At 44.7% G+C, this 130,602-nt stretch overlaps 2 protein-coding genes across 3 annotated transcripts; one reads left to right on the forward strand and one right to left on the reverse strand.

The window, feature by feature from the left end:
- The first annotated feature begins 37,996 nt into the window (after nucleotides 1–37,996).
- On the forward strand, nucleotides 37,997–48,371 carry LOC129864892 (muscarinic acetylcholine receptor M2-like). The gene has a single exon (XM_055937199.1). The coding sequence runs from the start codon at nucleotides 38,097–38,099 to the stop codon at nucleotides 39,612–39,614; it is 1,518 nt and encodes a 505-aa protein (XP_055793174.1). The 5' UTR covers nucleotides 37,997–38,096; the 3' UTR covers nucleotides 39,615–48,371.
- A 71-nt stretch (nucleotides 48,372–48,442) lies between these two features.
- LOC129864900 (pleiotrophin-A-like) lies at nucleotides 48,443–108,585 on the reverse strand. 2 transcript variants are annotated; one of them, XM_055937215.1, is made up of 5 exons: nucleotides 108,315–108,585; nucleotides 68,128–68,222; nucleotides 67,625–67,798; nucleotides 64,562–64,723; nucleotides 48,443–49,381 (listed from the first exon to the last, which is right to left on the reverse strand). In XM_055937215.1, exons 2-5 carry the CDS (start codon nucleotides 68,219–68,221, stop codon nucleotides 49,326–49,328), a joined length of 486 nt encoding a protein of 161 aa, XP_055793190.1. In that variant the 5' UTR covers nucleotide 68,222; nucleotides 108,315–108,585; the 3' UTR covers nucleotides 48,443–49,325. The 2 variants fall into 2 exon arrangements, with proteins under 2 accessions (XP_055793190.1, XP_055793189.1); XM_055937214.1 differs by lacking the exon at nucleotides 108,315–108,585 and adding an exon at nucleotides 71,158–71,210.
- Nucleotides 108,586–130,602: the final 22,017 nt, after the last annotated feature.

Here is a 130,602-nt window from a genome sequence, read left to right on the forward strand (position 1 = left end):
TAGAGACAGGCAAGCAACTAATTACTTCTCACATCCAATCCATTTAGTGGAGAAGCAACATGATAGCGCTCATATCGGCGAGCAACTTCATCTGCGTATTACAAATCAAACGTTCATCCATGTATCATTAAGAAGGTCTCAATCTCCCAGAGTTCATTTTCATCAATGAAACTCAAGACATGTAACCTTATCCACAGGAGGGCCTTTGGTAGCAAATGAAATGTCAATGCCCATATGACAGGAGAGAATGAATACCATTCCTCATATGAAAGACATCTAGACAGGAGTAACAGGGTGAATGGGGTGGTTGACTAACTGTCATGGTTTGTCAAGGCCGAACTCATTGATGATGCAAACCTACTGTCATACTTCCCTTCAGGTAAACTAATCTGGTCATGTCAAGATCTGGGTCAAACCAGCTATAGCCTACTATGATTACCCATCATCAATCATTTCAGCATTATGTTGAAGAATGTAGACTATCAATGGTACTTAAACATTCCAGAGCAGCATGGAACACAGTGTGACCTTCATAAGGAGAAAAAATGTCTACCTGTCGAGAAGCTCTTTGTTTCTATAAACGCACTCTTCCTGAACTTTTAGTTAAAGTGTTTCGTATAAAAGTATTGTGTCCCTATCGGACACTGCAGTTCACCTTTCTAATCTCTGTCAAACACCTTCTCATCTCGCAGCTGTAATTACGTGGCTCTTTTCACCACGGCTGATTTGGCGGCCCTGGTAATCGCATTAAGTAATCCCTGCCTCTGAATGGATGCAACAAGGATGGACATTGTCAAGGAACTTTCCCCCAATGCTTAGAGGGTGGAAGAGTGCCAGAGATGACTCTATTCCCCCTCTCTAATTGTCTCTTTCTGTTGTTATATTGGAGCTGGGTAACCTTCGGCTGACAGGGGTTTGTTATCCTGCATTGGCCATTTTACTTTGTCCTGTACTGTGCAGTGTGGTGGAGTAGTGTTCCCTCCGCTGGCACTGGATTTGGTAATGGAATATAGTAGAAAGGATGGATCTTTACAGTCCTTGGTGCCTCCGGGGAGACTTCAGGGGTTGATCATCTTTCTGTGTATTTAATGAATAAACAAACCTGTCATAAATAACAAATTGACAGAATGACTAAATGAATGAATGTGTGGACAGATGAGTGACGTTGAGGTAGAGGGAAAGAGAGGCGTAGTCTTGATGAGATTAAGATGAGCTGGGTAGCTTCCGAGGCCTCTGTCTGTGCAGGGCAGGCAGGCCAGGCAGGCAGTCTATCATTGGGGAGTGGAGAGGCTGACTTTAATTGGATGTGATCAATGTTTCACATGTGTGGTCATTTCTCAGATGCCCTCTCTTTGACTTAGGCATAATGGAAAATCGCTATACTCTCACTAGCCATTACACTGGGCCCCCCATTCATCTCAGCCAATCAGCGGGTCTGATGAGAGGAAAACCCCACTATCCGGTCAATCCATTAAGAGAAGTGCAATTAAGAATATAATATATATAGGCCTAGCTCAAGGCATATGAAAATTAGAAAACTAAATTTTTTTGCACAATATTGCTGAGGACTTCGTCTTTGAAGTCTAGGCACATTTGATTTCACTGAAATGGTTGACGGCTGTGAAATCATATAAGATTTTAGTTTATCAAAAGATATTATAGGCCATATTGAAATGATGATGGGCGAGGCACATCGGGTCATTTAGGGATTCAATATCAGTGGCCAAATGTTGCTGCATTTCTTTGAGCATTCCTCAACCCCATTAGCTTCACAACACCCACAGCAGTCATATTCAGGCTAATAAACTGTGTTAGTGTTCTGACACAACGCCAACGAGAGGGACAGTATGTATTTTCATCTATCCACGTCTACAGCAGTTCAAGAACAATATTCCCTAGTGTCATCCAATAGGGCTGTCTGAATAAACAAGCAGGCCTTTAAATCTCCTTCTTTGTGGCTTTGGTATAGCTATCTGCTCTGAGTGTCATTCAAAAGACATGCTTGATGGTCTGATGAATCGTCTCTGAGCTCACTGGCTGCCCAACAGAGGGCTGTAGGCACAGACTGAATCATAACATCGTAATCCATCAGATAATTAACACATTGCAGTATGGAATGTGATCTTGTTGATGCCTTCTCTCTGTGACCAAATAAGTGCCAAAGGAAAAAAACACTAGTTCTTCGGTATTTCCCAATTTTAAATGTGTTTTTGACAGGTAGGTAGAAATTGGAACGCACTTTGGTCAGCGGCTGGGAACATTGAGTGCTCATGAATCTGATGTATACTCCCGCTGCCTCGCTCCGGCACTCGATGTCGCCGGTTTACTAACCCCCGGTTCTGGCAACCCATCATTACGTACACCTGGCAACCCATCATTACACAAACCTGACAACCCTAATTATGCACACCTGCACCTCATCATGAGGCACACACCTGGACTCCATCACTACCCTGATTACTCTCCCTTTATCTGGCACTCCCTAGCATCACTCTTCAGGCAGTATTAATTATGTGTTTATGTCCAGACGTGGCGCTTGTTTTGTATCACTCTATGTTCATCATCATCATCATCATCATCGTTATTATTATTATTATTAATAATAATAAACTCACCACTTGCTTCCTGACTAGCAGTGTCATCGTTACAATTACAGCTGTCTTATATGCAAAAGATACGCTGGAGTTGCTCCTATCTGCTCACCAACTTTCATTTGTACATTAATAAAAATAAAAAAACGTGTGGAATATCAATCTATCATCTGTACGGCAAGAGATCTGCTGAATGCATCTAGATTCATGTGTGACCTATACATACAGAACTTCCATCCCTCTACGCTAACAGAGAACATGGTTAAACAACCTATCTCAGGTATCAATGTTAAACTGGTACGGGGCGGGGCAGTACCAGGAGCCAACTGTCAATCAGATTATCTGCAACATCTGCTGAGTGCAGAGTCTCCCATCTACACAAGCATGTAGAATACACTATCATATGTCCACTTGGATTCCAGATGTCAACATTCATGGAATCATGGAAACCACCACCATGCACCTCATTGTTACACACAAACACTCACACCCGCACACACACATCACCATTTTCTGATTGGCTTGGATTATTAGGCTGAGAGATAAATACTTCTAAAGTATTTCTAAATATAACCCAAGGGCCTATGCCATCCATCAATGGGCATTTTCTAAAGCTTTTTAAAAATTCATCACCCAACCTAAATAGTTTATCCCCAACAAGAAATAAACAAGTTACAATTCAAACCCACCGAATAAGAAATATAAATTACCCCGCAACCTGCTCTTCTCAACACTTGTTGTAACTTGACAGATTTTCACTTTGAAACTTTTTGTAAATACTCCAGTGAAAATTGCGGTGAGAGAAAACTGTCCCCGTGTGAAGTCGGCGGGAGGGGAAAAAAGATTTGAAAAGCACTGTGCTAAGAGCCTGTAGTGACCCATCACTGAAGCCTGCCTCTTTGCCTGTAGTGACCCATCACTGAAGCCTGGCCTCTTTGCCTGTAGTGACCCATCACTGAAGCCTGGCCTCTTTGCCTGCAGTGACCCATCACTGAAGCCTGGCCTCTTTGCCTGCAGTGACCCATCACTGAAGTCTGGGCCTCTTTGCCTGTAGTGACCCATCACTGAAACCTGGCCTCTTTGCCTGCAGTGACCCATCACTGAAGTCTGGCCTCTTTGCCTTTAGTGACCCATCACTGAAGCCTGGCCTCTTTGCCTGTAGTGACCCATCACTGAAGCCTGGCCTCTTTGCCTGTAGTGACCCATCACTGAAGCCTGGCCTCTTTGCCTGTAGTGACCCATCACTGAAGCCTGGCCTTTTTGCCTGTAGTGACCCATCACTGAAGCCTGGCCTCTTTGCCTGTAGTGACCCATCACTGAAGCCTGGCCTCTTTGCCTGCAGTGACCCATCACTGAAGCCTGGCCTCTTTGCCTGTAGTGACCCATCACTGAAGCCTGTCCTCTTTGCCTGCAGTGACCCATCACTGAAGCCTGGCCTCTTTGCCTGTAGTGACCCATCACTGAAGCCTGGCCTCTTTGCCTGTAGTGACCCATCACTGAAGCCTGGCCTCTTTGCCTGTAGTGACCCATCAATGAAGCCTGGCCTCTTTGCCTGTAGTGACCCATCACTGAAGCCTGGCCTCTTTGCCTGCAGTGACCCATCACTGAAGCCTGGCCTCTTTGCCTGTAGTGACCCATCACTGAAGCCTGGCCTCTTTGCCTGTAGTGACCCATCACTGAAGCCTGTCCTCTTTGCCTGTAGTGACCCATCACTGAAGCCTGGCCTCTTTGCCTGTTCGCTGCAGCCTCTCCCTCCTCATGCACAAAGCCAGTGCTTTTATTACTTCAGGGGTCACTGATAATGATCCTTTCATGACTCTGTCTCAGAATAGAGAGGGCTGCCCACTAACCCTGCTACTCGGCTATACAGAGGCAGACATTACATAAGAGAGAGAGAGAGAGAGAGAGAGAGAGAGAGAGAGAGAGAGAGAGAGAGAGAGGAGAGAGAGAGAGAGGAGAGAGAGCAGAGAGAGAGAGAGAGAGAGAGAGAGGAGAGGAGAGAGAGAGGAGAGAGAGGAGAGAGAGAGAGGGAGAGAAGAGAGAGAGAGAGAGAGAAGAGAGAGAGAGAGAGAGAGAGAGAGAGAGAGAGAGAGAGAGAGAGAGAGAGAGAGAGAGAGAGAGAGAGAGAGAAGAGAGAGAGAGAGAGAGAGAGAGAGAGAGAGAGAGAGAGAGAGAGAGAGAGAGAGAGAGAGAGAGAGAGAGAGAGAGAGAGAGAGAGAGAGAGAGATTTGGGCCTGTGACCCGAGACAAAACTCCAATCTAAATGTAAAACATACACACTGAAAAGGAAAACGTGGGTAATACATTTGATCTATCCTTTTAGATAACACAACGGTTGCTCAAGAGAGATGGTTATAAAATGCAACACCCCCCCTAAGGAGTCAGCGAAACCAAAACGATCATAGTTTAATGTAAAACTTGTATACATGCTTGATGTCCATTCTTTTTCCCTTTCCAACCCAGTCACATATGATAAGGAAGCAGTGTACCAATGTCAAACTTGGGGCAGGGAACTGTCCAGCTGGACGGTTGCCTGGTAGTGGCTAACTCCCTCTCTCCCTTTTTCCCACGCATAATACCGAGCGCTTAGCACCAGTTTATCAAACCAGCCACAGCATGAAAGTGTGACGGCGGGACGCTGGCAGATTAAAACCACACTCCGCTCCATCACTGCCAGAATAAATGCATTACTGAGTATAATAATATATATGATAATCATCATAACGCCGGGTCACAGCCAGATATAATAATCTAATTTCCTTACCTCACCCAAACAAACAATATTTCTTCCTCCGACACTGCCCTTCTAAACGTCATGCATTTTGTCCCAGCCTAGGTGTGCCCAGTGTGTTAGGCCATGATATTATCCATTTGTAACACTAACATTATGCCATATCTGAGAGACTGCACTCACCCTGATTACTGACACTTGATAAGCATTTGTATTGGCTGGCTCCTGTAACCAATTTACTATTGAACGTTTCTCATCCCTCTGTCATCTACGCCTGATGAGCCTAAACTCACCTCCCTTCACGGCCAAAACATCCCCCAATTACTGTTTGCTGTCAAGCCAATACAGCAATTGCTTTCATCCTGAGATAAGAGGGGAACGTGTTAATCAACAGCAGCCAAGACGAAACTCCACCTTTAACCAACTCTTGGCTTTCTCCGGTTAGCCGTCTTCATTTGGAAACAATCCGATCAATAGGACCACCTAAGAGTTGGCTGCTCAGCCCTCCTCATCACATCGGCACTGAGCAGATTCAACACAGTCCGTCTCTACACTAGGCCCAATCATACAGCTACAGCCTGATGCTAATCTCCTATTGGGGACGAAGGCTCAGAGAGAGAGAGCCCTTATTAGGCTGATTAATCAGACCTCAAATGGCATTTCCTAATCAGATTATGAGAAAGCACAGCTAGCTAACCGGGGAGACGGAATGGCTGAGAGAGAGGGAGAGGGATTTTTTTTAAACTTATTTTAACTAGGAAAGTCAGTTAAGAACAAGTTTTTATTTACAATGAAGCCCTACCAAGAGGTAAAAGGCCTCCTGCGGGGACGGGGGATATAAAAAAAACACAAAACAACAACACAGCATGGTAGCAACACAACATGGCAGCAACACAACATGGTAGCAGCACAAAACATGGTACAACATTATTGAGCACAAACAACAGCACAAAGGGCAAGAAGGTAGATACAACAATTACCTCATAGCTTCACATTGAGTAGAACACATTACAAGAGAGTAGTTTGAGGCCTGACTGCTAAAATGTTGCAACTGCCAACACATTAACAAAAATAAATCCATATTTTCCTCTGCGAGGGGATCGTATTGAGTAAAACCCAAACTTCCAGGAAGTATCTGGTGGCAGCCTCCAGGAGAGAAGCTACACTTCATTTTGCACAGCTCAACGGGGGACAAGGATAAATCACGCTGAGACATGATGAGAGAATAAACAAATAAGCACTAAAGCAAACCAACACAACCTAGGGAGCATTTTAAAGAATGCTAAATATCCATTATTCACCTCAAATAAAATATCTATACTAATCTAATCTGTTCTTTTTTATTGGGGAGACATTTAATTCTGAAGCACCGGTTGTTGTGGTGGGATAAGCAGGAAAACCTGGAGTGCTGTGGTAGAAACTGGTGAATCTAAAAGTTGAAGGATTTCAACAGATGCCTTAGTTTAGCATTTAGGTAAACAGGAAGCAGTGCATCTCATTATTGCCCAGAATAGAGCACAGTGTGTTTCACCTTTGGCCCATTGAGGTTCTCAGCAGGAGCCATCCCTAGTGTAATGTGTGACCTTTAGCTTAAACGATGAACACATCGAGCCTAGAGTATCCCTGCACATTGTTAAAATGGTACTGGAACTGATCCTGTGTATACTATGCTTACTTACTTTATTGTGTTCTTCTTATTTCTTATTTTTATATCTTGTGTGTTTTTGTTCTATCTTGTTATTTTTAGTATTACATTGTTACTGATTTCTGCATTGTTGGGTTTAGAGATGTGTTCACCAGCCTTTTCTGAGTCAAGATCACTTTCTGAGTCAAAATGCAAGCCTATGCAACATTAACCAATTAAAAACAGTTCTGTAGCAATGAGGTTTGTGCAGCAGACTATAGACCCAATACATTATCACTGCATATTGGCTAAGCTTGAATTTCCCTGCCGGTGTTGTTCTTCTCAGACCATTTTAAAACTATATTTCAAAATTGTATGTACATGATCACACCAGTAATATATTATGTGTTGTATTACTTGTGAGGCACAGCTAAGTGAGTATAATAATGTGCTTCTTTTTTTACTGGACTGATGGCCTGCATCTGATGGTCAGCCTGAGGGATGGAGGGAGCAGCAGTGAGGCTGCCTCTCACGCGACCTACCATCCCTCCTCACTCCCGCCCTCCGTTGAGAAAAGGGGACACAGTCTTCCAGCTGATGACGAAACTTAAGTCGCACTGCATTACTTCTGCTTCATGCACCAATTCATGTTGTTACTCCTATGACCAGAGAAAGTGAAATATTCCTTGATATTAAAAAAGACACAAGGCGCAAATAATAACAACTCGAGCTTATCGAAACCCTTTGCTACTCATTCATTACAGCTGCAGTGCTGGTTGTAGCGCGAGTGAAAGTAAGGAGAATGCCCATTTTATGGCTCATAAAAGTGCTGAACGAAGTGTTGACAGTGCTGAATAACAACTTAAACATGAACTAACCCATAAAAACAGCCACTCTTCGCTGTATTCGTTGAGTTTCTCTCTAGTCATGGTTTTAATGTTTTTGAAGTCTCACATTATCAACTTTGCTGGCTTCCAGGCTTCTTTTTACAGTCTATGGCATGAGGAAACTGTGCAGGCACGGTAATCTGAGCTATCTGATTGGCCAACGGGAGGCCTATGGGTGCACTTGATTTGCTCTCTGGGTCTGCTGGGTATGCGGAGTTGTACCTTCAGACACATAAAATGTTTGAAAATGGGAACACTTTGCACTAGGGCTGCTGAATCAAGTGCACCTACCGTCAACACTGTGAAGAGCATAAAAACAATAGGAATGCAAGGCTTTATCATTGGGTTTTTTGCAGAAATGTTTGGTGATCTACTAGGAATGCCTTGGAGATCGACCAATCGACTGGTTGGTGACCACTGGGTTAGCGCTTGCAAGAAAGGCATTTTTACTGTACTTGTGCATGTATCATTAAAACTTGAAACTTGAATGATGCATGGGATTTCTGATATGTGACGCCTGTGTCGTTACCAGAGCTATACAGTGTACAGTATATATGCTGCTTCGCATCAGAACACACAGCTATAGCATATCAAATCACCTACACTAAAATGTTCTACTCATTTACCTGCGCATGGTTCCAGTCTTTTTTGCTCCTTCCCTTTTCAAACTAATCTGACCTGGTGAATGGTGGTGCCCTATAGCAGCATTGCAGAGCTATCTTTAGGTATACCAGCAAACACAGCTACTTCTGTTAGGATGACATTTCAACTTGATAGAAGTGAAAAGGTTACTTTCTTGGAATAAAGGTTACAGACTTATTTCAGGCAAATAGCAGAGTTTTCTTTACTCCGTTGATGGTCTAAGAAAGAGAGAACTATTAGCTGGGATATATTACAAGCACAAAAGCGCAAAATTGTGTTCCAAGAAGTACAGTGAGTAGGCGAACACTTCGAAATGCTTACAAAGTGCCTTTGAATTGCCCAATACATGTATTGCATTGCTTTGTTCCTTTTGAAGCTTTCCCAGTAAACACTGGAACATATTGCATTGCTTTGTTCCTTTTGAAGCTTTCCCAGTAAACACTGGAACATATTGCATTGCTTTGTTCCTTTTGAAGCTTTCCCGGTAAACACTGGAACATATTGCATTGCTTTGTTCCTTTTGAAGCTTTCCCAGTAAACACTGGAACATATTGCATTGCTTTGTTCCTTTTGAAGCTTTCCCGGTAAACACTGGAACATATTGCATTGCTTTGTTCCTTTTGAAGCTTTCCCGGTAAACACTGGAACATATTGCATTGCTTTGTTCCTTTTGACGCTTTCCCGGTAAACACTGGAACATATTGCATTGCTTTGTTCCTTTTGACGCTTTCCCAGTAAACACTGGAACATATTGCATTGCTTTGTTCCTTTTGACGCTTTCCCAGTAAACACTGGAACATATTGCATTGCTTTGTTCCTTTTGACGCTTTCCCGGTAAACACTGGAACATATTGCATTGCTTTGTTCCTTTTGACGCTTTCCCAGTAAACACTGGAACATATTGCATTGCTTTGTTCCTTTTGACGCTTTCCCAGTAAACACTGGAACATATTGCATTGCTTTGTTCCTTTTGACGCTTTCCCAGTAAACACTGGAACATATTGCATTGCTTTGTTCCTTTTGACGCTTTCCCAGTAAACACTGGAACATATTGCATTGCTTTGTTCCTTTTGACGCTTTCCCGGTAAACACTGGAACATATTGCATTGCTTTGTTCCTTTTGACGCTTTCCCAGTAAACACTGGAACATATTGCATTGCTTTGTTCCTTTTGAAGCTTTCCCGGTAAACACTGGAACATATTGCATTGCTTTGTTCCTTTTGACGCTTTCCCAGTAAACACTGGAACATATTGCATTGCTTTGTTCCTTTTGAAGCTTTCCCGGTAAACACTGGAACATATTGCATTGCTTTGTTCCTTTTGACGCTTTCCCAGTAAACACTGGAACATATTGCATTGCTTTGTTCCTTTTGAAGCTTTCCCGGTAAACACTGGAACATATTGCATTGCTTTGTTCCTTTTGACGCTTTCCCAGTAAACACTGGAACATATTGCATTGCTTTGTTCCTTTTGAAGCTTTCCCGGTAAACACTGGAACATATTGCATTGCTTTGTTCCTTTTGACGCTTTCCCAGTAAACACTGGAACATATTGCATTGCTTTGTTCCTTTTGACGCTTTCCCAGTAAACACTGGAACATATTGCATTGCTTTGTTCCTTTTGAAGCTTTCCCAGTAAACACTGGAACATATTGCATTGCTTTGTTCCTTTTGACGCTTTCCCAGTAAACACTGGAACATATTGCATTGCTTTGTTCCTTTTGAAGCTTTCCCGGTAAACACTGGAACATATTGCATTGCTTTGTTCCTTTTGACGCTTTCCCAGTAAACACTGGAACATATTGCATTGCTTTGTTCCTTTTGAAGCTTTCCCGGTAAACACTGGAACATATTGCATTGCTTTGTTCCTTTTGACGCTTTCCCAGTAAACACTGGAACATATTGCATTGCTTTGTTCCTTTTGAAGCTTTCCCGGTAAACACTGGAACATCTAACAGCTAGCGTTCCTGGGAAGAGCGCATGTTATTAAAATAAAGGAAACAAGATTGACTCATTTTTAAAAGGGTAATTTTCATATTTTTGGGCGTGTGAAGGAAGTGCTGCTATACTGTAAACACTTATATACATTACCGAATGTATTGTACAATAATAGATCATGTACCATCACACTATGTGAGAAAGCTACTAAAATCATGTTTTTTCGAACAAAAATATTAGGGACTTTAGACTACAGATAAATTGGGCTTCTGTTAATCCACAATGTTGCAGTTCAAGGCTCCCCATAGTTCAGCTTGTCAACTTTTCTGATTTGACTGATTCACTATCGTTACACTGGTGGGTCGGCCTTGCCACCGAGGGCTGAGACAGAAGTGAATTTAATCTCAAGAGACAAGGACTTTTTCATTCTGGTCAATTATCATTTTTCAGTCACCCTCATCTGAATCGTATGACAAAGAGGGGGATCAAAATCACTGTCATTTTTCTGTGAATGATGGATCCTCGTCTGGCTTTTGCAGAAAGGGCTGCATGCATTTTAATTAATCCGAATCTATCATCTCCCCCACCGGAGTAATAGGTCAATTGTGCTCAAAGCTTAAATGTTTGTAGAGAAAGAGAATTCTGCCTATTTAATTTTTCATCACTTGAGTTACCATGTTCAAAATGGGCTACTGGCCTTTGTGAGGCTATGAGGTACTTCCATTGTCACATAAAACAGTTCTTAACGTCTATCATTTATAGGTCTCTGCCGATCAAGTACTGTAGCCGCTGATGGGGCTGACTAATACTACAATGCAGCGTCCATTTTCCTCATAGCTCAGACAGCTTGGAAAATCATTTGCACAGCCCCATCTCAGAAAACAAGATAGGGTACTGATCTGAAGTCTTTCCATCCAGCTCTTCTCCCCCCGTGGATCGACCGCTTCTCTTAATGTCCAGCCTTTTGCTTGCACTGTCTCGTTTCTTAGACCAGTATCAGTTTATAATGTTTGTTGTTTACCCTATCTTGACTGGATGTTTGCCAATGAATCCCCCCCCCCCTTTCTGCTCATCCTATCTTTCTCTCAAAACTCTAACAAAGGAAAATTGGCAGAAGCATTACAGACTAACAGTGAAAGATAGGCTACTCCATCGAAAAACCTCTACTCTAAATGTTAATGTACAAAGATTTCACCATTGGAACCTCACAGCTAATGTAACGGCATTGATATAAATTCTGACTGTCATGAGAGGAAGCAATTACACTGTGTTCAGAATCAGAGTTTCTGAAGTTATAGATTTTAAACTGCAACTATTGATATTAACCAAATATATCAGAAAACAACCCTTAGTTCTTGTCTTTCTAGTCTTTCAGACACTCTTAGAACCTCTTGACTTCGGCAGTGATTGTGAATAACTTCATTGATATGTTTAAAAATGAAATCCGTCAATGATCTCCATTAGTAAAGATATCCGATTTCCCCCGAGGAGTCTGCTGATGTTTGTTTAGACTTGCAGCAAGAAAGCTCTTCCAACAGGCTCTGATACATTTGAGAAACCAGTCGTGCAGAAACATGCTTTGTCACAATGTACTTCTGTAGAAGAGAGACATTCGATGCTGGCATTTCCTGAGACCTTCTTAAACGTAATGTCTAATTACTGCTCTATGCTCGTTCTTAGTTAATTTGACATAACATACAAGTCCTAGTAGGACCCTAATCAGCATTCGATTTCTGCTGTTGCAGTGTATGTTTTGTTCTACATAAACTCAAAAAGCAAGACTAGTCACTCACACAGCAGTCATTAGCTCAGAGTAAGGTAAAACGTTTTTTAAAACATATCAATTATCAATGCACAAATAGGATACCTTCAATCAGTCGGCAATTCGCTTTTTGTGACTGTTAATCAACCATGAATAAAGTTCAGTATCCTGCTTAGCAACAGCTATGCTCTGCATTTGTCATCATCAATTGGGTCAAGTCATGTCTCTCCAAAACCATATCTGGCACAAACCAATACTCTATACTGTATGTCAGCGAGCTAAATGTTAAGCATGTTGACTGGGGATGGAAAGCCCAGAACAATGGAACTACCGGTAGCTGGTACATACATCTACACATTAATGAATGTGGACAAGTTGACATGATGTGTAGCGACAAGACGTGTTTCCTCACTAAAGTGTCACCTGTATGTCTTAGCTTCCTGTCTCTAACCCTCCTGGTGAAACCTCAGGCTGTTGGCATAGTAGGTAGTGAAAGGATCACACGTGTGAATTCTCATGGAGATTTCATGCCATGCCTGCTGTACACACGCAAGACTGTCAGGGCATTATGGAAAGGTGTTGCTAGTACACCCCAAAGCAAGATGCAAACCAGGACAAAATTCGTACGAATCAACTAAAGTAGAGCAAACAGCTAGGAGCTGAATACGTCTGTTCAAAAGGAGAAACAGTAATGTTTAGCTTAATTTTGGTTCTGTTAAATAACTCACTAGGTTTGCAAGTGGTAATCCTGTTGCCTGCTGTGTGCAAATTGGAAGTTAGATGTGCTCTTTCAGAGCAGGGTTCTTCTCTATTCTGAAGAAATGGTGTCGATGAAACAGGGTTGCAGTCAGAAGTGCAGAACTATCCAGGTCAAAGAACTGCCCTTTTCAAGGCATTTCTGACCAGAGGCCACATTAACTCAGAACTGAAATCACCAATTAACAGAATCAGATTTGACAGCAAGTTTCCTTCAGGCTGGGTCCCCTGACAAAGTCAGCACATTGACAAACAAAAATAACCTTAATCGGAGTCAGTGCTGCTGGGCCTTGATTTTTTATTGGCTCTGGGCTCGAGTTTTAATGAGATGCTGTGTTGGGCGCACTGTCTTTGCTCCTACCAATCCGCAAACCCAATTAGCCGTGTCTCGGGGGGCATGAGAGTGGGGATTTATGTGCCAAAGTCCGGCAGCCTGGTGTCTCTGGAGATTCTGAGTTGTGGTGTCCATCAGAACACTGGGGAATGCAATTCTGCAGGCGAGGAGAGAGAGAGCAAGAGAGCAGAGGGGGGCTAACTGTGCAGCTGAGACCTTGGGTCTTCAATTTGCCAAAGCGCTGCATCATAAGTTCTTCTTGCGTCCACATTCCTAATTAATTAATGAGGCTGATTTTGTTCTGGCTTCACGGCTTATTGGTTTGTCTGTCCCTGTTGAAGAACTGTATGAATACTGAGGCTGATCTTTCTCAGTGGAAAGTCCCTTGATCGTACTGCGTACCTGGCTCAATTATAGAATTTGCTCATACATCTCTGTTGCACTTCTTCCCCTGTGGCCGTTCATGTTTGAAAAGTAAACTATGTGATCATTGTCTAAGAAATCAGGCACTATTAGTAAACTCTGTGAACATCATTTAATGAAGCAGTAACTGTTTTGGACAGCTATTCCTGCCGGGACAGCCCCTCACTGTAATGCAAATGAGTTGAGAGAAAAGTGGGAAAATGAAGTGTTTAATATACAGCGTGATTAATTTATGACAGTGCCTGTGAAATATAAAGCTGGGCTTTCGAGACTGAGAGCTAATTGGAGGAGTTCGTTTTTTAGCAATTTTAAGAGGCTTGTTCTGACAATGTCAATGGGTATTAGGACATTCATAAGCATCTTTTTGAGAGGACTTGATCAAGAATACCTGGTATTGGTGAAAATATGTAACCATTGTCTAAAGTGTCATAATGTTAGGTCCAACACAGCAAAAGTCATAAACAATAAGCAATGTTGAGTGACTGATGGAAGCTGATTAACACACTATGCAGGTGTGTTAAGGTCAGGAAAGCAGACAATGCGATAAATCCCATTAACGGGCTCTGAGGTACCGTGTGAATTCCATCTTCTTTTTGACTCTGTGCTAATAGCAAGATGCGTGGTCGGGTTATATACAACCTGTCATGTATTAATCTATACTGAGGCTTTTGCATTGGGAGGGGAATGAGAGGTAATGACAGTAAAATGAAGCAGAGATAAGACCTACCTAAGTGATTTCTGTCACGATCACCCTCTCTGCTCCCACCTGTCCTGACATGACATCGCCTCTCAAAGTCTTAGTGTCTGTGATTGCTGTGCATTGGGAATCTGATGCTTGGATCAAGGTTGTATTCCGTGGATTAGCATCCGTCAGCCTGTTTCATTTCCAGTCACACATCACACCCCACAGGGCTTTGGGCTGGAGATTACTGCAAGGGATGTTGTCGCCCACTTGTCTGGCATGTGGCACATTTTGTTCCTCCCTTATCTGACACAGTTGAAGTTGTCTCTTTACAAGTGTTAGACAGATTCTACTGCAGGTCAATGACCACAGAGAACCTTCATACATTAATGATTCTTGAACCGCAATTCCCACAACCCACTGTGAGGAAGCTAGACAGGTTGCAAGTGTGTGTCCTGGATTGTACCTGGCGGTAAGAAAATGAGTCAAGCTACAGTTCAAAAGGTGTGGTTCAGAAACAACTTGACCCTGCTGAAAAACTGCCAAGTAATGTGAACAGGGTAGTATGGTTATAGGCATTCCCTTTAACTATAGCACATTTTCCCTTGAGCTATTCCTATGTGTTATACATCCATTCTATCTGACCTGTGCAAACAGAAGCAGCCAGGAAAGCAAGCAAGAACATACAGGTGAATGGAACAACCTGCTCAAGGACGATGTCAAGCTCTGCGTCAAAGGAGAAAGGGAGAGGAAGAGGCTGAAAATACGAAAACAATGAAGTGGAAGAAATCCAACAGGCCCATGTTTTATCTCCTTCCTTTCTTCTGCCTTTCCTTCCACTCCTGCTATCTTCCTCCATCTTAATGAGTAGCAGAACTTTCCATCTACGGAGAGTGCAGGAGCAATACATCACAACCAGGACACAGAGGGGGGACGGGGAGAGGACAGGAGGGTGGTGACGGCGATGCTGGCAGAACACTATACAGGGCAATTAAGATTGAGTAGACAGCCCCGCTGATTCACACAGAAGGAGAGAGAGCGACATCATGGCAAGGAGAACGACACAGGCGTCCTGTGTTCTCTTTAAAGAGGGGGCCTATATTTGGAAAAAAGTATTAATGCTTTATTATATCTATGGTGTGAATTTAAATGATTTCTGTAACTCTATTCAGTTTACAAGGTTAAGATTCCATTTGTGATTGAAGTAGGATAAACTCCATTATACTGATTAGATACAGTGCATTCAGAAAGTATTCAGACCCCTTGACCTTTCCCACATTTTGTTACGTTACAGCCTTATTCTAAAATGTATTAAATTGTTTTTTTCCCTCATCAATCTACATACAATACCCCACAAAAACAGTTTTTAGAAATTTTTGCAAATGTATTAAACATAAAAACTGAAATATCACATTTACATAAGTATTGAGAAACTTAGCTCAATACTTTGTTGAAGCACCTTTGGCAGTGATTACAGCCTCGAGTCTTCTTGGGTATGACGCTACAAGCTTGGCACAACTGTATTTGGGGAGACTCTCCCAGTCTTCTCTGCAGAATTCTCAAGCTCTGTCAGGTTGGATGGGGAGCATCGCTGCACAGCTATTTTCAGGTCTCTCCAGAGATGTTAGATCGGACTCAAGTCCGGGGTCTGGCTAGGCCACTCAAGGACGTTCAGAGACTTGTCCCGAAACCACTCCTGCATTGTCTTGGCTGTGGGCTTAGGGCCGTTGTTCTGTTGGATGGTGAACTTCCGCCCCAGTCTGAGGTCCTGAGCACTCTCAAGCAGGTTTTCATCAAGGATCTCTCTGTACTTTGCACCGTTCATCTTTCCCTCAATTCTGACTAGTCTTCCAGTCCCTGCCACTGAAAAACAGCCCCACAACATGATGTTGACACCACCATGCTTCACCGTAGAGATGGTGCCAGTTTTCCTCCAGATGTGACGCTTGGCATTCAGGTCAAATAGTTCAATCTTGGTTCATCAGACCAGAGAATCTTGTTTCTCATGGTCTGAGAGTCCGTTAGGTGCCTTTTGGCAAACTCCAAGCAGGCTGTCATGTGTCTTTAACTGAGGAGTGGCTTCTGTCTGGCCGCTCTACCATTAATGCATGATTGGTGGAGTGCTGCAGAGATGGTTGTCCTTCTGGAAGGTTCTCCCATCTCCACAGAGGAACTCTGGAGCTCTGTCAGAGTGACCATCGGCTTCTTGGCCACCTCCCTGAATGAGGCCTTTCTCCCCCGATAGCTCAGTTAGGCCGGGCGGCCAGCACTAGGAAGAGTCTTGGTGGTTCCAAACTTCTTCCATTTAAGAAAGGAAAGGAAAGGGGGATATCTAGTCAGTTGTACAACTGAATGCCTTCAACTGAATGCCTTTAAACCAACCCCTCTGAGTCAGGGGGGTGCGGGGGGAGGCCTCTGTGTTCTTGGGGACCTTCAATGCTGCAGAAATGTGAGGCTCGACACAATCCTGTCTCTGAGCTCTACGGACAATTCCTTCAACCTCATGGCTTGTTTTTTGCTCTGACTCAACTGTGGGACCTTATATAGACAGGTGTGTGTGCCTTTCCAAATAATGTCCAATCAATTGAATTTACCACAGGTGGACTACAATCAAATTGTAGAAACATCTCAAGGATGATCAATGGAAACAGGATGCTCCTGAGCTCAATTTCTAGTCTCATAGCAAAGGGTCTGAATACTTATGTAAATAAGGTATTTCTGTTTTTAAAAACCTGTTTTCATTTTACCATTATGGGGTATTGTGTGTAGATTGATGAAGAAAAACATACATTTAATCCATTTTGGAATAAGGCTGCATCATAATTTTTTTTTGGGGGGGGGAGTAAAGGACTCTGAATAGTTTCCTGAATGCACTGTACGTGTGAGAGGACTCCGCTTGTGCTGTATGACAGTTAAAACATAGTTCCTACCAGCAAGTTAACATCTAATAACACATTCTAGGAAAGACTGTCCCCTGAGTACCATGCTGAATCCGGTGTGCAATTCACTGTGCATTCTCAAATAACACTTGACTCATCCAATCACCGAGATGTCCTGGCTGTTCATACTGGCATAAAACCTAAAGTACTCTATGAGTCATGACTTTGGTATTTTGGTGCTGAGAGTAAAACCACTCAGACGAGGCGTTTCGAATGGCCTTAATCTACTAAAGAAAACATTTCATCTTGACCTGAATGCATATCTCTTGTCCTTGTCTCTCCCATAAAGTGGATAGTGCATTGAGTCCTCCACATCCCACACATTATGAGACTGAACCATGCACTGTACAACAACTCGTGCAATAAGGGCTCATTACCCAGAGTCAATTGATGTCCTCAATGTAATACATTCAGAGACAGCGAGAAAGAGACGAACTCTCTTAATGCAGTGAAAAGGCAATGCGCAGAATGAGGCTAGTGTAATGCCTGTCGTCAGAATGAGGGGACCAAAGCTCAGCGTGGAAAGTGTTCAGGATTTTATTTATCAAAGAAACACCCGAACAAAGTAACAAAACGAAAGCGAACAGTTCTGTCAGGTAACAGAGACTAAACAGAAAATAACTACCCACAAAACACAGGTGGGAAAAAGGCTGCCTAAGTATGATTCCCAATCAGAGACAACGATAGACAGCTGCCTCTGATTGGGAACCACACTCGGCCAAAAACAAAGAAATAGAAAACATAGAAATAAAGAAACTAGAATTCCCACCCTAGTCACACCCTGGCCTAACCAAAATAGAGAATAAATGCCTCTCTATGGCCAGGGCGTGACAGCTAGAATCGTTATAAATCCTCAAAACCACCATACTAACCATATCATACCAGTATTATCAACATTCAGCGACCAATATAAATAACGTTTTTGTTCACACTTCCATTTCGCCAAATCATCACATTCCAAAGTCCTTACATACACTACTATGTTGACACCTGCTTGTCGAACATCTCATTCCAAAATCATGGCCATTAATATGTAGCTGGTCCCCCCCCCCTTTGCTGTCATAACAGCCTCCATTCTTCTGGGAAGGCTTTCTACATTGCTGCGGGGACTTGCTTCCATTTAGTCACAAGAGCATTAGTGAGGTCGGCCACTGATGTTGGGCGATTAGGCCTGGCTCGCAGTCAGCGTTACAATTCATCCCAAAGGTGTTCGATGTGGTTAAGGTCAGGGCTCTGTGCAGGCCAGTTAAGTTCTTCCACACCAATCTCAACAAACCATTTCTGTATGGACGTCGCTTTGTGCACGGGGGCATTGTCTAAATAAAAAGTCAGTGAGCTCTTCAGTACGGCCATTCTACTGCCAATGTTTGTCTATGGAGATTACATTTCTGTATGCTCGATGTTGTACACCTGTCAGCAAAGGGTGTGGCTGAAATAGCCAAATCCCCTAATTTGATGGGATGTCCACATACTTTTGTATATGTAGTGTACTGTAGATTGCTCTATTCATAATCACTGAAGACTTTGTTCATCAGATTGAAGGATGTACTCCTTCACACCAGGTGTGCTTCATTTCCATAATCTAATTACTGGACCAAATTGTTTCCATTAATTCCATAATTCCATGTTGCTCCAAGTTTGTTCCCAGCATCTGTAAAATATCCAGACACCTGTTCCTCTCCCTGTACCCGTGAGACAACTGGCTCTGGACCTTCACTGTAGAACAGGGCGTAATGGAACCAAGCTTTATAGAGGAGGCCTCAGCGCAGGGCAGGGCCAATGGGTTATTTCTGCAACATGATACGACTACTGAGCCACAAACACCTAGAGAGTGGAGAGGCGGTGCGGAACCGTGTGAAAACCACAATGAGCCAGCGGCAGGCCCGCTCATTGTCATGCACAGTATGGATGGCTGTGGGCAACAGGAGAGTCCCCCAGCAGTATAAAAAAATAAACAGGATATATTGTCATTCTCTACGGGAGCGTATAACCTGGGAGATACGCTCAACTGATGACAGTGGCCATGTGGACAGGGGCGAAAATCTGATATCAACCTTGGAGGGGACAATTACATGAAATTTTCTCAGGAGCAATTCCTGAGGGGGACAGCAAAAGTAGTGCTGTAACACAGCCTACGTTGTAATATGTTAAATGTATATTGAGGAACCATAATTACTACTACTGGATAATTGATAGGTACAGTAGTTAACTGAAGGGTTGTCCCAACTTGTTTAAATCATTATAATACTACTACTAATAATAGTTATAGCAGTGTTCCTTATCAGTCCAGTATGTATGCAGGTATTCGTACTTACAACCAGCAATATCAAGAAAGGCCAGTAGGCAGCAATGGTACTGTACACTGTATGGGAGCAGTTTTCATAAATACAATGAACATGGTGTGATCACATCTAAAAGAATCTCCATTGAGAACCATCACAAAGTTGGTCTCCGTATAGAATTGACCTTTTAATTTGACTTTGTGATACATTTATATAGTCATTAAATATGTGCACCTGGCCTGAGTCTACTACAATATCTTTACAAGAACAAAAAGCTTAAAATAAGTACAGTTCTAAAAGCAAAATAACTACTTCAATGAAAAACCCAAATAAATCAAACAAAATATCCTTCAGTCAGTGTCTCAACTCTTCAAACAGCAGCTATGGACAAGTATGTCACACAAAGTATGCAATTTTAAATAAAATAACATGAAATAAATAATTTGTAAGTGTACTGTCATGTACTAAAAACTGAAAACTACTAAACAAAAGAACAATTATCAATTACACCAGGGGTTCTCAAACAGGGGTCCATGGACTAATTGCAAGGTGTCCGTGAAATAAAAAAGTGTAATGAATGTAGTCAGTACCACAAGGTTTCCAGTAAGTTTACATATAATATAGAGGGGGTGGTGGTCCCTGAGGACCGCTGAAAACCTTGCCTGCCTTGCCTCAAAATATGCAGGGGTTCCAGTACCCAAAAAAGGTTGAGAACCACTGCTATACACACTATTGAACAAAAGAACCAAACATATGTTTGCGGGTTTCAATGGATCCAACAAATTGCTGGCAGATATTTTCCCTCTTGAGACTGTCCAGCCTGTCTCTATGTACATTACAGACAACTACACCGTTCAGTCTCTCTTGGCCCATGCTAGCCCGTAGCCAAGTCTTTAACCTGCGGAGTGCACTGAAACTCCTCTCAGCCTCACATGAACACACTGGCACCACAAACAAAATTCTGATCAGCACCTCAACTTGGTCAAACAACCCCCGTACCTCCACTGGAAGCCTCCTAAGGACCTCTGCTGCCTCTCCACTGCTGCTACAGGGGTATTTGTTGTGAAAGAGAGGGATCTGCACTGAAAGAGAATCTATGTTCAGCTCAGGGTACTGATCTAGAGACTCATCCAACTCCCCCGTGAGAAGCGCTCTTTCCAACTTCTGCAGGACATTTAGACTGTCCTGGTCAAAACGGTCGCCAAACTGAACCTCCACACCATCCAACACTTAAAGAAATTCTGCCCTATAGTGATCCACTGCTTTGCCAGCAAATCATCTTGAGTGCGTCTCAATGGATTCAATGGATTCAATAGAGTCAATCAAAGTTTTTGCTTTCTCATACAGTGTAAGGTAGCTTTCGTCATTTCTCTTGCCCCTAAGAGATGACCGCACACACTCGACTGCAGCCTGCATACCAGAGACAGTCTGAGTTTTCTTCTGCAGTGAAATGTTTAGACATTCAAGCTCTCCAAGAACAGCAGAGGCAAGTGTGAGGCCCAACACAGTCTTGTCTTTGCTGAAGTGCTCGAATAAGCCACTGGCAGTTGAAGCTGTCTTGGATGCAGTTTTTGCCATCTCCTCTAGGCTGCTGAGTACCCGCTCATACTGCCCTAGCACAGCTCTAATAGCAGTATTCCGCACAGTCCACTTTGTTGGACATAGGGGTTTCAGGGTGGTCAGATTTGTATCTTTGGACGTGGCAATTGATTCAAACATGCTCTTAAACTTTCCTGACTGGCCATATAGGACACCTAACTGATGGACCCAAGAAAGGGAATCCCGGACTAGTGGGGAGGCTGAGCAGCCAGCCTGTGTAATCAGATTTACACAGTGTGCTCCACAATGGACATAGAGGGCTAATGGCTGCTGCCTCTTCACAATTGCCTTTGCACCTGTGTATTTTCCTGCCATGTTTGAGGCACCATCGTAACTCTGCCCACATAAGCCAGACATGGGCAAATTGAGCTTCAACAACACATCAGTTGCCACTTTCGCAATGCCCTCGCCTGTTGTCTCCGACACCCTGTATAGCCCAATAAACTCCTTGTGAGGGACACGGTCATGGTCAACATAACGCAGACAGACACTCTCCTGTTCAGCACCAGAGACATCTTGAGTACCATCAAAAATTACTGAAAATTGTACAATCGGAAGAGACCTAATCTCAGCTGCAATGCCTCGAATGACTGTATTGGCCATGATGTTCAGAATTTCATTCTGTGCTTTGGGGCCTGTGTACATTGTGGTACGCTCTGTTAAACACTTCAGTAAAATGGGTTCATCCTCTTCTGCCCTGAGTTTCAAAAGCTGGTATAAATTCCCACTGTCATCCGTGTGGCCTCTAAAGGCTTGTCCCTGTCTTACTACATGCCGCACCGAACTAACAATTTTCATCAAGCAATGCCTTGCGTCCTCCTGCTGTTTACCCCACGCGCTGGATAACTGGACACTGATTGGATTTAGCTGGTGTGCTGTTACAGTTACAAAGTGGTGGTGGGTTTGGCAGTTTTGATGTGCTGTGAATTTTTCAATGGCCTTTCTCCAGTTCCTAAATCCTGCACTAATGAAGGCAGCATCTGCTCTTCGGCCAAAAGATGGCTGGCTTGAAAACCCTTGGCTACAGTGAAAACACAACACTCCTTTTATTGATGGATTATAATGTAGCCAGGGAAAATCGCAAAACCATCTCTCTTGAAACGTCAACAATCTGTTGGCAAGAGTTTGCGGTTCTATAAATTGTGGGTGTGGCTGATATGGTTTTGTGCCATCACTGAGGTAACTGGACGATGCTGTGCCACTGACCCCTATACTGGTGCTGCTGGCAACAAGGGTGACACCTGGTCCTGCCGTGGCTGTGACACGGTCCTCTGAAGTCTCTCTCCTTGGCTCTTTCCCTTTCACCACCCTCACTGACTCACAGTCTGTCTCCTAGAAAATAAATAAGGTGTTTGCTGTACTCCTAACTACCGGTACCCAAAACTACACAATTAATCACAACAGCAATACCATTACCTTAAACAAATCTTAGTTTAGTCACCAGTTTAAGTTGAGTGGGGGTATCCATGGCATTTTCCAATTATGTCCCTATTTTACAAATCAAAAAAATTGAGAACCTTTCATAATGTTGCCAAACAAAGACTCAACAAACTTACCTGAGACTCCCTGTCTCTGCCAATCTGTCCCTGCATATCTGTCCCCAGCTCTGCTGTCTGTGTGCCATCTGTTGCCTGCTCTGCCGAATGACATCCTTGTGAAACATTTCCATTAGCATTTCACTTCTTTCTTATGAACATTTTATCAACTCGTCTTTGAGATATTAGGCTACTAGAGTTCTTACTTTGCGTTTTGGTGTACTGAAAAATACTCTGATGTCCGTCTTTTAACTTTTTTCTGACATGTTTCTACCTGGCTGGCTGGCTGGCCGGTCTAGCTGCACACACACACATTTACACAACACATGCTGCAACGTTTTGAAATTTTAACATAGTTTGTTTAAATTGGCAGGTTTCCAACAAAAGCTGAATTTGCAAAGCTAGCGAGCACCAATTCCGTTTCTGTGGTGTTTGCTATAATCTTTGCTACCTGGTTAAATAAAGGTGAAAAAAATAAAATTCACTAGCGACAATTTAGCTTTTGCAACGAGACCATTAAATATATTTAAGACAATGGTATAAGAGAGTGTAGTTCTGTTCAGTTTGGACTTCAGTTTATCGCTAACCTTATCACAGGGACTTTGAAGCACTACAGCTGCATGCTAATCTTGGAATAAACTGACGATAGCAAATATTTAATTTTTGACGACGCCACATGAATGGAATAGGTACTAGCTAGCTTGATAGTTAATGTTTGCTTTAGTTTGCGCGCTAGCTCTGCAAATTCAGCTAGTGTGTGAACCCTGCAACATTAAAAAAATATATACATTGCTATGGCGCGATTGACTGGATTACCTCACGTCAGTTACGTACATTGAGTGCCTTTCGGACAGTAGATACGAACCCTCTATTACCTTGCCAGCTAAAGAACTGGCAGTGGATCAAACCATTGTGAGGCAAAGGGTGGGGGGGTCGCAATCTTGTGAAACTTAAAAACGCGCTATTAAGTGTCTATAATCAGCACAAGTGCTTTCATTGCGTATTATTAATATTATTGAAATTACATAGTTATCTTTACAGTGATATATTGGGGGGGACAAATCATATTTTTTCCAGGATGGGGGGGTTGTGTCCCCCCCGTCCCCCCTGGGATTTCCGCCTATGCATGTGGAGCGTCACATTACCATGTGTCGTGTCTTTGGCATCATTAAACGGAAGACTTATTTATCAAATAACTCTCTGTAATTATTATTACGCGATTAAACTGATTAATCATGTAACTGTAATTAACTAGGAAGTCGGGGCACCAAGGAAAATATTCAGATTACAAAGTAATAATTTTTATACAATAACTTTTCAGATATTTTCATATCTGATCAATTCGTCTTCTTAATTAATTAATTATTTACTTTACCTCACGTTAGTCTCATTCCAAACGTCGTAAATTGTTGGTTATCTGCACGAACCCAGACTTCACTATGAGTCTTCCATACATCAATTGTCTTAAATCATTTATTTATTACTAACTAAGTAATTCACAGAAATGCATAAACAAACAAACAAACAAACAAAGTAAATATGGTTACAAGAAATGATAGGAGAATATGCCCTAGTGGGCTAAACCGGCATGGCGGCTTGTTAGACAAAAGGGGGAGTGGGGTTCACCTGAGAAGTCACTACAGAGTTGATAATTACAACAATTGAAATACTAATCCTTTGCACATGAACGCTCACTCATTCGGGAACAACTGCAATCAATATATATATTTACGCTCAGTGTGTCGTCTTGATCGCTGTTGAAAAGTTTGTTTCTTTTGTAGAATTGTCCATCTCTCTCTCTCTCTCTGTATGTCATTAGAGGGGATAGTTCAGAGTGACATTCATTCGTTTAATTATAGAATGGATGTTTCGGCGGTTGTCGATCTTCGCGTTCAATGATACCGAATTTCTAGCTGCAGACTAGTAATTAATATCAAAGACTTGTTCTTATTCTGTCGGTATCGATAGTCTAAGAGTTTAACCACGTGGTATGGTTAAAAGATTCAGCAATGGTCTGCAACCTTTGCTCTCTCGTAATGGAGAAAAACATGGTCTGGTGAGAATTTCTCAAAGTTGGGGTTTTATTCGGAATTGCAGAAAAGGGCTTGTCCCAGGATGCCTGACCCTAACTGGGCTCATGGGCGGTCCTCTGATTTAGTTAAACTCAAAAGGGAATTGGAGTTTCCTTCATTAAACAGTCCAAAATCACATTACACAACTTTACAAATAGTATCATCCTCACTCATTCATTTTATACAACAATTAGATGTAAACCTCATATCTGAGGCTATTATATAAACAGCGTTATGGTAATGTTGCCGCACCGTCTCCCATGAGCTTCCCCAAGTTGTAACAAATGGACCAGTTCGTAGCTGGATTCTTCACCGATCTTTTATACCTTCTCCGGAACGTAAATGTTGTTCGGACCTCAAGTTCTGTGAGGTGGAAGAAATTCCTTTGTTCTCTATGAAAGCTCACTCTGTCTCTATACTGTGTCCATGAGGAGACAATCTCTTCCAGGAATTTACGACCTCTCTGACCACAGCAGCCTAGTTGTAGGAGGCAGGGAGAGAGGGATGGGGCTTGCTGTACCCAAAGAGGGCAACGTCATGCCACAAGTGTAATAAGTTTCATGACCGTAGCCTCAGCCAAGCACAACACTGTAGTGATTCTGTTTTCCAGGATACCTCGGTCTTCTCCAATGAGGCTGAACCCAGCACTGTATATTGCTACATGCCACAGCAGGATTTAGTTATATTTCGATTCAAAAACAAATATTTGTATATTTGCCAGTCATTAGCACCGCCGGGAAGAATACTGCAAATATAGTGACAAGCTGATGGGAAGTGTCTGTTTTTAGAGTGTTAACACATCAAGGTGAACCAGTGACAGTTACCATTGTGCACATTCTTTCCGTGCCATTACCCCCTCCCAAACATGATGCCTGTCCCGGCAGTTGTCACCTACGGCATTCCGCCAGAGTGATGACCTGGCTGCCAGATGTTGGCATTAATATCTCTGCCTGTCCATAATGAGCTATTTCAGGGGTGCCGCTACTGTCCTTGTAGCCCAGTGGAAAACATGGCACATCCGTCTGCCAACAATGACACCTGGGACACTTTCCACAGAGGATGAGCCAAAACAAGACTTCACTAGAGATAATAACTCTTACTTTCTGCCGTGTCAGAAGTCTTGCTGTATTATAAAGTCTAATTTAACTTAATTATCCCTGTTTGTATAGGAGGTCTGCATTCTTTCAGTGCATAAACAATGGTTGTCCTAACTCCAAAAACATGGTATCTAGTTGCGGCAGCCACGCGGAAACACTCAAGGAGGAAATTGACTCGTCTGCTTGAGAACTTTGTTTTTTTGTCATTAGAATTTGGGCTGTGTGTATCTTTGTTTTCCATAGCAATTTTGCCAGATCACTGTGCGATATTTGACCTGCCAATATGGCTCAGAAACTGTTACCAATTGAAAGCAAGCTAAGTGATAGGTTATATTTCTCTTGCTCTTCATCTGACAAAAACAACTTTGCATATTCATACTGTCATACTGTGGTATTTGCATAACTGGGTTAGGAAGGACTGCATTTTTCAGATAAACGTTGTAGAGCACAACAGTTAGTCCTATAGTTGGCTAATGCTTCATCTTCAGGAATGACCTATGAGTTGAACCTTTGCATTACATTGTCCAAGGTCTATTTTGTGGCATTTGCTAAGTTGTTCCTGTATAAAGAGCTCCTCCTCTAGTGCTGTAAATCAGCACAGCCCTATTGGTGGTGTGGTCTGACAGGACGCTAGAGGTCGTACATGACACTGTCATTTTTCACAGATGGCGTTGAGACTGCTGTAGAAAACTAGCCAGAATTTGAATAAGCACATATATGTGCATTCTTAGAGAGCCGTGCAGACAGGGGAGAGGAATAGAGGGCACCTTATACTGACAGACCTGGTATAGGGGTAGTATCATTTGTGGTAAATCAGGATGAATGTAATTTCTAGGAAGTGGCATGTAAAGGTCAGGTTGTGGGCTCTGCATCTTCTAAGGAGTAGAGGGGGTTCATCTAAAGCAGAGGTGTCAAACTCAACCAATAGAGAGCCTAGCGTCTGCTGGTTTTTATTATTTCCTTTCAATGAAGACCTAGACAACCAGGTGAGGGGAGTTCCTTAATAATAGGTGACCTTAATTCATCAATCAAGTACAAGGGAGGAGCGAAAACCCGCAGACACTTGGCCCTCTGTCGAATGAGTTTGACATGTGATCTAAAGCAATGGAAGCAATGGAGGGAGAGCAGAGGTGTTTTTATGATTCGGTTAACCCTCACAGTGGGGACTGACCCAAGCTGATGAGGAGGTGTCACATACTATCTGGGAGGATCAAGGTTACTCTGCTCTTCATGCACAACACACACACACATGCGCACACACACTCACAGACACACACAAATGCGCACACACACACACACACACACAAATGCGCACACACACACACACACAAATGCGCACACACACACACACACACACACACACACACACACACACACACACACACACACACACACACACACACACACACACACACACACACACACACACATACACATACAGACAAACACACTTCCATCTTCTACACACGTACAGTGCCACATGGCCCGTCAGTGATCTCTGGAGAGGACAGCAGGCAGTGTTTGCACACCCCAGAGTGTTTTTCCACCGGCTTGAATGTCATTTACTGCTTGTCAACTCTCCATTAACCCCTTGCGCTTTGTGTCCACTCTGCCACTTCAGCAGCGCCTGTGAACTGTATGCTTTGTCACACCTGCTCAGACATTTCCATGCTGAGGAAACATGGCGCCGGAGGGGATGGCTGCCGTTTTACGGGCTCCTAATCCTTATTTTTTCCTATTGTTTGTAACTCATTTTGTACATAATGTTGCTGATACCGTCTCTTATGACCGAAAAGAGCTTCTGGACATCAGAACAGCGATTACTCACCTCAAACTAGATGATGTTTTTATTTTATGAGTCCAAAGCGAAGGATATACTGCTTTGTCAAGACAAGGCCCAAATCTCATTGTAAGAATGTGTGATTGAACGTTGGCCAATAATGCGGAGGGAAGTGGTGGTTTACCTACTCATCGGCAAATTCTTACAAGGCACCTCACCCCCCTCAACCTTTTCCTCTAGCCAACGTACAATCATTGGAAAACAAACTGGATGATCTACGATTAAGACTGTCCTACCAATGGGACATTAAAAATAATATCTTATGTTTCACCGAGACGTGGCTGAACGACGCCACGGATAATATAGAGCTGGCTGGCTTCTCTGTGCAGCGGCAGGACAGAGCAGCTATGTCTGGTAAGACGAGGGGCGGGGGTGCGTGTCTATTTGTCGATAACTGCTGGTGCGCAATGTTTTATTTTTTAAGAAGTCTCGAGGTATTGCTCGTCTGAGGTAGAATACCTCATGATAAGCTGTAGACCACACTATCTACGAAGAGAGTTCTCATCTATATTATTCGTAGCCGTCTATTTACCACCACAAACCGATGCTGGTACTAAGACCACACTCAACGAGCTGTAGAAGGCCATAAGCAAACAAGAAAATGCTCATCCAGAAGCGGTGCTCCTAGTGGCCGGAGACTTTAATGCAGACAAACTTAAATCTGTTTTACCTAATTTCTACCAGCATGTCACGTGCAACCAGAGGGGAAAAAAACTCTAGACCAGCTTTACTGCACATACAGAGACGCATACAAAGCTCTCCCTCACCCTCCATTTGGCAAATCATTTTATCCTCCTGATTATGGCTTACAAGCAAAAACTAAAGCAGGAAGTACCAGTGACTCGGTCAGATGATGAGGATGCTACGCTACAGGACTGTTTTGATAGCACAGACTGGAAAATGTTCCAGAATTCATCCAGTGGCATTGAAGAGTATACCATCTCAGTCACCAGCTTCATCAATAAGTGCATCGACAACGCCATCCCCACAGTGACTGTACGTACATTTCCCAACCAGAAGCCATGGATTACAGGCAACATCCGCATCGAGCTAAAGACTAGAGCTGCCGCTTTCAAGAAGAGGGACACTAATCCACTATGCCCTCAGATGAACCATCAAACAGGCAAAGTATCAATACAGGACTAAGATTGAATCCTACTACACCAGCTCTGACGCTCGTCGGATGTGGCAGGGCTTGACAAATATTACGGACTACAAAGGGAAACAGCCAAGAGCTGCCCAGTGACGCGAGCCTACCAGATAAGCTAAATGTATTTTATGCTCACTTCGAGGCAAGCAACACTGAAGCATGCATGAGAACACCAGCTGTTCCGGGTGACTGTGTGATCACGCTCCCCGTGGCCGATGTGAGCAAGACCTTTAAACAGGTCAACATTCACAAAGCCGCAGGGCCAGACGGATTACCAGGACATGTACTCAAAGCATGCACGGACCAACTGGCAAGTGTCTTCACTGACATTTGCAACCTCTCCCTGACCAAGTCTGTAATACCTACATGTTTCAAACAGACCACCATAGTCCCTGTGCCCAAGAAAGTGAAGGTAACCTGCCTACATGAATACCGCCCCGTAGCACTCACGTCGGTAGCCATTAAGTGCTTTGAAAGGCTGGTCATGGCTCACATCAACACCATCATGCCGGAAACACACTCCAATTCGCATACTGCCCCAACAGATCCACAGATGACGCAATCTCAATCACACTCCACACTGCCCCTTCCCACCTGGACAAAAGGAACAACTATGTGAGAATGCTGTTCATTGACTACAGCTCAGCGTTCAACACCTTAGTGCCCACAAAGCTCATCACTGAGCTAAGGACCCTGGGACTAAACACCTCCCTCTGCAACTGGATCCTGGACTTCCTGACAGGCTGCCCCCAGGTGGTAAGGGTAGGCAACAACACATCTGCCACGCTGATACTCAACAGTGAGGCCATCAAGGGTGCATGCTTAGTCCCCTCCTGTACTCCCTGTTCACCTATGACTGCGTGGCCAAGCACGACTCCAACACCATCATTAAGTTTGCTGACGACACAACAGTGGTAGGCCTGATCACCGACAACGATGAGACAGCCTATAGGGAGGAGGTCAGAGACCTGGCAGTGTGGTGCCAGGACAACAACCTCTCCCTCAATGTGAGCAAGACAAAGGAGCAGATTGTGGATTATATGAAAAGGAGGGCCGGACAGACCCCCATTAACATCGACAGGGCTGGAGTGGAGCTGGTCGAGAGTTTCAAGTTCCTTGGTGTCCATATCACCAATGAACTATCATGGTCCAAACACACCACGACAGTTGTAAAGAGGGCACGACAACACCTTTTCCCCCTCAGGAAACTGAAAAGATTTGGCATGGGTCCCCAGATCCTCAAAAAGATCTACAGCTACACCATCGAGAGCATCCTGAGCAGTTGCATTACTGCCTGGTATGACAACTGCTCAACATCTGAACGTAAGGCACTACAGAGGGTAGTGCGTATTGCCCAGTACATCACTGGGGCCAAGCTTCCTGACATCAAGGACCTATACACTAGGCAGTGTCAGAGGAAGGCATCAAAAATTGTCAAAGACTCCAGTCACCCAAGTCATAGACTGTTCTCTCTGCCACCGCACGGCAAGCGGTACCGGAGCGCCAAGTCTAGGACCAAAAGGCTCCTTCTACCCCAAAGGCATAAGACTGCTAAATAATTAATTAAATGGCCACCCGGACTATATACATTGACCCTTTGATTTTACACTGCTGCTACTCACTGTTCATTATCTGTGCATAGTCACATTACAAATGACCTCGACTAACCTGTACCCCCACATTGACTTGGTACCGGTACCCCTGTTTATAGCCTTGTTATTGTTATGTAATTTTCTTGTGTTACTTTGAGATTTATTTTTCACTTCAGTTTATTTAGTCAATCTTTTCTCAACTCTATTTCTTGAACTACATTGTTGGTTAAGGGCTTGTAAGTATGCATTTCACGGTAAGGTCTACACCTGTTGTATTCGGCGCATGTGAAAAATCACATTTGATTTGATCTGATGACTGCTTGTCTGCCTCCCAAGCTGTTTGCAATATCAGAGAGACATCGTTCCATGGGAGGTATATAAAGGACAAAACATCCCATGAGAAGTGGATCACGCTCTGGGTTCAAATGTATAGGTTTCTCCAGCCTGCTGTCAAGGGAAATGTCCTGCGGCTCACATTATGATCCCACTGGGTTTGATGCTCCAAGGAAATGAACGCAAACCATATTGAATAAACTACATACAGTATACATAATCCAGTGACTGAAGATTACAGTCTTCATGAACGCATTCTCCACCATATAGCCTAATGAGAATAGATCGTGGAAATTGCCTTTTTAATTTTTGGATGACATTTTCTAAGATGGCATCCACCAACTCGACAAGATCACAACCCTTAAACTTCCAATGACTAACACCTCAATGTCCAGTAGCCTATAGGAATCACAAATATAGCATACTGTCAGTTTATTGATGTGTGGGTGTGTGGGTGTATTCAATACCATCTCGCATTTTGCATGCACTTAACACACACTGGTGATGAAACAAGCCAATATTTACCTAACCGGGTTGTCAACTTCACAGCGGCAGTTGAAAATCCACAGGAGCTCAGCTGAGATGAAAGATCAACATTTCATCTGTAAACAATTCCAAAACACTTTAATTCAAATCGGTTTGTACAGACAATAGGGCACGGACACAACGCCTAGTACAGTCTAAATGCTGTTCTGACTGATTTTCACATCATAACATTTTCAGGTGTGTGTGTACACATTGGTGACTTGAGCAACATGTAGTCTGATTCTGACATTCCACTAAAAGACAACTTTGATCCTAAGACAACCTCTTTAGATAGAACTGCAGACATTCAATATAAGCATTTATTTCCCCACAACTAACTGCACTGGAATCAGCCTGCCCTTAAGCACAGCAGCATTAGTAACTAACCTGATATGTTCTGCCAGGAACAGACCCATGTAATACCGCTGAGAGGAGTGTTGAACGTTATTGATCGTGGGGGGGGGGGGGGGGGGCGTGGTAGTGGGTGTGATCAATGGTAATGTCTCTGACTGAACATCTTTGAGGCCGCAGAGACTTGTTTTAAAGCATATTTCCTGCAATTCTATACAATTTGCCACGGCTTCTGTCATGTTCTTATGCTATCTGAGTGACTCAAACATTATAACTAAATTAATGGGGTTCTCCCCGACTTTATTTGGAGAGATTGTTAGTTCTCATTATCTGTTTTTCTACATACTTTGTCTGATTGTAGTCGTTTAAGTGTACACTGAAAACGTTTTACTATCCCGAAAATAATGTTCTGCTGTGGTGCAGCGAGGAAGGCCTGTGTATTCCAGGCATGCCTCGCCACAAACAGAGCAGTAAACTAAGGCCTTAACCCTGTGTATTCCCATGGAGGGCAGGCAATGAAAACGCATCTAATCATCTGAAACAGGGGGTAACTGCCCTGGGCTTTACCTTGAATCAGTGCTCGGAGATGGGAATGAGAATCTGTACCCTGGGGAGTCAGCGTAATGCAGCACTTTAAGTGCAGCTAAATAACTCGTTCCCCTGTAATCACATTCCCTTGCATGTTTTATACAGAATCAAGATGAAATTATGTTTGTGTGTCTCCCAGGACATAGGTGAAGTCAGAAGTCATCGCTTGTGAATCTAACAAATATTACCTGGAAAGTATACCTAAAAAAACATTTTGGTCAAAACTATCAGTTTGATTTATTAGATTTCGGAAGAAAAGTTTTTTTTAACGTTTTGCATACTGGTGATCTGACTTGTCTGGCGTTAGACGGTACAGAGAAAGTGAAGGATACCCACACAAATGCAGAAAAAGGGAGAAGTTGGCCCTCCCTGCCTGTCAGCGTATGCGCTACTGGTGTTTGAAGGCAGGTGCAGGAGAGCAGAGAGTTGTGAGCAGGCGCACACTTTATTGGGCAGAAGCACAACGAACGGACGCAACAGCGTCAAACCTCCAGCCAACATGCAAAAGAGAACTACGCTAAATACAGTCACAAAAACAAATGTAAAAATCCAACCTCCTATGGCTAGAAGGCCGGTGACGTCGACCGCCAAAGGCCGCCCGAACAAGGAGAGGAGCCGACCTCGGTGGAAGTCGTGACACTGCCTCCCAAAGGGCACAGGCAATTATTAGCTCTAGTGATCCAGCTCCAGGACCAGCTAAGTTCAAATGTGGAACAATACTCAACTTATTTATTCACACATCTACCCCACAGCAGCAACTGACTCTCCTTGGCATTTTTCTATTAAACTTACTAAACATGGGGAAATGGGGACAGTGGAAATCAATGACATGGGAGATGGGATTGCACCACAAATCACAGGATGGCAATAGAAATATAGATATATTCATAAGATAATCTAACATTAAAAAATATGTTTTAGCCAAGGAGGAAACAGTGTACATGACAGGGCAATAGAAAAGAAACATATAAAATCGCCATCTTTAGGAGCCTGAGATGTGTGCTTTTGTGTATGAGTGCAGTCTATGGTGTAGATCACCCAGGTGCACTGGATCTCAGTGATGACTGATGACTGATGAGAAGCAACCTCAATGATTGATGGCCGTGCTTGAGCCTCCAGGCCTCGCCTCAGGTGATTTGAACTGTACACACGCACAGCAGGGCCGCTGTACAGCTGGAAGCCTACACCTGTAAGTCAACGACTGCAGGGGACATGTCATTATTCACCTCACAGACTGTAATGGCACCATTATCTCCCTGTCACATTTTGTGTCTCAGCACCAATCACTGGGGGATATAGTGAGTTCAGAAATGATTGACACCCTTGATAAAGATGAGCAATAAAGACTGTATAAAATAAAGAATTCAAATAATGAGCTACATTGTATGCTGAAAACAATGGAGAAAGGAATCGTGAATACTGATGCGTGAGAAAGTTAAACAGGGTCAAAGATCATACCCCCAAGACATACTAACCTCCCCTGTTATTGGTAATGGTGAGAGGTGAGCATGTGTTGTGACTCGGGGGTTAGATGTAACACTCACTCCTGCTGAGCTACAGCTAATTCTGAGTCGGAGGGAGCAGGAGGCCATAAAGGCGGGAATTCATCGGGAAAATTAGAAAAAACGGACCGAGAGGGCCGAGCATCTCCGCTCGCGGTCAACCAGGGATCGCAGCATCAGCAGGCTTACTTCCATCGTCAGCACCTTCACCTTCACCCGAAAGTGGAGCCGGGGGAATTACCAGAACGGAGGTGATGTGCAGTGAAACGCGAACTTCCACTCACCCCCTTTTTTGACGTCCTTCTGGAAGAAGACAATAACAACGGGGACTGGGGGTTTGGGGAGGGGCAGTCCATTATAGACCAGATGTAACCAGTTTTAAGGGAGTGGTTGAATAAGGAAATGACAGTATTGTATGAATTTCATGTAACCGGTTTGTGGGGAGGAGTGTGTGAGGGAGCCTTGAATATATAAGTCTTTGCATGTTAGAAGGGGTCTGCTTTCTTTGTTTCAGAGCCTATTTTTTGGACCTCTCTCTTTTTGGGGATTTACTTTGCCAAATGATTTACTGTTGTTGTTTTTGCTTCACTCTTCGGAACACTGTTGTTGGGGGCAGAGCCTTTTTCTGAATTCTTCTAAGACATCATTTAGAGGTAAGCCTCCGTTCTTTTACCCACACGGGCATGGTCATATAATTAGTATTTTTCTTTAGGAGGAACAGGATCGGGTTGGATACCCTAGGATTGGCTAGGGTATCTATAAGACAAGTAGACTGATTGGAAAAGGCTTTGCTTAAATAAAAACATGGAGTGGATTTCCTCTTGCTAGAGTGACCAAAATAAAACAGAGGGCCTCCTCTCTTTGTTACCATGTGGGTCCATGCATGGGGTGTGTATAGCAATGTCTTAGGATGTTAGGCTAAGACATGACACGGTGACTATACCATTTAGTCTCGTGGGACTAAGGCATGACACAGTGACTATACCATTTAGTCTCGTGGGACTAAGGCATGACACGGTGACTATACCATTTAATGTCGTGGGACACTAGGTCCCATTACGGTGAGTAACTCCAGGTTCACAGGTGACGCGCACCCGAAAGTGTAAAACAAAATATTTATTTAAAAATAACAGTTGCCAAGCGTAGAAAGTATACCCATCACTCTAGTTTCCCTGGTTTTATAGTTTCCCTGGTCTTATAGTTCCCCTGGTCTTATAGTTTCCCTGGCCTTATAGTTCCCCTGGTCTTATAGTTCCCCTGGTTTTATAGTTTCCCTGGCCTTATAGTTTCCCTGGTCTTATAGTTCCCCTGGTCTTATAGTTCCCCTGGTCTTATAGTTCCCCTGGTCTTATAGTTTCCCTGGTCTTATAGTTCCCCTGGTCTTATAGTTCCCCTGGTCTTATAGTTTCCCTGGTCTTATAGTTTCCCTGATCTTATAGTTCCCCTGGTCTTATAGTTTCCCTGGCCTTATAGTTCCCCTGGTTTTATAGTTTCCCTGGTCTTATAGTTCCCCTGGTCTTATAGTTTCCCTGGCCTTATAGTTCCCCTGGTTTTATAGTTTCCCTGGTCTTATAATCCAGGATAGAGCCTGATGAACTACGGGTCGCCCTACCCCTGAGCTGGACACCCCACTGAGTGGTTTTTAATAAAAAGGTTTCTTCCACTCCAGCTGTCGGCCGCCGAGCTCTACGCCACTGGTATCAGTGTGTTGCTGGGATCGGGACTGGGCTGGAAGGGCAATGCCTGTGGGTAATAGGCTTGAAGCAGGGATAACCTAGGCCAGCTCATTAAGCTCAAGGGGGAGGCGTGAGTTGGGCAAGACACAAGTCTTGGGGGTATGATCTTTGACCCTCTGTAACTTTCTCACTCATCATTATTCACAGGATTATCCGTTATCATGGTAGCATCCACATCAATGTAGAAGTGTTATTATGAAACATATTGAAACATATTCTATTCTTATTTACAATAAAAGTGACTCCAAAATGACACAATACATTCTTTACCATTCATTTCTATTGGGCACAAAATAATCTGAAACACAACCAAATCAAAATGCAAAGGCATCCAACAAGTTTGAAGTCACAAGCTTGATGTAGTAATTACGTGCTATGAACATGGGATAAAATATTAAACTTTTGACTATTTTATTTATAAGAATCTTTAGGGGTGTCAATGATTTTGACCCCTACATTTTAGAGAGAAAATAAATATTACTTGTTGAACACCATCGAGGTCACATTTGATTTGGATAGTCTGGATACTTTACAAATGGTCATACTATCAACAAATTATCTATTGATAAGCAACTACTTGCTAAGGTTAAGGTTATGGTTAAGGTTAGGTTTAAAATAAGGGCTAAGGTAAGGCTTAAGTGTAGGGTTAGGATAAGGATAAGGGTTACGGTTAGTGTTAGGACTAGGGTTAGGGTTAGTAGATAGTTAGTTGAAATGTTACTGATAGTCCGTAGAGCATCTACAAATAAGGTGTTACCCATTTAATTAAATGAGTAACCAGACTGCAGCCCCGGATCGGGCATCAGGCATCTGTGTCCCATCCTCTCAAGGGAAATGTCAAATGCTGACTGGCTGGGCTCCCTAGAGTGTGAATGCAATGTCTTCAGCAGGGTGATGTCACCATGACAAGGTGAGGAGACATTTAGAAGAAGACTTTCTCTAGAGGCCCTTAAAACATGTATGTGCCATGCTAATACAGAGAGGGGATTTGTGACTGTCTCTGTTTGATTCCGGAAGGGCAAAGCTTTGGCTGTTATGGCAGAGATTTCAGGTGTGGGATGAGGCTTATGTTAGCTGGAGGTGGACAAAGATGTGCCGAGGGACATACTGACTCCCCCATCCTCAGTCTCTCCTCACTAAATCATCCACTTCCTTTCTCTAATCCACTTCTCTCTAGTGAGCCACAAGTGTGTCCTGTTTGTATTGTTGGATGTTTTAACATATAAATTGGTGGACTTAAACATTTGATGGGGATTAGTCCAGCTTAGCTCTGTGCCTAATGCAATGATTAGTGATTTCTGTCAGAGCAGATAAGTAAATTACTGTATCGCTAGTTATTCAGAGGCTGTGTTCAACTGTTAAGGGGCAAAGGACCTAAGATAGAAGGAGTTGTTCAGTGTCAGTTAGTGAGCTGTCAGCCAATACCTCCTCATTAAGTCCCATTCACATCAACCATTTGTACATGGTGACAATCAAACAGGTCGCTGAACCATCCAGTATCACAAAACAACTACTCAAAGTGACAAATTACTCAGAGACAATCTGAGTAACTCAGTCAGATGCTGTACACCAAATGAGATCGCCCATCAGCTGAACCGTTATTAAACTGTCAGAGATGTAGCAAACATGCAGAGCCTCCCTCTGAGAGCATGTTCCCTCCAAACACTTTACCGTGAGACTGGTAGCTTCGTCTGAGGCAGGCTAACAGGATAGACTACAGGCCACGAAACAGGGTAAAATACTAGGGGCCTGAAAACACATGGATCAATTTGTCTTTTCTTTGAGCTGCAGAGCCCGTCCCCCAAACAGCTGGATATAATACTACCAGCTCTTACCTGCCTGAAACACACGTAGCTTATCAGGTACGGGGTGAAAACATGAAGTGAAATGGTGGAAGGAACAGCATAGTGAGAGAGTGCATTGCTACTGTAGATGTGGGGAGCTCCTGCTAGAACTGCATGGCCCTGTTAGGCCTACACTGAATCACCGCCTACCAGTAATAGATGTTGTTGCATGTAAGATAACCTAACACAACGCAATTCAATTGCTTTTTTGTAAACAATAGGAGGAAATACATCTCATTTGCGGTGTTGTTTTCTTTTGTTGAGACAAAAAGGGTCTTCTCTTGTAACTGTTGTCAGTAAGTGGCTTCCTGTCCAACTTCTGGTTGTCTCGTTGTCCTGTTGAAAGTATCTCCTCCCATGTAGGCTACAATAGTTTTTGTTTACCAGGCCTGTTTGCAACAGCAGTATACCACCAGCAAGTTGTCGAATGTCTTGTTTTAACTTGACAATCTCATTAGTCCTCGTTGTTGTTTGTAAACAACTTTGTTTTCATAGCATATCTCCGATAATCACCTTGTCGCACACATTCATTATTAATAAATAAAGATACATGTTAATGATGTTATATGTGTGGAAGTAGCCCTAGTTTTCAGTAGTTTCCCCAAATTCGAATTTTGATGGATGCTTGTAGGATACTTAATTATCTAATCCATTGTTTTCCTCTGTTTCCCTCCATAGGTGCAAAGGCGATTCAACGCCTGAACTCCAACTGAATAGAAGAACATCCCCAAGACCAGATGCAATGGAGATGTTCAATTTCACCAACTTCACCTACTGGAATGCCTCAGAAGGCACTGACGCAGGGCCTGTCATTGAACCCGAAAGCCCATACAAGACTGTGGAGGTGGTGTTCATCGTATTGGTGGCTGGGTCCCTCAGCCTGGTCACCGTTATTGGAAATATCCTGGTCATGCTTTCCATTAAGGTCAATAGGAACCTACAGACGGTCAACAACTACTTTTTATTCAGCCTTGCATGTGCTGACCTAATCATCGGGCTGTGTTCCATGAACCTGTACACAGTATACATAGTGATTGGCTACTGGCCCTTAGGGCCTGTGGTGTGTGATCTGTGGCTAGCCTTGGACTATGTAGTGAGTAACGCATCTGTCATGAACCTACTCATCATCAGTTTTGACAGATACTTCTGTGTCACAAAGCCCCTCAGCTACCCTGTCAAAAGGACCACCAAGATGGCAGGGATGATGATTGCTGCTGCCTGGGTCCTGTCCTTCATTCTGTGGGCCCCGGCCATCCTATTCTGGCAGTTCATCGTGGGCGGGCGGACTGTGCCTGAGAGGGAGTGTTACATTCAGTTCTTCTCTAATGCAGCAGTCACCTTCGGCACGGCCATCGCAGCCTTCTACCTGCCCGTTATCATCATGGTCATTCTCTACATACAGATCTCTATAGCCAGTAAAAGCCGGGTGAAGAAAGAGACCAGGAAGCCGTCAGGGCCCAACCTAGAGGCCCTGTCCCAAGAGCAGGCAAGGGGCAGTACTACTGCCAAGCCCATCAACAACAACCTGACAGCAGAAGACACAGAGCAGGGCAGGATCGAAGCCACAGATGACGTGGCCAATCAGCACGAAGGTAAACTGCAGAACGGCAAGGGCCCGTCCACCACGGGTGGAGAGGGGGAGATGGAGGGTGTGGACAGGGGTAGGGAGAACTGTGCCCACGGAGAGGAGAAAGAGAGCTCCAACGACTCGACATCTGGCAGTGCAGCTGCGTCCAACCACAAAGATGAAGAAGCGGTGCCATCCAGAGCAAACTGCAACACCGAGCTCGTTCAGCAGCCAACCCGCCACCGGGCCAAGGCAGGCGGCTCCAAACTCACCTGCATCAAGATTAAGACCAAGTCTCCCAAGGGGGACTGCTACACGCCCTCCAACGCCACGGTGGAGATTGTCCCCGCCACGGAGAAGCAGAACCACGTGGCGCGGAAAATCGTGAAGATGACCAAGCAGCCGCCCAAGAAGAAGAAAGCGCCACCGTCTCGGGAGAAGAAGGTGACCCGTACCATCATGGCCATCCTGGTGGCCTTTGTGGCGACCTGGACACCTTACAATGTCATGGTGCTCATCAACACCTTCTGCTCCAGCTGCATCCCCAGCACGGTCTGGACTATCGGCTACTGGCTGTGCTACATCAACAGCACCATCAACCCCGCCTGCTATGCCCTCTGCAATGCCACTTTCAAAAAGACATTCAAACATCTCCTCCTCTGCCAATACAAAAACATTAGGTCAGCTAGATGAATATGGATGCGAGTGTTCGAGTGTGCGTGTGTGCATGTGTGTGCGTGTGTGAGAGAGAGAGAGAGGTTTATGATGTGGTCCCTTTCCTTTGTTTTTACTCTACGGCTCATAAGAAAACATGTATCCTGCAGCCATGTTGGGTTTGGCTCTGATGAATGAGATTTGTGATGCAACTGTTGAGACATAAGACTTACAAAGAAGAGCACAGCCAGGAGAACAAATACATCGAACATGAAAAGGACAGTTGGATAGAGAGCTCGCCACTGCACAAGACGAATTCTAAGGGAAAATAGGGCTGACTGAATTCACATACTTCCCGTTTGAAATTCAGTGTAAAAAAAAGAAACCTGTATATATCAATGTATACGCAAAATCTAAACGTGTGTGTGTGTGTGTGATTGTCTGTGTGTGTGTGTGTGTGTGTGTGTGTCTGTGTGTGTGTCTGTGTGTGTGTGTGTGTGTGTGTGTGTGTGTGTGTGTGTGTGTGTGTGTGTGTGTGTGTGTGTGTGTGTGTGTGTGTGTGTGTGTGTGTGTGTGTGTGTGTGTGTGTGTGTGTGTGTGTGTGTGTGTGTGCATCTGTCTGAGCGTGACAGAATGATCCATCACACAGTTTCAGTGGAGATGTCCGCCAGTGAAGACAGCACAAGGACATACAGTACATACTACACACTGTTATCTGTATGCTGGTGGCTCTCTGTGTTGGCGGCACACAAAGCAGAGCAGCTTGTCTAAACTGCCTCTCTGACATGTTCATATACGACTGAGTAACATGGCTGGGAGCCCTCCTATCTCCAGGGATGGACCATAAGTGGCCCCTGAAGGGCATAACAAGACAGAGACCAGGCCTGGCCAGGGTCACCTCTCACCACAACGTAGGACTGAGGTTAGGAAACTTATTTTGAAAAAAGGTCATAAGTAAACAAATAAATAGATAATGTCAAAAATACATCCAAAAAGGCATTGTTCAATTACATTATTTAGCTTGCTATTCGTTTTCCACATACTTTTAGATGATCGGCGATTTGATCTCTTACAATTCATTACATGAAGAGTTTGACGTTTATTTGATTGTATATTAAGATATTTTTTTGTCAGATAGTCTAAACTCGTAGAAAAAAAAGGTGCTAACTAGAACCAAAAAGGGTTATTTGGCTGTCACCGTAGGAGAACCCTTTGAAGAACCCCTTTTGGTTCCAGTAGAACTCTTTTGCGTTCCATGTAGAACCCTTTCCACAGAGAGTTCTACATGGAACCCAAAAGAGTTCTACCTGTAAACAAAAAGGATTCTACCTGAAACCAAAAAGGGTTCTCCTATGGGGACAGCTTCAGACCCCTTTTGGAGCCTGTTTTCTAAAAGTGTATTGATGCTTGGAGCTTGTAAATTCATTCAGAGGGTGGCAGTTGGCAGGGGCTTGGAGCCAAAGCCTATTCAAATATACAGGAAGGGATCTTGTGCTTTTCCAGGGGTGAGTTGGATATTCCCCTGAGATTGGAATTTCAACATAATTTGATCCTGCTATGTTGCAGATGTTACAGCCTGTAACAAGAGCCACCCACTGTTGTATGTCAGTCCTGACTGATAATGAAGAGAAAGATTGAAAAGGATTTTATTTTTGTCTTGCTGTCATCAGAGGTGGTTTTTATTCGTTGAGTAGGGGTTACCAAGGTTGTAGAGTGAAAGAAAAAGAGTGTCATATCGTGGAGATTTTAGCGGTTATTTCAGTCCATGTTTCTGTTGTTACTCCGGAATGGGGTTAAATACCAATAATTACAGGCCATGGCCTTGTGAATTATAAGGGCTACTCGATGTTAGATGTACTAATTCATCTACGTGTGTGTGTGTGTGTGTGTGTGTGTGTGTGTGTGTGTGTGTGTGTGTGTGTGTGTGTGTGTGTGTGTGTGTGTGTGTGTGTGTGTGTGTGTGTGTGTGTGTGTGTGTGTGTGTGTGTGTGTGTGTGTGTGTGTGTGTGTGTGTGTGTGTGTGTGTGTGTGTGAGTGTGTGGAGGTGTTTAACTGTTAATAAACAAACAAAAATTTGAACAACTGGGGACATTTTGTTAGTCCCCACGAGGTCAAATGCTATTTCTGGGCGGTTTAGGGTTAAGATTAGAATTAGGGTTATGGTTAGTAGCAAGGGTCACACCATACCCAAACCGGCGTGCGCCATCGTGCCAAAATTGATTTTGTGCCCCCAAACGCGATCAAGACACGCAGGTTAAAATATAAAAACTAACTCTGAACCAATTACATTAATTTGTGGACAGGTCAAAAAGTATTAAACATTTATGGCAATTTAGCTAGCTAGCTTGCTGTTGCTAGCTAATTTGTCCTGGGATATAAACGTTGAGTTGTTATTTTACCTGAAATGCACAAGGTCCTCTACTCCGACAATTAATCCACACATAAAACGGTCAACCGAATCGTTTCTAGTCATCTCTCCTCCTTCCACGCTTTGTCTTCTTTGGACTTTATGTAGTTTATATAGCTACCATGACGACCAACCGAACTCAATTAATCTTTCAATCACCCACGTGGGTATAACCAATGAGGAGATGGCACGTGGGTATCTGCTTGTAACGGCTGTCGACGTCGTTCTCCTCCTCAGACGAGGAGGAGCATGGATCGGACCAACACGCAGCGAGGTATGTAGACATGATGATTTTAATAATAAGAACGAAGACGGAAAAACACTTGAACAAACTACAAAACAACAAACGACGTTAAACAGACCTGAACATGAGAACTTACATAACACGAAGAACGCACGAACAGGAACAGACTAAATAAACGAAACAGTCCCGTGTGGTGACGAACACAAACACGGAAGACAATCACCCACAAACAAACAGTGAGAACAGCCTACCTTAATATGGTTCTCAATCAGAGGAAACGTCAAACACCTGCCTCTAATTGAGAACCATATCAGGCAACACATTTAACCCAACATAGAAACACATAACATAGAATGCCCACCCCAACTCACGCCCTGACCAACTAAACACATACAAAAACAATGGAAAACAGGTCAGGAACGTGACACTGCTTCTATAAACCAATGAGGAGATGGGAGAGGCAGGACTTGCACCGTGTTCAGCGTCACAAATAAAACTGACTTCTATTTTAGTGCTTGGGAACGCAGACGCTCGTTGGCGCATGCGAGCAGTGCGGCATGCAATAATTGAATAACATGTATGTTTACATTTATTTTGCAACGAGCGCACGCGACGTGAGCGGTGTGGTCAGCATGTTAGGGTTAGGAGCTAGGGTTAGAGTTAAGGCTAGGTTTTTGGGGTAAGGTTAGGGTTAAGGTTAGGGTTAGGATAAGAGTATGGGTTAGGGTTAGTTTTAAGTTTAGGGTTAGGGGTTAGGGAAAATAAGATTTTGAATTGGACTGAATTGTGTGTCCCCACAAGGTATAGCTGTACAATACTGTGTGTGTGTGTGTGTGTGTGTGTGTGTGTGTGTGTGTGTGTGTGTGTGTGTGTGTGTGTGTGTGTGTGTGTGTGTGTGTGTGTGTGTGTGTGTGTGTGTGTGTGTGTGTGTGTGTGTTTCATCACATGAATATAGATTATAGATGAAGTCTGTACTGTTTATGTATGTCTGTTTTAATGAGATCACAGTCTAATGACGTTAGAAATAATACGATACTAGAATTCCCATGGTTTTGTGCCATACTGTTTGTGTCCATACACTTTGTCCACACCGTATGCTGTTTTCCAACACAGTCCATTTATCTCTGACATGCTAATGTATTCCAATTTAAGTAATGAATATAAAGCAGCCATAGGATGGTCGCCACGTTGGTTGCTAGGGGGGCTTAACAGAAAATGACACCAGCATTGAGCAACCCCTTAAGGCAGGCTCCTTAAGGAGAGATATGGGACAGGCCTTTAATGGAAACTCACCATGAGCCTGATCAGATTATAAAATGATGTGGAACACCTACTGGAGATTAAAGATTGGCCGTTACGCGCTCGGTTTACACAGCCCCTCCCCTCCCGTCCCACTTAGTGTCCCACTTGCTCCTGATCCCGTTATGTGTGACTGTGACGTCCCCTATATCAGGCATTGTTTAAAGGCCTGTGAAACATAACGAACAACATATTTACATTTACTATCTATCTCTATCTCCCTATCTCCCTCTCCCTCTCCCTCTCCCTCTCTCTCTCTCTCTCTCTCCCTCTCTCTCTCTCTCTCTCGATCTCTCTCTCGCTCTCTCTCTCTCTCTCTCTCTCTCTCTCTCTCTCTCTCTCTCTCTCCCTCTCTCTCTCTCTCTCTCTCTCTCTCGATCTCTCTCTCTATCTCCCTCTCCCTCTCCCTCTCCCTCTCTCTCTCTCTCTCTCTCCCTCTCTCTCTCTCTCTCTCTCTCTCGATCTCTCTCTCTATCTCCCTCTCCCTCTCCCTCTCCCTCTCTCTCTCTCTCTCTCTCCCTCTCTCTCTCTCTCTCTCTCTCTCTCTCTCTCTCTCTCTCTCGATCTCTCGATCTCTCTCTCTCTCTCTCTCTCTCTCTCTCTCTCTCTCTCTCTCTCTCTCTCTCTCTCTCTCTCTGACATTGTCCCCCAGTGTCTCCTCCCCCTTAATGACATTGTTATGACTAACATCGCCCCCAATATTATAAAGATAAAAGACAACGCAACCTACTGCAAATTCACTAGAGGCGTCAAAATAACACAAAATTTAGGTCATGAGTAATTATTAATAAATTCTGCTTTTAATGGAAATAGTGATGGCAAAGGAAGTGGAAGAGGATAAATCTGAATCCTTGCAGTCTTCCTTATTTAAATGCAGGTTGTCCTCTGGAAGCCTGGCACGTATAATTCAGTGAATCTGTTCGACTGCCCGAGCCCAGCAGTGTGCGCGAGGCATCCATCCAAGTTCACAATCCAGCCATCCGTCAGGTTGATAAGTGGACCCATGTCTGGGTGTCATCTGTCACACGTCTCAGTGGTTGGTGTTGCTAAGAGCCTCCTGGCTTCCCAGAACGGAACGGCTGATTCAGCTCAGGCTAAGCTGTTGTTTGAGTGATACCAGCAGGAAAGTAAGTGCTCTCCAACACAACTGGTGGTCTGGGTCTTTTTTGAGAACAGTTATCCGGGTGTTTGACGGAAAGTGACAGCCATTTATCACCAATGGAGGGACAGGGTTCACCGCCCCCAGACAAGATGGCTGTCACTCACTGAGTCTCCGCGGAATGCTCTTTCAGCTGCTTTCAGACAAAGTGGAAAGCTCACACCCCTTTAGCACTCCTCACCTGTCAACAGCATATTGTTTGACTAACAGGACAAAAGAAATCCTGCGCTGTCCACTTTGTACGGTCCGATAAGCCCGCATTTGTAGTCACAGTTGCAGAGAGGCGGCCTGTCGTCCACAGGATACACAACAGGCTCTCACATCTTAGGTACCATGTTTAGATACTGTCAGCCATTTCAGACAGGGTCAGCCAAAGGTTTCCACAAAATAAATAATCCGTCCTTCAGGGATCACACGTTACTGTATAGTCTAGAGAATGATGGAAACAAAGTGATGGAGTACAGTAACTCTCAGATGGATTTTGGCTAGACTTTTTATTACCATACTGTAACAACAGGACGTGCTCGCTGTCCATGTGGGGGGGTGTATTTCTCATTGAGTGGATTCACTTGTCAACGTACAAAGAGCCTCATTCCACTGTTTTATTTCCCTTTCATCACATAAACATTGTCTCCATGGCGTCAACAGATCATCATGTGCCGTCTGAGCTAGCTGTGCTCCTCTTCACACGGCTTGTTTCAAAGGGCTAAACCATTTTAGGGAGATGTATTTTTCCCTAAATGTTTGATTGTGATTGATTAAATGTTGGGGGATTTTTTGGTTTAGTAGTTAGTTAGTTAGAATTGTGATGTTTTGATAGTGTACTTGACAAATGTGTGAAAGAGTATTTATTTAGATTGTTACTGTGTTGTTTGGTCTGTTCTTGAGCAGAGGGTTAGTACCCATTGAGATGGGAGCATCCTGAGTCTCTGTTTCCAGTTGAGATAGTTGGGCTGCTTCTGCCACGTATAGCCGTGTTTCCAAGGCGATGTGGTATGTGAAGTGTATCTGAACCGACAAATATATCGCCACATTGTATACTGAGCAATTTGAAGTGCCTTATTACTTATTAACCATTCTTATAATTGCTCATTGATATTTAAATGGATGTTTTATATTTTCAGTTGATGAAATCTTTGTTAGATGGTGGTGCAATTTAAGGTGACAGTCATAGATGTAGAAAAGCACAAGATCATCTAAAGCCTAAAATGTTTATTTTCTCCTTCTTCCTTGTGGTCGTGGAAGGCATAGGTTTTGTAAAAGGGGGAAAACGTATCTAATTCATCCCTGGAGGTTTGGAGGGTACTTTAACACGTGTGTGTGTGTGTGTGTGTGTGTGTGTGTGTGTGTGTGTGTGTGTGTGTGTGTGTGTGTGTGTGTGTGTGTGTGTGTGTGTGTGTGTGTGTGTGTGTGTGTGTGTGTGTGTGTGTGTGTGTGTGTGTGTGCAGGGATGTCATGCACCCCAAAAATGTATGTGAAGATGGCTGGGGGGTGGTCCTGAGGGGGGCTAATTTGGCATTTTTCAAACACCTGAAATAGCTTTTTTCCTGCAATCTAGAGACATAATCATTATGCTTAATTATATGTCAAAATGTGTCTATACCTCGTGAGCTGTCTGCATCCTCCTGACTGGTGGTTCTTTTTTTAAACTAACTAAATATGCTTCTCTGCATCTCTGCTAAGATCTGGGTAAAAGATTGAAAGGAATGTGAGTCTTATTCAGTACATTTAGTAATTGCTTGCTTTTCTAAAGTCTGCCAACCTTGCCAGCAGGCATGCCAGCAAAGATAGTTAGACAAGCTAGCTACTCTAACTTGATAGCCTGAAATGGCTTCATGGTAGCTATTTATGCGGTCGGGAGATTGGGAACCTATCTGGGCTAGCTAAAACCAACTTTATAAAATTGCAAGGTGGCTAGTAGTATGGTGGGTAGTAGTACAGAGAAAACAACGACAACAACACGTGCGTGCGTGCGCGCGTGCGTGTGTGCTTTGCTTTGCTCTATAAGAGACCCTCAGCATGTCAAAGCACCAAGTGGCATCTGTAAATAAAGACAACCCCATAGAAACACAAGCCACGCATTGCATTCAGGGGGGCAAGAAACACTCAAGAATTCAACAAACAATGTTGTTTCTGTCCTCACCTCACATTCCCTGTTTGAAAAGTGTCTCAAAAGCAAGTGGCTTCCAAAGACACACTCTGAAAGATAAAGATACAAGACAAACATTTATTTTTGCCTAAACACATGTAAACACAATATGATCATCATACTGTACATTTTATATCACGTTTTATAAAGCTATATCTATTATATTGTTGTACAAAATCTAGAATTGAACAGTGTATCAGTATGTGTTAGATCAGTACTGCATCCAGACTGAACATGTGTTTATTGGAGTGACAATATTATGGTGGGAAAGAAAGAATCATCGTTAAGTGAATGAGAAAACAAATGCAATTCTGAGAGAACGGACCACTGCCGTGTGACATTTCAAACTGAACTAAAGTACACTCAACTGTCCCAGTTAACTTTTCTTTTTACTCTGTCCCATGTTTGGGCTTTGTGAGACTGGCGATCAGTCGAAGACGAGAATCAAGTGGTAACCTGCTGAATCTGTAGAGAAGAAAAAACCATTACTTACAAACAATGAAGTGCCGATTGATCAGCCAAGAGGGATGTGTGTTTGGCATCCATTTTGTCTCAACTTGTAAATGAGTGATGAGCGAAAAGGGACACAGACTGACCGTAGAGAGAAACTGTGAGACCAGCTGCTACAACATGCAGTGTAGTATTGGAAACATCTGGACTTCTTCCAGATATCTGGGGTAATTGTTATTGAAACATATTCAAAGTCTCGAGGGAATGAACCATTTTGAACCATTGTAGGTGTGACTTCATTTAAATATCTCTTCAAATGGACAAACAGAATACAAATGATGAAAACTTATATTGTGGAAAATGTATATACAGCAGTGTACACTCTTCCAAAAGGGTGTCAGCTGTCCCCATAGGAGAACCCTTTTTGGTTCCAGGGAGAACCCTTTTTGGTTCCACATAGAACCCTCTGTGGAAAGGGTCCTACATGAAACCCAAAAGGGCTCTATCTTGGAACCAAAAGGGTTCTACTTGGAACCAAAAAGAGTTCTTAAAAGGGTTATCCTATGGGGACAGCCGAAGAACCCTTTAAGGTTCTAGATAGCTCCTTTTTTTTCTTACGAGTGTACAGGGTGTTCATTTTTCAGTTGCGTCAGTATGTAAATCGAATCATTGTGCTCTCATCCACTGTGGCTCATGGCTCCTAATACGGTCGATATATTGTCTGTTTAAAACGTATTATTTTAATTGTATATATCTCTATAGTATACATTATATGTCATTTGGATGAGGTACAGTTGAAATGTACATAAGTCTACACATGTTTAATAGCTATCTGAGTGTTCCCTTCCCTTCTCACCTTCCCTTGTCCTAATATGATACTCCCTCACCCCTAATGTACAGTAATAATGTTAATGATTTCCTTTGCGCCATTAGTTGATTGTTTAATAGTTCTGGACAATGAAGCTGAGTGTTAATATCACTGGCCACTCACTCACTTATGAAGCTGTAAAATATTAACCACATTCCGTGGATTTATGGTGGCATATTCATTTTTTAAATCAATTCAAATAAAATGTATGAAAAACGTTTCAGGGCATTTTGTATCCAGATTACTGAAATGATAGTGGTGTGGAGAAATGTATCACTTGTGAGGTCGGAATTGGAAATTGCACACATTAGGTTTTTATTTAGCTTTCATATTAAGCCTCCATAATTTCATATGAACATGTAATTACTTCAATCAGGGTGAGTAAACATCACACATATTTGAAAATCATTTCAAACTTTATTTTTTTTTAATATAATCGATAATTAGGACAGGTCAACTCCAGTTGTAAACTACAATAACAGTTTTACTCAGAGTTCAACTGGAGAGCGGGGGAACTACAAAGTGAGGTATAATAGCAGAAGGACCAGAACTAATACTGGACACAAGCTCTTACACACTGACAACTGTACAGGACAGTAGCTAATTTATACAGTCATCTGACAATAGTTTACATCTTTCACTGTAGATAACATTAGAAAAGGAATTTCCTTTACATCAATGAGTACTTATGTTTCTTATTAATGTATGCCCTCAAAAACTGTTAGAAAAGTTGTTAGCAATATTGCTGTTGAGGGTACCAGCAAAATAACCTTTAAAACCCCAGTAAAGGCATGAAGTTTTAACTTTAAGCTGCTTTAAATCAAGACATGCAAGAAATAATGTTTTGTTTGAGTGAGAATAGTTGTCACCTCAAACAAAAAGGATGTTATGTAATATGAACAAAAAATTTCCAAAAATGACCCTGAAAAATGTTATAAGGTAAGCATTTTAGTAAGAAATGCTTAATTTGTATTATTCACGCAGAGTATTAAATCCCCTACAAGATTTTCCTATGAGAAATTTGGAAAGAAATACATTTTATCACTACTATCCAACTCTTTGTTGTGTAGCTGCTACAGGCCCCTATAAACCTACAGGACAAACAAACAGGAACCATGTTGAGATAGGGCAGTATAAGCATCAACTTCCACTTCCTGATTCCCATGATGCACCACTAGTCCATCGGAGTGCGCTCCCTCTTCTTCCCATCCCGCTTCGGCTTCTTGGCATCTGCAAGAACAGGTGGGCATCAGGTTAGAATCTACATCCATACTGTCACTTACCCTACAGTCAGAAGGTTTTTGAAGACCATAACCTGCCTTTCAGACAGTCTTCCATGAAAAGTGAATTTGCCAGTTTTTCAGATATCATCAACCATTTGGGTTTTAGTGGAACTTGTCATTGGTCTTCAAACAGGGAATATCTTCTGGTATTTTGATTTGGGCCTTAACTGGCACTCCACTTCAAGCTCCTGTCTCACTCACTCATTCAACACTCACTGGGTGTGTTGTTAATCCTACCGCTGGCCTGAGGATTGCAGGTTTACTGTGCATGTGGACAAACATGAAAAGTGCTTTATCATCGTCCCACAAGAGTGGCTTTAGTACCTGACAGCCATGACAGGAACCACAGTCCATACCCCGTCTCTGGTCTGATGAACAGGAGCAACATAACCCACCCTCCATACATATATTCTGCTATATATCTATCTATCTATCCATCTGTCTATCTGTCTATCTGTCGATCTGTCTGCATGTCTGCTTGTCTATCTGCCTGTCTGTCTGTCTGCTTGTCTGTCTGTCTATCTGTCTGCTTGTCTGACTGTCTGTCTGTCTAATCTATCTATCTGCCTGTCTATCTGTCTGTGTGTCTGTCTGCTAGTCTGTCTGTCTGCCTATCTGTCTATCTATCTATCTAGCTGTCTATCTATCTGTCTCCCTGTCTGCTTGCCTGTCTGCCTGTTTGCATGTCTGCATGTCTGCATGTCTGTCTGTGTTTAGAAGAGCGTGAGGGGGAAAGTAAACAACAAGGAAAAGGCAGGACTCATCTAAAGTCTGTTTCCCCCAGGAGCTCCTATCATTGTAGATTACAGGGTGGGATGTGTTGGTGGGCGGTAACAGACGAGGATGTCAACTGGCTAATCAACACCTGTTTGTTTTGTACCTGATCTAAAGCAAGTTCCCACCTGCCACTAATTTAAGGTCCTCCCACGTCAGTTTGTTGATGAAAGCCGTGTCACCCTCTCCAGCTAATCTGAGAAAAACGCCCTCAACATAAAACATTTAAACACTCCATCAATACTACTTACTGTATGTTGCTGCTCCACTTCAACATATTAGAACGATTCAAACTGGATTTAAATTTACAGCACATGAATCGATCTATTCACCATCAATGCAGCATTAGCCAATATATTCATGTAAACATTGAGGAATCATTTGCTTATCCTTCACATGCCCTTTAATAATCTATGTGAAACATCCGATCAGCAGTGGAGCATTAATGTGAAGAATGTGATGATAATCAGCATATAAAGTATTGTAAATCATCCCGATGCTAATCTTTTATCCCTGATAAACAAACAATGCAATCCATCGGTAAATACAGAAGTAATGATTCCTTGCTCGTATAGAATTACCAAATCATTAATAAGTGGGTATAAGTGAACCCGTTGTAAGAGTCGATATGCCTCAGGCCAATGTACAGACCTAGAGATGACTCATGAATCGCAAGTGTCTACTGATTGGTGATAGCCTACCAGATGTTGCCTGTGCTACCAAAATGCATAATGTTTGTCACTCGAATCCTCCTAAAATATAATGCTGACATCAATGCCCCAGGGACCTGCTATCTAATCTATACATTTCTCATAAGCACATGTATTGCAATCATATTGTGGACAAGCCAAGAGAGTTCTGTGATTTTGGAGATTGGGGGTGTTCATACAAAACACAGAAAATTGCTCCTCGCTCCATTTGTTTGGCCAGTTTTAATTTGTTTAACTGTGTTTTTGCCTTTGCCATTGTCAGCACATTTGGCTCCCTAGGGAGACAGAGAGAATCACATTCCCTCTGCGAGCCCCGTCTGTGAGATTGGAGCTCTCACCATGCCGGAGTGCTTTCTGCTGCATAGGCACATTACCGTGTACTCTCTCCGCTCTCATTTCTGCCACCGCACTTTTGACACAGACTCATAATAATCAGAGCAGCTCGGAGAGAATGTGTTTTGAACCGGGATGCCGTGAAACAGGCTGAGTGCAATAAAACTGAATTCAGTGTCTGAATGGGCTGTCTCGTACACAGAGACACAACGACACAGCAATTCTCAAGGGAATGATAAACCATCTCCGGCTCCAAAAGAACTCCTCGACGGCAGCCACAGGGTTTTCATCTCTATAAAGCCTTTTGTTTCCCCGAAAATCATCTCTGACATTCTCCGCTCCCCACTGTGGCTCCCCTGCTCATTCTTCTGAGTAAGGAGGGAGGAGAATAGGAGAATTCTACAGGTATTCATAACGTTTCATTTCTGCTTCATTTCGGTCACTCTCTGTTTTCCGGCCTTTCCGTTTCATTCCGTGGGGCCCTTCTCTACCTGAGGTTAGACAAGGGAGAAGCTGACACTGAATCTCAGATCGCTCCCTCGCTGCCTCGCAGCATTGTCTCCTCAAGACTGTGGGCCTGACAGATGTTTTCTCCATTGCTCCTGGCAGCAGCAGACAAGGTGGCTGTTTAGAATTGTAAATATGACTGGGCGGATATGGTGGCCCCAGCCGGAAGTTAGATAGTCCCTCGCTCTGTTCATTACAAGTCTTCTGATCCCTCCTCTGTGACTTTGCCTGGCCTGGAATCCCCTTCCAACACAAACACACAGAGGCAAGCGCATACACACACACGCACACACAAACATCGTCAGCCTCTCTGTTTCCCAGTAACCCCTTAGCTTACCAGGGCTTATCTGTCAAATGGCAGACATGGGTAATCATACTCTCAGATAGCAGGTCTTTCTTTTCAACTCTCTCCATTCTTCTTCTCCACCGTCATCCCTCCCTCCTCCTTTCATACTGTGGTTCTCACCCTCCCCAGGGCAGTAGGCCCGACTTAAAACAGGACTGGCCTCCATCACACAGGATTCATTTGGGAGTATATGATAATTCATACAGGTACAGTGCTATACAATCATGTACATGTGCTTGCACGCACGCACACACACACACACGCACGCGTGCACGCACATACTGTATAGAGATTACCATTAAATGCTAATCACAGCAGAAATAATGTTATTTCTGTATGTCACCTTGCTATTTCTGTCACTGAAATACATGTGCACCGAAGAAATACACCAACACAAATGTGATTTTAATTTGGATCAGATTCCTTACACGTGACATCCTAAATAGGCTTTGCTCGGCTTATGTGAAAGATATTGTCGTTTTTTCGAGAACCACTACCCAAGCCAGGGGTTCCACTCCTCTGTCAATCTGACATGTTTTTTTCCGTCACAGTGAGATTTGTCTTACCAGCTTTTTACCCTTTTGATTTCCCGAACTCCCAGGTCATTAGGATGCGAGGGAAACTTGAATTCAACCCAAAATCCCAATCAGATTGACAGGAGTGCGTGTTTTTATCTGTCCTCGAGCAGTCTTAACTGTTAGCCGCCTGCCTGACACACAATGCTCTGGTCCAGTTGCTCCTGGAGAGTCTGTTCTGTTCTGGCACACCCTCTCATACAGCAGATTACTGTCAGGGCTGCTGCCAAATCTACCCTGTATCCAGTTTCACACGCTCTCATACAGCAGATTACTGTCAGGGCTGCTGCCAAATCTACCCTGTATCCAGTTTCACACGCTCTCATACAGCAGATTACTGTCAGGGCTGCTGCCACATCTACCCTGTATCCAGTTTCACACGCTCTCATACAGCAGATTACTGTCAGGGCTGCTGCCACATCTACCCTGTATCCAGTTTCACACGCTCTCATACAGCAGATTACTGTCAGGGCTGCTGCCACATCTACCCTGTATCCAGTTTCACACGCTCTCATACAGCAGATTACTGTCAGGGCTGCTGCCACATCTACCCTGTATCCAGTTTCACACGCTCTCATACAGCAGATTACTGTCAGGGCTGCTGCCAAATCTACCCTGTATCCAGTTTCACACGCTCTCATACAGCAGATTACTGTCAGGGCTGCTGCCAAATCTACCCTGTATCCAGTTTCACACGCTCTCATACAGCAGATTACTGTCAGGGCTGCTGCCACATCTACCCTGTATCCAGTTTCACACGCTCTCATACAGCAGATTACTGTCAGGGCTGCTGCCACATCTACCCTGTATCCAGTTTCACACGCTCTCATACAGCAGATTACTGTCAGGGCTGCTGCCACATCTACCCTGTATCCAGTTTCACACGCTCTCATACAGCAGATTACTGTCAGGGCTGCTGCCACATCTACCCTGTATCCAGTTTCACACGCTCTCATACAGCAGATTACTGTCAGGGCTGCTGCCAAATCTACCCTGTATCCAGTTTCACACGCTCTCATACAGCAGATTACTGTCAGGGCTGCTGCCACATCTACCCTGTATCCAGTTTCACACGCTCTCATACAGCAGATTACTGTCAGGGCTGCTGCCACATCTACCCTGTATCCAGTTTCACACGCTCTCATACAGCAGATTACTGTCAGGGCTGCTGCCAAATCTACCCTGTATCCAGTTTCACACGCTCTCATACAGCAGATTACTGTCAGGGCTGCTGCCACATCTACCCTGTATCCAGTTTCACACGCTCTCATACAGCAGATTACTGTCAGGGCTGCTGCCACATCTACCCTGTATCCAGTTTCACACGCTCTCATACAGCAGATTACTGTCAAGGCTGCTGCCAAATCTACCCTGTATCCAGTTTCACACGCTCTCATACAGCAGATTACTGTCAGGGCTGCTGCCACATCTACCCTGTATCCAGTTTCACACCCTCTCATACAGCAGATTACTGTCAGGGCTGCTGCCACATCTACCCTGTATCCAGTTTCACACGCTCTCATACAGCAGATTACTGTCAGGGCTGCTGCCAAATCTACCCTGTATCCAGTTTCACACCCTCTCATACAGCAGATTACTGTCAGGGCTGCTGCCACATCTACCCTGTATCCAGTTTCACACGCTCTCATACAGCAGATTACTGTCAGGGCTGCTGCCAAATCTACCCTGTATCCAGTTTCACACGCTCTCATACAGCAGATTACTGTCAGGGCTGCTGCCACATCTACCCTGTATCCAGTTTCACACCCTCTCATACAGCAGATTACTGTCAGGGCTGCTGCCACATCTACCCTGTATCCAGTTTCACACGCTCTCATACAGCAGATTACTGTCAGGGCTGCTGCCACATCTACCCTGTATCCAGTTTCACACGCTCTCATACAGCAGATTACTGTCAGGGCTGCTGCCACATCTACCCTGTATCCAGTTTCACACGCTCTCATACAGCAGATTACTGTCAGGGCTGCTGCCACATCTACCCTGTATCCAGTTTCACACCCTCTCATACAGCAGATTACTGTCAGGGCTGCTGCCAAATCTACCCTGTATCCAGTTTCACACCCTCTCATACAGCAGATTACTGTCAGGGCTGCTGCCAAATCTACCCTGTATCCAGTTTCACACCCTCTCATACAGCAGATTACTGTCAGGGCTGCTGCCACATCTACCCTGTATCCAGTTTCACACCCTCTCATACAGCAGATTACTGTCAGGGCTGCTGCCACATCTACCCTGTATCCAGTTTCACACCCTCTCATACAGCAGATTACTGTCAGGGCTGCTGCCAAATCTACCCTGTATCCAGTTTCACACCCTCTCATACAGCAGATTACTGTCAGGGCTGCTGCCACATCTACCCTGTATCCAGTTTCACACGCTCTCATACAGCAGATTACTGTCAGGGCTGCTGCCAAATCTACCCTGTATCCAGTTTCACACGCTCTCATACAGCAGATTACTGTCAGGGCTGCTGCCAAATCTACCCTGTATCCAGTTTCACACCCTCTCATACAGCAGATTACTGTCAGGGCTGCTGCCAAATCTACCCTGTATCCAGTTTCACACCCTCTCATACAGCAGATTACTGTCAGGGCTGCTGCCAAATCTACCCTGTATCCAGTTTCACACCCTCTCATACAGCAGATTACTGTCAGGGCTGCTGCCAAATCTACCCTGTATCCAGTTTCACACCCTCTCATACAGCAGATTACTGTCAGGGCTGCTGCCAAATCTACCCTGTATCCAGTTTCACACCCTCTCATACAGCAGATTACTGTCAGGGCTGCTGCCAAATCTACCCTGTATCCAGTTTCACACCCTCTCATACAGCAGATTACTGTCAGGGCTGCTGCCAAATCTACCCTGTATCCAGTTTCACACCCTCTCATACAGCAGATTACTGTCAGGGCTGCTGCCACATCTACCCTGTATCCAGTTTCACACCCTCTCATACAGCAGATTACTGTCAGGGCTGCTGCCACATCTACCCTGTATCCAGTTTCACACCCTCTCATACAGCAGATTACTGTCAGGGCTGCTGCCAAATCTACCCTGTATCCAGTTTCACACCCTCTCATACAGCAGATTACTGTCAGGGCTGCTGCCACATCTACCCTGTATCCAGTTTCACACCCTCTCATACAGCAGATTACTGTCAGGGCTGCTGCCAAATCTACCCTGTATCCAGTTTCACACCCTCTCATACAGCAGATTACTGTCAGGGCTGCTGCCACATCTACCCTGTATCCAGTTTCACACCCTCTCATACAGCAGATTACTGTCAGGGCTGCTGCCAAATCTACCCTGTATCCAGTTTCACACCCTCTCATACAGCAGATTACTGTCAGGGCTGCTGCCAAATCTACCCTGTATCCAGTTTCACACCCTCTCATACAGCAGATTACTGTCAGGGCTGCTGCCAAATCTACCCTGTATCCAGTTTCACACCCTCTCATACAGCAGATTACTGTCAGGGCTGCTGCCACATCTACCCTGTATCCAGTTTCACACCCTCTCATACAGCAGATTACTGTCAGGGCTGCTGCCACATCTACCCTGTATCCAGTTTCACACCCTCTCATACAGCAGATTACTGTCAGGGCTGCTGCCACATCTACCCTGTATCCAGTTTCACACGCTCTCATACAGCAGATTACTGTCAGGGCTGCTGCCAAATCTACCCTGTATCCAGTTTCACACGCTCTCATACAGCAGATTACTGTCAGGGCTGCTGCCAAATCTACCCTGTATCCAGTTTCACACCCTCTCATACAGCAGATTACTGTCAGGGCTGCTGCCAAATCTACCCTGTATCCAGTTTCACACCCTCTCATACAGCAGATTACTGTCAGGGCTGCTGCCAAATCTACCCTGTATCCAGTTTCACACCCTCTCATACAGCAGATTACTGTCAGGGCTGCTGCCAAATCTACCCTGTATCCAGTTTCACACCCTCTCATACAGCAGATTACTGTCAGGGCTGCTGCCAAATCTACCCTGTATCCAGTTTCACACCCTCTCATACAGCAGATTACTGTCAGGGCTGCTGCCAAATCTACCCTGTATCCAGTTTCACACCCTCTCATACAGCAGATTACTGTCAGGGCTGCTGCCACATCTACCCTGTATCCAGTTTCACACCCTCTCATACAGCAGATTACTGTCAGGGCTGCTGCCAAATCTACCCTGTATCCAGTTTCACACCCTCTCATACAGCAGATTACTGTCAGGGCTGCTGCCAAATCTACCCTGTATCCAGTTTCACACGCTCTCATACAGCAGATTACTGTCAGGGCTGCTGCCAAATCTACCCTGTATCCAGTTTCACACGCTCAACATATCACCACAGTAGCCTACTTCTCAAAACGCAGTCAGGTTGGACATAATGTACACACTAGCCCCATCCTTTATTGGCAACATCATGCAGCATTCATTAGATTTGTAAACAACTTCTGCTCTCACTTGATTGGTTTTAACAGTGGGAGTCATCAGCTAAATAACGGACAAGTGGGCGTTGTTAATAAAGCCTTTATGTGGGGAAAATAGATGAAAATCTGTGTGTTGGCCTCTATATGTTGGTAACATTCTGTCACTGTGTTAATGATGGAGCATTGAACTAAAGCATTCATCTGATTTACTTTAGGAACATTTTGTAAAGTTTGGACATGAGGTATACATCTTATAACAAACTGAATGGCAAAAAATGTCTTATGTTAAACACGGTTTGAGGAATGATGAATGCCAATGTTCATCAGCGCTTTGAATGAAGTAGTTAGACAAACAGGGCTAACTGTGACTCACCTAAATATTGAATATGCAATTTCATTCTATTAAATTTTTTTTATTTTTTTTATTTAACCTTTATTTAACCAGGTAGGCAAATTGAGAACACGTTCTCATTTACATTTGTGACCTGGCCAAGATAAAGCAAAGCAGTTCGACACATACAACAACACATAGTTACACATGGAGTAAAAACAAACATATAGTCAATAATACAGTGAAAAAAAATAAGTCTATATACAATGTGAGCAAGTGAGGTGAGATAAGGGAGGTGAAGGCAAACAGATATATGTATAAATAAATAAAATATAAAAAGGCCATGGAGGCGAAGTGAGTACAACACAGCAAGTAAAATAAAAACTAAAAAACACTGGAATGGTTGGTTTGCATTGGAAGAAAGTGCAAAGTAGAGACAGAAATAATGGGGTGCAAAGGAGCAAAATAAATTAATAAATAAATACAGTAGGTAAAGAGGTAGTTGTTTGGGCTAAATTGTAGATGGGTTATGTACAGGTGCAGTAATCTATGAGCTGCTCTGACAGCTGGTGCTTAAAGCTAGTGAGGGAGATAGGTGTTTCCAGTTTCAGAGATTTTTGTAGTTCGTTCCAGTCATTGGCAGCAGAGAACTGGAAGGAGAGGCGTCCAAAGGAAGAATTGGTTTTGGGGGTGACTAGAGAGATATACCTGCTGGAGCGCGTGCTACAGGTAGGTGCTGCTATGGTGACCAGCGAGCTGAGATAAGGGGGGACTTTACCTAGCAGGATCTTGTAGATGACCTGGAACCAGTGGGTTTGGCGACGAGTATGAAGCGAGGGCCAGCCAACGAGAGTGTACAGGTCGCAGTGGTGGGTAGTATATGGGGCTTTGGTGACAAAACGGATGGCACTGTGATAGACTGCATCCAATTTATTGAGTAGGGTTTTGGAGGCTATTTTGTAAATGACATCACCGAAGTCGAGGATTGGTAGGATGGTCAGTTTTACAAGGGTATGTTTGGCAGCATGAGTAAAGGATGCTTTGTTGCGGAATAGGAAGCCAATTCTAGATTTGACTTTGGATTGGAGATGTTTGATGTGGGTCTGGAAGGAGAGTTTACAGTCTAACCAGACACCTAGGTATTTGTAGTTGTCCACATATTCTAAGTCAGAGCCGTCCAAAGTAGTGATGTTGGACAGGCGGGCAGGAGCAGGCAGCGATCGGTTGAAGAGCATGCATTTGGTTTTACTTGTATTTAAGAGCAGTTGGAGGCCACGGAAGGAGAGTTGTATGGCATTGAAGCTCGCCTGGAGGGTTGTTAACACAGTGTCAAAAGAAGGGCCAGAAGTATACAGAATAGTGTCGTCTGCGTAGAGGTGGATCAGAGAATCACCAGCAGCAAGAGCGACATCATTGATGTAAACAGAGAAGAGAGTCGGTCCAAGAATTGAACCCTGTGGCACCCCCATAGAGACTGCCAGAGGCCCGGACAACAGACCCTCCGATTTGACACACTGAACTCTATCAGAGAAGTAGTTGGTGAACCAGGCGAGGCAATCATTAGAGAAACCAAGGCTGTCGAGTCTGCCAATGAGGATGTGGTGATTGACAGAGTCAAAAGCCTTGGCCAGGTCAATGAATACGGCTGCACAGTATTGTTTCCTATCGATGGCGGTTACGATATCGTTTATGACCTTGAGCGTGGCTGAGGTGCACCCATGACCAGCTCTGAAACCAGATTGCATAGCGGAGAAGGTGTGGTGTGATTCGAAATGGTCGGTAATCTGTTTGTTGACTTGGCTTTCGAAGACCTTAGAAAGGCAGGGTAGGATAGATATAGGTCTGTAGCAGTTAGGGTCAAGGGTGTCCCCCCCTTTGAAGAGGGGGATAACCGCAGCTGCTTTCCAATCTTTGGGGATCTCAGACGACACGAAAGAGAGGTTGAAGAGGCTAGTAATAGGGGTGGCAACAATTTCAGCAGATAGTTTTAGAAAGAAAGGGTCCAGATTATCTAGCCCGGCTGATTTGTAAGGGTCCAGATTTTGCAGCTCATTAAGAACATCAGCTGACTGTATTTGGGAGAAAGAGAAATGGGGAAGGCTTGGGCGAGTAGCAGAGGGGAGGGCAGTGCTGTTGTCCGGGGTAGGGGTAGCCAGGTGGAAAGCATGGCCAGCCGTAGAAAAATGCTTATTGAAATTCTCAATTATAGTGGATTTGTCGGTGGTGACAGTGTTTCCTATCTTCAGAGCGGTTGGAAGCTGGGAGGAGGTGTTCTTATTCTCCATGGACTTTACGGTGTCCCAGAACTTTTTTGAATTTGTGTTGCAGGAAGCAAATTTCTGCTTGAAAAAGCTAGCCTTGGCTGTTCTAACTGCCTGTGTATATTGGTTTCTGGCTTCCCTGAAAAGTTGCATATCACGGGGGCTGTTCGATGCTAATGCAGAACGCCATAGGATGTTTTTCTGTTGGTTAAGGGCAGTCAGGTCAGGAGAGAACCAAGGGCTATATCTGTTCCTGGTTCTAAATTTCTTGAATGGGGCATGCTTATTCAAGATGGTGAGGAAGGCATTTTAAAAAAATGACCAGGCATCCTCTACTGACGGGATGAGATCAATATCCTTCCAGGATACCCCGGCCAGGTCGATTAGGAAGGCCTGCTCGCTGAAGTGTTTCAGGGAGCGTTTGACAGTGATGAGTGGAGGTCGTTTGACCGCTGACCCATTACGGATGCACGCAATGAGGCAGTGATCGCTGAGACCTTGGTTGAAAACAGCAGAGGTGTATTTGGAGGGCAAGTTTGTTAGGATGATATCTATGAGGGTACCCGTGTTTACGGAATTGGGGTGGTACCTGGTAGGTTCATTGATAATTTGTGTGAGATTGAGGGCATCAAGCTTAGATTGTAGGGTGGCTGGGGTGTTGAGCATGTTCAAATTTAGGTCGCCTAGCAGCACGAGCTCTGAAGATAGATGGGGGGCAATCAGTTCACATATAGTGTCCAGAGCACAGCTGGGGGCAGAGGGTGGTCTATAGCAGGCGGCAACGGTGAGAGACTTGTTTTTAGAGAGGTGGATTTTTAAAAGTAGAAGTTCAAATTGTTTGGGAACAGACCTGGATAGTATAACAGAACTCTGCAGGCAGTCTTTGCAGTAGATTGCAACACCGCCCCCTTTGGCCGTTCTATCTTGTCTGAAAATATTGTAATTGGGGATAAAAATGTCTGAATTTTTGGTGGTCTTTCTAAGCCAGGATTCAGACATGGCTAAAACATCCGGGTTGGTAGAGTGTGCTAAAGCAGTGAACAAAACAAACTTAGGGAGGAGGCTTCTAATGTTAACATGCATGAAGCCAAGGCTATTACGGTTACAGAAGTCATCAAAAGAGAGCGCCTGGGGAATAGGAGTGGAGCCAGGTACTGCAGGGCCTGGATTCACCTCTACATCACCAGAGGAACAGAGGAGAAGTAGGATAATGGTACGGCTAAAAGCTATGAGAATTGGTCGCCTAGAGCTACTAGAGCAGAGAGTAAAAGGAAGTTTCTGGGGGCGATAAAATAGTTTAAAGGAATAATGTACAGACAAAGGTATGGTAGGATGTGAATACAGTGGAGGTAAACCTAGGTATTGAGTGATGATGAGAGAGATCTTGTCTCTAGAAACATCATTGAAACCAGGTGATGTCATCGCATATGTGGGTGGTGGAACTGATAGGTTGGATATGGTATAGAGAGCAGGGCTAGAATCTCTACAGTGAAATAAGCCAATAAACACTAATCAGAACAGCAATGGACAAGGCATATTTACATTAAGGAGAGGCATGCTTAATCGAGTGATCAGTAAGGGTCCAGTGAGTAGAGGTTGGTTGGGGTCGTGGCGATCCAGACAGCTGGCCGGGTATATGGCTATCGGTAGCAGCATAGGATGGAGGTCTGTTTGTAGATACCTCGTGCGTTTCCGTCGGTAGGTTCCGTGTAGTGGGGTTTTGTTCAGATAGCAGCCGATAGGACAGCTAACGATTAGCGGGCCTCAGGTGAGCGTTCAGGTAACGTCGGGACGGATTTGCCGGTTGGATAAATCCCTCGGGCAGATAACGTCGGCAGTCAGTCGTGAAGGCCCGGTGGGGTTCCGTATCTGCAGCAGCAACAAAAGAAACGGGTCCGGATGGTGATGGAACTCCTCAGCTGGCTAGCTCCAGCATGATTTGAGTTTGCTCCGGGGTCGACGTAAGCCAATAGTCACACGGTATGCAGCTAGCTAGCTGCGAAATCAAGGTGCAAGTGTCCAGAGCCTGCGGTTGGAATCCGGGGAAACTGAGAGAAAAAAAGTCCCGGAATGCTCCGGTCCGAGTCGCGTTGCACAAAAGTGCCGGTAGATTATCGAGCTAAAGGAATAGCTGATGACCGCAAAACGTGGGCAGCTGAAACACCAACGCTAGCTAGCAAACCGGCTAATTTCGGGGCAGCTACAGATTAGCTTCTGGCTAGCTATCGGAGTAGCTTCTGGTTAGCTATCAGGCTAGCTTCTGAATTAGCCCCTGGCTATCTTCCACGATGGATTTTCAGATTGAGGTAAATAATACTTAATGTAATTGGTGAAGCGGGTTGCAGGAAAGCTTTTGCAGGAAAGCTTTTGTAGTTGAGTTCTTGGATAATAAAATAAATAAAAGATATGTGAAGAAAAGGTGTAAATATATATATATATACAGGACACGACAAGACAATACGGAAAAGACGTCTGAACTGCTAAGCCACCTTGGAGCTATTAAGATACTCATCTAGTTCATTGTATCAGACGGGTGAAGTGAACCAAGACTAAATACATTAGAAATCTATAATGTCTGTTGGGCGAATTGCCAACTAAAACCACAATCTGCAATCCTCTATGTCATGTTCTGTGACCATCTCAGTCTCACTGCTTTACATAATTGAAAGAGAAAAATCGATGTTTCTTGACGTCTCATATTGTCTTCTTTAAATGGATGAGTCTAGATGTCTACTGGCAGTTACTGAGGGAACGCAGCATTACATTTTCATACGTGTACTGCTCAATACTTGTATTTACCTTAGTTCACCCTAGTTAAAGACTCACTCCGACTGAACTTTTTAGGCTCAGTGAAGGGGCTAATTCCACCATAGCGGAGCTGGATTAAACATGAATCTCTGCCAAGTCTAGCACTATCGCAGAATTAATCATTCAGAGGATGTGGAGTCTTCAGCAGGATGTCATCGGTGTGAGCTGTGAAAGTACTGCCAAATAATATGCTAATAAATATACGTTAGCAAGGTTAAAGGATGAAAAAAGTGGACTGAAAGTGGCAACGTGCTTTAAATATGAAGCATAAAGGGAGCAGGTGAAAATTGTCCTTTTCTGACGGTTTAATTAACCAAAAGTAAAATCATCTTCCAACGCTTCCGCACATTTATGGAGATTCACTCTCCAATGTATTGACTATTGTGTTTCAAATGGATCCTTTAACTTTGTGTTTTGTCCTCTACCAACCATGTACAGTACCAGTCAAAAGTTTGGACACGCCTACTCATTCAAGGGTTTTTCTTTATTTTGATTATTTTCTACATTGTAGAATAATAGCGAAGACATCAAAACGATGAAATAACACATATGGAATCATGTAGTAACCAAAAAAGTGTTGAATAAATCAAAATATATTTTATATTTGAGATTCTTCAAAGTAACCACCCTTTGCCTTGATGACAGCTTTGCATTCTCTCAACCAGCTTCATGAGGTAGTCACCTGGAATGCATTTCAATTAACAGGTGTGCCTTGTTAAAAGTTAATATGCTGAATTTCTTTCCTTCTTAATGAATTTGAGCCAATCTATTGGGTTGTGACAAGGTAGGGGTGGTATACAGAAGATAGCACTATTTGGTAAAAGACCAAGTACATATTATGGCAAGAACAGCTCAAATAAGCAAAGAGTAACAACGTCCATTATTACTTCAAGGTCAGTCAATAAGGAACATTTCAAGAACTTTGAAAGTTTCTTCAAGTGCAGTCGCAAAAACCATCAAGCGCTATGATAAAACTGGCTCGCATTAGGGCCGCCACAGGAAAGGATAGGGGCTCCCGAGTGGCACAGAGTCTAAGGCACTGCATCTCAGTGCTAGAGGCGTCACTACATACCCTGGTTTGATCCCGGGCTGTATCACATCCGGCCGTGATCGGGAGACCCATAGAGCAGCGCTCAGCGTTATACAGGTTATACAGGGGAGGGTTTGGCCGCGGTAGGCCGTCATTGTAAAGTAACACCTCCAGGCTGTGTAAGGGCTATTTGACCAAGAAGGTGAGTGATGGAGTGCTACATCAGATGACCTGGCCTCCACAAATCACCCGACCTCAACCCAATTGAGATGGTTTGGGATGAGTTGGACCGCAGAGTGAAGGAAAAGAAGCCAACAAGTGCTCAGCATATGTGGGAACTGCTTCAAGACTGTTGGAAAAGCATTCCAAGTGAAGCTGGTTGAGAGAATGCCAAGAGTGTGCAAAGCTGTCATCAAGGCAAAGGCTATTTTCATTTGTTTAAAACTTTTTATGGGTACTACATGATTCCATGTGTGTTATTTCATAGTGCTGATGTCTTCACTATTACTGTACAATGTAGAAAATATTTAAAAAATAAAGAAAAACCCTTGAAGGAGTAGGTGTGTCCAAACTTTTGACTGGTACTGTATACATTTTTAGACTAGTAATATATTGACAGGTACCTACACTATTTGGGGCGGCAGCATAGCCTAGTGGTTGGGTAGAGCTTTGGACTAGTAACCGAAAGGTTGCAAGATCGAATCCCCGAGCTGACAAGGTACAAATCTGTCGTTCTGCCCCTGAATAAGGCAGGTAACCCATTGTTCCTAGGCCGTCATTGAAAGTAAGAATTTGTTCTTAACTGACTTGCCTAGTTAAATAAAGATAAAATAAAACAAATTTAAAATCCTGGTATTGTAAGTTAAACATTCACTAAACATGTGTTCCCTTTGCAGTGATTTAGCTTACCAATCAAATCCCTCAGGATATACACTACTAGTAAAGACATATATGTAAATCTATGGCTTTGCTGAAATGCTCTCCGACACTCCCCCTCAGCCTACCTTGCAGCTTGGTCTTGGGGATCTTGCCGCAGGGCTTGGTGGCGCTCACTGTGTTAGGACAGGTGGCATCCATGAGAGCGCGTTTCAGCACCCCAGTCCGGTTCTTCTTTCCCGTCACCAAGTCACACTCTCCCCAGGCCTGGAAGTCATACTTGCATTCACCTACAGAGACATGGTTACAACAGAGATACATGTTCAACACAAAACACATTTTACAGGATTGTTACAGCCACAGACATACCTACTGTATATACACTGCCGTTCAAAAGTTCGGGGTCAATTAGAAATGTCCTTGTTTTTTAAAGAAAAGCACATTTTTTGACTATTAAAATAACATCAAATTGATCAGAAATACAGTGTAGACATTGTTAATGTTGTAAATGACTATTGCAGCTGGAAACAGCAGATTTTTTATGGAATATCTACATTTGCGTACAGAGGCCCATTATCAGCAACCATCACTTCTGTGTTCCAATGGTACGTTGTGTTAGCTAATCCAAGTTTATCATATTAAAAGGCTAATTGATCATCAGAAAACCCTTTTGCAATTATGTTAGCACAGCTGAAAATGGTTGTGCTGATTAAAGAAGCAATAAAACTGTCTTTCTTTAGACTAGTTGAGTATCTGGAGTATCAGCATTTGTGGGTTCGATTACAGGCTCAAAATGTACAGAAACAAAGAACTTTCTTCTGAAACTCATCAGTCTATTCTTGTTCTGAGAAATGAAGGCTATTCCATGCGGGAAACTGCCAAGAAACTGAAGATCTCGTACAATGCTGTTTACTACTTCCCGAAGTCACCTCTTCACTGTTAACGTTGAGACTGGTGTTTTGCAGGTGCTATTTAATGAAGCTCCCAGTTGAGGACTTGTGAGGCGTCTGTTTCTCAAACTAGACACTCTAATGTACTTGTCCTCTTGCTCAGTTGTGCACCGGGGCCTCCCACTCCTCTTTCTATTCTAGATAGAGCCAGTTTGCGCTGTTCTGTGAAGGAAGTAGTATACGGCAGTGTAGGTTAAGATACAAAAACTCAAAGCTTTTGTCGGCCATTAGTGGTAACGCACGCTCCCCTTTAGCAGGCTGGTCTCATAGACTAACCGTAACATAGCATATGTTTGGTATTGTTACATAAGACAGAAGGTTAATTAAGGCAAAAACAAATGCTGGATGGTTGGTCGGGGTGGATGGGTATGCGTATAACGCAAACATCTAAAATCCCAAAGGTTGCAGGTTCAAATCTCATCATAGACAATTTTAGCTAATTAGCAGCTTACTACTGCAACTACTTACTACTTTGTATCTACTTTGCAACTACTTCAAGTTAGAAAATTCTTCACCTAACCCTTTCCTTAACCCTAACCCTAAACCCTAACCTCGCTAACGTTAGCCACCTAGCTAATGTTAGTGTTAGCCATTTAGCCACCAAGCTAACATTCACAACAAATTGGAATTCGTAACATATTATATGTATTGCAGATTTGTAATATATTATATGAATTTCAATTGGTAACATATCATAAGAATTGTAATTTGTAACACATCATACAAAATGGATGATGGACATCCACAAATGAATACATACCATATCATCCTAATTTGACTGTCCCAGATTGGTATTTACTATGTTGTATGGTGATTGTAGCACCCAGAAGACATCCCATAGGTTGAATACAACTGATCAAGTAGAAAATTAAATGTAATTACATTTATCGGCCTAGAATCAGCAATTAAGAACTGTTGTGGAACATCCTTTCTTTTACTGGAAAAGGGATTTTTTTCATAAAATGTCTGATTTATTTTAGTTTTATCCGTTAAATAATCTGATCTTCTACTCAAAAACACCAGAACCGGTAATATTTGCAAAAAGATTTACATTCCAACTATTCTCAGCCCCAGGACTTTCTTTATCAACCACCAACTGGTGCACCGTGTTATTAGCTAGTGTATGGATTTCCCTGCCAAGACCGGATTGTCTCCTTTAGGCTCCATTTTGCCCAGTTTCTCCACTCTGAAGATTCCATCTGTCTTTCCCATACACAGACTGTCTGGCGTTCTCTGCCTTTCAAAAAGGGCCTCCACTCTTTCACTTTATATTTTATTCTCTTTATGGAAAGAAAACATTTAAGCAGTCTACAGACTGGATTTCATTAAGGATCTTATTTGACATTATATTCAGAGTCCTCTTTAAACTCCTCCCCCAAGGATGCAGGGCTGTTCCAGGAAAGGATAGCCATGCCCCGTTCTTGTGTGTAAGAATGTGTGTCCGCATTCATGTGTGTGTGTGTTTGTGTTTGTCATCCCTCCATCCCTCTCTCCCTTCCTTTTGTTGGACTCTGGCGTAGCTCCCTCTTGGCTGTGGCACTCGTGTCCCTATTTCTCTCAGAAAAAAGCTTGGGCCGCTGTCACCTGGCTCTGAAATCCCAGGGCACTCGGCTGAGGGGAGCGGAGGGGGGGATGAGGAGGGGTTGACAGGACCATTGTTCTGGGAATTCTACAGGGATCTTCAAAACAGAGTGCTCTAAAAGCGTGTGCCTCTGTACCTATAACTTGGCAGTGAACACGTGTAGCATATGGGCATGTGTGAAACTTACTCCTCAGCGTGAAGTGTCCCCACTTGCGCCAGAGAATAGCTAGCTTTTCAGGTGGCGCTGACATTATATTCAGAGTCCTCTTTAAACTCCTCAGGTGGGCAGTCATGTGTGTTAGCAAAGCAGAGATCTTGGGTTCAAGCCTGGGTGTGAGCTGAATCAGGAGGAAGCTAGTAGGGAAAGTGGCAGGTAGCCCATACTCTGTTTGGAGATGACTCACATCTCTGCTGTATACACCCAGGCTGTAATTTCCTGAACCAGGCAATCATTCTCTGGGAATGTCCATTCATGAAGACTGAATTGAAAACACAACTGAAATCCTACTCCATTGAGTAGCAGAATATTTTTCCCTTTAATGGACATGGATACACATCAAAAAATATTACCTAAACAAAAAGACATAAAATTCCTAGACCAGTCATGTTCGTGCTGAATTATAAATGTGAGTCCGCTCCCCATGACCACACTCACACACCTCCAAACTGCTTCTTCCAGTTACAGGGGATCTTGCAGCGCTGGGTCTTGATGGTTTGCTTGCAGTCGGTGCCAGTGCGTGTGCCCTCCCTGGTGCCCAGGCCGCAGTCACCCTCGTTGGCCACGCACACACTCCACTGCCACTCCCCACAGTCCGACTTACGCTCCTTCTTCCCTGCAGGATCGCACACACACACCAACCTTATACTGCAGTCATGTCTGGGACATAATTATGTGGGCTGTAATTAGGCCAGGCTAGAGCTACACAACCACCGTGAAAGGTCGAAGTATTCAAATATATAAAGCACTGAGATACGCTTCTGTCATTGTGAGTCTGCAGTGAGCCCCCCTGCTTAAAGTGTATTTATGCACAAATCTGACCTGTTTTGAGCTTTACATCAAATTACCATTCATACCTTGTAGCAGGTACTGTAATAGGAGACCCCCCTCCATCCACATATCATCTGTCTGTCTGACTGCTGCCAATCTGCCGGTGTTTCTCACCTTGTTTCTCAGCTTTCCCCCCCTCGCCTGCTGTCACTGTGAGGACCAGGAGGGCCATGACGGCCAGAAGCGTCCATTGCTGCTGCCCTGACATGCTAGGAGAGAGGGAGAACAGACACAGAGGAATAACAAGTACAGCAACATATGTAACTCTGTGGGAGACATTCCATCGAAGGCCTCCCCTTCACCACCCTCTCCTTTCTTCAGACGAAGGGGCAGACCTGACAAAGAACCACAGCATGCCGCTACTTACATGTATGGTTCACAGTTACAGGTGAAGGCAAGCTCAGGCTATTTGTGGAATAAACAGTTGTTATTTGCTACAATGGCCTGCTGTGTGCTGCACTGTGCTCGTGTCTACAGATGTGTATGATGACATGGGGAAGTTATCGGCTGTCAGACAATGATACAGACGATTTGGAAATAGAAATAAACCTTTTTTTGCATGTTCTTTATGAATAGACTAATTGTTTCCCCTCCAGGCGCTCTCCGGCCTCCCAGCGGCCCAATAAAGAGAAGCCCCGTTCTAATCGCGGGTGCTGCTGTGCTAGGGAACTCTGGGTGGTGGAATTAGCGCACCATCCCCGTTTCTCATTCATTCCTTCTTTCACTTTCCCCCTGTTTATTTTGGAGATACCCAAAAACCCACAGAAGGGGAATCAGCGTGAGATTTAAGCAATTACCGAGCGTCTTGGATGCCAAAATGCTCCACTGTGCCCAAATTACTGCAAAAGGTACAGCCTGGCGGGGAAATCATTTACATTCGTCAATTTTAATTAATCATGAGCTGACATGGCTCTTACCCCCGGTCTGACACATTTGGCCCTGTATTTTTAGTCCTCTCCAATTTGAGACTTTGCAGAAGTTGATGCACCTCACGTCTATTAGCGATGCACGCAACGTGATAATCAATTTAAAAAGATGGCATTCAAACTCTCCTTTATTTTATTATTAGTCATTATTAATAGAGAGCTCACTGGTTGAATTCACTTCTGCTCTCAGCGCATCTATATATAATGAGTCTACTCTGAGTTTTAACTCATCTGAACCCTTACAATACAGGGCTTGAACCCTCAACAGTGGAAGCATACAGCATGCCCACTTTAACTGAGAGGCCGAATAACATTTGATTTGATTTGAGAACCTCTTTAGACAGACTGTTTTCTTGCCAGAAGCAGTTTTGTGTCAGTCAAACTGTTCAGTCAATGTTCCATTCCTCTCTCTATTCCATGAAAAATCTTGATAGTCCAACACCTTTGATCGTTTCTAAAAATTGACAACCTGCAAAGTCTAAAGTGTTTTCTGAGAAATTCCCCAATCGTACTTCTGGTTTGCAACCAGGAGTTTGGAAGCTACAGCATTGTGACTTCTCAAAGGAGAAGTCTTTCCCCTTAATGATTCATAAGCAGTCTGCTGATGAGTTACAGTCCAGGTCCAGGTGTAGTTGAGGAGGGCTACAGGTTAAAGGGGGATATCAACCTCCTGCAGCGTTCAGTGCATTCTGTTCAGACAGCATAGTATGCTGAGGGGTAGACTACAGGGTTTCCCTCATTGCAATGGAATCAAGTGTTCCTCCTTTCACTCACTGGTGCTGTGCATGAAATATTTACACCAGATCCCTTTCTGTCTCTCAGAGCATGACAACACTTTCCATAATGGATGAATGGATTGATTCAGTACACCTGACTTTTAGATGCTACGTGTGCGTCTCCATTGTAACCTGGATTTCCATTGTAAAAAATAAAGATGTTTTTGTTGTCACACACACCAGATAGGTGCAGGGAAATGTGTTGTTTTACAGGGTCAGCCATACTAGCACAGTGCCCCTGGACCAAATTAGGCTTAAGTGCCTTGCTCAAGGGCACATAGATTTTACACCTTGTTGGCTCGGGTATTCAAACCAGCAACCTTTTGGTTACTGGCCCAACACTTTAGCTGCTACGCTACCTGCCACCCTACTACTACAGAGTCGATTGATAATACCTGAGTTCTCAGATACTGTACACACCATGCATACTGTAACATACCCAGGTTATCGTATGATATTTAACTTGTATTTGGGAATAAAGTTACGATTTTTTTCCCACTCTCACTCCCACCACCCATAGATAATTTCAAATGTATATCTTCTCATATCACAACAATTCACCCTATGACAGTGGGATTCAAAGTTGGGGTCATGAACCTCCAGTTCGGTTGCCAAAATTGTACATTTTTATAGATCTTTTTTTTTTACCGTAAAATAAGAGTACAGATTATTGTATGGGACAATATACAAACGTTTTTGAGAAAGACTATTTGAAAAATAAAATTTTATTGAGTGAATGTATTTCGTGACTATTGTCCAATGTCCTCTGTCACATAAGCAAAAGTCTTGCCTGATTATGTATGTCCAGACGTCGATTAACACCTGTTTATTATGAAAAGCACATTTATTGATGTGGAATATATTGCCTCAATGTGTTTGTACCTTTTTCATACCTTTATTGAAGTTGATTGTCAATTAGGTAATTGGTAGGGTTTGTGATGCATTCTGGGTAATAGGTATTGCTACAAGAAGCTTATAATTTCTTTGCTTGTTAGACAAGAAATCCAGGTAACAGGTTGGCTTGCTGCCGGTTAGTGCTGAGCGATTAAACAACATCAGTTCTACTTCATTCCGTTTTTTTCTGTGAGCTCAACAGTCAAATTGCACAGTATCTCTATAGATTAATCAGATCCAGCCTGAACTGTGCGATGTAGTAGGGAGTTGTAGTTTCCAGCAGGCCAATATTCTACATAGTTTAGTGCATAAAACATGGTAATTAACTACAATGACCATAATCTAATTGTCTGGTCTGTGTTTCCAAAGACAGTACAGTATGAAACTATGCATGTTTCTTTACGCCTGCTACGGAGGAGACAAGAATGTGGTATCGTGAGGGGATGTAGAGTTCAGCTGTTGCTTGGCCTGGTATCTCTACCTGAAAATACATGATCAAAGTAATTGATTGTTGGTATGCAGCAGTCATAAAAGCATGCGTTACTTACTTTGAAGAACTACTAAATTGTGATTTGTCAGACAGCATAGGCAGCAGCTCTATAGAGATTAAATGATGACTTGGAATGAATTAAGAAAGTAATCAAATAAAACAAATGTAATATACACAACAATTTAAATATTTTAAAGTAAAGTAATGTGAATAAATTATAGTTAATAAGTGATAAGAAGTAATGAATAGTCACTACCATCATGGGACTTGTATTGTTTTATTCTGTGTTGTTACAGCCTTCAACACAAATAATCGAAATCGAAAACCTTTAAAAAAAAATGATAATCTAACCGAAACCAAACCGACCTCAAAGCACTAATGTTTCAGCACTACTGCCAGGTTTACAGGCATGATTGAAGCCTGTGTTTTCTTTGGTTAGAAATTTATTTGATTCCAGTCTGTAGATCTGCGTTGTTGCAAAAGCTAAATCCAAATCCATGGTCAACTTCACAGTATTTATTGGTTACTTTTCATTTCAATAAGAATTGAAGGTTATATGTTGATGTAAAAAAAATGTACATTTACCGCTTCAAAGGTTGTCATTAGATTTGGGATGGGAGGGGTTGCGAGAAATTATTGTGAAAAAAAGTAGGTTCCCCAGAAATTCTGGTGTGAAAAAAATGGAGTGCAAGCTAAAAAAGTTTGAATACCACTGGAAGCCAAATGAGAAGGCCTAATACGATGAGTCATTATTCCTATCTGTCACAATGAAGTGGGATTCTTTCCTGTGGATCAGCGGGGAAGATCACAGTGTGGAGTGCTGGGTAGGCATGTGAGGCCCAACCCCAATCACTTCGTTATAGGAGGATGACATGGCTTAGGGACCACAGGAGAACATGCGTTCACCAGCTGCCAAGCAGGCAGATGCACCTCAGTCCTCCTCAGCCCTCGACAGAAACACTGTGGCAGACACAGTCCATGGGCCAGGCAGAATTAGTCCTATCAAACACTCCATTTCCCCATTGATCTGTGAACAGCGGTGGCGGCGCTCAGTGAGTTAGTGGAGCTCACCACAAACTCCTTCCCCTCCATTCCCGCTCCGCTCCACTCCCTCTCTCATTGATACTGCTTCAATAGTTAAAGCCTCTATTCATATCATCTATTCATATTATCTGATCCTTTCAGTAGCATTTCCACCAAAGGAACGGAGGCAATAAAGTTTTTAGCCGTGGAAGAAAAGAGCCGTTAAAATGAATAAATGAAAAGACAGTAGAAAGAGGAACGACTGGGGGGTGTTAGCTTTCTACTAGCTTCTATTAGCTTTCTAATGCTACATGCAAAATACTGGACCATCCTCCAAAGAACGAAAATGTACACTTTATATTTTTTTCATGTTTTAATATTTTGAACGGAATAGATGAAATGGTAATCCCACCATTACAACTCTCTACTGGTATGATAGAGGGAAATATCCTAACAAATGAGGGGGATTCATGCACTAGCATGCTGTGGTAAGTAGCCATACATAAATAAAACATGCATTGAATTCTATCCCCCTGAAGGCTCAGAGGCAAATCCCCATTTTCTTAAACCAGCAAGAATTCAATTATACATAGATAGTATTTAGAGATAAGTGTAGCCTTTCAAAGCATTGTTTTAGGTTTAAATAAACTTTCCGCTGTTCATCCAACCTCAGCCGCTTACAGATTAGGAAAACAAATAGGCCTAAAACTTGTGAACAGGGAGAAGTAACTCCCTCCCCTCCCTGTCCTATGCCTAGTATTGTTGTTGCAAAATGTAATGCGTACATGACAATATTCTGTTATCTTAGTGAGAAGGTGACCAACAATAACGGTGTAACCGTGTTTATGTAGGCTAGAGAGATGGCTATCAATGCCACTAAACCAGGGTGCTAAACCTGGTTCTGGAAATGACAGATTACTCAGATTACAGAGTCCTATAACTGCCTGGACACCTGGCGGGTTTATATACTCCTTAAGACGTCATTGTGATATCTTATTACTTAGCAATAATAAAGCTACAGTAGGTACAACAACCTCTAATGCCTGGTACAGAGCTATGAGAGGGCCAGGAGTCTTTCCTGACTTTGTGAGAAACTCCAGGCCTTAGTAAGATCAGGTCATCACGTCACTCTCGATGGTGGCCCCTAGTTTAATACGTGATGCCAGACTATCTCAAAAGAACACAATTCACTTGTTGGTTTAGCTATTACTTTCTGTTGACTCTTATTGAAAGGGAAATGAAGTTTGAGTATTTTTCTATTTGTCCTTGGGGAAAGTAGCATGGATATTGTCACGTTCCTGACCTATTTCTGTTAGTTTGTTGTATGTGTTAGTTGGTCAGGACGTGAGTTTGGGTGGGCATTCTATGTTTTCTGTTTCTATGTTGGTTTAAGGGTTGCCTGGTATGGCTCTCAATTAGAGGCAGGTGTTTGGCGTTTCCTCTAATTGAGAGTCATATTTAGGTAGGTTGTTTCACAGTGTTCGTTGTGGGTGGTTGTCTCCTGTGTCAGTGTTTGTCGCACCATACGGGACTGTTCGGTTTGTTTGTACATCGTTCTTTTTGTGTAGTCTATTTTTCCCTGTTCGTGCGTTCTTCGTGTTTTATGTAAGTTCGTATAGTTCAGGTCTGTCTACACATTCGTTTTGTTATTTTGTTAGTTAATTCAAGTATAGTTCGTTTTCTGTCTTCGTTGTTTTGTCGTGTCTTAAATAAATCATGTCATTTCACAACGCTGCGCCTTGGTTCAATCCATGCTCATCCTCTTCGGATGAAGAGGAGGAGGACTACCGTTACAGAACCACCCACCAAATTACCAGAACCAAGCAGCGTAATACACAGGACTACTGGAATTGGGAGGACGAGCTGGATGGAAAAGGTCCTTGGGCTCAACCAGGGGAATATCGCCGCCCCAAAGCTGAGCTGGAGGCAGCGAAAGCAGAGAGGCGGCGATATGAGGAGGCAGCAAGGAAGCAAGGCTGGAGACCGGAGAATCAAGCCCAAAACTGCAGATATGAGGGGACGCGTCTAGCACGGAAGCCCGAAAAGCCCGTGAGTACTACCCAAAAATTTCTTGGAGGGGGGGCTAAGAGGTAGTGGGCCAAGGGCAGGTAGGAGACCTGCGCCCACTTACCAGGCTAACCGTGGAGAGCGGGAGTACGGGCAGACACCGTGTTACGCAGTAGAGCGCACGGTGTCTCCTGTATGTGTGCATAGCCCAGTGCGGGTTATTCCACCTCCCGCACTGGTAGGGCTAGATTAAGCATTGAGCCAAGTGCCATGAAGCCGGCTCTACATATCTGGCCACCAGTACGTCTCCTCGGGCCGGCTTACATGGCACCAGCTTTACGCATGGTGTCCCCGGTTCGCCTACATAGCCCGGTGCGGCTTATTCCACCTCCCCGCACTGGGCGGGCGACGGGGAGCATTCAACCAGGTAAGGTTGGGCAGGCTCAGTGCTCAAGGGAGCCAGTACGCTTGCACGGTCCGGTATTTCCGGCACTACCTCCCCGCCCCAGCCCAGTACCACCAGTGCCTACACCACGCACCAGGCTTCCAGTGCGTTTCCAGAGCCCTGTTTCTCCTCCACGCACTCTCCCTATGGTGCGTGTCTCCAGCCCAGTGCCTCCAGTTCCGGCACCACGCACTAAGCCACCTGTGCGTCTCCAGAGCCCTGTACACACTGTTCCTTCTCCCCGTACTCGTCCTGATGTGCGTGCACTCAGCCCGGTGCCACCAGTGCCGGTACCACGCACCAGGCAAATAGTACGCTTTGAGAGTCCAGTGTGCCCTGTCCCTGCTCCTCGCACTAGGCTTGAAGTGCGTGTCTCCAGTCCGGTGCCTCCAGTTCCGGCACCACGCACCAGGCCTACAGTGCGTCTCAGCCGGCCAGAGTCTGCCGTCTGCGCAACGGGGCCTGAACTGTCCGTCTGCCAAGCGCCGCATGAACTGCTGGTCTGTATTGAGCCTTCAAAGCCGCCCGTCTGCCATGAGCCTACAAAGCCGCCCGTCTGCCATGAGCCTACAGAGCCTTCCGCCAGACTGGAGCCGCTAGAGCCTTCCGCCAGACAGGAGCCGCTAGAGCCTTCCACCAGACAGGAGCAGCCAAAGCCTTCCGCTAGACAGGATCAGTCTGAGCCATCCATCTCCTCAGCACCGTCTGAGCCATCCGTCTCATCAGCGCCATCTGAGCCATCCGTCTCCCCAGCGCCATCTGAGCCATCCGTCTCCCCAGCGCTGTCTAAGCCATCCGTCTGCCCAGTGCCGTCTGAGCCATCCGTCTGTCCCGAGCCATTAGAGCCGCCCGTCTGTCCCGAGCCGTCAGAGCCGTTAGTCAGTCAGGATCTGCCAGAGCCACCAACCAGACAGGATCTGCCAGAGCCGCCAACCAGACAGGATCTGCCAGAGGCGCCAACCAGACAGGATCTGCCAGAGCCACCAACCAGACAGGATCTGCCAGAGCCGCCAACCAGACAGGATCTGCCAGAGCCGCCAACCAGACAGGATCTGCCAGAGCCGCCAACCAGACAGGATCTGCCAGAGCCGCCAACCAGACAGGATCTGCCAGAGCCGCCAGCGAGCCATGAGCGTCCAGAGCCGTCAGCCAGCCATGAGCGTCCAGAGCCGTCAGCCAGCCATGAGCGTCCAGAGCCGTCAGCCAGCCATGAGCGTCCAGAGCCGTCAGCCAGCCATGAGCGTCCAGAGCCGTCAGCCAGCCATGAGCGTCCAGAGCCGTCAGCGAGCCATGAGCGTCCAGAGCCGTCAGCCAGCCATGAGCGTCCAGAGCCGTCAGCCAGCCATGAGCGTCCAGAGCCGTCAGCCAGCCATGAGCGTCCAGAGCCGTCAGCCAGCCATGAGCGTCCAGAGCCGTCAGCCAGCCATGAGCGTCCAGAGCTGCCATGTATCCAGAACTGCCCCTCAGTCCAGAGCTGTCTCTCTGTCCGGAGCTGCCCTTCAGTCCGGAGTTGCCCCTCTATCCTGAGCTACCTCTCTATCCTGAGCTACCTCTCTATCTACCTCTCTATTCTCACCTACCTCTATGTCCTGAGCTACCTTGTCCCGGAGCTGTCCCTTTATTTTGTGTTGCATATATTAGGTGGGTGGAATAGAGGGGTGGTCATTCTGAGGGGGATTAGCAAGCTGGGATTGACTATGGTGGGGTGGGGACCTCGTCCTGAGCCTGAGCCACCACCGTGGTCAGATGCCCACCCAGACCCTCCCCTAAACTTTGTGCTGGTGCGCCCGGAGTTCGCACCTTAAGGGGGGGGGGGGTTATGTCACGTTCCTGACCTATTTCTGTTAGTTTGTTGTATGTGTTAGTTGGTCAGGACGTGAGTTTGGGTGGGCATTCTATGTTTTCTGTTTCTATGTTGGTTTAAGGGTTGCCTGGTATGGCTCTCAATTAGAGGCAGGTGTTTGGCGTTTCCTCTAATTGAGAGTCATATTTAGGTAGGTTGTTTCACAGTGTTCGTTGTGGGTGGTTGTCTCCTGTGTCAGTGTTTGTCGCACCATACGGGACTGTTCGGTTTGTTTGTACATCGTTCTTTTTGTGTAGTCTATTTTTCCCTGTTCGTGCGTTCTTCGTGTTTTATGTAAGTTCGTATAGTTCAGGTCTGTCTACACATTCGTTTTGTTATTTTGTTAGTTAATTCAAGTATAGTTCGTTTTCTGTCTTCGTTGTTTTGTCGTGTCTTAAATAAATCATGTCATTTCACAACGCTGCGCCTTGGTTCAATCCATGCTCATCCTCTTCGGATGAAGAGGAGGAGGACTACCGTTACAGATATACACCTCTGAGATGTTTTAGTTATATTTTAGAGAAGCAGAAAATTTCTTCATCCAGACACACAGTACATTAAAAGGATGTATTTCTTGTTGAGTTTTTGCCTGTTTGTTTCATCATCACACCTTAAGATACATTTCTAAACAGATGAAAAATATCTTGACTACGGAGTGCAGTGAAAGACTGGTTGCAAACACAGCCACCAGGTATACAGTATGACCGGAACAACAGTATGACCTGAACAACATAAAAGTTCACAAAACCCCAGAAAAAAAACAGATCTTACTGTGTTGCTAGATATTGCTGCACTGTTGGAGCTAGAAACACAAGCCTTTCGCTGCACCCGCGATAACATCTGCAAAACTGTGTACGTGACCAATAAACTTTGATTTGATTTGATAGAAAAAAACTCCACCAGCCAGAGGAAGATAGTCAAAGTCATGGTTAACAAACCTCCACCAGCCAGAGGAAGATAGTCAAAGTCATGGTTAACAATCCTCCACCAGCCAGAGGAAGATAGTCAAAGTCATGGTTAACAAACCTCCACCAGCCAGAGGAAGATAGTCAAAGTCATGGTTAATAACAAACCTCCACCAGCCAGAGGAAGATAGTCAAAGTCATGGTTAACAAACCTCCACCAGCCAGAGGAAGATAGTCATGGTTAACAAACCTCCACCAGCCAGAGGAAGATAGTCAAAGTCATGGTTAACAAACCTCCACCAGCCAGAGGAAGATAGTCAAAGTCACGGTTAACAAACCTCCACCAGCCAGAGGAAGATAGTCAAAGTCATGGTTAACAAACCTCCACCAGCCAGAGGAAGATAGTCAAAGTCATGGTTAACAAACCTCCACCAGCCAGAGGAAGATAGTCAAAGTCATGGTTAACAAACCTCCACCAGCAAGAGGAAGATAGTCAAAGTCATGGTTAACAAACCTCCACCAGCCAGAGGAAGATAGTCATGGTTAACAAACCTCCACCAGCCAGAGGAAGATAGTCAAAGTCATGGTTAACAAACCTCCACCAGCCAGAGGAAGATAGTCAAAGTCATGGTTAACAAACCTCCACCAGCCAGAGGAAGATAGTCAAAGTCATGGTTAAGAAGCCTCCACCAGCCAGAGGAAGATAGTCAAAGTCATGGTTAACAAACCTCCACCAGCCAGAGGAAGATAGTCAAAGTCATGGTTAAGAAGCCTCCACCAGCCAGAGGAAGATAGTCAAAGTCATGGTTAACAAACCTCCACCAGCCAGAGGAAGATAGTCAAAGTCATGGTTAACAAACCTCCACCAGCCAGAGGAAGATAGTCAAAGTCATGGTTAACAAACCTCCACCAGCCAGAGGAACATAGTCAAAGTCATGGTTAACACACCTCCACCAGCCAGAGGAACATAGTCAAAGTCACGGTTAACAAACCTCCACCAGCCAGAGGAAGATAGTCAAAGTCACGGTTAACAAACCTCCACCAGCCAGAGGAAGATAGTCAAAGTCATGGTTAACACACCTCCACCAGCCAGAGGAAGATAGTCAAAGTCACGGTTAACAAACCTCCACCAGCCAGAGGAAGATAGTCATGGTTAACAAACCTCCACCAGCCAGAGGAAGATAGTCAAAGTCATGGTTAACAAACCTCCACCAGCCAGAGGAAGATAGTCAAAGTCATGGTTAACACACCTCTACCAGCCAGAGGAAGATAGTCAAAGTCATGGTTAACAAACCTCCACCAGCCAGAGGAAGATAGTCAAAGTCATGGTTAACAAACCTCCACCAGCCAGAGGAAGATAGTCAAAGTCATGGTTAACACACCTCCACCAGCCAGAGGAAGATAGTCAAAGTCATGGTTAACAAACCTCCACCAGCCAGAGGAAGATAGTCATGGTTAACAAACCTCCACCAGCCAGAGGAAGATAGTCATGGTTAACAAACCTCCACCAGCCAGAGGAAGATAGTCAAAGTCATGGTTAACAAACCTCCACCAGCCAGAGGAAGATAGTCAAAGTCATGGTTAACACACCTCCACCAGCCAGAGGAAGATAGTCAAAGTCATGGTTAACAAACCTCCACCAGCCAGAGGAAGATAGTCAAAGTCATGGTTAACAAACCTCCACCAGCCAGAGGAACATAGTCAAAGTCATGGTTAACAAACCTCCACCAGCCAGAGGAAGATAGTCAAAGTCACGGTTAACAAACCTCCACCAGCCAGAGGAAGATAGTCAAAGTCATGGTTAACAAACCTCCACCAGCCAGAGGAACATAGTCAAAGTCATGGTTAACAAATCTCCACCAGCCAGAGGAAGATAGTCAAAGTCATGGTTAACAAACCTCCACCAGCCAGAGGAAGATAGTCAAAGTCATGGTTAACAAGCCTCCACCAGCCAGAGGAAGATAGTCAAAGTCATGGTTAACAAACCTCCACCAGCCAGAGGAAGATAGTCAAAGTCATGGTTAACAAACCTCCACCAGCCAGAGGAAGATAGTCAAAGTCATGGTTAATAACAAACCTCCACCAGCCAGAGGAAGATAGTCATGGTTAACAAACCTCCACCAGCCAGAGGAAGATAGTCAAAGTCATGGTTAACAAACCTCCACCAGCCAGAGGAAGATAGTCAAAGTCATGGTTAACAAACCTCCACCAGCCAGAGGAAGATAGTCAAAGTCACGGTTAACAAGCCTCCACCAGCCAGAGGAAGATAGTCAAAGTCATGGTTAACAAACCTCCACCAGCCAGAGGAAGATAGTCAAAGTCATGGTTAATAACAAACCTCCACCAGCCAGAGGAAGATAGTCAAAGTCATGGTTAACAAACCTCCACCAGCCAGAGGAAGATAGTCAAAGTCATGGTTAACAAACCTCCACCAGCCAGAGGAAGATAGTCAAAGTCATGGTTAACAAACCTCCACCAGCCAGAGGAATATAGTCAAAGTCACGGTTAACAAACCTCCACCAGCCAGAGGAAGATAGTCAAAGTCACGGTTAATAACAAACCTCCACCAGCCAGAGGAAGATAGTCAAAGTCATGGTTAACAAACCTCCACCAGCCAGAGGAAGATAGTCAAAGTCATGGTTAACAAACCTCCACCAGCCAGAGGAAGATAGTCAAAGTCACGGTTAACAAGCCTCCACCAGCCAGAGGAAGATAGTCAAAGTCATGGTTAACAAACCTCCACCAGCCAGAGGAAGATAGTCAAAGTCATGGTTAATAACAAACCTCCACCAGCCAGAGGAAGATAGTCAAAGTCATGGTTAACAAACCTCCACCAGCCAGAGGAAGATAGTCAAAGTCATGGTTAACAAACCTCCACCAGCCAGAGGAAGATAGTCAAAGTCATGGTTAACAAACCTCCACCAGCCAGAGGAAGATAGTCAAAGTCACGGTTAACAAACCTCCACCAGCCAGAGGAAGATAGTCAAAGTCACGGTTAATAACAAACCTCCACCAGCCAGAGGAAGATAGTCAAAGTCATGGTTAACAAACCTCCACCAGCCAGAGGAAGATAGTCAAAGTCATGGTTAACAAACCTCCACCAGCCAGAGGAAGATAGTCAAAGTCATGGTTAACAAACCTCCACCAGCCAGAGGAACATAGTCAAAGTCATGGTTAACACACCTCCACCAGCCAGAGGAACATAGTCAAAGTCACGGTTAACAAACCTCCACCAGCCAGAGGAAGATAGTCAAAGTCACGGTTAACAAACCTCCACCAGCCAGAGGAAGATAGTCAAAGTCATGGTTAACACACCTCCACCAGCCAGAGGAAGATAGTCAAAGTCACGGTTAACAAACCTCCACCAGCCAGAGGAAGATAGTCAAAGTCATGGTTAACAAACCTCCACCAGCCAGAGGAAGATAGTCAAAGTCACGGTTAACAAACCTCCACCAGCCAGAGGAAGATAGTCAAAGTCACGGTTAATAACAAACCTCCACCAGCCAGAGGAAGATAGTCAAAGTCATGGTTAACAAACCTCCACCAGCCAGAGGAAGATAGTCAAAGTCATGGTTAACAAACCTCCACCAGCCAGAGGAAGATAGTCAAAGTCATGGTTAACAAACCTCCACCAGCCAGAGGAACATAGTCAAAGTCATGGTTAACACACCTCCACCAGCCAGAGGAACATAGTCAAAGTCACGGTTAACAAACCTCCACCAGCCAGAGGAAGATAGTCAAAGTCACGGTTAACAAACCTCCACCAGCCAGAGGAAGATAGTCAAAGTCATGGTTAACACACCTCCACCAGCCAGAGGAAGATAGTCAAAGTCACGGTTAACAAACCTCCACCAGCCAGAGGAAGATAGTCATGGTTAACAAACCTCCACCAGCCAGAGGAAGATAGTCAAAATCATGGTTAACAAACCTCCACCAGCCAGAGGAAGATAGTCAAAGTCATGGTTAACACACCTCCACCAGCCAGAGGAAGATAGTCAAAGTCATGGTTAACAAACCTCCACCAGCCAGAGGAAGATAGTCATGGTTAACAAACCTCCACCAGCCAGAGGAAGATAGTCATGGTTAACAAACCTCCACCAGCCAGAGGAAGATAGTCAAAGTCATGGTTAACAAACCTCCACCAGCCAGAGGAAGATAGTCAAAGTCATGGTTAACACACCTCCACCAGCCAGAGGAAGATAGTCAAAGTCATGGTTAACAAACCTCCACCAGCCAGAGGAAGATAGTCAAAGTCATGGTTAACAAACCTCCACCAGCCAGAGGAACATAGTCAAAGTCATGGTTAACAAACCTCCACCAGCCAGAGGAAGATAGTCAAAGTCACGGTTAACAAACCTCCACCAGCCAGAGGAAGATAGTCAAAGTCATGGTTAACAAACCTCCACCAGCCAGAGGAACATAGTCAAAGTCATGGTTAACAAATCTCCACCAGCCAGAGGAAGATAGTCAAAGTCATGGTTAACAAACCTCCACCAGCCAGAGGAAGATAGTCAAAGTCATGGTTAACAAACCTCCACCAGCCAGAGGAAGATAGTCAAAGTCATGGTTAACAAACCTCCACCAGCCAGAGGAAGATAGTCAAAGTCATGGTTAACAAACCTCCACCAGCCAGAGGAAGATAGTCAAAGTCATGGTTAACAAACCTCCACCAGCCAGAGGAAGATAGTCAAAGTCACGGTTAACAAACCTCCACCAGCCAGAGGAAGATAGTCAAAGTCACGGTTAATAACAAACCTCCACCAGCCAGAGGAAGATAGTCAAAGTCATGGTTAACAAACCTCCACCAGCCAGAGGAAGATAGTCAAAGTCATGGTTAACAAACCTCCACCAGCCAGAGGAAGATAGTCAAAGTCATGGTTAACAAACCTCCACCAGCCAGAGGAAGATAGTCAAAGTCACGGTTAACAATGGCTGTGGGTAAATGTTGTCTCCGTACATCAACCTTGGAGCTATCAAGCTGAGGGGGAGCAAGTCTTTACTCATGATCCTCCATCCTTCATTGAGGCTTGTCGCCATTTTTCAGTGTTCAGGTGTGTATGTTGTGTGTATGGTGTGTGTATTCATATTTCTCAGTTGGAAAGGTCAGGCAGTGACTGAGTGACTGTGTGACTGTATTATTTTGTGACTGTGTGACTGTATGACTATTATTTTGTGACTGTATTATTTTGTGAGTGTATTATTGTGTGACTGTGTGCAGACCGTCCTCATTATCTCTACTAACAGCCACGCACTACCAATCTCCAGAGATATCCTCATATGAACACAAACAGTGTGTGTGTGTGTGTGTGTGTGTGTGTGTGTGTGTGTGTGTGTGTGTGTGTGTGTGTGTGTGTGTGTGTGTGTGTGTGTGTGTGTGTGTGTGTGTGTGTGTGTGTGTGTGTGTGTGTGTGTGTGTGTGTGTGTGTGTGTGTGTGTGTGTGTGTGTGTGTGCGTTGCAAGGTGCCGAATAGAGCAGGAATCTACATAGCCGAGGCAACAGGCTTGTTTAATGATAAAACACATTAATAATGATGACAAGCAGGGGCTCAGTGAGTGCAGCAGAGCTGAAAAGACTCAAATGGAAGACAACAAATTATGCGTGAATGCCTCCATTACATTCAACAAATTACATTTAGCATCTAGACACCCACTCTCTGTATCCCACACCCTAAACCCTCTCCATTTTCTCTTCAACAATCGCTCTCTCTCACACTTTCAAACACACACACATGCACTATCCAAAGATCCTAGGATCTCTCCCTTGCAAAAAGCATACAGTCCATTAACCACCACCAGAGTATAAACTCTCCAAACAAACAGCCCCTCTTGATGATAAACAGTCTCAATGCAAATATCTCTTATTTAGATCTTTTTCCACTTGACTGCCAGTATATCTGTTGAGCTGTGAGCTGTGAGCTGTTTGAAGTAAGACAGATGGGAATCCCATGTCTGTTTTAGAAAAGTCTACTCTACCTAAATGTCTCTCAAAAAATGAGCAGCTTTGTGCTCATGTGGATCGTCACAACTCTCCAGAAAAAATCGAAGTAAAAAGATTTCCTTTAAGCGTCTCCGTGCACCCCTGCAGGTTAGCGTGCAGCTCGAGCTGCGTTGCCTCAGCAGTTTAGCATGTTAAACACTGTTACGGTGCATTACCATTAGTCCTCCTGTCTTCTGCATTCGAAGGCTTTACTCAACAAAGATGCCCATGTTTGTTTGTGTTTTGTTTCTGGCTCATGCAAATTAGCATATTTTATGAATATTCATTTTTAACAGGGACTTGGGGACATGAGATGGCGGTACTAGGGCGGAGCTGAAATATTACCATTTTCCGGAAGCGCTTTTACCCCCTCTTCGTTTTTGATCAGAATTCATCATAGTGAGACGGGTGGAAGTCACGCTTGAATATAGCTGTGGGAAGCCTCTGGCTATTGGAGAGATGTGTTACCTCTCTTTCTGAGGGGTTGGGGTAAATGCGGAGGACACATTTCGGTTGAATGCATTCAGTTGTGCAACTGACGAGGTATCCCCTTTCCTATCCGTCCTTCATTTCGTCTTGTTTTGAATCCTTCTTGTTAGCTGGAAGTAGCAGCTTTTTTTCTTCACTTTAGATCCTGTCTCTCTTGCCTGTTGTGTTCCTCTGATCCCCTCTCACATGCAGGCCTGACTGGCAGCCAAGTGACAGCAGCCTATCCCTCTAGCCTCACACTGTTAGCACCTCAGTCATCTCCATATCTCTCTCTCCTCATCTCCCTCTCTCCCTCTCTCTTGCTCTCTCTCTCTCTGTACCTTTATCAGCTCTCTCTCAAAAGCTTCCAATTTAGATCAGTCCTCCTAATTGAAGAGACAATTGAAGAGACGTTGGTGAAACCACCTTGAGACACTAGTTCATTAAATCAGGTCTGAAAGACAGCATTTGTGTACGCCTTGGGGAGTTTGTTGGGCTTTTGATTAAAGCGCTGTCGCTCCTTTGTACGTGCTCTCTGGTTTTCTCCCTCTATCACACAGGCAGTGTGTTCATATGTTTATGCTACTTTCTTTCAGCTATGGAGCGTTGTTTTGATGTCAGTCATAGGAAACTGAGTGGACAACGGAGGTTATCACAAAGGACTGATAGTTTTCAACGTGAATGTCAGTGAGGCTAAATAATGAATAATACTTTAACAATAAACTATTTGCATTAACATTATAGATGCATGAATAGTGTCAAAGGGCCCCAAGGATTTAATTAACTGCAGTGCGATATCAATATGTTAAACCCACAATGTTATGCAAACACCAGCTCCAATGTGCTCTTTAGCTCTGACGGTGGAAGCTTGACTGTGTCTTGACTTCACTACTATAGGTGCAAAACAGTCTACTGCAGAACTTTAAAGGCCACAGGCTTACTTTTAATATCACTCAATACTTTTTGGAATCAAACTTTGACTCTATACTTCTGACTTACCAACCATGAATTTGCAACGAATCAGCAACTGAAAATGTTTCACTTAACCTAAAAGTAGAAAAAGTATTGAACAAACCAAACCTAAGAGGACTGATTTAAAATTATATTAACACTCAATCGATTTTAGAAGCTTTGTTTTGAGCAGTGAAGACCCATCTACAATACAGTATGTTCATTCAAACCGACACATTCATCGAGCAGGAGAGGCCGCTGAGGGGAGGACGGCTTATAATATTGTCTGGAACGGAGCAATGAAATGGGATCAAGCACATAGAATTCATGTATTTGATTCATTCCACTTACTCCGCTCCAGTCATTACCACGACAACATCCTCCCCAATTAAGGTGCCACCAACCTCCTGTGTCACACACCTTTTCCACAATCATCTCCACCCCCTCCTCAACGACAGCTTGGCATTACAATGCGAAGGGTTTCAAAGCGTGAGACAAGATGGAACCAGCCTGGCTAAAGCTGCTATAGAACAAGATGGAACCAGCCTGGCTAAAGCTGCTAGAGAACAAGATGGAACCAGCCTGGCTAAAGCTGCTAGAGAACAAGATGGAACCAGCCTGGCTAAAGCTGCTAGAGAACAAGATGGAACCAGCCTGGCTAAAGCTGCTAGAGGACAAGATGGAACCAGCCTGGCTAAAGCTGCTAGAGAACAAGATGGAACCAGCCTGGCTAAAGCTGCTAGAGGACAAGATGTAACCAGCCTGGCTAAAGCTGCTAGAGGACAAGATGGAACCCGCCGGGCTAAAGCTGCTAGAGAACAAGATGGAACCAGCCTGGCTAAAGCTGCTAGAGGACAATATGTAACCAGCCTGGCTAAAGCTGTTAGAGGAGATATAAAGCTGTCAGTCACCTCTAATCCTATACTACTTTCGTACCCATTTAAACCACCATCCCAGGCCTACCACTCAGGGCACAAAAAAGAACAGCTCCCACAAATGGATAACCCATGGTTCGTGCAAGAGAATAGAAATGGAAACCAGCGTCCCAAATGGACTTTTGACATTCCAAGCATAACCATGTCTAGGCAGTGTCTACCTTTTCCTTATTAGAGTCAGGGGTACCTAGGTGTCTTTACTCAATGCACCAAGGTCCTCTAGAAAACTAGCCTGTAAAAGACAGAGACAAGACAGTAAGCTGGGCGAGGGAACGAGGCTTAGGTGAAGATTACGACATACACAAAAGCCAACAGTAGTAAATTCCCTTCGCTTAGTGTCTCACCTCAGCTTACCCTGACAAGAGATTGCTACTGTGTGTGGGATATATAAGACCAATGCAGTGGAGGCTGGTGGGGGGAGTTATAGGAGGATGGGATGATTGTACTAGCTGGAATGGAATTAATGGAACAGAGTCAAACATGTGATTTACATATGTTTGATACAGTTCCATATATTCCATTCCAGGTATTACAATGACCCTGTCCTTCTATAGCTCCTCCTGAGGTGGTCCAAAAGCATATTGGTTTGTGTTCCCTTAAACAAAGTAAATGCCTGTCCTGTGTCGCATTGATTTCAGTCCTCCACACAACCTATATTTTTCAGTTCCTTTTCAGATAATTAAAACTTTTAGTTTGTAATCACTAACCTGTTGGCTTTTGTACAAGTGAATTGTGGCTGGTTATTTTCTGTCATTTTCTCTTGAGACCCTTGTCACTGACGTCCTAATTGACTCCAGATGTACCCACATGCTAGTAGCAGGTGTGTGGAGTGAACAAATTAGTGCTTGTGACCAACATTCAAACACCTTTTCCAAGTTGTTTTTATTAATATATTCCACAAGCACCTGTCTCAGGTTAGATATCCGTAGAGGGAGGATTTTAATTCAATATGAAAGCATTCCTCTATTGTACTTGTGTGTGGATGTGCAATATATTCTGTTCAGTTGTTTCTGTTTGTCCAGATTGGAGTTAACATTGAAGTGTAGATAAACAGCCGGGGATTATGTCGTGTCTGTGGTGATCGGTCTGGGTGGATAGTAGTCTAGACTAAACAGGATTGAAAATGTTCTTTGAGCTCTCGATCAATAACTGAATTTTAATAGCCCTCAAAGGTTAATCAAGTTCATGTGATTTGATCGTAAGCAAGTTGTTGGAGCAGGTCCTTAGCTTGGAGTATGAAGATGGGGAACTGAAGGCAACCTTAATATCGGCATCAGGAATAAGTTACTACGTTTTGATGACATACAGTAAATGTCTACATGGTGGTGGTATATAGTGGGTGTGCTGAATTATACCTCTTACCATCCTTCCTATGATTAAAACCTAACCTTCCTCTCCCACCAAGTGTTAGAGTGCTCATGTATCGTAACCCTTACTATTATACCGTGACGTTTTCATTTATAAAGCGTTTATCATATAGACCTACAGAAGCTTTTGTGTTAAATACACCTCAATACTCCACTATGAACAAATGCTCTTACTATTCCAGAACAGATTTAGTTCATTCTGATGTGGCTGGGATCTTCCAACTGTATGGCGTAGGGATCCAATTGCTTTTAAATACTTTGGGCACCGACTGGAGTCAACTGACAGACAGCAGAAGGCTCTCATGATCTGTAGTAGTTGCAGACAGACAGCAACCTCTCTCCCCCTCCATTCTGTTGTGTAATCCTAAACGAGCACCAGGGCTTTGTTCAATAGGCAACCCTTAAGAAACGTTGCAAGTCGAAAGTCAAGAATAGAGAGGATATTATTCCTTCTTCTACAGAGGCGTGTTTGTTCCACAGTTTCTATTTCTATCAGTTTCTATTTCTTCCAAAACATTGTGCCTTGCTGAATGCAGCCCACATCCCTTCTCTCATGAAATACTGAACAGGCTCTACTGTCTTCCTCTGCTAATACAGGCAGCAATGGCCTTGTGCTTCATCATGCTTACAGCTCTCTGCCTTGCTTGGCTTCCACACATCTGGAGTCTCTTTTTTGTCTTAGTATAGCGGGTGTTTCCATTGATTTCTGTTCATAATATTTCTTTTTCAGCGGCTTAAATTATATCTATGGTCACAACTTCACTGAGACCTCCATGTGTAGGTGGTTTTTGTCTCTTGAGAGAACAGCTTTTGTTGCATTCAAAGTCATGGAAACGCTTGAGTTCTAGTCCTTCTCATCAACTACACACTGCCCTCTTCTGGGCTGTCCTAGGTACTGCCTGGAGAAATGAGGACCAGTGTTATAACATTTATGAGAGTTACTGTAAAATGTCAAATCCTCCTAGTGATAGAGGGCTACTGTATGATTTCACATATAGGACGTTTCCAGTCCTTCATAAACAGGCAGGCTCAGTACTATGGCTGAATAACATGTTTGTGACGTTCAGATCATGTATTCCCTTATGCATGGACTATGAAGGAGTTGTTGTGTCTGGCATGTTAAGGGTGTTCTGTGTCCTGAGGCGAAAACTATTAATCTATGATAACAAATCATTTTGGCAGGCTTTGATTTTACACCAAGTCTCCACTGAGCCTGAATCATTCAAATATCAGTCCTATGAGACGCTGATCTAATGCGAGTAGTGGCGGAACAGGAATTTGACACTGGTGCTTCTCCTGAGTGCCCACAATTTTGGATTGGACACATAACAACAAAGACAGACAACACAGTCTGAATGGAGAAATACATTTGGTCATAGTGCCCAATCAATCAAAATTCAGCAAGTATGCAACAGTAGTCAAAGCAGAATGATCACCTTCTGTGGTACAAGCACCAGATTGTCATGAGAGAGAGAGGCTCACGTCTGCCATGTACATCTAATAGTCTAATTTCTCTTCCAGAGAGTCTTATTCTAGTGTCTGTCGGCAAACAAACACTGCATTCCCTCTGAGCACAGATGTCAGTTCAACGTCTAGTTTTGATTGACATTTGGTTGAGTTGTCAACTTACGTAAATTCAACGTGAAATCAACAAAATAGTTCACCATGTTATTGGATTTAGCTTAAAGGTTGGCTGAAAAAATGATGAAATTTCCTAACATTGATTAGTTTTTTTCTAGTCCAATCAGTTTTCCACATTGATTCTACATCATCACGTTGAATTATTTGGTTGAAATGAAGTGGAAACATTATTGATTCAACCAATTTTTGCCCAGTGGGTGTGTGTGTGTTCTGAATATGGAACCAGAAGATATTTACAGGCACGTGGATGGAGCGCTGTCTCTATTTAACTACTTGCACTTCTATTTCTGACTTTCTGCTAATTTAAATGAATTACACCATCTGTCATTATGGGCTAGATGCACTATATCCCTGGTTTCAGAGACAGTCTTATTTTCAGCTCCTCGGGATGCAGAGAGGGAGGTTATTTATTGAAAATGGTGGGTGTGAACAGATTGGACAACCCTGTTACGTCAAGGACAATGCTCCAAGCCAAAACAAGTCATGTTATTGCATTGTCTTCGGGGCTATTTGGATGGAGGGCCATGGGATGGGCCATGCCTCCAGTATACAAGTATATTCCTCAAATCCTGTGTTTCTCCAATGTTTTCTGTAAGCTATGGTAATTCCTACTTTACAATATACTGTAACTAACTTTAAAACTGACAAAAACATTCATGTCAGTGAACCATCAGAGGTACCGGTCAGCATCATCTCTGGGACCGATGCTTGTCCCAGAACCGGAGGTTGAGAAACATTGCTCAAATGTTTCTTGCCCAGGGACCCCCTCCCAGGCCAACCGGCGACCCAAAGATGTGGGTCTTGTCTTATCATCAGGTGAATGATAATGGCAAGTAGAAGTAATCAACATTTTAAAATGAATGGATTTGGTAGAAAGGTTCATTATTGTAACCTCCTCACAGTTCACTGGAAGAGGAAGTGGAAACTCTAGGAGAGCTTCGAAGCTAATTTCCAACAATTCTACACAGTTTGACATGGAGCTGAGACAATTTTGCAGTTTTACATTTTTTGCAATTCTATGCATTTTGCAATGGATAATGCTGTGTTCTTATCAAACATTATAACAAAGTCAATGGGCAGGTGCTCTGAATGGCCTTTGGCTTTTTTTTTATTCTCGCTGACTGTCTAGCTTTTATTTGATGGTTAGTTCTAAATTCTCAAAGATAATTAAAAATATATACAGTACCAGTCAAAAGTTTGGACACACCTACTAATTCAAGGGTTTTTCTTTTTTTTTACTATTTTCTACATTGTAGAATAATAGTGAAGACATCAAAACTATGAAATAACACATTTGGAATCATCTAGTAACCAAAAAAGTGTTAAACAAATTAAAATGTATTTTAGAATTTAGATTGTTCAAAGTAGTCACCCTTTGCCTTGATGACAGATTTGCACACTCTTGGCATTCTCTCAACCAGCTTCATAAGGTAGTCACCTGGAATACATTTCAATTAACAGGTATGCCTTGTAAAAAGTTAATTTATGGAATTGTCTTAATGCATTTGAGCCAATCAGTTGTGTTGTGACAAGGTAGGGGTGGTATACAGAATATAGCCCTATTTGGTAAAGGACCAAGTCCATATTATGGCAAGAACAGCTCAAATAAGCAAAGAGAAATGACAGTCCATCATTACTTTAAGCCATGAAGGTCAGTCAATCCAGAACATTTCAAGAACTTTGAAAAGTGTGGTCGCAAAAACCATCAAGAGCTATGATGAAACTGGCTCTCATGAGGACCGCCTGTCACATTCGTTACAAGAGTGGCCCAAGGCGCAGTGTGCGTAGAGTTCCACATATTTATTTCAGTGAAACTTAAAACAACAAAGAATAAACAAACGTGCAATTGGTAGCGCACATTAGCACTAAACAAAAACAATATCCCACAACGCAGGTGGGAAAAGGACCAGACTAAGTATGATCCCCAATTAGAGGCAACGACCATCAGCTGCCTCCAATTGGGAACCATACTCACACCAACATAGAAAATAAAGACCCCGAGGGCTCTCTATGGTCAGGGCGTGACACCGCCACAGGAAAGGAAGACCCAGAGTTACCTCTGCTGCAGAGGATAAGTTCCTTAGATTTATCAGCCTCAGAAATTGCAGCCCAAATAAATGCTTCACAGAGTTCAAGTAACAGACACATCTCAACATAAACTGTTCAGAGGAAACTGTGTGAATCAAGCCTTCATGGTCAAATTGCTGCAAAGAAACCACTACTAAAGGACACTAATAAGAAGAAGAGACTTGCTTGGGCCAAGAAACATGAGCAATGGACATTAGACCGGTGGAAATCTGTCCCTTGGTCTGATGAGTCCAAATTTGAGATGTTTGGTTCCAACCGCCGTGTCTTTGTGTGACGCAGACTAGGTAAACGGATGATCTCCGCATGTGTGGTTCCCACCATGAAGCATGGATAATGAAGTGTGGTGGTGCTTTGCTGGTGACATTGTCAGGGATTTATTTAGAATTCAAGGCACACTTAACCAGTATGGCTACCACAGCAGTCTAAAGCGATACGCCATCCCATCTGGTTTGCGCTTAGTGGGACTATCATTTGTTTTTCAACAGGACAATGACCCAACACACCTCCAGGCTGTGTAAGGGCTACTTGACCAAGAACGAGAGTGATGGAGTGCTGCATCAGATGACCTGGCCTCCACAATCACCCGACCTCAACACAATTGAGATGGTTTGGGATGAGTTGGACCGCAGAATGAAGGAAAACCAGCCAACAGCTGCTCAGCATATATGGGAACTCCTTCAAGATTGTTGGAAAAGCATTCATCATGAAGCTGGTTGAGAGAATGCCAAGAGTGTGCAAAGCTGTTATGAGGTCAAAGGGTGGGTACTTTGAAGAATCTAAAATATATTTTGATTTGTGTAACACTTTTTTTTTTTTACTACATGATTCCATGTGTTATTTCATAGTTTTGATATCTTCACTATTATTCTACAATGTAGAAAACATAAAAAATAAAGAAAAACCCTTGAATGAGTAGGTGTGTTCAAACTTTTGACTGGTACTGTATATAGTTCAATATCTTTTCTGAATGCTTTGTATCTGGTTTTGGTCAGTTAAGTTGTATGTAAGAATGCTGTTCATTAACTATAGCTCAGCATTCAACACCATAGTACCCTCCAAGCTCATCATTAAGAGTGAAGCCCTGGGTCTGAACCCTGCCCTGTCCTCCTGTCAGGAGGTTCTAGACCTCCTGACAGGCCTTCAGGTGGTGAAGGTAGGAAACAACATCTCCACTTTGCTGATCCTCAACACTGGGCCCCACAAGGGTGCGTGCTCAGCCCCCTCCTGTACTCCCTGTTCACCCATGACTGCTTGGCCATGCACGCCTCCAACTCAATCATCAAGTTTGCAGATGACACAACAGTAGTAGTCTTGATTACCAACAATGACAAGACAGCCTGCAGGGAGGAGGTGAGGGCTCTAGGAGTGTGGTGTCAGGAAAATAACCTCCACTCAACATCAACAAAACAAAGGAGATGATCATGGACTTCAGGAAACAGGGAGCACCCCCCTATCCACATCGACGAGACAGCAGTGGAGAAGGTGGAAAGTTTTACGTTTCTCGGCGTATATATCACTGGCAAACTGAAATGGTCCTCCCACACAGACAGTGTGATAAAGAAGGCGCAACGGCATCTATTCAACCTCAGGAGGCTGAAGAAATGTGTCTTGTCACCTAAAACCCTCACAAACTTTTACAAATGCACAATTGAGAGCATACTGTCTGGCTGTATCACCACCTGGTATGGCAACTGCACCACCCTCACAACCGCAGGGCTCTCCAGCGGGTGGTGCGGTCTGCACAATAATGCATCACCGGGGGCAAACTATCAACCCTCCAGGACACCTACAGCACCCGATGTCACAGGAAGGCCAAAAAGATCATCAAGGACAAGAACTACCCGGGCCACTGCCTGTTCAATCCATTATCATCCAGAATGCGGGGTCAAGACAGGTGCACCAAACCTAGGACTGAGAGACTGAAAAACAGCTTCTATCTCAAGGCCATCAGACTGTTAAATAGCCATCACTAGCACAGAGAGGCTGCTGCCAACATACACAGACTTGAAATCCTTGGCCACTTTAATAAATGGAACACTAGTCACTTTAATGTTTACATATCTTGCATTGCTTATCTCATATGTATATACTGTATTCTATACTATCTACTGTATTTTAGTCTATGCCACTCAGACATTGCTCATCCATATATTTATATATTCTTAATTCCATTCCTTTACTTAGATTTGTGTGTATTAGGTATTTGTTGTGAAATTGTTAGATATTACTTGTTAGATATTGCTGCACTGTCAGAACTAGAAGCACAAGCATTTCGCTACACCCGCAATAACATCTGCTAAACACGTGTATGTGACCAATAAAATTAGATTTATTTGATTTTATTTAGAGATATAGGGATACCTGATCTGTTGCATGATCTGCTAGTGTGTAGATATAGGGATACTAGAACTTTAAGATGATCTGCTAGTGTACAGATATAGGGATACTAGAGCTGTTGGATGATCTGCTAGTGTAGAGATATAGGGCTAATAGAGCTGTTTGATGAAGAGCATGCAGCGAGCCACTGTCGAAAACACGTGCAGCAGAGCCATGAGAGATCCAACGCCTGGGGCCCTGTGACGTCAGTCAGCAGAGAGGGCTGATGGGAATTCGATACACAGCAACGCTCTCTAATTTATTCCACAATAAAACCGACAGAAGCTTGTTTGTCTGTTTCTGTGTGCTATGGCTGTGGAATGTACTACAGTCTATGCACACATTATGATGCTGATGCTAAAAGATTAATCTGAGAAAAAATATTTGTTGTTGCATTGATTTGTCATTAAAGAGTTTCATATTTGTATGCACTGTATGAAGTCAAGTCCACCCTTTGTTATGAAAATGTTCCAGCAGCCTAAAAGTGTTAATAGTTAGCTGGCAGTGGAGGCTGCTGAGGGGAGGACGGCTCATAATAATGGCTGGAAAGGAGTCAATGGAATCAACCAATGATATGGAATGATGTCATTCCATTGACTCCATTCCAGACATTATTATGAGCAATCCTCCCCTCAGCAGCATCCACTGTTAGCTAGGTATTTTGAATGTTATCGTCTCAAGCCATACTAACCAGAACTATTCTGTCATGAAACAATTAGCGTCTCCTTGGCACATGTGAATCAGAGTACCACACATAAAATACAATCAACTCCACAATGTCTTAGTCAGCTTTATCCACTCCCATTGCCAAAACCAAAGGTCCCAAACACACACGCACGCACACACACACACGAGTAAAAGCATTTGCATGTGAAATTCCCGCCTCAGTTTGTTTTCAGAGGCTATTTCATGTATTCTCCTTACTGAGGATCTACCAACCCTGTCTACCAACTTCATCTGTTCACATCACTGGCCTCTTCAACACATGCTATCCCCATCCATCACACATGTATTGTTATCCTGGTTCCCAAATGGCACCCTATTCCTATATAGTGCACTACTTTTGATCAGGGCCCCTAGGGATAGGATGCCATTTGGGATGAACTTCCTGTTAACCCTCCAACATGAGTATCTGTAACGCATGCGCAGGGAGTCAGGAAGCAGGTGCAGAATGTCAGTTCAATAATAAACATGACAATAATACAAAACAGAAGCTGCATACTGAACGTAACCAAAACCAACACTGCCTGATGAATGAGGCAACTGAGGGCTATATGAACGGAGAGTTATCAGGGTGGTGATGAAGTCCAGGTGTGCTTAACGATGGGGAGCAGGTGTGCGCAATGATGGTTGCCAGGTGAACGCAGTGTGGGTTGCCAGGACCGGTGGTTAGTAGACCCTAAATACATGCTTCTTTCCAAAGGACAACTTGCAAGTACATTGAGGAGCTCTTTTTTGCTATAGAGTGCTTATAGCTTTCCACTTTTCATCCTCCTCAAAGGGAATAACAACACTCCTGGGAGCCAGCATGCATGACAACCTCCACTCAATCCCTATGTTTCTTCTCAGAAAAACAAAATGTTTCTGGCAGTGTTCCATCACTGTCTCTGGTCATGGTGGGATTCAAGATAGTTTCCGGCCACCTGCTCACAGACACAGCACAGCCCAGAGCATTGACCGGGCCCTTTCAACATGCCACAGAACATTACGCCAGACTGGGTAGAAACACACTCCTTTTCCATGAGTTGAAGTGTGGTTGATTGTGCAACGTGCCATGCCTTCTCTGACCACCTCTGTCACATTGAACTGGGTCACACAGACAAACAAGTTATGGCATATGTGGTTTCCCCCTCAGAGAATACATCACAACAGATCGGCACGCGAAAACTGAAGAACTCATTTCAAATCACACGTTTTTTATGATCTTGACATGTCTGTTTGGGTGTGTGTTTGTATAGTTATCTAATACCGTTTCACACTACTGAGTCAAACCAAGCTGAGCTGTACTGGGTTGTCCTGGTTACACATCCACCATAGTTGCTTAAATTGGTTGTTCACTGGGCTGGGGAGTAAGTGATTACATGTAATCTGATTACAAAAACAACTACAACTAATCGTTACCAGCTAAAATATTGTAATCAGATTACAGATACTTACAAAAAAGTAGACGATTACTAATTGTATTACATTTAAATTCAGAAAGGATGTTTGCAAAAAAAGATATGACAACTTTCTATTTTCTCAATGACATTCAATTCAGCATTGAAAACAGGAACAATTTTAAGTTTGTTCCACCTGAGCGAATCAGAGACCACTATGATGTCACATCAAATGCGTTTGAGGGATCCTTTTCGTCTTCTTCTAATGCCTCTTAAGGGGAAAGTAATCCAAAAGTAATCAGAGTACGTTACTCTGTTTGGGTAATCCAAAAGTTACGTTCCTGATCATTTTGGACAGACACTGTAACTAGTAACTGTAACGGCTTATATTTAGAAAGTAACCTACCCAACTCTGGTTGCTGATGCCAGTTTAGCTGTTGGCTCCTTCTCACAACAGTCTGACAGTGTCCACAGTGCAGCATCAGTGTTCAGCTCACAATGCACTGGTCCATTTAGCCCCCAGAGGCTCTCTCCGAGCAGCGTCAGGGGTTTCTAGCCTGGAAGACCGGCACAGGGGTAGGACAAAAAAGCCCCCTCAACCAGCAGACTCAAATCACCAGGGGCATTACCCAGTTACATGTATGGGGCAAACCGTTAGTGTTCATCCGAGGGGTATGAGAAACAAGCTTGCTTCAACAATTTCCTCTACCTGCCCGACTACCTTTCTCTCTGGACCTTGGTTTCTCCCCCCTTTCCTGGAGACATAAAATTCCTGAGGAGAATATGGAAGTTTGTTCACTAACACAAGTAGTACACCCTTGAACTTCGTTGGAATCGATGTTTTTCTGCCCTTTGAAACATGGATGTGTTTCTCTGCCTTCTGAAACATGGGGGTGTTTCTCTGCTTTTTGAAACATGGATGTGTTTCTCTGCCTTCTGAAACACGGATGTGTTTCTCTGCCTTCTGAAACATGGATGTGTTTCTCTGCCTTCTGAAACATGGATGTGTTTCTCTGCTTTTTGAAACATGGATGTGTTTCTCTGCCTTCTGAAACATGGATGTGTTTCTCTGCCTTCTGAAACATGGATGTGTTTCTCTGCCTTCTGAAACATGGATGTGTTTCACTGCCTTCTGAAACATGGAGGTGTTTCTCTGCCTTCTGAAACATGGATGTGTTTCTCTGCCTTCTGAAACATGGATGTGTTTCTCTGCCTTCTGAAACATGGATGTGTTTCTCTGCCTTATGAAACATGAAGGTGTTTCTCTGCTTTTTGAAACATGGATGTGTTTCTCTGCCTTCTGAAACATGGATGTGTTTCTCTGGTTTTTGAAACATGGATGTGTTTCTCTGCCTTCTGAAACATGGATGTGTTTCTCTGCCTTCTGAAACATGGATGTGTTTCTCTGCCTTATGAAAGATGGAGGTGTTTCTCTGCTTTTTGAAACATGGATGTGTTTCTCTGCCTTCTGAAACATGGATGTGTTTCTCTGCCTTCTGAAACATGGATGTGTTTCTCTGCTTTTTGAAACATGGATGTGTTTCTCTGCCTTCTGAAACATGGATGTGTTTCTCTGCCTTCTGAAACATGGATGTGTTTCTCTGCCTTCTGAAACATGGATGTGTTTCTCTGCCTTATGAAACATGAAGGTGTTTCTCTGCTTTTTGAAACATGGATGTGTTTCTCTGCCTTCTGAAACATGGATGTGTTTCTCTGCTTTTTGAAACATGGATGTGTTTCTCTGCCTTCTGAAACATGGATGTGTTTCACTGCCTTCTGAAACATGGAGGTGTTTCTCTGCCTTCTGAAACATGGATGTGTTTCTCTGCCTTCTGAAACATGGATGTGTTTCTCTGCCTTATGAAACATGGAGGTGTTTCTCTGCTTTTTGAAACATGGATGTGTTTCTCTGCCTTCTGAAACATGGATGTGTTTCTCTGCTTTTTGAAACATGGATGTGTTTCTCTGCCTTCTGAAACATGGATGTGTTTCTCTGCCTTCTGAAACATGGATGTGTTTCTCTGCCTTCTGAAACATGGATGTGTTTCTCTGCCTTCTGAAACATGGAGGTGTTTCTCTGCTTTTTGAAACATGGATGTGTTTCTCTGCCTTCTGAAACATGGATGTGTTTCTCTGCCTTCTGAAACATGGATGTGTTTCTCTGCCTTGTGAAACATGGATGTGTTTCTCTGCCTTCTGAAACATGGATGTGTTTCTCTGCCTTATGAAACATGGATGTGTTTCTCTGCCTTATGAAACATGGAGGTGTTTCTCTGCTTTTTGAAACATGGATGTGTTTCTCTGCCTTCTGAAACATGGATGTGTTTCTCTGCTTTTTGAAACATGGATGTGTTTCTCTGCCTTCTGAAACATGGATGTGTTTCTCTGCCTTCTGAAACATGGATGTGCTTCTCTGCCTTCTGAAACATGGATGTGTTTCTCTGCCTTCTGAAACATGGATGTGTTTCTCTGCCTTCTGAAACATGGAGGTGTTTCTCTGCTTTTTGAAACATGGATGTGTTTCTCTGCCTTCTGAAACATGGATGTGTTTCTCTGCTTTTTGAAACATGGATGTGTTTCTCTGCCTTCTGAAACATGGATGTGTTTCTCTGCTTTTTGAAACATGGATGTGTTTCTCTGCCTTCTGAAACATGGATGTGTTTCTCTGCCTTCTGAAACATGGATGTGTTTCTCTGCCTTATGAAACATGGAGGTGTTTCTCTGCTTTTTGAAACATGGATGTGTTTCTCTGCCTTCTGAAACATGGATGTGTTTCTCTGCCTTATGAAACATGGAGGTGTTTCTCTGCTTTTTGAAACATGGATGTGTTTCTCTGCCTTCTGAAACATGGATGTGTTTCTCTGCTTTTTGAAACATGGATGTGTTTCTCTGCCTTCTGAAACATGGATGTGTTTCTCTGCCTTCTGAAACATGGATGTGTTTTTCCCTGCCTTCTGAAACATGGATGTGTTTCTCTGCCTTCTGAAACGTGGATGTGTTTCTCTGCCTTCTGAAACAGGGATGTGTTTCTCTGCTTTCTGAAACATGGAGGTGTTTCTCTGCTTTTTGAAACATGGATGTGTTTCTCTGCCTTCTGAAACATGGGGGTGTTTCTCTGCTTTTTGAAACATGGATGTGTTTCTCTGCCTTCTGAAACATGGATGTGTTTCTCTGCCTTCTGAAACATGGAGGTGTTTCTCTGCGGTTTGTATAGGGTCAGGAGAATTTGAGCTATTGGTAAAAAAAGAGTAGAAAGTTCTAATGAGCCATCCCATTTTCTGGTGTTAGTGTAGACCGGCTGTCTCTCACTATGAGCTGTGGACAGAATACTAATGTATGACTAATGGGGTGTCTGTCTCTCGCTCTCTCCTTCTCCAACCCGCTTCCTCTCTCTTTCTCAATCTTTCTTCCTCCCTCTCCATTGTGCTCCTCTCTCCCTCTCTCCATCTTTCTTCCTCCCTCTCCGTTGTGCTCCTCTCTCCCTTTCTCTCCATCTTTCTTCCTCCCTCTCCATTGTGCTCCTCTCTCCCTCTCTCTCAATCTTTCTTCCTCCCTCTCCATTGTGCTCCTCTCTCCCTTTCTCTCCATCTTTCTTCCTCCCTCTCCATCGTTCTCCTCTCTCCGCTCTCTCTCCTTCTTTCTCTCTCTTCCTTTCTCTCTCCTGTCTCTCTCCTTCTTTCTCTCTCTCCCTCTCTCTTCCCCTCTCTCTCTCCCTCTCTCTCTTCATCTCTCCCTCTCTGTCTCTCCTTCTTTCTCTCTATCCCTCTCTCCCTCTCTCCACAACAAACACAGTATGTGTGAGCCATAATCCACCACATTGAAGACGCAACTTCAAGCACATTGAAGATTGTTTCCTTAGTGAGGGATTTGCAAAGGGATTTCTGAGCCACACAAGTCAGTTTGGGGGAATTTAGTGGGAGGTTTAATGAGAACAGGGATAAAAAGCGTTCTTGAACGTCCCCCTGAGGCGCTGCTGAAGGCAACCCTCCTCATAATTGTTGTGATCCTGAAGCTCTGATCACCTATTGGTGGGCACAAGCACCGCTTTGGTCTTAGCTCCATAGAGTGGGCTTACCTAATCCCCCCCCCTAGCCATTCTATGTGGTAATGTTATCAAATCATTCTCTCACTCCTGAATGCAGCCCTCAAAGAAATAAAAACATCCCAGAAGGCTATCAGCTTGTGAACTTCTCCACAGAGTCCGATTAAAACCTGGTGAGTTATAAATGGAGTAGGATTAAGCTCCATCTTTAGTGTACAAAGTCTGATTACATTTGACTTTAACAAGGACTTTGAAATATAGCTTTTTGCAACATTTCCAATTCAGGCAACTTTAAAAACAGCCGTCATCCATAACTGATGCCGATAAATAAATAAAAATAACCACATCCAGAACTAAGCAAAGATAAGAGGATATCTGGCGTTGATTGCAGGCTTGATCATGGACATGCAACGAATGCTCCCGTTTTTAACAAGAATTGATCAAGTCAGAGACCAATACAAACAGATTATTGACAAAAGGATTGGCTCGAATGTCATTTGTGATGATGGTCTGTTGGCAACATCCTTACATTCATCATAAACATTCATCAATCAGCTAGCTACACAGAGGTGTAGAGTTTCGAAATCATCTACGCATCACAGTATATCGACTATAGGCTGTCTAACTTAATTCCATCAGAACTTTCCATTTGAACCGTGCAATGCCTTGTCATTAGGCTATTATCCCCACTCCATTGCATCTCTCATTTGCATTAGCCATCCTATTAGCAGTGAGAATGGAATAAGAAAACAAAGTGGTAGAATGCTGCAGGTTACTGCTCGCGCTCAGTTAATCTTTCCATTCACCTTGAGTGGACTGGCCACATCAGTGGAAATGGCTCTCAGTTTTGTCTGTCTGAACAGACTACCTGTCAAGTACAGACTGACAGTCCCCTAAGGACGAACTGTGGTTCATCAAACCAATATGGGGAGTATTCTTGGTGGGTGTCTCGATTTTCTGTATTTCCTTTTTAGCCCTGCACTGTTTATGCCTTACGACAGTCTCCTTTCTGATTAACAGTGGCCATAACATTGAATAAAATCCTCTACGGTGGATCGAAGTAACTCAGCCACAGTGCAGCTAAAAGGTCAGGTAAAATAAAATGAGATTAGCATTGATTGCCTTCATAGATATTAACATTTAGATTTTTACATTGGAGGTGGCACATAGACTGTATGTCATGTTATTGTGCTCCCAAGTTGTGTTAAATGTTATATAGGCACCTCTATTGCCAGGAAAGGATGCTGAAAGGGACGTGGATAGTTTTATTTTCCCAATACGCATAAAAGGACACATTTTAATGGATTGTTGCATTTATATAGTGCATTTATATGCATCAGTAAGCATGTGTCACGTTCTGACCTTAGTTCCTTTGTTTTGTCTTTTGTTTTAGTACGGTCAGGGCGTGAGTTGGGTGGGTTGTCTATGTTAGTTTTTCTATGATTTTCTATTTCTGTGTTTGGCCTGATATGGTTCTCAATCAGAGGCAGCTGTCAATCGTTGTCCCTGATTGGGAACCATATTTAGGTAGCCTGTTTTCTGTTGGTTTTGGTGGGTGGTTATTTTCAGTCTTTGTGTGTCTGCACCAGACAGAACTGTTTTCGGTTTTCCTTTTTGTTTCACTTTGTTAGTTTGTATTTTGTTGTATTCATTCTTATTAAAAGTCATTATGGATACGTACCAGGCTGCGCATTGGTCTTCCGATCCTTCCTACTACTCCTCATCAGAGGAGGAAGAAGAAAGCCGTTACAGAACCACCCACCAAAACCGGACCAAGCAGCGTGGTAAAGGGCAGCAGCAGCAGCAGCAGCAACGATCGCAGGATTCCTGGACCTGGGAGGAAATTCTGGACGGTAAGGGACCCTGGTACAAGCTGGAGAATATCGCCGCCCTCGTGAAGAGCTGGAGGCAACTAAAGCCGAGAGGCAGTGGTATGAAGAGGCTGCACAAAAGCGCGGCTGGAAGCCAGAGAGGCAGCCCCAAAAATGTCTTGGGGGGTGGCACATGGGGAGTGTGGCTAAGCCAGGTAGGAGACCTGAGCCAACTCCCCGTGCTTACCGTGGAGAGCGAGCGTACGGGCAGACACCGTGTTATGCAGAAGAGTGCACGGTGTCTCCAGTACGTGTGCATAGCCCGGTGCGGTACAAAGCAGCACCTCGTATCGGCCGGGCTAGATTGGGCATCGAGCCAGGTGCCATGAAACCGGCTCTACGCATCTGGTCTCTAGTGCGTCTCCTCGGGCCGGGGTACATGGCACCAGCCCTACGCATGGTGTCTCCTGTACGGCTTATTCCACCTCGCCGCACTGGCATGGCTACGGGGAGTATTCAGCCAGGTAGGGTTGGGCAGGCTCGGTGCTCGAGACCTGTAGTGCGCCTCCATGGTCCGATTTATCCGGTGCCTTCTCCAAGAACCAGCCTTCCTGTGGCAGCCCCACGCACCAGCCCTCCGGTGGCAGCGCCACGTACCAGGCCTCCAGTTCCAGCACCCCGTACTCACCTTGAGGTGCGTGTTTCCAGCCCGGTACCACCAGTTCCGGCACCACGCACCAGGCCTACTGTGTACCTCCAGGGTCCAGTATGCCCTGTTCCTGCTCCCCGCACTCGCCCAGAGGTGCATGTCCCCAGCCCGGTACCACCGGTTCCGGCACCACGCACCAGGCCTACTGTGCGCCTCAGCAGGCCAGAGTCTCCCGTCTGTCCAGCGCCGCCTGAGCTGCCCGTCTGTCCAGCGCCACCTGAGCTGCCCGTCTGTCCAGCGCCGCCTGAGCTGCCCGTCTGTCCAGCGCCGCCTGAGCTGCCCGTCTGTCCAGCGCCGCCTGAGCTGCCCGTCTGTCCAGCGCCGCCTGAGCCGCCCGCCAGTCAGGAGCCGCCAGAGCCGCCCTCCAGTCAGGAGCCGCCAGAGCCGCCCGCCAGTCAGGAGCCGCCAGAGCCGCCCGCCAGTCAGGAGCCGCCAGAGCCGCCCGCCAGTTAGGAGCTGCCAGAGCCGCCCGCCAGTCAGGAGCCGCCTTTCAGTCCTGAGTTGCCTTTCAGTCCTGAGTTGCCTTTCAGTCCTGAGTTGCCTTTCAGTCCTGAGTTGCCCCTCAGTCCGGAGTTGCCCCTCAGTCCAAAGTTGCCCCTCAGTCCAGAGGCGTCCTTCAGTCCAGAGGTGTCCCTCAGTCCCGTGGGCCCATTTATTAGGGTTCCCAGGCCAAGGTTGGTGGCGAGGGTCACCGTTCCTAGGAGGCCACAGAAGCGGACTAAGACTATGGTGGAGTGGGGTCCACGTCCAGCGCCAGCGCGGACAGATGCCCACCCAGACCCTCCCCTATAGGTTCAGGGTTTGCGGCCGGAGTAAGCACCTTTGGGGTGGGGGGGGGGGGGGGGGGGGGTACTGTCACGTTCTGACCTTAGTTCCTTTGTTTTGCCTTTTGTTTTAGTATGGTCAGGGCGTGAGTTGGGTAGGTTGTCTATGTTCATTTTTCTGTGTTTGGCCTGATATGGTTCTCAATCAGAGGCAGCTGTCAATCGTTGTCCCTGATTGGGAACCATGTTTAGGTAGCCTGTTTTCTGTTGGTTTTGGTGGGTGGTTATTTTCAGTCTTTGTGTGTCTGCACCAGACAGAACTGTTTTCGGTTTTCCTTTTTGTTTCACTTTGTTAGTTTGTATTTTGTTGTATTCATTCTTATTAAAGTCATTATGGATACGTACCAGGCTGCGCATTGGTCTTCCGATCCTTCCTACTATTCCTCATCAGAGGAGGAAGAAGAAAGCCGTTACAGCGTGTTCAGTACTTGGAGAGTTTCCCTAATACCATATGGAGAAAAGGTTACTACTGGCCCTTCAGCACCACCTCCAACAACAGCAACCACACTTTCCTATGTCGTCTCCCATCCAGGGGTTAACCCAGCCCTACCCTGCTTAGCTTATGTAAACCAGTCGATTTTATCAATGCATTGTACTGTAAGGATGGATTTTATCATGCCATCCTTTTATAAAATGTCACTATGTAGAATTTTGCTTTATGATTGATGAATGGCTCTGAATCACACTTCTACACACCACATACAAGAATCCATAACGCCACATGACACAGATATGAAAGCATAGATCCCTACATCTCTCCTTCTCGGTCAATTATTCCACTGACTCGCCCCCTTTCTTTCTTTTTCGTACTCTCTCCCTCTCTCTCTCTCTCTCTCTCTCTCTCTCTCCTCTTTTGCTCTTCCCCTCTCTTTCACTCTCTCTCTCTCTCCTCTTTCTCTCTTCCCCTCCCTTTCTCTCTCTCTTTCTCCTCCTCGCTCTCTCCCCCTCACTCTCTTTCATTGTTCTCTCTCTATCTCATCTCTCTCTCTTGTTTTCTCTCTGTCCTCTCCCTCCCTCTATCTACTCTCTCTCCATCTCCCTATCTTCTCCCTCCTGTGTTTTCTCAGTTCATTAGACAAACACAAACAGGCTGGTCCCCCATGGTGTGGTAACTGCAGCCTGTACACACAAACACAGAACGTTTATCTCGCTCTCGCTCTCTCTCTTTCCTCTCTCTCACTCTCTCTCTCTTTCCTCTCTCTCACTCTCTCTCACTCTCTCTCTTGCGCTCTCTCGCTCTCTCTCACTCTCTCTCTCTTTCCTCTCTCTTGCTCTTTCCTCTCTCTCTATCTTTCCACTCTCTTGCTCTCTCTGCTCTCTCTCTTTGCTCTCTATCTCTGTTGCTCTCTCTCTTTACCCTGTCTCTCTCTTGCCTCTCTCTTACTCTCTCTCGCTCTCTCGCTATCACCCTCTCTCTCTTGCGCTCTCTCTTTGCTCTCTCTCTTTGCTCTCTCTCTTTGCCCTCTCTCTCTCTCTCTTGCTCTCTCTTTTGCTCTCTCTCTCGATCTCTCTCTCTCTCGCTCTCTCGCACGCTCTCTCTCTTGCACTCTCTCTTTGCTCTCTCTCTCTTTGCTCTCTCTCTTTGCCATCTCTCTCTCTCGCTCTCTCTTTTGCTCTCTCTCTCGCTCTCTCTCTTTTGCTCTCTCTCTCGCTCTCTCTCTTTTGCTATCTCTTTCCTATCTCTCTCTCTGTCCTCTCCCTCCCTCTCCATCCCTATATCTCTCTCTCTCCATCTCCCTATCTTCTCCCTCCTGTGTTCTCTCAGTTCATTAGACAAACACAAACAGGCTGGTCCCCCATGGTGTGGTAACTGCAGCCTGTACACACAAACACAGAAAAGGAGCCATGCTCATCCTATACACACTCAGACACCAGACTCCAAACTTCTATCAAACAGACACTGGACTCCAAACTTCTATCAAACAGACACTGGACTCCAAACTTCTATCAAACAGACACTGGACTCCAAACTTCTATCAAACAGACACTGTACTCCAAACTTCTATCAAACAGACACTGGACTCCAAACTTCTATCAAACAGACACTGTACTCCAAACTTCTATCAAACAGACACTGGACTCCAAACTTCTATCAAACAGACACTGTACTCCAAACTTCTATCAAACAGACACTGGACTCCAAACTTCTATCAAACAGACACTGTACTCCAAACTTCTATCAAACAGACACTGGACTCCAAACTTCTCTCAGGGCACCAGTCACCCCTTGAGGCAAGGATACTTGGACAGTAAGGCTAAAATTCAACAGGAATGTAGGGAGGCTTTATTTGCATTCTATTCCACAGTCACAAACATCTGATTCAACTTGACTGATTACATACGCATGCATGGGAATGCACACACGTGCAGGCACACACACACACATACAAACACACACACACACAAACCCTGTCAGGTCACATATCGAGTTTTCCTTTCTTGTGTAATTGGTATATACAGTAGACAGACATCAACAACCTGACCTATGACCTCACCAGCAGTGTGGGCCAATCAGACGCCAAGGGACGGAGCCAGGAGTATGCCGGCCAAGCTGTGACTGTGGGAGACTAATGAACTAATTGATCAGGGTGGAAGCCTCTGGCCGTCACTGTTCCTCAGAGGTTCATACAGCCAATGAGGCCGATACAAGGGCCAAACCACAGTACGTCACAGTCAGAGACAGATCTTTATATGACCACAGGCAAACTAGCTCTCCACAATACAGATAGTCTCCAGACAGTTTATATTCATAAAATTCCTAAGAATATATTATTTGGCCATTAGTGAAAAGGTGGTCTGAATCTGAAGTTCGATGTACGTGGTTATGTGATTCGAAGTCTGTCCCATCAAACACACACACACACACACACACACACACACACATACACACACACACACACACACACACACACACACACACACACACACACACACACACACACACACACACACACACACACACACACCCACACACACACACACACACACAGTAAGATAGACAAAAACACAGACAGACACACGAACAGATGGACACAGACATGATTCACACAAAAATGCACCCATCAGATTCCCCACAACAAAAGTCATTGCCAGCGCCATCAATGATGTTCCTCCCTACAAAGAGACTGTGTCATGTCAAGCAATGGCCCACTGGCTTTAAGGATGTTCAGTAAGCCAGAGATTGTTACGGTTTTGTTGTAATGAAATAGCCGTCTAATTGACATCTCAATTAAAATATGTGCATTTCCTCAATTGACAATTTAACCATTTAAACGACACAGGGCCTCAGCTCAGACTAAATCCCATGCCATGATTACCTATGGACTTTCTGAGAAGATTTGATGAAAGCTAGTCATCTCTTAGTATCATAGTATCTTAGTAGCCTCTTCTAGCTCTGCGATAGTGGATACTGCTGAACCTTACCTCTCTTATTGCAGGGTCGCAGCTGACGGCTCTAGTCTAGCTACAGTACCAAACAGCATACAGCCCATGCACTTCCGAGCTCAGCCTGTTCCCAGAACTGTTGTGCTGTACTGCCAACTTCCTAGGTCGTCATTGGCATAACGAGAGCCAGAGAGGGCTATTCGGAGCAAACAGCGGAACGGCTGCTCAGGGCCTAGACTAGGTCTAGCAGCCCTCTCTCTCCCTCCCTCCCCAGACCCCATCTCTGTTCAGCCTACATGTGATGTGAGGGGTCAATGTGTACACCACAAGAATGAAGCAACCACTCAATGTGGGGATGTTTGTGCATTTTCCTTATCCCTCCCACCCTCTCTCAGCCACTTGCTCCCTATAGACCTGACCTGGCTCCTTTGAGAGTGCTTCCCTTCCCCACTGTGAAGCAGCCTTCTTAGGCATCTCACAGACCATTCTCTACCTTATTGCTCCAGGTCTTCCATGGAGAGTGGTCACGTGACACAGCATTTGTATTAATGGGTGAAATGCATTGGCTTTGTGTTCCATGCTGAATAGCATCTCTCAGTGTGGCACATATAAAGTGTTTGAAATGTGAGGGACAACTTAAGATTGAGGGAAAGCAGGATCCGTAAAATGTGCCTCGCCTTATCTTCCTCAAACGGCAGCCCTTACATAAATGCCAGTGCACATTGACAAATGGGACTGGTTATGTGAGAGTTAGCTCACCCTCCTGGCTTCCATCCAGCCAGCTCAGCTCCACCCCGGGTCTCTCAATGAGCTTGACCTACCACTGACCAAAGCTGGTTTCTCAAGCTCATCTCTCCACCTATTGCCTCATGTTTAATCTCCCAGCTCTTTCATTAGGAACACACCGTGTGTTACTTCTAAAGCAATGAACTGGCCAAAGCTCATTTAAAGCTAGATCGAGACCAGGGCTCTTTTGTACACAGTAGGAATGCCAGAGATGTTGGTTGAAGTTTGGGTTCCTATACCAGGGGTGAACATAACTATGGCAACACAGGCGCAAGGTCAGCTCAACCATAGGAGTGCTACAATACCGATGCCCTCGGTTTCTCATTCCAGTCAGGCCTGACCCAAATTACAATATCCTGGGAAAAACACTGTCCCCAACAACACACATGCGCACGCACATGCACGGCCACGCACAAATACTCTCTGTCAAACACACTCACATACACTGCAAGCCTAGGTCTTTATAAGAGGACACCTAACAGAGACAATAAAATGACTAGTCTAATGATATGCTCGGAGAATGAATGGGTTATGTTCTGGTGGGCGTGCACCTCTGTAGAATTGTGAAACTTGACTGATGGAGTGATTCAAGCAGTTGTGCTACAATATGAAGAAAACCCAAATATCGTTTTAGACTAGAGGAAACATAGATGTTCTTATAAGTCTTGAAGTTTGCAACGAGTCCTACAGCATACTAAGTATTTGGATAAATGTTACTTTTGGAGTTAATCCCTTACTGTAACGCAAACACTAAATATTACAGGGAGACGGTAAACACAAAGCAGCTTTCTCTACTATTGTTCTCATTTCCTCATGAGCTTGTTTTGAGCTTCTTGTTCTTTACTGTTCTATTTGTCTCTCATACGAAGCCTGAGAGGGAAATATATCCAATTTAAATTATAAATCCTTTGTTAATAATGGAAAAACAAGAGCTTTTATGTTCATATACCTGAGCCTTTCACGTTCCGAACTGAATAAACCATGGAAAACACATGGACAATCAAGATGGTTTACAGCAACAGTGTGCTGAAAGGGATACAAAAAAACACCCATAGCTTGTGGTGATTAGTATCTGAAACCATAAATTATAATCGAGAAAAAAAACTTCACAAAAAGGCTCTCGAGCTATACTTTGGTTTGTCGCAGTATTTAGTGTATTATTAGCCTGGGACGTGGCACGACATCCAAAACAAAGCAAGCCAGAGAACACTTACTACACAGAGAGTTAATAATGATGCTGCCAACTCAAAGACACCAGTTCCACTATCCCACAAAACAAACATTCCCCCTACGCTCCTTCTGCCATCACTAATTGTCCATATCTGTCTAGGCTACAGTTGGACTCATCTGATTGAGTCTCGGCCCATTCATACTCCACAGCCTCCCAGCATTGCTAGTCCCTGTCTCACTCTCACAGTTCTGAAATCTCCCTTCTCATCTCAGCCCCAATAGCTTCACACGCCACATCTCTCCTGGTCACCCAACTACCACCACACATCCAAGTGTGCACCTTGCTCCGGTTATAAGTACTTACTTTGAACTGGAGGTCTGGTGGTTGTTCCAACGCTTTGCAATAGTTTGTGAACTCTCCTCTCATCTGCTCCTCACCCCTCCTGTCAGTCTCTCTCTCTCTAATTCTCTCTCTCTCTACCTCCCTCTCTTTCTTTCACTTACTCTCTCACTCTTGTCTCTCCACAAGTCTGGGCAAACGATAGCTGTTTTCAACCCCTCTCTCTCTCTTTCTCTCTCTCTCTCTCTCTCTCTCGCTCTCTTTCTCTCACCCTCTCATTTCTGTTGCTGAGAGAGGAGGGCGTTCTGAAAAGCTTGGTTTCCTGACTCGTGATCAGGATCTCATTGCCACAAGGTCACTCCAGGGACGGCCCGCTTGGCAGGGGAGCAGCACTCAGAGAGAGAGAAGAGAGAAAGAGGGGGTAGAGAGGGAGGCAGGAGGGAGGAGAGGGAGCACTTAGCGACAGAACTGGAGCTATGTAGTCACACTGGGGACAGAGAAAGAGAGCGAGAGAGCGAGAGGTTGGGTTGATTTGGGTTGGGGTGGGGTGGGGTTAGCTACAGATGGGCTCTGACAGGATACACCTACTCATTCAAGGGTTTTTCTTTATTTTTACTATTTTCTACATTGTAGAATATGGGTGAAGACATCACAACTATGAAATAACACATATGGAATCATGTAGCAACCAAAAAAGTGTTAAACAAATCAAAATATATTTTACCTTGAAGACAGACTTGATGACAGCTTTGCACACTATTGACATTCTCTCAACCAGCTTCATGAGGCAGTCACCTGGAATGAAGTTCAAATAACAGGTGTGCCTTCTTAAAAGTTAATTTGTGGAATTTCTTTCCTTTTTAATGCATTTGAGACAATCAGTTGTGTTGTGACAAGGTAGGGGGGTATACATTTAAAAGCCCTATTTGGTAAAAGACCAAGTCCATATTCTGGCAAGAACAGCTCAAATAAGCAAAGAGAAATGACAGTCCATCATTACTTGAAGACATGAAGGTCAGTCAATACAGAATATTTCAAGAACTTTGAAAGTTTATTCAAGTGCAGTCGCAAAAATCGAGCTATGATGAAACTGGCTCTCATGAGAACCACCACAGGATTTGGAAGACCCAGAGTTACCTCTGCTGCAGAGGATAAGTTTATTAGAGTTACCAGCCTCAGAAATTGCAGCCCACATAAATGTTTCACCGAGTTTAAGTAACAGACTGCAGAGTGAAGGAAAAGCAGCCAACAAGTACTCAGCATATGTGGGAACTCCTTCAAGACTGTTGGAAAAGCTGGAAGTTGGTTGAGAGAATGCCAAGAGCGTGCAAAGCTTTCATCATGGCTATTTGAACAATCTCAAATGTAAAATATATTTTGATTATTTTTAACACTTTCTTGGTTACTACATGATTCCATATGTGTTATTTTATAGTTGCGATGTCTTCACTATTATTCTACAATTTAGAAAATAGTGAAAATAAAGAAAAACTCTTGAATGAGTAGGTCTTCTAAAACTTTGGACCGGTAGTGTACATGTACATACATTTGCATCTTTGCTCAAGTGCATGTAATGACTGACAATATTCCAGAAATGAATGGCAGTGACATCTAGTCTACAGGGTGGTCAAAGTGGTTCCTTTGTCAGCTTCTTAAATGACTGATTACATATTGATCAATGGCGATAATTATTTTTTGGTCCACCAAGCCCAAAATTGTTATGGTGAGTAAAAAAATATACTTTTGATTTCACCTAAATGTAACATTCTTTCATAAAGAGAATGTTCAACTTTATAAAATAAAATGTTCCCATCTCAAAAGAAAAAATGTATTACTGTAGTAAGAGCCTCTCTTTAGCTTAATTAAATAATGACAAGAAAGCTAAGCTATTTAAAAAATATGGTATTTGAGCTATCGGTTTAAATAAAAACGATACTTCGTACAACACTCCACAATATGTCAAAATGTAGGTGTAGGTCTTGTGCTTCCAATGAGTGGTATTTTATGGATCTACAGTGGATGGTTAGCTGGGTTATGGTGTGTTCGTATCCAAGTGGGGAGTTGGAATTTACCTCATCTGGGGAAAATCCACTTGAACGGCACTCAAACTGGTAATTAGTAGTTAAATCAGCCATGAAGCCCCTTGTGACAGGGGGAAAGGAAGCTTGTTGACTGCAGCAGGGAGGGGCAATTGAGTGCGCCTCAAAAAATATATACATATTTTTTAATACATTTCTAGCCTGTCTATCTATGGGTAACAGGGTTGACAAATTATGCTCAAGCCGTTCAGTTTTTCACCACAAAGCACCAGAAAATAGCCAAAAAGAGTAGAACCAGCTCACCTGCTTTAACACTATGATTTGACTATTAGATGTTTAATTTTTCTTTTGAAATACATTTTTAAAAAGGAATAGTTTCTTAAAACAAGAGTTCAGTTCATGTCACAGGGTTGACCTTAAAATGAGGGACATATGTAAATGAATCACTAATCACTTGAAATAAATAAAAAAATTCTGAAATAACTTTGTCAAAGCAACGAAATAACTATGGCTTTACAATAATGATGAAAACGTGAAGCATTTTGGGGGGTTTGTGGCTTAAAATCTTCCTAGAAGTCTCAGAGGGTCCACGGAGAGACATGTCAAAATACTGAATTTTGTCACTTTAGCCTTTACTGAAAATCAAATGTATTGAATTCTCCATGTGGTCTATATTAAAGGGTACTTAATTTCAGAAAGTATTCAGACTCCTTGACTTTTTCCACATTTTGTTGTATAGCAGCCTGACTTTAAAATGTATTAAATTTAGATTTTTGGCACTGGCCTACACACTATACCAAAATATGCATCCTGTTTGCAACAAGGCACTAAAGTAACACTGCAAAAAATTTGGCAAAGCAATTCACTTTTTGTCCTGAATACAAAGTGTTATGTTTGGGGCAAATCCAATACAACACATTACTAAGTACCACTCTCCATATTTTCAAGCATAGTGGTGGCTGCATCATCTTATGGGTATGCTTGTCATCGTTAAGGACTGGAGAGTTTTTCAGGATAAAAAAATACGGAATTAGCAAAATCTTGGAGGAAAACTTGGTTCAGTCTGCTTTCCACCAGACACTGGGAGATTAATTCACCTTTCAGAGGGACAATAACATTAAACACAAGGCCAAATCTACACTGGAATTGCTTACCAAGAAGACTGAATGATACTGAGTGGCTGAGTAACAGTTTTGACTTAAATCTACTTGAAAATCTATGGCAAGACCTGAAAATGGTTGTCTAGCAATGTTCAACAACCTATTTGACAGAGCTTGCAGAATTTTGAAAAAATGAATGGGCAAATGTTGCACAATCTGTGTGTGGAAAGCTCTTAGAGTTTCCCAGCTGTAATCACTGCTAGGTAAGTGTTTCAAATCGTCTACTAATTGGTTGATGTCATTGGAAACACATATTCCTCTATGTTTGTTACTACAAAACATAGAAACGTGCCATCTTCACATATGTTGCTGTTGGTGTGGTGTTGGAGATGATTTTTTGACTTTTTGATTTCACCTTTATTTAACCAGGTAGGCCAGTTGATAACAAGTTCTCATTTACAACTGCGACCTGGCCAAGATAAAGCAATGCAAAGCAGTGCAACACAAACAGCAACACAGAGTTACACATGGAATAAACAAACGTACAGTCAATAACACAATAGAAAAAAAAGTCTATATACAGTGTGTGCAAATGGCGTGAGGAGGTAAGGCAATAAATAGGCAATAGTAGTGAAGTAATTACAGTTTTGCAAATTAACACTGGATTGATAGATGTGCAGATGATGATGTGCAAGTAGAAATACTGGTGTACAAAAGAGCAAAAAAGTAAATAAAAACAATATGGGGATGAGGTAGGTAGATTGGATGGGCTATTTACAGATTGGCTGTGTACAGCTGCAGCAATCTGTAAACTGCTCAGATAGCTGATGTTTACAGTTAGTGAGGGAGATATAAGTCTCCAACTTCAGCAATATTTGCAATTCGTTCCAGTCATTGGCAGCAGAGAACTGGAAGGAAAGGCGGCCAAATGAGGTGTTGGCTTTGGGGATGACAGTGAGATATACCTGCTGGAGAGCGTGCTATGGGTGAGTGTTGTTATCGTGACCAGTGAGCTGAGATAAGGCGGAGCTTTAGCTAGCAAAGACTTAAAGATGACCTAGAGCCAGTGTGTTGGCGAGGAATATGTAGCAAGGGCCAGCTGACGAGAGCATACAGGTCTCTGTTGTGGGTGGTATATGGGGCTTTGGAAACAAAACGGATGGCACTGGAATAGACTGCATACAATTTGTTGAGTGATGATGAATATGAAGTTGAAACATTTAGAAACTTCCCTTTAAAGGTTATGCTTGGACACTGCCAGCTCTGCAGTCTTCATTAGACTGATATAAGTGCATGTGATACCAAAGAGCCTACTATGACAGTAAGACAGTCACCATTTTGTTACAATATGATTTGGCCAATTTTTTGTATTTGCCATACATTCTAATCTAAGAATATATTTCTTACAAATATATCTAAATGAATGTTGGAATATATTTTACTAAACATTTCCAAATACATTTTAAAATATATTTACCAAATATTTTGACAAATACATTTGAAAATAGATTCTAAAATTGATTCTTTAATGTATTTCAGAATGTATTTTGAAATATAGTAAATACATTTTCTGATGCATTTAACATATATTGTGATATAGACTTGACATACATTTATATATACATTTTAAATACATTCCGTAATATATTTTGGAATGTATTTCAAATGCATTAAATAAAATACAAATTATACATAATTTGGCCAATTTTTTATATTTAATGTATCCTAAAAAAGTATCTAAAACTATTTTAAATGGGGGTTTTTTCGATATGAGTATAGTCAAAATACTATTGAGTGATAGGAGTTTGGATCAGTTAGACTTTTAACTGGTATCATTCTCAATCGACAGCACTGTACTTCTGTCGACTACAACTGCGTTCGAGAAAGAAATAAACTTTCTGAAAACTCTCCGTCTTCTCAATTAACTTCAGTTCTAATTTGCTGTGGGATCCTCTTAATGGTGGCACTTTAACAAGTGGTAGGAGGATAATCACGTCCGCTGCGGAGCAGATGGCTGCATATGACCTTATAGGAAGCGTCTCCCCCTGTTGCAGCTGGTTCCGACCGGTTTCGACAGATTACAGCACACTGAATCAATAACCCGTGCCATTAACGCTGGATATTCCACAGCCCATGTACAATACTGACGTCAGACTAACACTGCCCATACAGACAGGCATGCGGGCACAAACACACACACACACAGCCTTGTGTTTCATAACAGGAGCTTGAGCCTAGACGTACTACTAGACAGGCCTTTGATGCTGGTTTCGAAGTATTTATCAGAATGTTTGTTGAATGTCTGTTTTATCAATCCAATTTGAAATCAAATATCTGTTTGAAAAGATCTAATCTCTTTATGGAATGTATTTAGATTGCTGGAAAGTGCCTTTCTCTACCGCATTAGACAAAATGAAAGGACTGAGTATTGTCCAATTTATAGAGGAGGACCCACCCTGTGTTGTCGGTAGAGGAAGAGAAAGCTCTGCACTGCATTATATGCTTAAAATGCCAATTTGAACCATCAGCTCACATGCAGCCTCTTCTATCGGTGTCACACTATAGTTAAAGTAACTCTTTCATTTGAGTCATTCATCAGGAAAACATCATCAATGGTCATTCGCCAGTATGAGTCATGGTCCCAGGTGGTGAAATGCCACTCCACCATCCCCTTCCTTCTCATATTCTTCTCATCAATAATGAACTCACTCCATTTGCTCCCCTCCCCTAAGTGTGTTATATGTCCCAGTATGTCCCTCTTGAGCTCTTTCAATGATGCCATTTTCATCAACTTATTGAATGAGAAATGAGACACGATGTGTTCGAGACGCGATGAAAAAGGTCTCGGTCAACACCAGCCGTTTTATTCTATTCATTCAACCCAGAACAACTGTGGATTCACCATTACCTCAGGGCACCGCTCTCAAAAACACAATTCACAAGCAGAGGACGTTGAAAATTGCTCTCTCCAGCAGGTCCAGTTCCTACCTCATTATTTTTAATCCGTTTAAGCTGGTTGTTGGCCCTATGAACCTGGCAGAATATAAGGGTTTTTTCTACCATTAGGTTAGCCCCACCCCATCCAATCCCTGTTTCTACCATTAGGTTAGCCCCACCCCATCCCTGTTTCTACCATTAGGTTAGCCGCATCCCATCCCTGTTTCTACCATTAGGTTAGCCCTATCCCATCCCTGTTTCTACCATTAGGTCAGCCCCATCCCATCCCTGTTTCTAACATTAGGTTAGCCGTATCCCATCCCTGTTTCTACCATTAGGTTAGCCCCATCCCATCCCTGTTTGTACCGTTAGGTTAGCCCTATCCCATCCCTGTTTCTACCATTAGGTTAGCCCCATCCCAACCCTGTTTGTACCATTAGGTTAGCCCTATCCCATCCCTGTTTCTACCATTAGGTTAACCCAACCCAATCCTGTTTCTACCATTAGGTTAGCCCCATCCCACCCCATCCCTGTTTCTACCATTAGGATAGCCCCATCCCATCCCTGTTTCTACCATTAGGTTAGCCCCACCCCATCCCTGTTTCTACCATTAGGTTAGCCCCATCCCATCCCTGTTTCTACCATTAGGTTAGCCCCATCCCACCCCATCCCTGTTTCTACCATTAGGTTAGCCCCATCCCACCCCATCCATGTTTCTACCATTAGGTTAGCCCCACCCCATCCCTGTTTCTACCATTAGGTTAGCCCCATCCCATCCCCATCCCTGTTTCTACCATTAGGTTAGCCCCACCCCATCCCTGTTTCTACCATTAGGTTAGCCCCATCCCACCCCATCCCTGTTTCTACCATTAGGTTAGCCCCACCCCACCCCATCCCTGTTTCTACCTTTAGGTTAGCCCCACCCCATCCCTGTTTCTACCATTAGGTTAGCCCCATCCCACCCCATCCATGTTTCTACCATTAGGTTAGCCCCACCCCATCCCTGTTTCTACAATTAGGTTAGCCCCAACCCACCCCATCCCTGTTTCTACCATTAGGTTAGCCCCACCCCAAACCTGTTTCTACCATTAGGTTAGCCCCATCCAACCCCATCCATGTTTCTACCATTAGGTTAGCCCCACCCCATCCCTGTTTGTACCATTAGGTTAGCCCCATCCCACCCCATCCCTGTTTGTACCATTAGGTTAGCCCCATACCATCCCTGTTTGTACCATTAGGTTAGCCCCATCCCATCCCTGTTTGTAACATTAGGTTAGCCCCATCCCACCCCATCCCTGTTTCTACCATTAGGTTAGCCCCATCCCATCCCATCCCTGTTTCTACCATTAGGTTAGCCCCATCCCATCCCTGTTTGTACCATTAGGTTAGCCCCATCCCATCCCATCCCTGTTTGTACCATTAGGTTAGCCCCATCCCACGCCATCCCTGTTTGTACCATTAGGTTAGCCCCATCCCATCCCTGTTTGTACCATTAGGTTAGCCCCATCCCACCCCATCCCTGTTTGTATCATTAGGTTACCCCCATCCCACCCCATCCCTGTTTCTACCATTAGGTTAGCCCCATCCCACCCCTGTTTCTACCATTAGGTTAGCCCCATCCCATCCCTGTTTCTACCATTAGGTTAGCCCCACCCCATCCCTGTTTCTACCATTAGGTTAGCCCAATCCCATCCCCGTTTGTACCATTAGGTTAGCCCCACCCCATCCCTGTTTCTACCATTAGGTTAGCCCCATCCCATCCATGTTTCTACCATTAGGTTAGCCCCATCCCATCCCTGTTTCTCCCATTAGATTAGCCCCATCCCACCCCATCCCTGTTTCTACCATTAGGTTAGCCCCAACCCACCCCATCCCTGTTTCTACCATTAGGTTAGCCCCACCCCATCCCTGTTTCTACCATTAGGTTAGCCCCATCCCATCCCTGTTTCTACCATTAGGTTAGCCCCATCCCATCCCTGTGTCTACCATTAGGTTAGCCCCATCCCATCCCTGTTTGTACCATTAGGTTAGCCCCAACCCATCCCTGTTTCAACCATTAGGTTAGCCCAACCCCATCCCTGTTTCTACCATTAGGTTTGCCCTATCCCATCCCTGTTTCTACAATTAGGTTAGCCACATCCCATCCCTGTTTCTACCATTAGGTTAGCCCCATCCCACCCCATCCCTGTTTCTACCATTAGGTTTGCCCCATCCCATCCCTGTTTCTACCATTAGGTTAGCCCCATCCCTGTTTCTACTATTAGGTTAGCCCCATCCCATCCCTGTTTCTACCATTAGGTTAGCCCCATCCCATCCCTGTTTGTACCATTAGGTTAACCCCACCCCATCCCTGTTTCTACCATTAGGTTAGCCCCACCCCATCCCTGTTTCTACCATTAGGTTAGCCCCATCCCATCCCTGTTTGTACCATTAGGTTAGCCCCATCCAATCCCTGTTTCTACCATTAGGTTAGCCCCATCCCATCCCTGTTTCTACCATTAGGTTAGCCCCATCCCATCCCTGTTTCTACCATTTGGTTAGCCCCATCCCATCCCTGTTTCTACCATTAGGTTAGCCCTATCCCATCCCTGTTTCTACCATTAGGTTAGCCCCATCCCATCCCTGTTTGTACCATTAGGTTAGCCCCATCCCATCCCTGTTTCTACTTTTAGGTTAGCCCCATCCCATCCCTGTTTCTACCATTAGGTTAGCCCCATCCCATCCCTGTTTGTACCATTAGGTTAGCCCCACCCCATCCCTGTTTCTACCATTAGGTTAGCCCCACCCCATCCCTGTTTGTACCATTAGGTTAGCCCCATCCCATCCCTGTTTCTACCATTAGGTTAGTCCTATCCCATCCCTGTTTCTACCATTAAGTTAGCCCCATCCCATCCCTGTTTCTACCATTAGGTTAGCCCCATCCCATCCCTGTTTCTACCATTAGGTTAGCCCCACCCCATCCCTGTTTCTACCATTAGGTTAGCCCCACCCCATCCCTGTTTCTACCATTAGGTTAGCCCCATCCCATCCCTGTTTCTACCATTAGGTTAGCCCCACCCCATCCCTGTTTGTACCATTAGGTTAGCCCCATCCCACCCCATCCCTGTTTGTACCATTAGGTTAGCCCCATCCCACCCATCCCTGTTTCTACCATTAGGTTAGCCCCATCCCATCCCTGTTTCTACCATTAGGTTAGCCCCATCCCATCCCTGTTTCTACCATTAGGTTAGCCCCACCCCATCCCTGTTTCTACCATTAGGTTAGCCCCATCCCACCCCATCCCTGTTTCTACCATTAGGTTAGCCCCATCCCATCCCTGTTTCTACCATTAGGTTAGCCCCACCCCATCCCTGTTTCTACCATTAGGTTAGCCCCACACCATCCCTGTTTCTACCATTAGGTTAGCCCCACCCCATCCCTGTTTGTACCATTAGGTTAGCCCCATCCCACCCCATCCCTGTTTGTACCATTAGGTTAGCCCCATCCCACCCCATCCCTGTTTCTACCATTAGGTTAGCCCCATCCCATCCCTGTTTCTACCATTAGGTTAGCCCCATCCCATCCCTGTTTCTACCATTAGGTTAGCCCCACCCCATCCCTGTTTCTACCATTAGGTTAGCCCCATCCCATCCCTGTTTCTAACATTAGGTTAGCCCCATCCCATCCCTGTTTCTAACATTAGGTTAGCCCCATCCCACCCCATCCCTGTTTCTACCATTAGGTTAGCCCCATCCCATCCCTGTTTCTACCATTAGGTTAGCCCCATCCCATCCCTGTTTCTACCATTAGGCTAGCCCCTTCCCATCCCTGTTTCTACTATTAGGTTAGCCCCATCCCATCCCTGTTTCTACCATTAGGTTAGCCCCATCCCATCCCTGTTTGTACCATTAGGTTAGCCCCACCCCATCCCTGTTTCTACCATTAGGTTAGCCCCACCCCATCCCTGTTTCTACCATTAGGTTAGCCCCATCCCATCCCTGTTTCTACCATTAGGTTAGCCCCATCCCATCCCTGTTTCTACCATTAGGTTAGCCCCATCCCATCCCTGTTTCTACCATTAGGTTAGCCCCATCCCATCCCTGTTTCTACCATTAGGTTAGCCCCACCCCATCCCTGTTTCTACCATTAGGTTAGCCTCATCCCACCCCATCCCTGTTTCTACCATTAGGTTAGCCCTATCCCATCCCTGTTTCTACCATTAAGTTAGCCCCAACCCACCCCATCCCTGTTTCTACCATAAGGTTAGCCCCATCCCACCCCATCCCTGTTTCTACCATTAGGTTAATCCCATCCCACCCCATCCCTGTTTGTACCATTAGGTTAGCCCCATCCCACCCCATCCCTGTTTGTACCATTAGGTTAGCCCCATCCCACCCCATCCCTGTTTCTACCATTAGGTTAGCCCCATCCCATCCCTGTTTGTACCATTAGGTTAGCCCCACCCCATCCCTGTTTCTACCATTAGGTTAGCCCCACCCCATCCCTGTTTGTACCATTAGGTTAGCCCCATCCCATCCCTGTTTCTACCATTAGGTTAGCCCCATCCCATCCCTGTTTCTACCATTAGGTTAGCCCCATCCCACCCCATCCCTGTTTCTACCATTAGGTTAGCCCAATCCCATCCCTGTTTCTACCATTAGGTTAGCCCCATCCCATCCCTGTTTCTACCATTAGGTTAGCCCCATCCCACCCCATCCCTGTTTCTACCATTAAGTTAGCCCCAACCCACCCCATCCCTGTTTCTACCATTAGATTAGCCCCACCCCATCCCTGTTTCTACCATTAGGTTAGCCCCACCCCATCCCTGTTTCTACCATTAGGTTAGCCCCATCCCATCCCTGTTTCTACCATTAGGTTAGCCCCATCCCATCCCTGTTTGTACCATTAGGTTAGCCCCATCCCATCCCTGTTTCAACAATTAGGTTAGCACCACCCCATCCCTGTTTCTACCATTAGGTTAGCCCTATCCCATCCCTGTTTCTACCATTAGGTTAGCCCTATCCCATCCCTGTTTCTACCATTAGGTTAGCCACATGCCATCCCTGTTTGTACCATTAGGTTAGCCCCATCCCATCCCTGTTTGTACCATTAGGTTAGCCCCATCCCATCCCTGTTTCTACCATTAGGTTAGCCCCACCCCATCTTTGTTTCTACCATTAGGTTAGCCCCATCCAATCCCTGTTTCTACCATTAGGTTAGCCCCATCCCATCCCTGTTTCTACCATTAGGTTAGCCCCATCCCATCCCTGTTTCTACCATTAGGTTAGCCCCACCCCATCCCTGTTTCTACCATTAGGTTAGCCCCATCCCATCCCTGTTTCTACCATTAGGTAAGCCCCATCCCATCCCTGTTTGTACCATTAGGTTAGCCCCATCCCATCCCTGTTTCTACCATTAGGTTAGCCCCACCCCATCCCTGTTTCTACCATTAGGTTAGCCCCATCCCATCCCTGTTTCTACCATTAGGTTAGCCCCATCCCATCCCTGTTTCTACCATTAGGTTAGCCCCATCCCATCCCTGTTTCTACCATTAGGTTAGCCCCATCCCACCCCATCCCTGTTTCTACCATTAGGTTAGCCCCAACCCACCCCATCCCTGTTTCTACCATTAGGTTAGCCCCACCCCATCCCTGTTTCTACCATTAGGTTAGCCCCATCCCATCCCTGTTTCTACCATTAGGTTAGCCCCATCCCATCCCTGTTTCTACCATTAGGTTAGCCCCATCCCATCCCTGTTTGTACCATTAGGTTAGCCCCATCCCATCCCTGTTTCAACAATTAGGTTAGCACCACCCCATCCCTGTTTCTACCATTAGGTTAGCCCTATCCCATCCCTGTTTCTACCATTAGGTTAGCCCTATCCCATCCCTGTTTCTACCATTAGGTTAGCCCCATCCCATCCCTGTTTGTACCATTAGGTTAGCCCCATCCCATCCCTGTTTCTACCATTAGGTTAGCCCCATCCCATCCCTGTTTCTACCATTAAGTTAGCCCCACCCCATCCCTGTTTGTACCATTAGGTTAGCCCCATCCCATCCCTGTTTCTACCATTAGGTTAGTCCTATCCCATCCCTGTTTCTACCATTAGGTTAGCCCCATCCCATCCCTGTTTCTACCATTAGGTTAGCCCCATCCCATCCCTGTTTCTACCATTAGGTTAGCCCCATCCCATCCCTGTTTCTACCATTAGGTTAGCCCCATCCCATCCCTGTTTCTACCATTCGGTTAGCCCCATCCCATCCCTGTTTCTACCATTAGGTTAGCCCCATCCCATCCCTGTTTCTACCATTAGGTTAGCCCCATCCCATCCCTGTTTGTACCATTAGGTTAGCCCCACCCCATCCCTGTTTCTACCATTAGGTTAGCCCCACCCCATCCCTGTTTCTACCATTAGGTTAGCCCCATCCCATCCCTGTTTCTACCATTAGGTTAGCCCCATCCCATCCCTGTTTCTACCATTAGGTTAGCCCCATCCCATCCCTGTTTCTACCATTAGGTCAGCCCCATCCCATCCCTGTTTCTACCATTAGGTTAGCCCCATCCCATCCCTGTTTCTACCATTAGGTTAGCCCCATCCCATCCCTGTTTCTACCATTAGGTTAGCCCCATCCCACCCCATCCCTGTTTCTACCATTAGGTTAGCCCAATCCCATCCCTGTTTCTACCATTAGGTTAGCCCCAACCCACCCCATCCCTGTTTCTACCATTAGGTTAGCCCCATCCCACCCCATCCCTGTTTCTACCATTAGGTTAGCCCCATCCCATCCCTGTTTCTACCATTAGGTTAGCCCTATCCCATCCCTGTTTCTACCATTAGGTTAGCCCCATCCCACCCCATCCCTGTTTCTACCATTAGGTTAGCCCCATCCCACCCCATCCCTGTTTCTACCATTAGGTTAGCCCCATCCCATCCCTGTTTCTACCATTAGGTTAGCCCCACCCCATCCCTGTTTCTACCATTAGGTTAGCCCCACACCATCCCTGTTTCTACCATTAGGTTAGCCCCACCCCATCCCTGTTTGTACCATTAGGTTAGCCCCATCCCACCCCATCCCTGTTTGTACCATTAGGTTAGCCCCATCCCACCCCATCCCTGTTTCTACCATTATGTTAGCCCCATCCCATCCCTGTTTCTACCATTAGGTTAGCCCCATCCCATCCCTGTTTCTACCATTAGGTTAGCCCCACCCCATCCCTGTTTCTACCATTAGGTTAACCCCATCCCACCCCATCCCTGTTTCTACCATTAGGTTAGCCCCATCCCATCCCTGTTTCTACCATTAGGTTAGCCCCACCCCATCCCTGTTTCTACCATTAGGTTAGCCCCATCCCACCCCATCCCTGTTTCTACCATTAGGTTTGCCCCATCCCATCCCTGTTTCTACCATTAGGTTAGCCCCATCCCTGTTTCTACTATTAGGTTAGCCCCATCCCATCCCTGTTTCTACCATTAGGTTAGCCCCATCCCATCCCTGTTTGTACCATTAGGTTAGCCCCACCCCACCCCTTTTCTACCATTAGGTTAGCCCCACCCCATCCCTGTTTCTACCATTAGGTTAGCCCCATCCCATCCCTGTTTCTACCATTAGGTTAGCCCCATCCTATCCCTGTTTCTACCATTAGGTTAGCCCCATCCCATCCCTGTTTCTACCATTAGGTTAGCCCCATCCCATCCCTGTTTCTACCATTTGGTTAGCCCCATCCCATCCCTGTTTCTACCATTAGGTTAGCCCTATCCCATCCCTGTTTCTACCATTAGGTTAGCCCCATCCCATCCCTGTTTGTACCATTAGGTTAGCCCCATCCCATCCCTGTTTCTACTTTTAGGTTAGCCCCATCCCATCCCTGTTTCTACCATTAGGTTAGCCCCATCCCATCCCTGTTTGTACCATTAGGTTAGCCCCACCCCATCCCTGTTTCTACCATTAGGTTAGCCCCACCCCATCCCTGTTTGTACCATTAGGTTAGCCCCATCCCATCCCTGTTTCTACCATTAGGTTAGTCCTATCCCATCCCTGTTTCTACCATTAGGTTAGCCCCATCCCATCCCTGTTTCTACCATTAGGTTAGCCCCATCCCATCCCTGTTTCTACCATTAGGTTAGCCCCATCCCATCCCTGTTTCTACCATTAGGTTAGCCCCATCCCATCCCTGTTTCTACCATTAGGTTAGCCCCATCCCATCCCTGTTTCTACCATTAGGTTAGCCCCATCCCACCCCTGTTTCTACCATTAGGTTAGCCCCATCCCATCCCTGTTTGTACCATTAGGTTAGCCCCACCCCATCCCTGTTTCTACCATTAGGTTAGCCCCACCCCATCCCTGTTTCTACCATTAGGTTAGCCCCATCCCATCCCTGTTTCTACCATTAGGTTAGCCCCACCCAATCCCTGTTTGTACCATTAGGTTAGCCCCATCCCACCCCATCCCTGTTTGTACCATTAGGTTAGCCCCATCCCACCCCATCCCTGTTTCTACCATTAGGTTAGCCCCATCCCATCCCTGTTTCTACCATTAGGTTAGCCCCATCCCATCCCTGTTTCTACCATTAGGTTAGCCCCACCCCATCCCTGTTTCTACCATTAGGTTAGCCCCATCCCACCCCATCCCTGTTTCTACCATTAGGTTAGCCCCATCCCATCCCTGTTTCTACCATTAGGTTAGCCCCACCCCATCCCTGTTTCTACCATTAGGTTAGCCCCACACCATCCCTGTTTCTACCATTAGGTTAGCCCCACCCCATCCCTGTTTGTACCATTAGGTTAGCCCCATCCCACCCCATCCCTGTTTGTACCATTAGGTTAGCCCCATCCCACCCCATCCCTGTTTCTACCATTAGGTTAGCCCCATCCCATCCCTGTTTCTACCATTAGGTTAGCCCCATCCCATCCCTGTTTCTACCATTAGGTTAGCCCCACCCCATCCCTGTTTCTACCATTAGGTTAGCCCCATCCCATCCCTGTTTCTGCCATTAGGTTAGCCCCATCCCATCCCTGTTTCTAACATTAGGTTAGCCCCATCCCACCCCATCCCTGTTTCTACCATTAGGTTAGCCCCATCCCATCCCTGTTTCTACCATTAGGTTAGCCCCATCCCATCCCTGTTTCTACCATTAGGCTAGCCCCTTCCCATCCCTGTTTCTACTATTAGGTTAGCCCCATCCCATCCCTGTTTCTACCATTAGGTTAGCCCCATCCCATCCCTGTTTGTACCATTAGGTTAGCCCCACCCCATCCCTGTTTCTACCATTAGGTTAGCCCCACCCCATCCCTGTTTCTACCATTAGGTTAGCCCCATCCCATCCCTGTTTCTACCATTAGGTTAGCCCCATCCCATCCCTGTTTCTACCATTAGGTTAGCCCCATCCCATCCCTGTTTCTACCATTAGGTTAGCCCCATCCCATCCCTGTTTCTACCATTAGGTTAGCCCCACCCCATCCCTGTTTCTACCATTAGGTTAGCCTCATCCCACCCCATCCCTGTTTCTACCATTAGGTTAGCCCTATCCCATCCCTGTTTCTACCATTAAGTTAGCCCCAACCCACCCCATCCCTGTTTCTACCATAAGGTTAGCCCCATCCCACCCCATCCCTGTTTCTACCATTAGGTTAATCCCACCCCACCCCATCCCTGTTTGTACCATTAGGTTAGCCCCATCCCACCCCATCCCTGTTTGTACCATTAGGTTAGCCCCATCCCACCCCATCCCTGTTTCTACCATTAGGTTAGCCCCATCCCATCCCTGTTTGTACCATTAGGTTAGCCCCACCCCATCCCTGTTTCTACCATTAGGTTAGCCCCACCCCATCCCTGTTTGTACCATTAGGTTAGCCCCATCCCATCCCTGTTTCTACCATTAGGTTAGCCCCATCCCACCCCATCCCTGTTTCTACCATTAGGTTAGCCCCAACCCACCCCATCCCTGTTTCTACCATTAGGTTAGCCCCACCCCATCCCTGTTTCTACCATTAGGTTAGCCCCATCCCATCCCTGTTTCTACCATTAGGTTAGCCCCATCCCATCCCTGTTTCTACCATTAGGTTAGCCCCATCCCATCCCTGTTTGTACCATTAGGTTAGCCCCATCCCATCCCTGTTTCAACAATTAGGTTAGCACCACCCCATCCCTGTTTCTACCATTAGGTTAGCCCTATCCCATCCCTGTTTCTACCATTAGGTTAGCCCTATCCCATCCCTGTTTCTACCATTAGGTTAGCCCCATCCCATCCCTGTTTGTACCATTAGGTTAGCCCCATCCCATCCCTGTTTCTACCATTAGGTTAGCCCCATCCCATCCCTGTTTCTACCATTAAGTTAGCCCCACCCCATCCCTGTTTGTACCATTAGGTTAGCCCCATCCCATCCCTGTTTCTACCATTAGGTTAGTCCTATCCCATCCCTGTTTCTACCATTAGGTTAGCCCCATCCCATCCCTGTTTCTACCATTAGGTTAGCCCCATCCCATCCCTGTTTCTACCATTAGGTTAGCCCCATCCCATCCCTGTTTCTACCATTAGGTTAGCCCCATCCCATCCCTGTTTCTACCATTAGGTTAGCCCCATCCCATCCCTGTTTCTACCATTAGGTTAGCCCCATCCCATCCCTGTTTCTACCATTAGGTTAGCCCCATCCCATCCCTGTTTGTACCATTAGGTTAGCCCCACCCCATCCCTGTTTCTACCATTAGGTTAGCCCCACCCCATCCCTGTTTCTACCATTAGGTTAGCCCCATCCCATCCCTGTTTCTACCATTAGGTTAGCCCCATCCCATCCCTGTTTCTACCATTAGGTTAGCCCCATCCCATCCCTGTTTCTACCATTAGGTCAGCCCCATCCCATCCCTGTTTCTACCATTAGGTTAGCCCCATCCCATCCCTGTTTCTACCATTAGGTTAGCCCCATCCCATCCCTGTTTCTACCATTAGGTTAGCCCCATCCCACCCCATCCCTGTTTCTACCATTAGGTTAGCCCAATCCCATCCCTGTTTCTACCATTAGGTTAGCCCCAACCCACCCCATCCCTGTTTCTACCATTAGGTTAGCCCCATCCCACCCCATCCCTGTTTCTACCATTAGGTTAGCCCCATCCCATCCCTGTTTCTACCATTAGGTTAGCCCTATCCCATCCCTGTTTCTACCATTAGGTTAGCCCCATCCCACCCCATCCCTGTTTCTACCATTAGGTTAGCCCCATCCCACCCCATCCCTGTTTCTACCATTAGGTTAGCCCCATCCCATCCCTGTTTCTACCATTAGGTTAGCCCCACCCCATCCCTGTTTCTACCATTAGGTTAGCCCCACACCATCCCTGTTTCTACCATTAGGTTAGCCCCACCCCATCCCTGTTTGTACCATTAGGTTAGCCCCATCCCACCCCATCCCTGTTTGTACCATTAGGTTAGCCCCATCCCACCCCATCCCTGTTTCTACCATTAGGTTAGCCCCATCCCATCCCTGTTTCTACCATTAGGTTAGCCCCATCCCATCCCTGTTTCTACCATTAGGTTAGCCCCACCCCATCCCTGTTTCTACCATTAGGTTAGCCCCATCCCACCCCATCCCTGTTTCTACCATTAGGTTAGCCCCATCCCATCCCTGTTTCTACCATTAGGTTAGCCCCACCCCATCCCTGTTTCTACCATTAGGTTAGCCCCATCCCACCCCATCCCTGTTTCTACCATTAGGTTTGCCCCATCCCATCCCTGTTTCTACCATTAGGTTAGCCCCATCCCTGTTTCTACTATTAGGTTAGCCCCATCCCATCCCTGTTTCTACCATTAGGTTAGCCCCATCCCATCCCTGTTTGTACCATTAGGTTAGCCCCACCCCATCCCTGTTTCTACCATTAGGTTAGCCCCACCCCATCCCTGTTTCTACCATTAGGTTAGCCCCATCCCATCCCTGTTTCTACCATTAGGTTAGCCCCATCCCATCCCTGTTTCTACCATTAGGTTAGCCCCATCCCATCCCTGTTTCTACCATTAGGTTAGCCCCATCCCATCCCTGTTTCTACCATTAGGTTAGCCCCATCCCATCCCTGTTTCTACCATTAGGTTAGCCCCATCCCATCCCTGTTTCTACCATTAGGTTAGCCCCATCCCATCCCTGTTTGTACCATTAGGTTAGCCCCATCCCATCCCTGTTTCTACTTTTAGGTTAGCCCCATCCCATCCCTGTTTCTACCATTAGGTTAGCCCCATCCCATCCCTGTTTGTACCATTAGGTTAGCCCCACCCCATCCCTGTTTCTACCATTAGGTTAGCCCCACCCCATCCCTGTTTGTACCATTAGGTTAGCCCCATCCCATCCCTGTTTCTACCATTAGGTTAGTCCTATCCCATCCCTGTTTCTACCATTAGGTTAGCCCCATCCCATCCCTGTTTCTACCATTAGGTTAGCCCCATCCCATCCCTGTTTCTACCATTAGGTTAGCCCCATCCCATCCCTGTTTCTACCATTAGGTTAGCCCCATCCCATCCCTGTTTCTACCATTAGGTTAGCCCCATCCCATCCCTGTTTCTACCATTAGGTTAGCCCCATCCCATCCCTGTTTCTACCATTAGGTTAGCCCCATCCCATCCCTGTTTGTACCATTAGGTTAGCCCCACCCCATCCCTGTTTCTACCATTAGGTTAGCCCCACCCCATCCCTGTTTCTACCATTAGGTTAGCCCCATCCCATCCCTGTTTCTACCATTAGGTTAGCCCCACCCAATCCCTGTTTGTACCATTAGGTTAGCCCCATCCCACCCCATCCCTGTTTGTACCATTAGGTTAGCCCCATCCCACCCCATCCCTGTTTCTACCATTAGGTTAGCCCCATCCCATCCCTGTTTCTACCATTAGGTTAGCCCCATCCCATCCCTGTTTCTACCATTAGGTTAGCCCCACCCCATCCCTGTTTCTACCATTAGGTTAGCCCCATCCCACCCCATCCCTGTTTCTACCATTAGGTTAGCCCCATCCCATCCCTGTTTCTACCATTAGGTTAGCCCCACCCCATCCCTGTTTCTACCATTAGGTTAGCCCCACACCATCCCTGTTTCTACCATTAGGTTAGCCCCACCCCATCCCTGTTTGTACCATTAGGTTAGCCCCATCCCACCCCATCCCTGTTTGTACCATTAGGTTAGCCCCATCCCACCCCATCCCTGTTTCTACCATTAGGTTAGCCCCATCCCATCCCTGTTTCTACCATTAGGTTAGCCCCATCCCATCCCTGTTTCTACCATTAGGTTAGCCCCACCCCATCCCTGTTTCTACCATTAGGTTAGCCCCATCCCATCCCTGTTTCTACCATTAGGTTAGCCCCATCCCATCCCTGTTTCTACCATTAGGTTAGCCCCATCCCACCCCATCCCTGTTTCTACCATTAGGTTAGCCCCATCCCATCCCTGTTTCTACCATTAGGTTAGCCCCATCCCATCCCTGTTTCTACCATTAGGCTAGCCCCTTCCCATCCCTGTTTCTACTATTAGGTTAGCCCCATCCCATCCCTGTTTCTACCATTAGGTTAGCCCCATCCCATCCCTGTTTGTACCATTAGGTTAGCCCCACCCCATCCCTGTTTCTACCATTAGGTTAGCCCCACCCCATCCCTGTTTCTACCATTAGGTTAGCCCCATCCCATCCCTGTTTCTACCATTAGGTTAGCCCCATCCCATCCCTGTTTCTACCATTAGGTTAGCCCCATCCCATCCCTGTTTCTACCATTAGGTTAGCCCCATCCCATCCCTGTTTCTACCATTAGGTTAGCCCCACCCCATCCCTGTTTCTACCATTAGGTTAGCCTCATCACACCCCATCCCTGTTTCTACCATTAGGTTAGCCCTATCCCATCCCTGTTTCTACCATTAAGTTAGCCCCAACCCACCCCATCCCTGTTTCTACCATAAGGTTAGCCCCATCCCACCCCATCCCTGTTTCTACCATTAGGTTAATCCCATCCCACCCCATCCCTGTTTGTACCATTAGGTTAGCCCCATCCCACCCCATCCCTGTTTGTACCATTAGGTTAGCCCCATCCCACCCCATCCCTGTTTCTACCATTAGGTTAGCCCCATCCCATCCCTGTTTGTACCATTAGGTTAGCCCCACCCCATCCCTGATCTACCATTAGGTTAGCCCCACCCCATCCCTGTTTGTACCATTAGGTTAGCCCCATCCCATCCCTGTTTCTACCATTAGGTTAGCCCCATCCCATCCCTGTTTCTACCATTAGGTTAGCCCCACCCCATCCCTGTTTCTACCATTAGGTTAGCCCCACCCCATCCCTGTTTCTACCATTAGGTTAGCCCCACCCCATCCCTGTTTCTACCATTAGGTTAGCCCCATCCCATCCCTGTTTCTACCATTAGGTTAGCCCCATCCCATCCCTGTTTCTACCATTAGGTTAGCCCCATCCCACCCCATCCCTGTTTCTACCATTAGGTTAGCCCCATCCCATCCCTGTTTCTACCATTAGGTTAGCCCCATCCCATCCCTGTTTCTACCATTAGGTTAGCCCCATCCCATCCCTGTTTCTACCATTAGGTTAGCCCCACCCCATCCCTGTTTCTACCATTAGGTTAGCCCCATCCCATCCCTGTTTCTACCATTAGGTTAGCCCCATCCCATCCCTGTTTGTACCATTAGGTTAGCCCCATCCCATCCCTGTTTCTACCATTAGGTTAGCCCCACCCCATCCCTGTTTCTACCATTAGGTTAGCCCCATCCCATCCCTGTTTCTACCATTAGGTTAGCCCCATCCCATCCCTGTTTCTACCATTAGGTTAGCCCCATCCCATCCCTGTTTGTACCATTAGGTTAGCCCCATCCCATCCCTGTTTCAACAATTAGGTTAGCACCACCCCATCCCTGTTTCTACCATTAGGTTAGCCCTATCCCATCCCTGTTTCTACCATTAGGTTAGCCCTATCCCATCCCTGTTTCTACCATTAGGTTTGCCCCATCCCATCCCTGTTTGTACCATTAGGTTAGCCCCATCCCATCCCTGTTTCTACCATTAGGTTAGCCCCATCCCATCCCTGTTTCTACCATTAAGTTAGCCCCACCCCATCCCTGTTTGTACCATTAGGTTAGCCCCATCCCATCCCTGTTTCTACCATTAGGTTAGTCCTATCCCATCCCTGTTTCTACCATTAGGTTAGCCCCATCCCATCCCTGTTTCTACCATTAGGTTAGCCCCATCCCATCCCTGTTTCTACCATTAGGTTAGCCCCATCCCATCCCTGTTTCTACCATTAGGTTAGCCCCATCCCATCCCTGTTTCTACCATTCGGTTAGCCCCATCCCATCCCTGTTTCTACCATTAGGTTAGCCCCATCCCATCCCTGTTTCTACCATTAGGTTAGCCCCATCCCATCCCTGTTTGTACCATTAGGTTAGCCCCACCCCATCCCTGTTTCTACCATTAGGTTAGCCCCACCCCATCCCTGTTTCTACCATTAGGTTAGCCCCATCCCATCCCTGTTTCTACCATTAGGTTAGCCCCATCCCATCCCTGTTTCTACCATTAGGTTAGCCCCATCCCATCCCTGTTTCTACCATTAGGTCAGCCCCATCCCATCCCTGTTTCTACCATTAGGTTAGCCCCATCCCATCCCTGTTTCTACCATTAGGTTAGCCCCATCCCATCCCTGTTTCTACCATTAGGTTAGCCCCATCCCACCCCATCCCTGTTTCTACCATTAGGTTAGCCCAATCCCATCCCTGTTTCTACCATTAGGTTAGCCCCAACCCACCCCATCCCTGTTTCTACCATTAGGTTAGCCCCATCCCACCCCATCCCTGTTTCTACCATTAGGTTAGCCCCATCCCATCCCTGTTTCTACCATTAGGTTAGCCCTATCCCATCCCTGTTTCTACCATTAGGTTAGCCCCATCCCACCCCATCCCTGTTTCTACCATTAGGTTAGCCCCATCCCACCCCATCCCTGTTTCTACCATTAGGTTAGCCCCATCCCATCCCTGTTTCTACCATTAGGTTAGCCCCACCCCATCCCTGTTTCTACCATTAGGTTAGCCCCACACCATCCCTGTTTCTACCATTAGGTTAGCCCCACCCCATCCCTGTTTGTACCATTAGGTTAGCCCCATCCCACCCCATCCCTGTTTGTACCATTAGGTTAGCCCCATCCCACCCCATCCCTGTTTCTACCATTAGGTTAGCCCCATCCCATCCCTGTTTCTACCATTAGGTTAGCCCCATCCCATCCCTGTTTCTACCATTAGGTTAGC

This window comes from Salvelinus fontinalis, chromosome 11 (assembly GCF_029448725.1).
Source record: "Salvelinus fontinalis isolate EN_2023a chromosome 11, ASM2944872v1, whole genome shotgun sequence".
Taxonomy (NCBI): domain Eukaryota; kingdom Metazoa; phylum Chordata; class Actinopteri; order Salmoniformes; family Salmonidae; genus Salvelinus; species Salvelinus fontinalis.

Coding starts and splice junctions, on each gene's coding strand:
- LOC129864892 (XM_055937199.1), top strand. CDS start 38,097: ATGGAGATGTTCAATTTCACCAACTTCACCTACTGGAATGCCTCAGAA.
- LOC129864900 (XM_055937214.1), bottom strand. CDS start 71,195: ATGCTGTCTGACAAATCACAATTTAGTAGTTCTTCAAA. Junction 68,223..71,157: donor CAATTTAGTAGTTCTTCAAA/GTAAGTAACGCA, acceptor CCTCTCTCCTAG/CATGTCAGGGCAGCAGCAAT. Junction 67,799..68,127: donor GGGGAAAGCTGAGAAACAAG/GTGAGAAACACC, acceptor GCGATCCTGCAG/GGAAGAAGGAGCGTAAGTCG.